We start from the raw sequence: 144,179 nt of genomic DNA on the forward strand, positions 1-144,179 counted from the left end.
TGAGCCAAAATCAAGAGCCAGATGCTTAAACAACTGAGCCACCCAGGCACCCCAGTCCACTTACCTTTCTTACGCAAAGCAATTTAGTTCTATCTCGGCTTTCTAGTCTAGGAACCACAGCCCCAAAGGTGCAGGATGAGGATGGAATTCTTAAACAAAAAATGTTTTCCAGATCGCTTATTGGAAAATTACAACATACTTCATATGTGTTGTATATAAAAGTCATGATAAATAGGAGTCTTCTTGTAATCTTTGCTAGAACTGAGAAGTGTTATTATTTAGATTCATTCTTCCACTCCTTGACATCATGTTTCTTCTGGGCACTCCAAATGCTTAAGGCTGCCTTGCATCAAGCTCCTTCCTTTAAACCAAACCCTCCTTAAATGCTACAAGAGGCTAGAAATTGCTAATACCAAGGATCAGCAACTCCTTTGAAGAAGATGGGGTTTGGAAGGGAGACATGTAGATGATTTACAAATTAACAAAGCAAAGAATAGCAGAAGACAATTTATCTCAACTTCCAGGGTACAAAATGATTATCTGTACATTCCCCCCTCCCATGGATGCGTCATCAGAGTTAGCTGCACCTGCTTAGTGGCTTGAACAACTAGAGTCATTTCTTCTACTCAACGGTCTACAATTTGGGGCAGAATCCCCCATCTCTGCTCATGCTGTATGACCTGGGGTGGCTGGCCTGGGGCTGGACGATCCCTTTTAGATGATGTACTCACTTGGCCTCTTGGCTAGTGGTTCAGCCAGGGCTTGAGCCTAGGGGCCTAGGTTGCTCTCCATATTAGCGAAGAGGCTGCTTGGATCGCCTCACAGTATGTTTGTTGGGTGTCCAGGGTAAGAATCGCAAAAGAACGTTATGGAAGTGCACATTTCTATGACCTAGCTTCAGAGGTCAGACAGCATCACCTCTGCCGAACTCTTTTGGTTGAGGCAGTTGCAAAGGTCCACCCAGGTCCAAAGGAGAGGGGACATAGAACCTAACTCTCAATGTATTGTGGCAAGGTCCTTGAAGAGTAAAAGGGACAGGAGATATTATTGCAGCCCTTTCTGGAAAGTACAATCTGCCACAGATGTTGTAAGGGGCTCTGTGTTGTGTTTCTTGGTATCGGACCTGTAATCCACCTATTCTCAGTAAAGCCCCTCTTCCAGGGTGGCAGGAGAGGGACGGCCAGCTGCCCAGTTCAGGCTGCCAGTTACAGTGGCATAAATTCTGTAACACCAGCTAAGTCTTTCTGGCGACATGAAAAGGTTTCCAGGGCATAAATGTGGTTGAAACTTGTAACAAGAGCCTACTCATCCAGAGATTCTGATTCACACCTGTGCTGGGATGCAGGCGTCCAATTTTTCAAAACAACAAGTATTTCTGATGCAGGTCATCTCTCTGCCATGAGATCAGTACTTTTCCCTGTGGGTCATAATGAGGAGTTCTAGTGCAGTAACTCAGGTATGAAACATGCTTACAGGGCCAGGAGTTGAAGTTATGAGCTGGGAGACATTGCTTTATCTGCCCCTTCCCTTCCGCTTCCTCTCCACTTTATTTTAATTTCCATTTCTGCTCTGACCTCTGCATCCCAGCAACCTGGTTCCCTTAGGGATACAGCCTCTGTTCTATTTTGGGAGTAGGACAAAGCACAATGGAACGAGTCATTCTTTGCATTTCCCATCTCAGCCTCATGTTAATCCGCCTGGTTTTCTCCACCCCCCATAGAATATCCAGGTTTCAGAGGCCAATTATTCTACAGTAGCTGCTTTCAGAGTTTTGGGATCTTCTCCTGGGGGAGGTGTTGTTGTGGCGTCCTCTGACTGGACAATGCCCCTCAGACACTTTTGACTGGGAGTCATTGTTGAGGTCATCTTAAAGCCCGATGCAATTGTGCCCTAAGCTTTGCCTTTACTCAGTTCTGATTCTGGCTTTTGTGTAATATCCACTCCAGAAGTAATAGATAAATCCCATTCTGCCACAAATTTCCATAGAGCAGCAGGTTCTGAATCTGCTCCTAGTCTTTTTTCCAAAGTGTTTTGTTGTGGTAAAATACACATAACATAAAATTTACCACTTTCATTTGTACAGCTCAGGGGTTTTAACTACATCCATATTGTTGTACAGCCATCACATCATCCATCTTCACCGTCCCCCTTGTAAAACTGAAACTCTGTAAACTCCATACCCATTAAGAACTAACTCCCCAACCCAATGTCCCTCAGTCCATGGCAGTCACCTCAAAATTCGATCCTCAAGATTCATCCATGTTGTACATATTCCAGAATTTTACTCCTTTTTAAGGCTGAATAATATTCCATTGTATACATAGACCACATTTTCCTTATCCTTTCTTAGGTCAATGGACACTTGATTTGCTTCCACATTTTAGCTATTTTGAATAACACTTATATAAACAGGGGTGTCCAAATATGTCTTCAAGACCCTGCTTTCAATTCTTTTGGATATATACCCAGATAAGGTTTTGCTGGATCACGTGGTAATTCTATGTTTAATTCCTTGATAAACTGCCCTTATTTTCCATAGTGGCTATAGCATTTCACACTCCCACCAACACGGCACAAGAGTTTTAATTTCTTTATATGCTCACCAACACTTCCTATTTTCTCTTTTCTTTGATAGTAGCCATCCTATTGGGTGTGAAGTACTATCCCATTGTAGTTTTGATGTGTGTCTTTCCCTAATGGTCAGTGGTGTTGAGCATCTCTTCCTAGGCTTATTTGCCATTTATATATCTTCTTTGGAGAAATATCTTCAAGTTCTTTGACCATTTTTGAATTGTGTTTATTTTTTTAATGTTGAGTTTTAGTTGTTCCTTATATATTCTGGACATTAGTCTCTTGTTAGATATGATTTGTAAATATGTTCTCCTATTCTGTAGGTTGCCTTTTTTTGTTCATGTAATTCTTGTCTGGGTGGGAAGACAGATTCCTGGTGCTTACTACTCTGCGCTCCAAGGCTCACCTGAGTTTAGTCACAAACACTGTGAATGGGAAAAGGAACCATGCTCCATAAATTCAGTTCTTATAACATCACAAAAACCCCACTGAGCATTGGCCTTATTCATTTGCCAAGAGAGGAGAGAAGGCAATAATAACATAGCCATGTATGTAGCCAGAGATCTGCTTATCATTTGGAATAAAAATAAAGTAACAAGGGATATACTCAGGAGCAGTGAAGCCTGACAGCCTGGTGGACTTTGTCTGCAAAGTAATCCCTTGGATGGGTTCCTTTATTGGTTTCAAGAATTTTTGGCTGGTGGTAGGGAAGAGAATTCAATTGTGAAAGATGTCAGAGTGAGAACTGAATGTCTGCACCTGGAGGTGGATCCAGACTGCTCCTTTCATCACAAAACCACAACCCTCGTAGAGGGACTAGCAGAATAATACACCCTTGAACTGGGGCCACGGGCAGATGGATGACCATGTGATTTCAGCAGAAACAGCAAGCACCTTCTCTGAAAGCCACACAGCACATAGTATAAACTTAAGGATAAGCAAGGAAACTTAAGAATAATTCAAGGGGCCCCCTGGTGGCTCAGTTGATTAAGCTTCCAACTTTGGTTCAGGTTATGATCTCACAGTTCATGAGTTCAGGCCCCACTTCAGGCTCTGTGCTAAGGGCATGGAGCTTACTTTGGATTCTCTGTCTCCCTCTCTCTCTGCCCCTCCCCCACTCATACTCTTTCTCCAAAATAAATAAATAAACATTTAAAAAATTCATTCAATGCTACATATTGTTTTCAGAAATAAACCTCAATACAGAACTGTTTAATGGGAAAAATGAAAGCAGGCACTGAGCAATCCTATCCTTCTCTTAAAGCCTTTTCCCCCATTTGTTCTTCTCCCCCAACTCAGAGACGGCCAAAATTTGTCTTCTTCTCTCCCTTTTCTTCATGGCGTCTTATGAAAAACATCCCCCTGGTGTACTCTCTCCCCTGCCCACCATGTCTCCCAAACTACTACCAGGGGACCAACTTCTAGATTATTAAGCAGCATATTTAACATCCTAATCTGATCTGTTTGCCTTTGGACAACTTCATCAAAGTCCAGATGTTCCCAAAGACAGTAGGGGGGATAGCAAAGGGGGACATTGTCAGGAAAACTGGCCTTATATAACTATGCCCCAAAATGTTCATCTCACTGTTCATCATTTTGTTTTTATTGATTGAAACAAAATAGAGAAATGTTTATCTGAGTCTCTGAGGTGGATGTATCTCTAGTTTTAAATCTGAGAAGAGAAACCAATATGTTTTCCCCTAAATTACTATCCCTTTATGTTCCTTTAGTCCCTATTCCAGCACTATCCCAGTCTGCCCACTTTCAGAATACAATGCATACTAAGTCTTTTCAGTCTGGCCTATACCAACCCAGGAATGGCTGGTGAGGGGAAGAACTTCCTATTTTGTGTGTTCAGGTTCAGATATGATTACTAAGGTACTTATATTTGAAACCATACTCATTAGGTGCTTCTGAGCACACTAGATCTGCATGTTAAAGATATGCTTTTAAAACATCTGATGATTAGCTCAAATAAAGAAACTACCTTTACTTCCTAAAACTTAAAATGAAATTGTTTCTCCCAGAACGAAAGAAGTATCTTCCCTACAAATTTGCAATTTTCACTGAATGCAAAAGATATAATTTCTGGCAGTTAAAGGATAGGCATTTTTTTAAGTTTATTTATTTATTTTGAAAGACAGAGAGAGAGAGAGAAAGTGAGAGAGGGCATGAATGGGAGAGAGGCAGAGAGAGGGAGAGAGAGAATCCCAAGCAGGCTCTGTACTGTCAGTGCAGAGCCCAATGCAGGGCTCAAACTCACCAACCATGAGATCATGACCTGAGATGAAACTAAGAAACCTGACTGAGCCAACCAGAAGCCCCAAAGATGGCCATTTTTTAAATGTTTCTAGCCTTTAAGAATATGTAGGTCCAAACTCTGAGAGACCCAATGAGGAAAACTATACAGTGATGGATTTTATTGGTGGTGGAGGGTGGACTTTTCCCTTCTTGAATGGCCTAATAATTAAATTGACATAGATTAAGAGAAGAAAAACAAATTTAATTTCATATATACATGAGCTCTTGAAAATGTGAGACTCAAAGAAGCGACCAAAAGCAAGCAGCTTTTATACTTTTTACACAAAACAACAACAACAATACATTTGTGAAGAACTGACACGACTAACATACACCCCCCAGACTTCCTGTGAAAAAGGCCTATCCACTTGAGCTGGAGCTTTAGCCAAGAGATAGGCTTCAGGTTTACCACACATTGAGAGACTACAGAAGTGCTCTGAGGGAATATAGGTCAGGGGAATGCAATTTCTGAGCTCTCATTTGGCTGCACTATAGCTCATCTCCCAGAAAGGAGTTCACTAGTCTAGAGCCCCAAATTTTGCAATTGTCACTAACTTGACACTTCCAGGTCATTTTGTCTAGAGATTAGCACAGACTATAATTATAGTCTCACAGGACTATATATATTTGCATACCTTAACAACTGCTGCTTGAGGGTCTAGCTTCCAACCAGCCTGAAACTGGGTGCTAACTAAGATCCGTCCTTCCAAAACACTCACAGGTCTCAGCACATCTTCATCAATTGGAACTTATCAAGAATAAATCAGACTGCTTAGACAATCACAAAAGTTTGAGAGTCATCAAAGAGCTAGGGCAAGGTAAAACAGTTTTATCTCCTAAGGCCACTCCTGCAAGACTAGGAGAGATAACCATTTTGCCTAATACATAAAAACAAACACAGGAGTCAAAGCAAAATGAGGAAATAAAGAAATATGTCCCAAATGAAAGAACAGGATAAATTTCCAGAGAAGGGGGAAACCCTAATGAAACAGAAATAAGTAATTTACCTAATAAAGCATTCAAAGTAATGGTCATAACTATGCTCACCAAACTTGAGAAGAATGGATGAACACAATCAGAACTTCAACAAAAAGAAAATATAAGAAAGTACCAAAGAGAAGTCACAGAACTGAAGAATACAATAATCAAACTGAAGAATAAAGTACAGAGGTTCAACAACAGACTAAGTGAAGCAGAAGATAGAATCAGTGAGCTAGAAGATAGGGCAGTGGAACTCACCCATTAGAGAGTAACAGCAACAAAAAAGAATTTTTAAAAGTGAAGATAGTTTAAGGGACCTATAGAACAGCATCAAGCAGAATCACATTTTCATTATAAGGGTTTCAGAAGAAGAGAGAAAGAAAGAGACAAAATGTATTTGAAGAAATAATGGCTAGGGGCGCCTGGGTGGCTCAGTCGGTTAAGCGTCCACCTTCAGCTCAGGTCATGAGCTCATGGTTCATGTGTTCAAGCCCGCATGAGACTCCGTGCTGACAGCTCAGAGCCTGGAGCCTGCTTCAGATTCTGTGACTCCCTCTCTCTCTCTGCCCCTCCCCCACTCATGCTCTCTCTCTCTCTCTCTCTCAAAAAATAAATAAATGTTAAAAAAAATTTTTAATTAAAAAAAAAAAAGAAAGAATGGCTAAAAACTTTCCCAACCTAAGAAAGGAAACATACGTCTGGATCCAGGAAGTTCAGAAAGTTCCAAAGAAGATGAACCCAAAGGTACCCATGCCAAGGCACATTATAATGTTACAAAATGTTGAAAGTGAAGGATAAGGAGAGAAGCTTTTTTTTTTAAGGTTTATTTCTTTTGAGAGAGAAAGAGCACAAGCAAGGGAGGGGCAGAGAGAGAGGGAAAGAGAGAAAGAGAATCCCAAGCAGGGGCCATGCTGTCAGGACAGAGTCTGACACAGGCTCGATCCCACAAACTGTGAGATTATAACCTAAGTGAAAATCAAGAGTCAGATGCTCAACCAACTGAGCCACCAGATACCCCTAAAGAGAGAATCTTTAAAGCAGCAAGGGAAAAGAAAATTGTTACATCCAAGAGAAGCCCCTAAGGTTTTCAGCATATTTCTCAACAGAAACTTTGAAGGCCAGAAGGAAGTAGATGATATATTCAAAGTGCTGAAATGAAAAAAATGTCCAACCAAGAATAGTCTACCAAACAAGGTTATCCTTCAAAATTGAAGGAGAGATAAAGAGCTTTCAAGACAAACAAAAGCTAAAGGAGTTCCTCAATACTAAACTAGCCTTACAGGAAATGTTAAATGGACTTCTTCAACCTGAAAAGAAAGGGTAGTGATTACTAATCAGAAAAAAGTACAGAAGTAAAAATCTTACTAGTAAAGGTAAATATGTAGTAAAGGTAGCAGATTAATCACTTATAAAGCTATATAAAGGTTAAAAGAAAAAAGTAGTAAAAATAATTATAATAATTAGTTAAGAGATACACAAAATAAAAAGGTGTAAAGTATGCCATCAAATACATAGAATATAGGGGATAAATAAAAATGTAGAATTTTAGAATGTTTTCAAACTTAACTTGCTATCAACTTAAAAAGGATTGTTATATATGAGCCTAATAGTAACCACAAAGCAAAAACCCATAGTAGATTCACAAGAGATAAAGAGAAAGGAATCGAAGCATAACATTATAGAAAGTCATCAAACCATAAAGGAAGTAACCAAAGAAAGAAAAAATGAAGAGAAAGTTACTGCAAAACAGTCAAAAAAACAATTAACAAAATGGTAATAAGTACATACCTATCAATAATTAAATGTAAGAAACAATGTAAGTGGACTAAGTTCTCCATCAAGACAGAAAATGTCTGAATGGATTAAAAAAAAAAAAGACTCATCTATATGCTGCCTACAGGATACTCATTTCAGATGTAAGGACGCACACAGACTGAAAGTGAAGAAATAGAAAAAGATACCTCATACAAATGGAAATCAAAAGAAAGCTCAGGGTAGCTATACTGATATCAGACAAAATGGATTTTAAAACAAATACTTTAATAAAAGACAAAGATGGGCATTACATAATGATAAAGATCAATCCAGCAAGAAGATACAACATTTGTACATACGTATGCAACCAACATAGGAGCACCTAAATATATAAAGCAAATACTAACAGATCTAAAGGGAGAAATTGACAGCATTGCAATAGTAGTAAAGGACTTTAATATCCAGGTAATGTCAATGGATAGGTCATCCAGACTGAAAATTAATAAGGAAACATCAACCTTAAACAACACATTAGACCAGGTGGACTTAATAGATGTATACAGAGCATTCCATCTAAAAGCAGATGGATACACATTCGTCTCAAGTGTACATGGAACATTCTCCAGGATAGATCACATGTTAGGCCACAAAACAAGTCTCAATAAATTTAAGAAGATTGAAATCATATCAAGCATCTTTTCCAACCACAATGGTATAAAACTAGAAATCAATTATAAGAAGAAAATTGAAAAAATCACAAATATGTAGAAATCAAACAACAATGCTATTGAACAATCATTGGGTCAATGAAGAAATAAAAAAATAAATTAAAAAATAGTTTGAGACAGGGGCGCCTGGGTGGCGCAGTCGGTTAAGCATCCGACTTCAGCCAGGTCACGATCTCGCGGTCCGTGAGTTCGAGCCCCGCGTCAGGCTCTGGGCTGATGGCTCAGAGCCTGGAGCCTGTTTCCGATTCTGTGTCTCCCTCTCTCTCTGCCCCTCCCCCATTCATGCTCTGTCTCTCTCTGTCCCCAAAATAAATAAACGTTGAAAAAAAAATTAAAAAAAAATAGTTTGAGACAAATGAAAATGTAAGTAAAATATATCAAAATGAGTGGGATGCAGCAACAACAGTTGTTAGAGGCAAGTTCATAGCAATACAGGTCTACCTCAAGAAAAGAAATCACAGACAATCTAATTTTGCACCTAAAGAGACTAGAAAAAGAAAAACAAATAAATCCTGAAATTATTATCATAGAGGGAATAATAAAGAATAGAGCAGAAATAATTGAAATAGAGACTAAAAATATGTAGAAAAATCAGTTAAACTAAGAGCTGGTTCTTTGAAACAATTAACAAAATTGACAAATCTTTAGCTAGACTCCCTAAGGAAAAAAGAGAGGGTTCAAATAAATAAAATCAGACAAGAAAGAGACGTTACAACAGATATCAAAGAAATGCAAAAGGTTATGAGACTACTATAAACAATTATATGTCAACAAATTTGACAACGAAGAAAAAATAGATACATTCTTAGAAACATATGCTCCTCCAAGACTGAATCATGAAAAAATAGAAAATCTAAATAGACCAATTACTAGTCAGGAAATTGAATCAGGAATCAAAAATCTCCCAACAAACAAAAGTTCAGGACCAAACAGCTTCACTGGTGAATTCCACCAAACATTCAAAGCTTTAATACTGATCCTCCTCAAATTCTTCCAAAAACTAAAGGGGAGAGAATGTTTCAAAACTTATGAGGGGCGCCTGGGTGGCTTAGTCAATTAAGCATCTGACTTTTGGTTTCAACTCAGGTCACGGTCTCACTGACAGTGTGGAGCCTGCTTGGGAATCTCTCTCTGTCTCTCTGTCTCTCTCTCTCTCCCTCTCTCTCTCTTTCTCTCTCTCTGTCTCTCTGCTGCACCCCTGCTTATGCTCTGTCTTTCTCTCTCAAAATAAATAAACTAAAAAAAATTTTTATTGAAACTTATTTTATGAGGTAAGCATTACCCTCATATCAAAACCAGAAAAGGACACCATAAAAAAAAGAAAAGGAAAAAAAAAGAAAATTATAGGCCAATATTCCTGATGAACACAGATGCAAACATCCTTAACAAAATATTAACAAATTGATGCAACAATTTTTTAAATGGATCATACACTATGATCAAATGGGATTTATTCCAGGGATACAAAAATGGTTCAACATCCACAATTCAATCAAAATGATACACCACTTTAACAAAATGAAGGCTAAAAATCATGCAATCATCTCAATAGAAGCAGAAAAAGCATTCAACAAACTTTAATGTCCAATTATGATAAAAACTCTCAACAAAGTGGATATAGATGGAACATACCTCAACCTAATGAAGACCATATAAGACATGCTCACAATTAACATCATACGCAATGGTGACAAGCTAAAGCTTTTCCCTTAAGATCAGGTACAAGACAACTATACCCACTCTCGCCACTTTTATTCAACATAGTATTGGAAGTCCTAGACGAAGCCATTAGGCAGAAAAAAAAAATAATAATAAAAGGCATCCAAATAGGAAAGGAAGAAGTACAGCTATCATTTATTGAGAATGACATGATTTTATATATAGAAAACCCGAAAGACATCATCAAAAAACTGTTAGAACAATTGGAACTAATAAGCAAATTCAGTAAAGTTGCAGGATACAAAAATCAATACACAAAAATCTGTTGTATTTTGTCAACGTTTATTTATTTTTGGGACAGAGAGAGACAGAGCATGAACGGGGGAGGAGCAGAGAGAGAGGGAGACACAGAATCGGAAACAGGCTCCAGGCTCTGAGCCATCAGCCCAGAGCCTGACGCGGGGCTCGAACTCACGGACGGCGAGATCGTGACCTGGCTGAAGTCGGACGCTTAACCGACTGCGCCACCCAGGCGCCCCAAAATCTGTTGTATTTTTATACACTAATGATAAACTATCAGAAAAGAAAAATTGAGAAAACAATTTCCTTTACAATTGCATCAAAAAGAATAAAATCCCTAAGAATAAATTTAACCAAGGAAGTGAAAGAACTATACACTGAAAACTATAAGACATTAATGAAAGAAACTGAAAAAGACATACATAAATGGGAAAATATTCTGTGCTCATGGTTTAGAATTAGTATTGTGAAAATGTCCATATTACTCAAAGCAATCTATGAACTCAGTGCAATCCTGTCAAAATTCCAATAGCACTTTTCACAGAAATAAAACAAACAATTCTAAAATTTGTATGGAATTATAAAAGATCTTGAAAAGCCAAAGCAATTCTGAAAAAGAACAAAGCTAAAGGCATCGTGCCCTCTGATTTCAAACTACTACAAAACTATGGTAATCAAAATACTATGGTATTGGCACAAAAACAGATACATAGATGAATGGAACAAAATAGAGAGCCCAGAAATAAACCCATGGATATATGGTCAATTAATTTACCAAAAAAGGAGGTTGGAGTATACACTGGGGAAAAGACAATCTCTTTGACAAATGGTGCTAGAAAAACTGTACAGCCATAGGCAAAAAGTGAACCTGGACGACTATCTTAAGCTATACACAAAAATTACTCAAAATGAATTAAAGACTTGAATTTAAGACTAGAAACCATAAATTTCCTAGAGGAAAATATCGGTGATAAGTTCCTTCATATTGGTCTTAACAATATCTTTTTGGATCTGACTCCAGAAACAATGGCAACAAAAGCAAAAATAAATAAGTGGGACTACATTGGGGCGTCTGGGTGGCTCTGTCAGTTAAGTATCCGACTTCGGCTCAGGTCACGATCTCAGTTCATGAGTTCGAGCCCCATACTGGGCTCTGTGCTTACAGCTCAGAGCCTGGAGCCTGCTTCAGATTCTGTGTCTTCTTCTCTCCCTGACCCTGCCTCACTCCTGCTCTGTCTCTGTCTCTCAAAAATAAAAATAAAAATAAAAAAATAAATATATACATACATACATACATAAGACTACATCAAACTAGAAAGTTTCTCCACAGTGAAGTAAACCACCCACAAAATTAAAAGACAATCTACTGAATGGGAGTAGATATTTGAAAATCAGGGGCCCCTGGGTGGTTCAGTCAGTTAAATGTCCGACTTCGGCTCAGGTCATGATCTTGCATTTCTTGAGTTCAAGCCCCACCTTGGGCTCTGTGCTGACAGCTCAAAGCCTGGAGACTGCTTCAGATTCTGTGTCTCCCTCTTTCTCTGCCCCTCCCCCACTAGCGCTCTGTCTCTCTCTCTCTCTCTCTCTCTCCCTCTCTCAAAAAATAAATACTTAAAAAATTTAAGTATAATGAAAATCATATATCCAATAAGGAGTTAATATCCAAAATATATAAAGAATGCATACAATTCAAAAACAACAAAAAAAAAACAATCAAATTTAAAAAATGGGCAGAGGAACTGAATAGACATTTTCCAAAGAAGACATACAGATGGCCAACAGACATATGCAAAGATGCTCAACATCACTAATCATCAGGGATGTGCAAATCAAAACCACAGTGAAATATCACCTCACACCTGGAAGAATGGCTCTTATCAAAAAGACAAAAAAAAAAAAAAAAATCTGGTGAGGGTGTGGAGAAAAGGGAACTCTGTGCACTGTTAGTGGGAATGTAAATTGATGCAGCCACTATGGAAAACAGTACGAAGTTGGCTCTTCAAAAAAAAAAAAAAAAAAAAGACCAACAACAAAAACAGTATGGAAGTTTCTCAAAAAAAAAAAAAAAATCCACCATATGATCCACTTCTGGGTAACTATTCATAGAAAATAAAAACATTAGTTTAGAAATATATAACCACCTCTATGTTTATTGCAGCATTATTTACAATAGACAGGGCATGAAAACAATCCAAGTTTCCATCAGTGAATGAATAAATAAAGAAGATGTGGTATAGGGGCACCAGGCTGGTTCAGTTGGTGGGGCATGTGACTCTTGATCTCTTGTAAGTTCAAGCCCCATGTTGGGTGTAGAGATTACTTAAAAATAAAATCTTTTAAAAAAAGAAAAAAGCAGAAGAGATGTGGTATATATATATATATACAATGGAATAGTATTCTGCTATAAAAAAGAGAATGAAATCTTACCATTCGCAACGTGGATGGATCTTGAGTACATTATGCTAAGTGAAACAAGTCAGACAGAGAAAGACAAACACGATACAATTTCACTTATTTCTGGAATCTAAAAAACAAAACAAATGAACAAAGGAAACAAAACTCATAGATACAGAGATTGGTGGTTGCCCACAGGGATGAAGAATTAGGGGGTGAATGAAATGTATGAAGGGATTCAAGAGGTACAAACTTCCAGTAATAAATAGGTCATGGTGATATAATGTACAGCATGGGAACAATAGTCTATAATATTCTATCACAAATTTGAATGTTGATAAGAAAGTAAATCTTTTTTTCTTTTTTTTATTAAATATAATTTATTGTCAAATTGGTTTCCATACAACACCTAGTGCTCATCCCAACAGATGCCCTCCTCAATGCCCATTACCCACTTTCGCCTCTTCCCCACCCCCATCAACCCTCAGTTTGTTCTCAGTATTTAAGAGTCAATAAGAAAGTAAATCTTAAAAGTTCTCATCACAAGGGGAAAAAAAACTGTTATAAAGAAAAATAAGTAGAAGCTTCAAAGAAAAAAAATGCCGGACTCACCAGCTAACTAATTCAGTGACCTTTGGCAATTTGCTTAACCTCTCTGCCTGGCAGTTTCATCACTAATAAAATGAAGTTAAACATATGCTTCCTGGGGTGCCTGGGTGGCTCAGTCAGCTAAGTGTCTGTCTCTTGATTTCAGCTCAGGTCATGATCCCAGGATCCTGGGACAGAGCCCTGCACCTGTCTCTCTCTCTCCCTTTGCCCCTCTCCCCTGTTCACACGTGCACACTATTTTTTTTCTCTCTCTCCCTAAAATTAAAAAAAAAGTGCTTCATCATAGGGTTATTACAGGACTAAATTAGTTAACAATTGTTGAGCAATTAGAAAAGTGCCTAGCAGTTAATAAGACGTTAATAAATGGATAAAAGAAATTGAAGCTTGGCTATGCCCTTAACAATATTCACATAATCATGATAATGTTAACATTGACTTTTTAACTATTGAGATTTCAACCATTAAAATTGTTAACCATTAACAAATTATTTAATTATGGGTACAGAACAGGATGTAAGTTTTATCAACTTTGAAAATATACAAGTAAAAGTAGAGATTTACAGAAGTTGAGAGGTAGCAATGAGGAGGTGAGCAAAGGGCATGGTACTGACACTGCTCTTCTCATAGTGTAAATGGGATAACAAGGGGCACCTGGGTGGCTCAGTTGGTTAAGTGTCCGACTCTTGATTTCGGCTCAGGTCATGATCTCATGGTTTGTGAGATCAAGCCCCCTGTCAGGCTCTGCACTGTCAATGAGAGCCTGCTTGGGGTTCTCTCTCCCTCTCTCTCTGCCCCTCCCACACTTGCTGTCTCTCTCTTTCTCAAAATAAATAAACTTGAAAAAAAATAAAAAAGAAATCAAGGGATACTTTTTAAAGGAGAACCAAAAATAGAGGTTTATATATAGCATTTAAAATTATAAAGGAATTGAAGTGGGAACTAAAAATACAGCTGGTGCTACGTTGAGAAAGAGGAGGAAGGGGAGTGCTATAAACTCTTAATCCTCCTCCATCATGCCAAGTCATAGATAATGCCTAAAATTATTCATCAAGACACAACAGTTACAATGTATTATTCAGAGATACAGAGATAAACCCCCGGAAACCTAAAAACAGAAACAAAAATAATTGAGTTAAAATTACTTCTCTCTGTGGAGCAGGACTTCAACAATAGAAGGGTAGAGCAGGAAGCTGTTGCTTTTCATTATAAAACCTTCTATATTATTTGAAAACTTCTAGTTATTTGCTTATACTACTTTGAAGAAAAATGAAAACTTAAAAAAATACACATTTATAGTTTTTCTTGAGACAATGTTACAATTGTGAAGTTCTTAAGTGATTACTATAAGTAGCCATCATTGGCATCTTAAATTTTTTTTTACTTCTCCAGGATTAAATTTCTCTTATAAAATAAGGTAGTTAAGGAGATGGAAAACACAGCATAGGGAATATAGTCAATAATACTGTAATAACTTTGTATGGTGACAGATGGTAACTATACTTAACTGTGGTGAGTGTTTTGTAATGCATATAATTGTCAAGTCACTATGTTATACACCTGAAACTAATATAATATTATATGTCTGGGAATGTAAGCTGGTGAAGCCACTCTGGAAAACAGTATGGAGCTTCCTCAAAAAACTAAAAATAGAACTACCCTGGGACCCAGCAATTGCACTACTAGGCATTTATCCAAGGGATACAGTTGTGCTGTTTTGAAGGGACACATGCACCCCCGTGTTTATAGCAGCACTATCAACAATAGCCAAAGTATGGAAAGAGCCTCAATGTCCATTGATGGATGTATGGATAAAGAAGATGTGGTATATATATATATATATATATATATATATATATACACAATGGAGTATTACTCGGCATCAAAAAGAATGAAATCTTGCCATTTGCAACTATGTGGATGGAACTGGAGGGTATTATGCTAAGTGAAATTAGTCAGTCAGAGAAAGACAAAAATCATATGACTTCACTCATATGAAGACTTTAAGAGACAAAACAGATGAACGTAAGGGAAGGGAAACAAAAATAATACAAAAACAGGGAGGGGGACAAAGCATAAGAGACTCATAAATATGGAGAACAAACAGAGGGTTACTGGAAGGGGTGTGGGAGGGGGGATGGGCTAAATGGGTAAGGGGCATTAAGGAATCTACTCCTGAAATCATTATTGCACTATATGCTAACTAATTTGGATGTAAATTCAAAAAAATAAAAAGTTAAATTAAAAAAATTAAAAAAATAAATTGATAATAAAATAAAATTTTAAAATTTTAAAAATAAAATTAAAAAATAAATAAATAAAAATGAATTAAAAAAAGAAATTACTCATACATGTTGCAACATGTATGAACTTTCAAAACATTATGCTAAATGAAAAAAGTCAGTCACAAAGACCACACATTATATGATTCCATTTGTATGAAATGTTCAGAACAGGGAAATCTACAAAGATATAAAGCAAATTAGTGGTTGCTTAGGCCTGGGAGTGGGAGATTAGGCAATAGGGGGCTGATAGCTAAAAGGCATGAGGTTTCTTTTTGAGGTAATGAAAATGTTCTAAAATTGACTGTGGTAATGTTTGTGCATATCAGTGAATATAACAAAAATTTAAGCACACTTAAAATGAATTCTATCTCAATATATTAATTATATCTCAATAAAGCTGTTTAAAAAATAAAAAATATAAATATTATATGTCAACTATACATGAATTTTAGGCTGGAATGTTGAACAAAAATGTTTAAGATTGAAGGGGTACAAATTACTTGCCTTCCTAGAGAGCCCACAAGCTTTGGTCTCTCACTGTTTTAATTCTATATTCTTTTTCCCCCCAAAATTGGCAGTTTTGCAGAATCATCAGTTTTCTAATGCCTTCAGAAGTTTCCACAATAGTCACAATTTCTCATATACACCTTAGCTTTCTTTCCTGATTGGCGGGGGGGGGGGGGGGGGGGGAAGCTAAGAGGAATCAGGAAGACTCCTTGATATTCGGGATGAAGTTTAAGATCTCTTGAGGGTCCACAGACTCAGTAACAGAACTGAGTCCAATAGTCTTAGAATACAACAGTGGTATAATGCCCACAAACCCGGAAAAACACAGCTAAGATCCCAGGTTCCGACTAAGCCATTACACAGGGACCAAGAGACACACTGGGGCCACTGTGCCTTCTTCCCCACACTTCTCCCAGCTTCCAGGCAAGCCTGAGCCATCATAGGTTGAACTTTTGCTGCTCCCACCTATAGAGAGGAATCTCATCTTTTTATATGATTTTTGTCTACCTAGAACCATGTGACCACTTACTATTTCTGAGAATGCCAGTCTGCAATAAAAAAGAACAAAAATGAAATACTTGGTTTTGGTTATTTCTTTTTTTGAGGGGGGGGGGGTGGTTATTTCTAAAGATTATTTATATCCCTACTCTCAGGCTCTTGTTTCTTTTTTTGTTTCTTTTGTTTTGTTTTGGTTTTGTTTGGGGAAGAGGGCAGGTAAGTGGGTTCTATTACCTGTAACCTAGACGTGGTCCCTGCCAAATGAGAGTTATGAAATTTCATGCAGAAAGCCCGGCCTATCTACAGGTCTGTAGCTATTGAGCATGGAGCCTGTTCCCCCAAGAAATGGAAAGTGTTTCATCAAGATACACACCAGGATTTTAGTCTGCAATGAGGAGCCCTGCAATAAAGATACAGTTTGCCCAGAGGAAAACAATCTCACAACCTTTTCCATATAACCTACTCATTACCATAAAACCATCTCCCTGGGTATAACCTTCTGGGACTGTATTTCCACCAAAGATTGACCAGTTGCTGGCATGGGCTAGAAGTGAATGAGGAACTCACCACAGAAATAGATTTCCACAGAAACTAGTTTTAAAATACTTATATCTTTTCCTTTACCAATTGAGTTGTAAATCATTAGGTCTTTGTTCATTTCATGTTCCTTCCCACTGAGGGAATGTTTGGTTAGGGAAAGAATTATGTGAACTGGACTACTTCTCTGCACCATGCTTCTTGTTAAAGCTGGTTCCTCAGCATTTAGAGGATATAGACTCTGCGGTCTTCCATTCCCAGTAAGCTTTATTATGTGTATTTAGTTTGCGTGATTTAACTAAAAAACAAGGGAATATATGCCAAAATGATCTTTGCCATCAGTTCTTTTAGGATATTACTTCATTTGGATAAATGCCATGATTTCCAATAATGTTTATAGCAATGGGCCCAGTGTACAAGCAAAGGAAATTAAGATTCATTTGCACATGACTTTATAAAAGCCTGTCAAGGAATATAAATGTTCTGCTCTCATTCACATCTGGAGATGTTTAGGCTTTCTATAAAAATATTTATGTAATGGACAACTTTCTGGCTAGAAGAATATTAATGATTTCACAAGAATCTTTGTGATTTCACAAACAACTGGTTCTTTGTTTGATATGAATGATTTAGCTCTAGTTATTCCAGGTGCTGATTATAAAAAGGTATGAATTGAATGCAGAGTTTAGCTCCATCTGTTAATTATCTTTTTAAATATGGAAGTAAAAGATGAGGGGCACCTGGCTGGCTCAATTAATAGAGCATGTGACTCTTGATCTTGGGGTTGTAAGTTCAAGCCCCATGTTGGGTGTAGAGATTACTTTAAAAAATTACATTAAAGGCCAAGATGGAGGAGCACCATGGAAATTCCCTGCTACTTTCATCCCTGAAATGCAGTTACATCAGCACCAAACAATTTTCACACCTAGAAAATTGATCTGAGGACTAACATATCTGCATAACTTGAGCCTCAGAACTCAGCAGGTAGACGGTGTGGAGAGGTGAACTAGGGGAGATAGAAACCGCAGAGGGTGGGGAGTTGTTTTTGTTTGAGGAGAGAAGATGGAGACAGAGGGGAGAGTATAAGAAAACCACTCCCCCCCAAATGTAGCTGGAGAGAAAGGATGGAAACACCCACAAGGAACTGAATAAGAAAGGGAGAAAAAAGAAAGGAGAAGAGGGAAGGTTTCAGTACCATTAGGGCTCTATAAACAGGCTCTATAAACTGTGGAATTAGAAACTCCACAGCTCGATACCTGGAGGTGCTCTGGCAGGAAGGACGAATCCCCAAAAGCAGACAGCGAGGTCTGAGGGGTCCTCGGTCACATGGGGAGAGGTGGTTTTCCTGCTGGGAGGACATTTGTTAGAGGCCATGCAGTCTACCGACAGGAAAAGATCCCAGAAGACTCCAGATTACAGTCATTTTTGCTGGTATTGGAACAAAGACGCTAGGGAGTGGTGAAGCCTGGGGACAGATGTGTGTTGTGATTTACTATAGTCCCTGAATGACTGATGCTACATGATCATGTGAAAATTTTCTGGGCAGGATGGCACCAGCCAAAGTCTCTGGGCCTCTGCAGCAGCACAGTCTCATGACGACTCCCAGGAATGAGCCAGCATCCGCCCATAGCCTGGTGAGACCCTCCCCCAGAGGGTTGGAGCTGGTTCAAGCTGCAGGACCCTCAGAAGTGAGGGGTTTGGAAACACAGCCCCATCTGAGATAAAATTCAAGAGGGAGGGGCTACTTGGCAGGCTGACAGCTTAGTTGTGGACAGTGGAGAAGCAGGGATTGGACAAAGACTGGAGGTAAGGAGGGGTGCTTGATTGCTGGTTGACAAGAGTACAGAGTTCTGATACTAGAGACTGGGAATCTGGATGCTGCCATTTTCACCTCTCCCGCGCATGTTCATGCACAGATACACGTGCCACACCAACCCACCCCAGTAAGCTAAGCAATGCCTCTTTGTGGAGAATGGAGCTGTTACACCAAGCCCCATCCAACTGTGCCATCCAAGCCCTAGAGGAAAGCCACAATGTTCTCCACCAGCTTAGTGTACGGTCTATAAAATGCTTCATAGTTTGATTTCTAGGGGAAACTGGATGTAATTTCGTTCAGATTTCATTCTGTTTAATGGTCCATTCATTCGGGGTTTTTTTTTCTTTTCTTGGATAGAGAAAGAGAAAGAATTTATTTTTATTTTCTGTTTTTATAAAAAAATATTTTTTTCCACTATATTTTTTATTATTTTTTTGTTTTTTTGTAATTTTTTTCAGTCTATTTTACTTTCATCATTTCATTTTACTATTTTATTGTACACATTTTTTAAAATTTTAAACATTTTCTTACCTTTTTTCTTTTTTTTTAATTTTATTTTCTTTCCCTTTCTTCTCTAGTCTATCAAGCTTCTTTCAGAAACCAGATCAAAACATACCTAGAATCTAGTTTCCTTTATTTGATTTTTTTATGTTGTTTTAAATTTTTTATTTAAATTTTTTATTAATTTTTTTCTTTCTCCAAAATGACAACACGAAGGAATTCACCCCAAAAGAAAGGACAGGAAGAAATGATAGTGAGAGATTTAATCAACACAGATATAAGCAAGATGTCAGAACCAGAATTTAGCGTCACGATAATAAGAATACTAGAGGGATTGAAAAAAGCATAAAATCCCTTTCTGCAGAGATGAAAGAAGTAAAATCTAGTCAGGATGAAATTAAAAATGCAATAACTGGGATGCAATCTCAAATGAATGCCATGGTGGCAAGGATGGATGAAGTAGAGCAGTGAATCAGTGATATAGACGACAACTGTATGGAGAATAATGAAGCAGAAAAAAAGAGGGAAACGAAGGTAAAAGAGCACAATATAAGAATTAGGGAACTCAGTGACTCATTACAAAGGAATAACATCAGAATCATAGGGGTCCCAGAAGATGAAGAGAGAGAAAAGGGGGTAGAAAGTTTATGTGAGCAAATCATAGTGGAGAACTTTCCTAACCTGGGGAAAGACACAGACATCAAAGTCCAGGAAGCACAGAGAACTCACATTAGATTCAACAAAACCCAACCATCAGCAAGGCATATCATAGTCAAATTCACAAAATACACAGACAAAGAAAGAATTATGAAAGCAGCAAGGGGAAAAAACATCCTTAACTGTATGGGACGGTTCACAGCAGACCTATCCACAGAAACTTGGCAGGCCAGAAAGGAGTGGTAGGATATATTCAATATACTGAACTGGAAAAATAGGCAGCCAAGAATTCTTTATCCAGCAAGGTTATCATTCAAAATAGAAGGAGAGATAAAGAGTTTCCCAGACAAACAAAAACTAAAGGAGTTTGTAACCACTAAATCAGCCCTGCAAGAAATTTTAAGGGGGACCCTCTGAGGGGAGAAAAGACAAAACAAAACAAAAAAGACCAAAAGCGACAAAGACTAGAAAGGACCAGAGAACACCACCAGAAACTCCAACCCTACAAACAACACAATGGCATTAAATTCATATCTTTCAGTGCTCACTCTAAATGTCAATGGACTAAATGTTCTAATCAAAAGACATAAGGTAACAAATGGGTAAGAAAACAAGATCCAACTACGGGCTGTTTACAAGAAACCCATTTTATTTTATTTTCTTAATACAATTTATTGTCAAGTTGACTTACATATAACACCCAGTGCTCATCCCAACAAGTGCCCTCCTCATGCCCATCACCCATTTCCCCCTCTCCCCCACCCCCCCATCCACCCTCAGTTTGTTCTCTGTATTTAAGAGTCTCTTGTGGTTTGCCTCCCTCCCTCTCTGTTTGTAACTATTTTTCTCCTTCTCTCCCCACATGGACTTCTGTTAAGTTTCTCAAGATCCATATATGAGTGAAAACATATGACATCTGTCCTTCTCTGACTGACTTATTTCCCTCAGCATAATATCCTCCGGTTCCATCCCCATTGCTGCAAATGGCCAGATTTCATTCTTTCTCATGGCCAAGTAGTATTCCATTGTATATGTAAGCCACATCTTCTTTATCCATTCACCAGTTGATGCAAATTTAGGCTCTTTCCATACTTTGGCTATTGTTGAAAGTGCTGCTATAAACATTGGGGTGCATGTGCCCCTATGCATCAGCACTCCTGTATCCCTTAGGTAAATTCCTAGCAGTGCTATTCACCTCACATCGGTCAGAGTGGCTAAATCAGGAAACTATAGATGCTGGTGAGGATGTGGAGAAATGGGGACCCTCTTGCACTGTTAGTGGGAATACAAACTGGTGCAGCTGCTCTGGAAAACAGTGTGGACGTTCCTCAAAATTTTTTTTAAAAATTAAAAACAAGAGACCCATTTTAGACCTAAAGACACCTTCAGATTGAAAGTAAGGGGATGGAGGACCATCTATCATGGTAATGAATGCCAAAAGAAGACTAGAGTAGCCATACTTATATCAGACAACCTAGATTTTAAAATAAAGACTGTAACAAGAGATGAAGAAGGGCATTATATCATAATTAAGGGGTCTATCCACCAAGAAGATCTAACAATTGTAAACATTTATGCCCCCAACATGGAAGAACCCAAATATATTAATCAATTAATCACAAACATAAAGAAACTCATTGACAATAATACTATAATAGTAGGGGACTTCAACACTCCCCTTACAGCAATGGACAGATCATCTAAGCATAAAATCAACATGGAAACAGTGTCATTAAATGACCACCTGGAGCAGATGGACTTAACAGATATATTCAGAACATTTCATCCTAAAGCAGTGGAATACATATTCTTCTCAAGGGCACATGGAACATTCTCCAGAATAAATCACATACTGGAACACAAATCAGCCCTCAACAAGTACAAAAAGATCGAAATCATACTGTGCATATTTTCAGACCACAATGCTATGAAACTCGAAATCAACTACAAGAAAAAATTTGGAAAGACAACACTTGGAGACTAAAGAACATCTTACTAAAGAAAGAATGAGTTAACCAAGAAGTTAAAGAGGAAATTAAAAAGTACATGGAAGTCAATGAAAATGATAACACCACAGCCCAAAACCTCTGGGATGTAGCAAAGGTTGTCATAAGAGGGAAGTAAATGGCAATCCAAGCCTTCCTCAAGAAGGAAGAAATGTCTCAGATCACAACCTAACCTTACACCTTAAAGAGCTAGAAAAAGAACAGCAAAAAAAACCCAAAACCAACAGAAGATGGAAAATAATAAAGGTTAAAGCAGAAACCAATGCTATCGAAATCAGAAACAAACAAACAAATAAACAAACAAACAAAAACAGTAGAACAGATCAATGAAACCAGGAGCTGGTTCTTTGAAATAATGAACAAAATTGATAAACCCCTAGCCAGTTTGACCAAGAAGAAAAAGGAACAGACCCAAATAAATAAAATCAAGAATGAAAGAGGAGAGAGCACAGCCAACACTGCACAAATATAAACAATAATAAGAGAATATTATGAGCAATTATATGCCAATAAATTGGGCAATCTGGAAGAAATGGACAAATTCCCAGAAACATATAAACTACCAAAACTGAAACAGGAAGAAATAGAAAATTTGAGCAGACCCATAATCAGTAAAGAAATCTAATTAGTAATCAAAAATCTCCCCAAACAGAAGAGTCCAGGGCTAGCTGGCTTTCGAGGGGAATTCTACCAAACATTTAAAGAAGAGTTAACACCTATTCTTTTGAAGCTGTTCCAAAAAATAGAAATTGAAGGAAAATTTCCAAACTCATTGGGGAAGCATTTCCCCCAATGAGGCCAGCATTACCTTGATTCCAAAACCAGACAAAGACCCCACTAAAAAGGAGAACTACAGACCAATTTCCCTCATGAACATGGATCCAAAAATTCTCAACAAGATACTAGCCAATGGGATCCAACAATACATTAAAAGAATTATTCACCATGATCAAGTGGTATTTATACTTGGGATACAAGGCTGGTTCAATATCTGCAAATCAATCAATGTGATACATCACATTAATAATTAAAAAAAAAAGACAAGAATGACATGATCCTTTCAATAGATGTAGAGAGAGCATTTGACAAAATATAACATCCTTTCTTGATAAAAACCCTCAAGAAAGTAAGGATAGAAGGATCATACCTCAAGATCATAAAAGCAATATATGAGAGACCCACCACTAATGTCATCCTTAAAGGGGAAAAACTGAGAGCTTTCCCCCTAAGGTCAGGAACACAACAAGGATGTCCACTCTCGCCACTGTTATTCAGCATAGTATTGGAAGTCCTAGCCTCAGCAATCAGACAACACAAAGGAATAAATGGCATCCAAATCAGCGAGGAAGTCAAACTTTCACTCTTCCACAGACTGACAATGATACTCTATATGGTAAACCAAAAAGATTCACCAAAAAAACTGCTAGAACTGATCCAGGAATTCAGCAAAGTCACAGAATAGAAAATCAATGAACAGAAATAAGTTGCATTTTTATACACCAATAATGAAGAAATAAAGGAATAGATTCCATTTACAATTGCACCAAGAACCATAAAATACTTAGGAATACACTAACCAAAGAGGTGAAAAATCTATACACTGAAAACTATAGAAAGCTTATGAAAGAAATTGAGGAAGGCACCAAAAAAAATGGAAAAATAGCCCATGCTCATGGATTGGAAGAACAAATATTATTAAAATGTCGATACTACCCAAAGCAATCTACATATTCAATGCAATCCCTAGCAACATAACAATAGCATTCTTCACAGAGCTAGAATAAACAATATTATAACTTGTATAGAACTAGAAAATACCCTGATTAGCCAAAGCCATACCGAAAACGAAAACCAAAGCTGGAGGCATCACAATCCTGGACTTTAAGATGTATTACAAAGCTGTAATCATCAAGACAGTATGGTACTGGCACAAAAACAGAAACTCAGATCAATGGAACAGAATAGAGAACCCAGAAATGGACCCACAAACGTATGGCCAACTAATCTTTGACAGAGCAGGAAAGAATATCCAATGGAGTAAAGACAGTCTCTTCAGCAAATGGTGCTGGGAAAACTGGACAGCGACATGCAGAAAAATGAACCTTGACCACTTTCTTACACCACACACAAAAATAAACTCAAAATGTATAAAAAACCTAAACATAAGACAAGAAGCCATCAAAATCCTAGAGGAGAAAGCAGGCAAAAACCTCTTTGACCTCCTCTGCAACAACTTCTTACTCAACACATCTCCAGAGGCAAGGGAAACAAAAGCAAAAATGAACTATTGGGATCTCATCTAGATAAAAATCTTCCACACAGCAAAGGATATTATCAGCAAAACTAAAAGGCAACTAACAGAATGGGAAAAGTTATTTGCAAATGACATATCAAATAAAGGGCTAGTATCCAAAATCTATAGAGAACTTATCAAACTCAACACCAAAAAAATAAATAATCCAGTGAAGAAATGGGCAAAAGACATGAATAGACACTTTTCCAAAGAAGACATCCAAATGGCCAACCAATACATGAAAAAATGCCCAACATCACTCATAATCATATCTCAAAACCACAATGAGATACCACCTCACAACCAGTCAGAATGACTAAAATTGACAACTCAGGCAATGACAGATGTTGGCAAGGATGCGGAGAAAGAGGAACCCTTTTGCACTGCTGGTGGGAATACAAACTGGTGCAGCCACTTTGGAAAACAATATGGAGGTTCCTCAAAATATTAAAAGTAGAACTATACTACGACCCAGGAATTGCACTATCAGGTATTTATCCAAAGGATACAGGTGTGCTGTTTCAAAGGGGCACATGCACTCCAATGTTTATACCAGTGTTATCAACAATAGCCAAACTATGGAAAAAGCCCAAATGTCCATTGACAGATGAATGGATACAGATGTGGTATATATATACAATGGTGTATTACTCAGCAATCAAAAAGAATGAAATCTTGCCATTTGCAACAATGTGGATGGAACTACAGTGTATTATGCTAAGTGAAATTAGCCAGTCAGAGAAAGACAGATACCATATGACATCACTCATATGTGGAATGTATGATACAAAACAGATGAACATAGATAAAGGGAAGCAAAAATAATATAAATACAGGGAGGGAGGCAAAACACAAGAGACTCCTGAATATAGAGAACAAACTGAGGGCTGGTGGAGGAGGTGTGGGTGGGAGGATGGGCTAAATGGGCAAGGGACATTGAGGAAGACACTTGTGATGAGCACTGGGTGTTACATGTAGGGGATGAATCACTGAATTCTACTCCTGAAATTACTACTGCAATATATGTTAACTAATTTGGATGTAAATTAAAAAATAAAACTAAATAACAATAATTAATTAAATTACATTTAAAAATAAATATAAATAAATACATAAATTTAAATATGGAAAGAAAACGATTTCCAAGTCACAGATTTTTAAAAGTTGACATAAAATTCACATACCATAAAATTCCCCCCTTTAAAGTACAGTAAAGTGGTTTTTGGTATATTCACAAAGTTATGCAACCATCACCACTATCTAATTCCAGAATGCTTTCTTCTTTAGAAATCTGTACTCATTAGCAGTCACTTCCCATCTTCCCTCTCCTCAGCCTCTGCCAGCCACTAATCTACTTTCTGTTTCAATTAAAAGCTTTTTTGTTTTGAATTTTTTCCTGATCTACATAAACTACCAAATTAAGCATTACATATTTGTGTGTGTGTGTGTGTGTGTGTGTGTGTGTGTGTGTGTGTACTGGGATTAATTATAAACCAAGAGATTAAATACATTGCTAAAAAACTGAAAAACACAGCATCCATGCATAGTGTTTACTCACTTATTCAATCAACATTTAACAATAATTTATTAAACCCCTTTTATCATCATAAGGGCATGCTAGATGTAGGGGCACATATGAAGATACACATTGGAGGAAGAAAGACAAAAAATTAAAATACAATTGAAAATAGTGGGGTGTCTGGGTGGCTCAGCTGGTTAAGTGTTGGACTCTCGATTTCAGCTTAGGTCATGAGCTCTGTGAGATTGAGCCCCATATTGGACTCCATGCTGACAGTGTGGAGCCTGTTTGGGACTCAGTCTCCTCTCTCTCTCTCTGTCCCACTTTTGCTCATGCTCTCTCTCTCTCTCTTTCTCAAAATAAATAAATAAACTTAAAAAAAACAGAAGAGTTTGTCACTGTCATTTAAAAAATAAATACATAAAATAAAATAGAAAACAGTACAATAGAAAAGAACATAGAAATATAGAAGGCATCTAACCACCATACTCTTGCATCACACCCAGAGTAGGCTACCTATAGGGGATGGGCAGGAAAAGACTATGGGAGGCACGGTGGGGAGAGGCATTAGGGGACCAGAGAAGATGATGCTGTTTTTGATCATCTTACTATGGTTATATAAGATGTTAATTTCAGGGAAAGCTAAGTGAAGGGCATATGAGAATCCTACTTTATTTTTGAAACTCTTCTGTGAAGTAAAAAATTATTTCAAATTTAATTTACAGCAATACAGGCTTACCTCAAAAAGCAAGAAAAATCTCAAAAAACTTTATACCTGAAGGAGCTATAAAAAGAAGAACAAACAAAACCCAAAACCAGTAGAAGCAAGTAAATAATAAAGATTAGAGAAAAAATAACGAAATAGAAAAAAAATAATAAAATAAATAAATACATAATAAAAAGAAGAAGAAGGACAGATCAAAGAAAGCAGCCAAAAGCCAGAAGCTCAGAAGCTGGTTCTTTACAAAGATCAACAAAAGCAATAAACCAAGGGGTGCCTGGGTGGCTCAGTCGGTTGGGCATCTGACTTTGGCTCAGTTCATGAGTTCAAGCCCTGCATCAGGCTCTGTGCTGAACGCTTGCTCAGAGCCTGGAGCCTGCTTCAGATTCTGTGTCTCCTCTCTCTGCCCCTTCCCTGCTTGTGCTCTGTCTCACTCTGTCTCTCAAAAATAAATAAATGTAAAAAAAATGACAAACTTTTATACAGACTCATAAAAATTTTTTAAAAAGGAGAGAGAGAGGACTCAAAATCAGAAATGAAAGAGGAGAAATAACAACTGACACCACAGAAATACACAGAACTATAAGAGAATATTATGAAAAATCATATGACAAAATATTGGACAACCTAGAGGAAATGGATAAATTCCTAGAAACATATAACCTTCAAAAACAAAATCAAGAAAAAATAGAAAATTTGAACAGACCAATTACCAATAATGAAATTGAATCAGTAATCAAAAAATTCCCAACAAACAAAAGTTCAGGACCAGATGGCTTCACAGGTGAATTCTACCAGATATTTAAGAAAGAGCTAATACCTATTCTTCTCAAACAATTCCAAAAAATAGAACAGGAAGGAAAACTTCCAAATTTATTTTATGAGGTCAATATTACTCTGATACCAAAACCAAATAAAGACACTACAAAAAAGAGAGAGTGAGAGGGAACCACTCTGTTGAGCCAAAACCTCAACAAAATATTAGCAAACTGAATACAAAACATCTTAAAAAATAACTCACCATAGTCAAGTGGGATTTATTCCTGAATTGCAAGGTGGCTCAATATTCAGAAATCAATCAACATGATACATCATATCCACAAAAGAAAGGAAAAAAACCATATGACCATTTCAATAGATGCAGAAAAAGCATTTGACAAAGAACAGCATCCATTCACGATTTAAAAAAAAAACTCATCAAAGTAGGTTTAGAGGAAATATACTTCAACATAATAAAGGCCCTATGTGAAAAGCCTACAGCTAACATTTTACTCAATGGTGAAAACCTAAGAGCTTTCCCCTAAGATCCAGAACATGATAAGGATGTCTACTCTCACCACTTTTATTCAACATAGTACTAGAAGTTCTAGCCACAGCAATTACACAAGAAAAAGAAATAAAAGGCATTCAAATTGGTAAGGCAGGAGTCAAACTTTCACTATTTGCAGATAATACAATACTATAGAGAGAGAACCCTAAACACTCCCCCCAAAAAATGACTCAAACTGATAGATGAATTCAGTAAGGCCACAGGTTACATACAGAGAAATCTGTTTCTGTGCACTAATAATGAAGTGTGAAAGAGAAATTAAGAAAACAGTCCCATTTACAATTGCACCAAAAATAATAAAATACCTAGGAATTAAGCTTAACCAAGGAGCTGAAAGACCTGTACTCTGAAAACTATAAAACATTGATGAAAGAAATTGAAGATGACACAAAGAAATGGAAAGATATTCCATATTCATGGATTGAAAAAACAAAAACTGTTAAAATATCCATACTACCTAAAGCAATCCACAGACTTAATGCAATCCTTATCAAAATACCAACAGCATTTTTTCACAGAACGAGAACAACCTTAAAATTTGTATGGAACCGTAAAAGACCCCAAGTAGCCAAAGCAACCTTGAAAAAGAAAAACAAAACTGGAGGTATCACAACTCCAGACTTCAAGGTATATAACAAAGATGTAGGAATCAAAACAATATGGTACTGGCATAAAAATAGATATAAAGATCAGTGGAACAGAATAGAAAACCCAGAAATGAACCCACACTTATATGATCACTTAATCTATGTCAAAGGAGGAAAGAATATACAATGGGAAAAAGTCTCTTCAACAAATGGTGTTGGGAAAACTATGCAACTACATGCAAAAGAATGAAACTGGGCCACTTTCTTACACCATACACAAAGATAAACTCAAAATGGATTAAAGACCTAAATATGAGACTTGAAACTATAAAAAATCCTTGAAAAATGCACAGGCAGTTATTTCTCTGACATTGGTCATAGCAATGTTTTCCTAAATATGTCGCCTGAGGCAAGGGAAAGAGAACCAAAAATAAGAAACTATTGGGACTACATCAAAATAAAAATCTTCTGTACAGCAAAGGAAACAACAATACTAAATGGGAGAAGATATTTGCAAATGACGATATAAGATTAGTGTCCAAAATATATAAAGAACATCTATAACTCAACACCAAAAACCCCCAAAATAACCCAATTAATAAAGGGACAGAAGAGGGGCACCTGGGTGGCTCAGTCGGTTAAGCGCTGACTTCAGCTCAGGTCATGATCTCACAGTTCATGAGTTTGAGCCCCATGTCAGCCTCTGTGCTGATATCTCAGAGCCTGGAGCTTGCTTCAGATTCTGTGTCTCTTTCTCTCTCTCTCTCTGTCTCTCTGTCTCTGTCTCTCTCTCTCTCTCTCTCCCCCCCCTCCCCCATCACACTGTCTCTCTCTCTCTCTCAAAAATAAATAAACATTTAAAAAAATGGACAGAAGACATGAACATACATTTCCACAAAGACATCCAGATAGCCAACAGACACATGAAGAAATGCTCAACATCACTCACCATCAGGGAAATGCAAATCAAAATAACAATGAGATATCACCTCACACTTGTTAAAATGGCTAAAATAAAAACTCCAAGAAACAATAAGTGTCAGCAAGGATGTGGAGAAAAAAAGAACCCCCTTGCACTGTTGGTGGGAATGCAAACTGGTACAGACATTGTGAAAAACAGAATGGAAATTTCTCAAAAAATTAAAAACAGAACTACCATATGATCCAGTAATTTCACTTTAGGATATTTACACAAAAAAACACAAAAATACTAATTTGAACATATATATGCACCCCTATGTTTATTGAAGCATTATTTACAATAGCCAAATTATGGAAGCAGCCCAAATGTCCATCAATAGAAGAATGGATAAAGAAACTGTGGTATATATATTCAATGGAATATTACTCTGCCATAAAAAAGAATGAAATCTTGCCATTTGCAACAATATGCATAGATCTAGAGAGTATAATGCTAAATGAAATAAGACAGAAAAACAAATACCATATGATTTCACACATATACGGAATTTAAGAAACAAAACAATGAGTATATTAAAAAGCAAGAGACAAACGAAGAAACAGTTTCTTAACTATAGAGAACAAACTAGTGGTTGCCAAAGGGGAGTTGAATGGGGGTATGGGGGAAATAGTAAATGGGATTAAAGAGTACATTTACCCTGATGGGCACCGAGTAATGTACAGAATTGCTGAATCATGATATTGTACACCTGAACTAATATAATACTGTACATTAACTATACTAGGATTGGAATTTTAAGAAAGTATTTCAAAACTTAAAAAATAATTAGGGATTTAGAGGAACAAAAATTCTTATTTCTCCAACATACTTACTTAGTAGCTAGTAACCACTGGCTTCTAACCTTCTAAAACCTTCAAAGTAGAATGCCAAAAACAATCTTTCCTCAAAGATGGTTTTGTTGTTTACATGGGAGTGCAAACTAGACAAGAACCATTCTTTGTTGATTTCTCAAAAAGTAATTGTCCACCGCTAAGACAGTATAATTTTAAATAATTACTCAAGAGTTTTTTTAGCTGTAAAGTGACAGAAATTAAATTCAACTTAAGCTTCTTTAAGCAAATTAAAAAGGGGAAAGATGGGTATTTGTTGGCTCACTGGTTGGGAGGTGTATTGGGGCAGAATTAATTGGGGTGGAATTAATCTAAGGGAGTGCTACCAGAAATCAGGGCCTACAGTGAGGAATGGAATCTCAGTGCTCCCCCAACTCTCTCCCATCCTCTGTCATCCGAGCCTGCACACTAGAATCATTCTTTCCTGCCAGACTTCCTTCAGGTAGCCAAGGAAGATGGCCACTGGCAATGCCAGGCTCTCATTCTAGTTGAACAGTTCCAGCAGAAAAGGCAGAGCTTTTTCTTTATAGCTTCCTTATAGCAATCTTCAGAGAGAATCTTAATTGGTTCTATTTATGTCATGTACTCGGTCTTTTGTGCAATCGTTTTCAAAGTATAGAGTTCTTTGATTGGCCAAATCTGGGTCACTTGCAGTTGCTGGCATTGCAATGTCCCACCTAGGTTCCCTTCAAGAAAGTATTGGCTGCCCAGCTGTGAAGAATGTGGTTAGCTGATACATAGATTTTGTCTCATGGTGGCTTGATGGTTCCTCTGCCCAATTCTTCTTCCTCTTTTCTTGTCACAGATGTTATCCCACCAATAAACCTTCACAAGTCAGGACTCCTTGGAGAAATAATTAGTTTCAGGCCTGAGATACGTATCTCTGAGAAAACACGTAAAATAATCTGGGAACTTCTTGCCATAAAGAAAGCAAGGAATCTATCAAAAACCAATTTTAGCAACAATAAGAATAATATCTGCAACAGGGGCACTTAGTTGGCTCAGTGAGTGGATCATGCAACTCATGATCTCGGGGTTGTGAGTTTGAGCCCCACGTTGGGTGTAGAGATTACTTAAAAGTAAAATCTTTTTTAAAAAAATAAAATAGGGGCGCCTGGGTGGCGCAGTCGGTTAAGCGTCCGACTTCAGCCAGGTCACGATCTCGCGGTCCGTGAGTTCGAGCCCCGCGTCAGGCTCTGGGCTGATGGCTCAGAGCCTGGAGCCTGTTTCCGATTCTGTGTCTCCCTCTCTCTGCCCCTCCCCCGTTCATGCTCTGTCTCTCTCTGTCCCAAAAATAAATAAACGTTGAAAAAAAAAAATTAAAAAAAAAAAAAATTAAAATAAAAAAAATAAAAAATAAAATATTTGCAATGGATTGAAACACACCAAATATGTTTAAATGCATGAGTTCACAATGATTCAACATTTTTTAACTCATTGGATACTTGTAAAAATTCTAGGGAGCCACTCATCATTTTGAAAACTGGTAAACAGGGGCACCTGGGTAGCTCAGCCAGTTAAGCATCCAACTCTTGATTTCAGCTCAGGTCATGATCTCATGGTTTGTGGGATCAAGCCCCACATAGAGCTCCACGCTCACAGTGTGGAGCCTGCTTGGGATTCTCTCTCTCTTCCTCTCTCTCTGCCCCTCCCCCAGTTGCTCTCTCTCTCAAAATAAATAAATAAACTTAAAAACAGTGAAAACTGGTAAATAAAGGGAGCAAATAATTTATTTGCCATTTTATAGGAATTATACCGGAAGGTAAACAAATAGTTGATGAGGAGAATTTTCTCTATTTAGAAGCATTACAGGTAATAAATAAGGAAGGGATGTGTGTGAGCCCCCTGTGAAGCAGACGCCAAGACTGAATGAGAAGAGCAAGGGGTTTCTTGGGTGAAATGATTGTGTGAAAGGAAGTAGAGAAGGAGCAGGAAAGGGCTGGGAAATCGGCTGCATCTGGACTGTGATGCAAATCCCCCTGGGCGTCAAGGAGAGGGAGAGAAAGCTGGTTGAAAGCATTCTAAATGGCCATGCAGTCTAAGGAAGGTTGGCCAGAGTCAACTGCAAAGGAGTCCATGTCTGCCTTAGTCACTGCACTCAGTCACTGGAGGAGCTGCTTGTGGAGGCAGGGTCTCAGTGCCAAGACAGCACTAGATTTCAAAGTGCAGCGGTTGGACGCCAGTTAAATATGCTCCGTGTAGACACAGAAAGTCTCCTAGGCATATTCCCGAGACTGCCACAAAACCATAAAGTTAGAATGTCATCATTCTGCACCCTCTAATGGAAGAATAGACCTAGGCAATGATCATCAACCAACACCAGACAAAGAAAGACAACTAAACATTATGAGCCTTGTTAAGAAAGTATACAGCAAAAAAATTTTACCAAAAGAGTTTGATGTGAATCTGATCAAGCTTCTAGATCTACAACCACTTTACAGGAAATACAGGGGACAGAGAAATATGTTAAATGACATCATGGGGATATAACCTACCAAATATTGATTATAGGAAACACTCCAGACAAACAACCAGGTTTATTTCCTACAAAAGCATATGTGGGGAGGAGGGCAAGGAGACTAGGGAATAGAGAGAAGAAAGGACATCTACAGATTTAAAACAACTTAAAACATGTATCAACCAATGGCGCTGTGTATACCTTATTTGGATCTTGATACAAACTAACTTTAGGAAAAGCAAATTTATGAGATACTCAGAAAACTTGAACATGGATTGAATATTTGATGATATTAAGAAATTGGGGGAGAGTGAGGTGTAACTTTTTCAGTTTATAATTTTTTTAAGAGTTTCTTTTAGAGATAATACTAGAATATTTACTGATCTTTTTCTTTTAGAGATACATACTAAAATTCTTACTGAGGAAATGATATGATGTCTGGAATTTGCTTCAAAATTATCCAGAGGAAGAAAGAAGTTGTAATTGGATATGGATATAAATAAAACAATATTGGTCATGAGTGGATTATTATTGAAGATGAATGATGGGTCCATACAATAATCTCAACTTATTTTGGCTTAAATAAATACAATGATTTTAACAATTTGCAAAAGCCAAGCAGAACCATATGAAACTTTCCCTCCATCACAGTCTATGAACCACAGACAGAGTTCAGTAGGGTGGCCATCCAATGTCTACAGTCTTCCCAGGCTGGGGCACTGTGACATAATAACATATATATGCATATTTTGTCTTTGTCCCCAGCTCCTGGTACAGAGCTTCTAAAACTATGGTAATTTCCTGAGTGATAGAAGCATCTTTTTTTAAGACGTTTATTTATTTATTTTGAGAGAGGAGAGAGAGAGAGCACGAGCAGGGGAGGGGCAGAGAGAGAGGAAGAGAGAGAATCCCAAGCAGGCTCCACGCTGCCAGGGCAGAGCCTAATGCAGGGCTTGAACTCATGAACTATGAGATCATAACCTGAGCTGAAATTAAGAGTGGGTCGCTTAACCAACTGAGCCACGCAGGTGCCCCTGATAGAAGCATCTTTTGATGACGGGAATCCGAAGTTTCAGGCAAGTCATGTTAAGCTTGAGATGCCTATCAGACATTCAAGAGACATGTAGAGTGAACAGTTTTTCTGGCAGCAACCCTATTTCAAATGCATCCCATTGTCCCCATTTAAGTCAAAGCTTTTGGGTCAGAAAAGTAGTCACTCAGCTTTCTTCATAGTTCCTTTCTCTTTTTCTTGGCTCTATTCCACCTCTGCATCGGCCTCTGCATCGGCACCAATTCAAGTCCTATCCTTCAAGATTTACTTTCCATAGAATTAATTTACTTTCCCAACCCACAGTGAACCTCACCAATAGTTAATCCCTATTACATAGTATTCTGCCCACATTTTTTCTGTCTGCAAATATGTCATATCACATTCTTCTCCAGTTACCACCAGCATACCTCAAAGAGCTGGGCTGGGTGGTTAAACTCATTCCCCACTCTTAATTCTCAACACAGGCTTGACATGACTTGACCCTTTCCTTCATGTATGAATATTTATTCATAAATAAATATTCAGGGCTGGGATCAGGTTGAGGCAAACAAAGGGCGCATGGGTGCAAAATTTAAGACGCTCTTGGGGCACCTGGATGCCTCAGTCAGTTAAGCATCCAGCTCTTGATTTCAGCTCAGGTCATGATCTCACGGTCATGAGATTGAGCCCCACGTCAGGCCCTGAGCTGACAGCATGGAGCCTGCTTGGGATTCTCTCTCTCCTTCTCTCTCTCTGCCCTCGTCCCCCACTCGCACTGTCTGTCTCAAAAATAAATAAAAATAAATGTAAAAAAACAAAAGAAAACACTCATTCTTAGTGAAATTGCAGGGCTAAAGGATATCTTCTAATTCCAATATATATTAATACTATATAGTATATATACTGTATAGCCAAGACTATTTTCCAAAAAGGAGAGTACCAATTTATAATGCCACCAAAATCAACCAAGTCTATCCATTTTGCAGAACTTTGTCAAGATTACATGTCATCACTGTGAGGAAAAAAAGCACTGTGTCAGATTGTAGTTGGTACCTCAAGCATCTTTCAGTGGTATCAGCTTACATGTATTGAACACTAAAATAGGCCACACATTATCAATGACTCTCTAATAACTGGTAGGTAAGCCTGACTTCTCTAATTTTAGAGCTAAGGAAACCAAAGCTCATGTTTGTGAGGTGACTTTCAGAGGCCACATAGCTAACAAATGGCATGACTAGGATTTTATCCCATGTCAGCTCAGCTACAAACTATGGCTCTTCTTACTACATCAAGTTCAAGTTCTTTATGTTATTTTTGTACACATGTGCTTCTTCCTTCAGAAATACTTGTTCACAGTCTTTGGTTTCTGATTCGTAACTGAAGCCTTTCAGAACTGAGAGAGATCAGCCTCCTTCTCACCCACTGTGAGGTGTTTGAAATGGCAAATATTTCCCACAAGAACAGGGCTAATGTCAGACTATATGGTGAGAATGTGAGAGAGTTTGTTGTGAAAACACCAGAGTACACAGATTAAAGTCCATTTCAGCCAAATCCTAGCTGCCATCTACTAGCCATTTAACATCACTGTGACTCAGTTGCCCTGTCAGTTAAATGGAGGTAGCCATTCCTACCTTACAGAATGGTGAACAGAATTCAATAAATTAAAACATGCAAAGCATTTAGGACAGTGCCTAACACATAGTAAGCATTTCATCAACATTAGAGAAAACAAAAAAAAGAAGTCCAGAAAACAAAAAAAAAGAACGCAGAGAAAAAAGAGAAAGAAGTGTCTGATTAGGTATGGAATTCCAGATAGCCTGTTTTCTCCCAAATGGTGCCAATAAGCTTCCCAATATAAATATGGCAATAGATATACGCTAGACCACATAGCATATTACTTGTTGTGTTAAAGGAAGAAAGTAAATTTTAAAAATTGGTAAGCTCTTCCAGGCATGTAAAACCAATCAAATTATACAATGAATCAAATCCTTTTTCCCCCTAAAAAGATACGTGATTGTACTTCACACAACCCAGGAGAAGGAACACACCTTTTGGGGCAAGAAGTATTTTCACTTTCAAGTGAATAGGAATACACCTAGCTGCCAGAATTACACTGGCCAATAAAAACCTCTGAATCAGTTCGTTGTACTATGTGCTGCAATAGAAACACACTTACTTCTCTGTCTCCACATATCTTTCTCTTCTAGTGAGATTCGCTCCCAAGCCACAAGACACTTCCTGCTCAGAACCTATTTCTTAACTGTAAGTACTCTAAAATTAAGCAATTCTTTAAACGTTTATCTTAGCACTCGGGGGGGAGTAGGGCAGGTTTTTTAAAAGTATTCGATTTAAAAGTATTTTATTTCTAGCATGCTGTAATTTGAGATTCAGCTGAAAGACCAATGTTTTCTTATCTACTTGGTTAAAATTTAGTCAAATTCAACAAGTATGTGCCAAGCATGTGTTACATGCCATGCTTTTCAGAGTAGTGTTAAGTTAGCCTTGTATCTTCATCAACATTAAACACATCCTGGATATTGTGCTTACTAACCTGATCGTTAATTTCATTCTTTGTGTTAATACGTATGCATGTTTACTTGTGCTGGTCTAATCTCTTTGTGCTTTGCAAATATTTTACTTGATCTGTCCATTTAAAATACTAGAAATCGGAAACGGAATTTTTTGGATCTAGCTAACGAATCATGAGAATCCTTGAATTTTTAGCATGAAAGTAAGAAAACAGACTAGAATGCTTCAAAATTAAATTCTGGTGCTTCATTTATATGTTTAGAAATGTTACCTTTCTCATCTTACATTTGACAGCTAATGAGGTGAGAGATTATGAAATGAAAATGTTTCAATTGAAGTGAAAAAAATCAGGGTGCCTGGCTGGCTCAGTCGGTGGAGTATGCAACTCTTGATCTCGGGGTTGTGAGTGTAAGCCTGACGTTAGGGGTAGAGATTACTTAAAAATAAAAGCTTAAAAAAAGGTGAAAAAATCAAAATTTAACACCAGTAAACACTAGGAAGAAGAGGAAAATCTAGGCAATGTACTTAGTCCCTGGATTGACTAATGTTAATGGGATTAATGTAACATATTAACGCTATTGGCTAATATTAATAAGGTGATAGGCTGTCTTCTCAAGAGCGAGGTGTTCCAAGGCGGAGGAGACAGGTATATGGTGAGTTGTAACTAAGACTAATTGGTGAAATTAGGATGTTCAAAATGTGAGCCAAACTCTGCAAGGTTTCCTGGCATTGAGGTCATTCTAAAGAAAGGACTTGTAGTCTCTTCAAAACTTGTGCACCAAGATTCCCTTTTCAATTCCTCCTGCCCCCATTTTTTCTTTTTCCTGAGTGGCATTTTCCTTCCCTCTCTGATCCTGTGGGATCAAAGATGGCACAAAACAAAACAGCTATGTGGTTACTCAGTGACGGGCAGAGCCGCTGGCCGTGGAGAAGAACTACAGACATCTCCTCGGTCCCCACCAGATCTAACACAACACTTTACATACATTGGGTGCCCGATAAATGCTTGCCGAATTAGACTGGATTTGTAACAGAAGAGAAATGAAAAAGCCCGGGGCCACGGCTTGCAAAGTGTGCTCTGCAAAGCCACTAGCACTGTAATCTCCCACGATGCCAGGGTTCTGCACAGGCAGACAGCAGAGGAGGAGTGGGGCTAGGAGGGAGCCTCGGGCAAGCTGGAGGCCCTGGCATAGGCTGTATCTGCCTGGAGAAATGGGTACTATTTTCCTAATTCTCACCTAGTTGTGTCTACCCAAAAGGGCCACCTTTTGGCACAGGGGCAGCAGCCCTGAGGGTGCTCAGTACAATTCCTCCATCCCAGCCCATCCTACCCGAATAACAATTTTTGAGGCTAATGCCCAGAATTCTACCTGGTAATCAAGGTCTCCAAGTGTTTTTTACGCCCAGTAAGCATTGAGGACCACTGAACTGGGGAGACAGGCTTGTTGTAGATAAGGTCCCAGAAATTCTTAGCAAGGTTACTGGCACTAGAGAGATTTCAAGAAAGTTGTCTTTTGTTATCACCACCACCTCCCCCACCCCAAATACTGTTGATTTCTGATCTTGAATGGCTAGGGTTAAACACTGTTAGATACTTAAGGCTGAAGCAAAGAGATTTGTAGCCCCTGGGGAGGCTTTGCATTTGTTACCGTTTTACATTTTATTGCAACTTAAAGTTCTCTAGACTTTTGAAATGATCTTTGAACCACAGAGCTGTGTAAGAGTGTGTTTGCTTTCTCCTCTCAGTTTTATAACTTTCAAGGAGGGTATTTCCTTGAGTAAGAAATCTCACGTGAGAGTTTACAAAACCCTTTTGAAAGTTAGCTAAATAGATCAGATGAATGTCTGGGACACTGGTTCCTTCTAGCACTACTCTTCTGGGCTGGGCTGGATAGAGCAGCCTTCCTCACTCCTGTAGGTAACCTTCAGCAGAAACTTCTTTGAGTAACAGGAGAAATCTCTTGAGGCTCAGTTATCGGCGCTAAAGTCCACGGAAGCACCTGGCCTCCCACAATTTCCCATATTTAAAAGAGGAAGTCAAAAGTAGTGAAAGAAACAAACCTAAAACTTGGGTGTGCTGAAGACTGTTTCCGCCACTAAACTGAGAAAGTAAATTTTTGCACAAATTAAGAGGCAGTCAGCATAGGGATATTTTGGATGAAGCTGTTTGCTACATAATGAATACACTGGTTGGACTTCACTCCAGAATGTTCAGACCTTATGCTGCTAAAAGGGCTAATAGCAGCCAATTGGAATTCATAAACACGTATAGTATACACTGAGTGAAGACAGGTGAAGGGAAGGACAATTCTATAATTGCAAACAAATTTTTACTCTGTAATTTTCAGATTACTGTTACTATGTTAAAATCACAATGCAGACTTCTTAAAAGATAAGCGGGTTACATGAACATGTTTTTCCTCTGAGAGAGGTTGTGGAAACATTCACTCACTCACCTGGTATTTATTGAATGCCAGTTGTGTGCCAGACATCGGCTGGGGGCTAAGGAAAAAAAACATACAAACGGCTCTAGGATAATCGGCATGACCCCTTTACAATTTTTTTAAATCACAGTGTTTGTTTTTTGTTTCCAAACTGGGTATTTCCTGTGTTAGTTATAAAAGAAGTAAATGGGGGCACCTGGGTGGCTCGGTCAGTTAAGCTTCCAACTCTTGATTTCAACTCGGTCATGATTTCATGGTTTGTGGGTTTAAGCCCCACATCAGGCTCTGCAGCCTGCTTGGGATTCTCTTGTCCCCTTCTCTCTCTCTGTCCCCTGCCACCTGCTCATGCTCTATCTCAATCTCTCTCTAAATAAATAAATAAATAAACATTTCTTTAAAAAGTTCCCCAGGACTTCTCTTTTAATGAATGAATGAATGAATGAATGAATGAATAAATAAATAGAAATAAATAGAAATAAGTGTTCATTGTAATTATTTAGGCAATACACGAATTTATAAAGATAAAAGTAAAAAAAAAAAAAATCTATCAGTCAAGTACCCAGAGATAACCAGACACACTTCGTGGTATAGCCTCTTATATTTTTCTGATATTTGATTACTGAAATACCATATATCTATAGCTATATCTATATCTGTATCTATATCATCTATATACACATATGCATTTTTTTAAATATTCCCTGCAATGCCTCTTCTTCCCCAAATGTAGGAAGCTATCACGCCCAAATTTGGCTTCTATCATTTTAGTACTGGAGTTTGGGATATAGGGAAAAACTGAGTCTTCATACTCTGGCAGTCTAAAGGGTCCTGCGAAGAAGGGCCATTGCTTTGGCAGGCATTAGCCAGTGTCTGATGCCCACCATCTCCAACTGGCATCACGCATTGCCTCAGCAAGATGGGGATTAAGAGAACGTGGTAGTGGGAATGTTAGAGGGCACCTACTGTGTGCCAGGCCCCATACTAAACTTTTGAAGTACATCAGCGAAAACAGACCACAGAATTCCCTGCCCTTGTAGAGCTTCCATTCCACACTGGAGGCTTACCTTTCCCAAAGTCAAGCTAATTGTTGTGAAAGGGTGAGCACCTGAAAGGAAAGAATTGAAATTACTTGCTTTTTCATGAGATTGCCAGAAGGAAATTGTTCAGAGAGCTGCGATTGCTGCCCATTAAGATAAAAAATGGGCAAGTGCACCGGTAGTAGAATCTGGGGCCCACCTAATAGGCGTTAAAATCAGCGAGGCGTGTTTCTTTCTGTCTTCCTTCCTGATCAGAAGGAAGCTGATCAACCCACACCAGCTGATGAAAACGTTTCTAAATGTATGTAAATGCCTAGTGAGACTGGGTGATTGGGGCACGCGGGGCGGCCGGCTGGCTGCCGGTGAAGGGGGCCGCTGGAGCACCTGTTCCAGTCCCCCCCCCCCCTTGTGCTGGACCGCTGGTTCTGCGGCTCCGCGAATGCCCAGCCGCTGTCTCCTCCAGGCGCTTCCTGACCGCCGCGCTCCTTTTGTCCAGTGCGTCTCGCCGCGTCCAGCTGGAGAAACCAGCGGGTCCCAGCTTCGCGGACCCTCCCCACGGCCCCGAGGGGCAGATGCCTGGAGCGGTCGGCCCCTCACGGCGGCCAACCCTGCCCGTGGGACGGTGGCGGGTTGCCCTGGAGAATTTGGAGGCACAGGCAGGGGAGACAGCCCGGCACCTAACCAAAGATAGCAGAAGGCTGAATGTGGGTTGGAAAACACCTTCCTCTCTGGCAGGAACACTGCAGCTCGCACTCACCATCCTTGGTGGCGGGGTTGGGGTGGGGGGGCAGACCAGATGAGAAGCCCACCCCACACTCCGCACGGCAGAGCTGAAGCCAGCCTGCCCCCGCATCCGGGGAGGCCACCTCGCCCGTGGATCGCAACTGGGGCCAGGTGGGCTGTTTGCTCTAAAGAAAAAACAGGTGCTGCTGACGGGCAGGGAGGGTTTGACAGCTTGGTTCAGCCTGACACCGACCTGCTCTCCACCTCCTTTACCTCCTCCCTTGAAGGGAGGCGAGCACAGCCAGATGGTTCACTAAATTCCATCACTTCAAGATAGACGACTCCTCCCCACGTGGACACCAGCAAATAACAACCCCCCCCCCCATGATCAGCCCCCAGGGGTTTGTGTTTACTTACTACAACATTCCTTCACGTTGTTTTCTTTGACATCCACAATCGCTAGTCTCTCCTTTATTGCCAAACAGCAGTAAAAGGCCATTATGGTATTTTTTTTTTTTTATAAAGCAAAAATCAAAACCAAAAACCACTTGAATGTATCTTTAATGTATCTTTATTAAGGGAAATTTAAAACAAGTTTCAACTATTCTGGATGCAGTTTACGGTATTTTATACAAAAAAGGGAAATTCTTTAGAATAGTTCCTAAGAATAAGGGAGGGAAATTCAACAATTTTATAATGGCTGTATTTACTTTATGCATTACTTGAATTTAGGAATATATTTTTACAGCATTTGTAACAGATTGTTTTTATATTTTCACTGTAAATCCCATGGGGCTCCCCTCTTCCCGTATTCTTTTTTATGTTTTGTTTTGCTATATTTTGATAATTTTAGATTTATGAGAAATGTTGCAAAAATAGCCCACAGAAAGACAGACAATAACAAACTTTGACCAGGATGTGCAATAATTGTAACCCTCGCACAAAATACAGCCATTTGGGAAAACAGTTTGAAGCAAGTCTTCAAAATGCTATACCTAGGTCAGTAGCACAGTGGTGAACATAGCTGCCTTCCAAAATGCTAAATATGGAGTTACCATTTTGATCCAGAAGTTCAAATTCTAAGTATATACCCAATAGAAATGCAAAACAAATGTCCACACAAAAACCCATACACGAATAGTGATCTAACAGCATTATTCATTGATAATCAAAGAGTAGAAACATCCTAAATGCCCATCAACTAATGAATGGATAAACACAAAATGGTGTATCTACATAATAGAATATTATTAAGCAATAAAGAAGTACTGATACATACTAGAACCGAGACGAACCTTGAAAACATTATGCTAATCAAAGGAAGTTGGTCACAAAAGACATACACAGTCTTCTATATCCCCAGGGATATGTTTTAAGACCCCCAGTGGACGCCTGAAATTGCAGATAGTACCAAACCTTATATATGCTATGTTTTTTTCTTATGCATACATACCTATGATAAAGTTTAACTTATAAATTAGGGACAGTAAGACATTAAAAACAATAATAAGGAAATAGAATAATTATGACAATATACTATAATAAAAGTTATGTGAACATCGTCTCTCAAAATGTTCTTATACTGTACTCACTCTTCTTCAGATGATAAAAAAAAAACTTATGTGATGAGATAAAGTGAGGTGAATGACTTAGGCATTTGACTATCATTGACTTGACCATAGTTCAGAAGGAGGATGCTCTGCTGCCAGACTTTGGTTGACCATGGGTACCTAAAATCACAGATAAGGAGGACTACTATAGTCTATGGTTCCACTTACATGAAACATCTAGAATAAGCAAACCAATAGAGACAGGTTAGAGATTGTTTGGAGCTGAGTGAAGTGAAGGGAAGTGGGGGGTAACTGCTAATGGATATGGGCAGATTTTTAAGAGGTGTGTGATAAAAATATTCTAAAATTAGGTTATAGTAATGGCTGTGCAACTATGGATATGCCAAAATAGCTGAACTATACATTTTAAATGAGTGAATTTTATGGTACATAAAATATATCTCAATGAAGCTTTTTTTTTTGTAAAACACATATTGAACCCCTGTATACCCTTTACCCAGTTTTCCTGGTTCTTCATAGCCTAGCATAAATATTGAAACTAGAAAATTGATGTTGATAAACTGCTATTAACTAATTAATCTACAGATCTTATCCTGATTTTACTAGTCATCCTACTAATGTCCCAGAGGAGAGAAAAGCAGTCCTTGTCACCCAGGTGGCCCCAGGTGCCTGGTGCTGCCAGGCTTGCTATTGCTGCAAGCTGGCCTGGCCTTCACACTATATTAGTTTCCGGTCTACAACATGATGATTCAATATTTGTATATATTGTGAAATGTTCACCACAATAGGTCTAGTTAACATATGACCACACATAGTTACAAATCTTTTTTAATGAGAACTTTAAAAATTTGTTTTCGAGAGAGAGAGAAAGAGAGAGAGAGAGACAGAGCGTGAATGGGGGAGGGGCAGAGAGAAAGGGACACACAGAATCTGAAGCAGGCTCCAGGCTCCAAGCTGTCAGCACAGAGCCCCACGCAGGGCTCAAACTCATGAACCATGAGATCATGACCTGAGCCACAATCAGACACTTAGCCAACTGAGCCATCCAGGTGCCCCCTTTTTTAATGATAACTTTAAAGATTTATTCTCTTAACAACTTCCAAATATACAATGTGGTATTATTAACTGTAATCACCATGCTATACAATGCATCCCCAGGACTTACTTTACAACTAAAGTTTGTACATTTTTACCACCTTCCCCCATTTCTTCCACTCCCCATTCCTCCCCTCTGCAACCACCAATCTGTTCTGTGCATCTGTGAAGTTGGTTTGGTTGGTTGGTTTTAAATGTTTATTTATTTTTGAGAGAGAGGGAGAGAGAAAAAGAAATAGAAAGAGAGATGGTGGGAGGGGCAGAAAGAGAGAATCACAAGCAGGCTCCATGCTGAGCCACCCAGGTGCGCCTGGTTGGTTGATTTTTAGATTCCATGTATAAGGGAGATCATACAATATTTGTGTTTCTCTGTCCGACTTATCTCACTTAGCATAATACCCTCAAGGTCCATCCCTGCTGTCACTCACACTAGGTCTTCATGTTTTTCTCTCACACGTCAACAATTTCACAGAGTATTCATGTCAGGTAAGGCTAGTCTGTAATCGTGATGGATCAAGATAAAAACACTAGCATTCCATAATCATATTTGAACACATATTTGAACTTTAAACATTATCCAAGCCTCAACATGCCAAATGTCTTCCTTTCCTGGCTAATAAGAATGATTGCTGCTGCTTTACCAATTGCAGGGGGTAGCCTTGCACTAGTCAGTGCTCCCTGTAGATAAGATTTATTAATATGCCCACTCATAGAATTGTATTACACTTTCTGGATCACCTCCATTTCCTTGATCCTTTTCCAAAACTACCCAACTGAAGTGTCTTCTAATGCCCTGTTACTCAGACACCCTACAGTCCCCGTGGGGTGCCTTCTCCCCTGCTATAAGGAATAAACTCAACTTGTCCAACTAGAGTTGTGTTCTTCATGATCTCTGGTTGGAGAGCATTGACAGTCCTTTTATGTTCCAGGATTCATTTTGGGGTCCCAAAATGCATCTGGTCCCCATGTCTCCTTAGTCCCCTTCCACCTGTTTTTCATGATCTTGACACTTTTAAAGAGGACTGGCCAGATATATGGTAGAATATCCCTCCCTCTGTGTTTGTCTTGATACTTCATCATGAGTGGATTCTGAGTATGTATTTTTGGTAAAATAACACAGAAATGATGCTGTGTCCTTCAGTGCATGATAATAAACAAATACATGATGTCAATATGTCCCATTACTGATAATATTAATTTTGATTACTTGGCTAAGGTAGTGTGTCTGCCAAATTTCTCCACTATAAAGATGCCATTTTCTTCTTTATAATTAGTAAGTAGCTTTGGGGGATATACTTTGAGACCATGTAAATATCTTATTTCTCATCATACTTTCAATGCGTACTAGTGTTAGCATCCACCTATGAGTCTTGCCTTCAACATTATCACTGTGGTGTTTGCCAGTTGGTGATCTTGTATCTCCATTATTCCTTCTACATTCATTAATGGGAATTCTACCATAAAAAAGCACTATACCTTCCCCCTCATTTTAAAATGTATCCTTTTATTTATATCAGAGTGGAATTATGGGATAGTTATTTTGGTTTATTAACATTGCTGAAATTGTCCCAGATTTGGCCACTGCAAGAGCCATCAGATGGGCTCTGAGGTCCTGTCTCTAATCCATTCTTGAACCCTTTTTTGCCTTTTGGTCCTGCAACAAGATGTTCCAGTTTTCTGTTGTACTTTCCCTGCCCTAGCCCTGGAATCAGCCATTTCTCCAATGAACTCTGGCTCGTTTTTGTTGGAAAATGGCATTTTGAAATGAAGATTTGGGCGTGAGAGATATAATAAGTGATATTAGGTATCTATATCTGTGTGTGTGTGTGTGTGTGTGTGTGTGTGTGTGTGTGTGTGTGTGTGTGTAAATAATCATGAGCTTGTACCCCTGGTTCCTATCCAACCACACAGGATTCATAATAGCCCTCCTCCTTTCCTTATTTATAATTTCTTTCTCTGATAGTAAAAAAACCTCAACCTCATTATCCACAAATATATTTATTTATTCAAGCCCATCATGGATATATATATATATATATATAAAGAAATTGCAGAATTGCTAACCCATACTCTTATGAAAAACAACTTTACTAACTAGGGTATAAATATTTGTTCTTTTTACCTTTAGTCTTACATTACATAGTCAAAACACTGATTTCTGAAGATGTTATGGTTACCTTTTTCTTCCCCACTCCTTTCAATGTGGTTCTAACATTAATTATAATACAGGGGCATCTGGGTGGCTCAGTCAATTAAGCATCTGGCTTGGGCTCAGGTCACAGTCTCATGATTCTTGAATTCAAGCCCCGTGTCAAGCTCTGTGCTGACAGCACGGAGGCTTGCTTGGCATTCTCTGTCTTCCTCTCTCTCTCTCTCTCTCTCTCTCTCTCTCTCTATCTCAAAAATAAATAAATAAACATTTAAAAAAAAACCAGAATGGACTCTTCCCATGGTGGTGGACTCTAGCCCTACCTCTCCTGTTTTTTTTTTTTTAATATTTTTTTCTTAATGTTTTTATTTATTTTTGAGACAGAGAGAGACAGAGCATGAGCAGGGAAGGGGCAGAGAGAGAGGGAGACACAGAATCGGAAGCAGGCTCCAGGCTCTGAGCCATCAGCACAGAGCTCGATATCGGGCTCGAACTCACAGACTGTGAGATCATGACCTGAGCCAAAGTCGGACGCTCAACCAACTGAGCCACCCAGGCGCCCCCTACCTCTCCTGTTTTGACTCCCCTTTGTCTTCCAGTAGGCTCAACTTAGTTAGCTGGTGACTTCCTCATGATGATTGATGTCACCCCATCCCTACCATTCCATTTCCATTCTCCCATTCTTTTCACCCCATTTACTCTGAGCATAACACATCTATTCATTTCTGGTTTATTCCTTCTGTAATTCTTATTGTATATGTATGTTTTCTATATATTCCTTTATTTCAATTTTTTTTAATTTTAATGTTTATTTATTATTGAAAAACAGAGAGAGAGAGAGCATGAGCATGGGAGGGGCAAAGAGAGAGGGAGACACAGAATCTGAAGCAGGCTCCAGGCTCCCAGCTGTCAGCACAGAGCCTGACCCAGGGTTCGAACCCACAAACTGCAAGATCATGACCTGAGCCGAAGTCGGATGCTTAACTGACTGAGCCACCCAGGCGCCCCAATATATTCCTTTATTTCTTACATAAAGGATGTCAAATGACAGATACTCTTTTGTACATTGCTTTTTTCATTTAACAGTATATCCCGGAAATCATTCTCTATGAATTAATAGAGATTATCTTCATTCTTTTTTTTTTTTTTTTGGTAAGTGACTTTTTTTTTTTTTTTAATTTTTTTTCAACGTTTATGTATTTTTGGGACAGAGAGAGACAGAGCATGAACGGGGGAGGGGCAGAGAGAGAGAGAGACACAGAATCGGAAACAGGCTCCAGGCTCTGAGCCATCAGCCCAGAGCCCGACGCGGGGCTTGAACTCACGGACCGCGAGATCGTGACCTGGTTGAAGTCGGACACTCAACCGACTGCGCCACCCAGGCGCCCCTGTAAGTGACTTGTTAAATGAGCCCATACCTGTGGGATCTGAGGCTATCTCCTGTAAAAGATGTCAGAATTGAGTTGAACTGTAGGACATTTGAGCTGGTATTGCAGAATTGCTTGGTGTGGGAAAAAATACCACACGTTTGGTGAGTAGAAGTGGACTATTCTGTGGGTAGACAGAAAACAGGGGAGGTTTTCCTTTACAGCTGCTAATCAGAAATAAATTCAAAACAAAAGGGAACATATAAAAGAAACGAGAGGGGAAGGATGTGTGTGCACACAAAAGCTTAGGCTGGTGGTGCAATTTTAGAGAAGCCTACTGTGTTCTGCAATTCACTACTTCTGACAATGATTATAAGTTGGTCATTTGTTCCCGTCTTGGGTAGATACAAGGTACCTGTCTAAAAACAGTACCAATAACCCTGTTTTGCTCCCTTACTCCAAGAGAAGCAATTGTTCCTTTGTCCAGTTCAGGCAATTCCTTCCCCCAGGGGCCTCCATCCTCTGGGGGGCAGAGATAGAAATTATCTTCTTCAAAGATCAGCCAGGATGGAGGGAGGTGGGCAGGGGATGCATTAAGTGGGTGATGGGCGATGGGTTTGTTGTGATGAGCACTGGGTGTTATATGTAAGCAATAAATCATTAAATTCTATACCTGAAACCAATATTACCCTGTATGTTCACTAAAGAGAATTTAAATAAAAACTTTATTATGTGCCTGGGTGGCTGAGTTGGTTAAGCGTCTGACTTCAGCTCAGGGCATGGTCTCACAGTTCATGAGTTCAAGCCTCACATCAGGCTCTCTGCTGTCAGCACAGAGCCGCCTTCAGATCCTGTCTCCCCCTCTCTCTCTCTCTCTCTCTCTCTCTCTCTTTCTCTCAAGTAAAAATAAACCATTAAAAAAAAACCTCTCAATCTATCAAAAATGTCAGCAAGCAACTTAATCTAAATTGTCACGCCCGCCTTTGAAGTAGAATGCACCAAAACAGGTTTCCATGAGCGAACTTGACTACTTACACCAACTTTTTCCTTTTCAGACCACTGCTATTTCAGACCCTGCATCGAAAATGCAAGCTCAGTCACCAATGGTCATTGTGACTCAGCCTGGATATGGTCCTGTACCCCAGAACCCCAACTGGCAGACAGGCCTGTGTGATTGCTTCAGCGACTGTGGAGTCTGTAAGTGCTAAGAAATTCCCCTGTAATTGCCATGGGGGTGAATGATCAAAGGCCAAAGCCTTCCCTCATCCCTCCCTTACTGTGTAGTAAAGGTTCCTGGCTTATTACAGAGCACCTGGCATGTCAGGCAATGAATGGTAAGTTAAGAAAAAAGGCTTGTGCTGATTATAAGTTAATTTTTCTCCAGCACATGAAACAATAGTCTTACTTCTTATTTGTTTTTTACATTTTATTTATTTTTGAGAGAAAGAGAGACAGAGCACAAGTGGGGAGAGGCAGAGCGAGAGGGAGACACAGAATCCGAAGCAGGCTCCAGGCTCTGAGCTGTCAGCACAGAGCCTGACTCAGGGCTCGAACTCACAAACCGTGAGATCATGACCTGAGCCGAAGTCAGACGCCCAAACTACTGAGCCACCCAGGCGCCCCAGTCTTACTTCTAAAATAAGTTCTGGGGTTAAGATAACAGTAACAAAGCTGATGATTCTCACAATGAGTGGATATGGTCAAATGATTATAAATGGACCAGACATTAATTTAAAAGACACACTTCCAGTTTAACTTGATTTAAAAAAGAAAAGAAAAGAAAAAGGACTGTTTTTGTTATATATAAACTCATTACTTTATAGCTACATTGTGCCCAGTACACAAGGGGTATTACTCATCCATGATTTCAACATGAGCTCAGAAAAGAATTATTTTAATTTCTATATTTAGGTTTTTTATATACCTGAGAATACAGAATTCTAAAGGCAGCCAGCTTCTGCCTTTAGAAAGAATCTCTGACTCTGCTTTGTTTTCTTTTTGTGAGATCTCTCTAAGTAAAGTTGGGGGAAAGTAGGTTTGGCGGGGGTGGGGGATGTTAGATGTCAAAGAACTTAGTTCTCAACACCAACAAAGAAACAAACAAACCTGCCTACAAAAAAAAATTTTCTCTGGGGTTTATTTGCCTGCCTCAAGTCTACATAGTGTTCTGAGACAAGGAAAGAAAATACATTAACCTTTAACTTACCAGTGAAATTGAAATTTGGAATCAAGTTGAGTCCTGAACAACCTAGGTTTGAACTGTGTGGTTCACGTATATGCAGTTTTTTTTACCGGATAGTACTATAACAGTGTTTTCTCTTCCTATGCTTTTCTTAACATTTTCTTTTCTCTAGCTTACTTTATTGTAAGAATATAGTATATAATACATATAACATATAAATTATGTATTAATCAACTGTTTGTTATAAGTAAGGCAATAGTAGGCTATTAGTAATTAAGTTTGGGGGAATTCAAAAGCTACACACAGGGGTGCTTGGGTGGCTCAGTTGGTTAAGTGTCTGACTTTGGCTCAGGTCCTGATCTCACCGTTCCTGAGTTCAAGCCCCACGTCAGGCTCTGGGCTGACAGCTCAGAGCCTGCAGCCTGTTTTGGATTCTGTGTCTTCCTCCTTCTCTGCCCCTCCCTCCTGTTCTCATGATCTGTCTGTCTCTCTCTCCCTCTCAAAAATAAATAAACGTTAAAAAAATGTTTTTAAGTTACATGCAGATTTTTGATTGTGCAGGGGGTTGGGGCCCCAAACCCCTGCATTGTCCAAGGGTCAACTGTACATTAAAAAGCGCAGAGAGGGGGCGCCTGGGTGGCGCAGTCGGTTAAGCGTCCGACTTCAGCCAGGTCACGATCTCGCGGTCCGTGAGTTCGAGCCCCGCGTCGGGCTCTGGGCTGATGGCTCAGAGCCTGGAGCCTGTTTCCGATTCTGTGTCTCCCTCTCTCTCTGCCCCTCCCCCGTTCACGCTCTGTCTCTCTCTGTCCCAAAAATAAATAAAAACGTTGAAAAAAAATTTAAAAAAAAAAAAAAAAAAAAAAAAAAAAAGCGCAGAGAGAGGGGCACCTGGGTGGCTCAGTTGGTTAGGCATCCAACTTCAGCTCAGGTCATGATCTTGCCCTCTGTGAGTTTGGGACCCATGTTGGGCTCTGTGCTGACAGCTCAGAGCCTGGAGCCTGTTTCAGATTCTATGTCTCCCTCTCTCTCTGCCCCTCCCCCACTCATGCTCTGTCTCTGAAAAATGAATAAACCTTAAAAAAAAAAAAAAAAGCACAGACAGAAAAACTTACCTAGAAAATGGAACAGTGGTCTTGTTCATTGTCTCTCATTGTCTTACTGAATGACCTGGGGTGATGACTTACACATCTTGAGACTTTAGTTCAACATCTGCAAATCATAGTAATAGTAAGACTACATTCCTAAAACACTCTAGAGATGAATATTTAAATCTTCCAGCCCCTAGTATTGTGACTCAAATAAATGAATTACAAGTTCTAAATATAAGCTTAATTGCTTCATGGCAGGATTTCTTAATTACAACCCTGACCAAATCATTCTTCCTTCTTAAAATATTTCAGTGGTCCCTCATGACTTTCATAACCAACTCCGAGCACTCGCATTTCATCATCCAGTCCCCAACCTGCCTCGTCCTCCAGCTTTATCCCCATCCCATCCAGCCATACTGAATGAACACCAGTCACGATTGGGGCTGCCATTCGTCAAAGCAAACTAATTTCAAACGTGGTGGGAACAGAGTGGAGTAACTTGTGCCTCTGGTTCCATGTGTCCAGGTCTCTGTGGCACATTTTGTTTCATGTGCCTTGCTTGTCAAGTTGCAGCTGACATGAATGAATGCTGTCTGTGTGGAACAAGTGTCGCAATGAGGACTCTCTACCGGACCCGATACGGCATCTCTGTGAGTCTCTTACAACACTGTGTCATTCACATATGCTCCCACCCTCAAAATAATCGCTCTAAACCTGGAAGCCATTTGATGGTGTCCATCACCTGAATTTGATTGGTAGGTGTTTCCCATCATGTGCAACCTTGTATTCAGTTGCTATGGCAACAGATCCTTTGGGTATGTGACCTCCTTCTAGGTTTCTGTTAAAGACCCTAGAACATAGGCAGCTCTCATTTGTATGGATATCATACAATGGAAGGGGATTATTCAGAGCTTACCAAGCCCCAGGTACATTACATATAGTTACCTCACTGAATGCTTACACCACCCCTGTAAAGTGAGTAGGTCCACATTTTATAGATGAGGGCTTTCAAGTTTTAAGAGGTGGAGTAACTTGCCCAAAGATACGCACCAGCAGCAGAAGTTGTCAATATTCAACTGTAACTTGCCATGCATACACATTCCACTCTACCACAAGCTATACTTTATGTAATAGGAGAATGTGTTGGTCAGGGCTTTCCAGAGAAACACAACCAAAAGGAGAGATAGATGATATAGACATAGAGAAATCTATATGAAAATAAAGAGAGAGATTTTAAGGAATTGATTCATAGAACTTTGAGGGTTGGCAAGTCCAAAACGCAGAGGAAGCTGGCAGGCTGGGAAGAGTTGCAGTTCAAGTCTGAAGGCAACTTGCTGGCAGAATTTCTTCTTGCTCTGGGGCGGTCAATCTTTTTCTATTAAGGCCTTCAACTGATTGGATGATGCCTATCCACATTACAGAGGATAATGTGCTTTACTCAAAATCTACTGATTTAAATGTGACTCTTGTCTAAAAAACCTTCACAGAAACATCTAGAATATATGGGCACCATGACCTAGCCAAGTTGCTACATTAAATTAACATCACAAAGAACAAATGAACAGAATACTTTAGTAACTTATTTTATTCCATTGAAATTATTTTATTTGTTCATTTAAAAATATTTGTTAGTTTTTTTATCACAAAAATAATATATGCTATATACATAGTTTTATGACAAATTCAAACACTGAACTGTGTGAAGTAAAACGTGAAAATCTAACCCCTTTACACACAATTCCACCACTCAGTGATAAACCCTATTAATAATTTGGTGTGCACTCTCTTTTAGGTTTTTTCCCTATGCCAGTAAAGCATACAAATATAGATTAGATGTAGCTCTAGCTATGGATGTGGACATACGGAGTTTGGGGGGTGAGGGACTCTTTTATTCTAATTTGTTTTTATCTTTTAAAATGGTGTCATATTGGGACGCCTGGGTGGCTCAGTCGGTTAAGCGTCCGACTTCAGCTCAGGCCACGATCTCGAGGTCGGTGAGTTCGAGCCCCGCGTCGGGCTCTGGGCTGACGGCTCGGAGCCTGGAGCCTGCTTCCGATTCTGTGTCTCCCTCTCTCTCTGCCCCTCGACCGTTCATGCTCTGTCTCTCTCTGTCTCAAAAAATAAAATAAACGTTAAAAAACATTTTTTTAAATGGTGTCATATCATACTGTAGCTTGTTTTTTTTCCCACTTAATATTTGGTAGACCCCCTTTATGTCTGTAATACAGAGCCTTTTTAATGTGTTAATAGTATTCCACCATATAGATAATTTATTTAATCACTTCCCTACTGATGAAGAGTTAAGTAATATTACAGATTAAATAGTTGTTAATACATATGCTTCTGTATAGGCACTGGTATTTTTGTGGAATAGTGTCTGAGATTAGATTGATAGATCTCAGTATCTGTACATTCAAAATGTGAAACTGTCAAATATCCCTCCAAAAATATTATGTCAATTTATAATCCATTAACATTATATGTGTGCCCAATACTGGATTTTTTTTCCTTTTTCCCATCAGAGAGGCAAAATGATATTTCATTGTTGTTTAAGTTTTATTAGTTAAGATCAAGCAAATTTTTTAAACTTCTTTGTCTTTTTGCATTTCTTCTATAAATTATGTGTACATATCCTTTGTGCATTGCTTTATTTAATTATGCTATATTGTTTAACATGAAGTTTATCTAGTGTTTTAAAGGCTTAGTCCATAATCAGCAGTTCCTGGATGGCTCAGTGTCTGACTTGACTCAGGTCATGATCTCGTGTTCCGTGAGTTCGAGCCCCACGTCCGGCTCTGTGCTGATAGCTCAAAGCCTGGAGCTTGCTTGGGATTCTGCATCTCCCTCTCTCTCTCTGCCCCTCTCCTGCTCGCACTCTGTCTCTATCAAAAATAAACAAACATTAAAAAAATTTAAAGGTTTAGTCCATAATCAAACTTTCTTTTTTTTCTCTTTTTTTTAGTTTGCATCCAAGTTAGTTAGCATATAGTGCAAGAATGATTTCAGGAGTAGAATCTAATGATTCATCCCCTACATATAACACCCAGTGCTCATTCCAACAAGTGTCTTCCTCAATGCCCCTTGCCCTTTTAGCCATCCCCCCACCCACACCCCTTTCACCAACCCTCCATTTGTTCTCCATATTCAAGAGTCTCTTATGTTTTGTCCCCCTCCTTTTTGTTTTTAATTTTGTTTTTAATTTTTTTTTCAACGTTTATTTATTTTTTGGGGGACAGAGAGAGACAGAGCATGAACGGGGGAGGGGCAGAGAGAGAGGGAGACACAGAATCGGAAACAGGCTCCAAGCTCTGAGCCATCAGCCCAGAGCTTGACGCGGGGCTCGAACTCACGGACCGCGAGATCGTGACCTGGCTGAAGTCGGACGCTTAACCGACTGCGCCACCCAGGCGCCCCTGTTTTTAATTTTTTAATGTTTATTTATTTTTGAGAGAGAGAGAGAGAGAGACAGAGTGAGAGCAGGGGAGGGGTAGAGAGAGAAGGAGACACAGAGTCCGAAGCAGGCTCCAGGCTCTGAGCTGTCAGCACAGAGCCCGACGCAGGGCTCGAACTCCCAAACCTCAAGAACATGACCTGAGCCGAAGTCGGACGTTCAACCAACGGAGCCACCCAGGCACCCCTCCCCCTCCTTTTTTTAATATTATTTTTTGCTTCCCTTCCCGTATGTTCATCTATTTTATATCTTAAATTCCACATATGAGTGAAGTCATGTGATATTTGTCTTTCTTTGACTAATCTCGCTTAGCATAATACACTCTAACTCTATCCACATTGTTGTAAATGGCAGGAGTTCACGCTTTTTGATTGCTGAGTGATACTCCATTGTATATATATACCACATCTTCTTTATCCATTCATCTGTCGATGGACATTTGAGCTCTTTCTATACTTCGGCTATTGTTGATAGTGCTGCTATAAACATTGGGGTGCATGTGCCCCTTTGAAACAGCATACCTGTATCCCTTGGATAAATACCTAGTAGTGCAATTGCTGGGTCATAGAGTAGTTCTAGTTTTAATTTTTTGAGGAAGCTCCATACTGTTTTCCAGAGTGGCTGCACCAGTTTGCATTCCCACCCTCAGTGCAAAAGGGTTCCTCTTTTTCCGCATCCTCTCCAACATCTGTCATTGCCTGAGTTGTTAATTTTAGTCATTCTGACTGGTGTGAGGTGGTATCTCATTGTGGTTTTGATTTGTATTTCTCTAGGTAAACTAGATAAATATTTGATTTGATGATGAGTGATGTTGAACATTTTTTCATGTGTCTGTTAGCCATCTGGATGTCTTCTTTGGAAAAACGTCTATCCATGTCTTTTGCCCAATTCTTCATTAATTTATTTGTTTTTTGGGTATTAAGTTTGCATAATCAAATTTTCTTAATGCTCTTTAGGAGTCTGAAAAATTAATAACAGTCTGAAAGTGAGGTGCCTGGGTGGCTCAGTCAGTTAAGCGTCCAACTTGAGCTCAGGTCATGATCTCACGGTTCGTGAATTTGAGCCCCATGTCGGGCTCTGTGCTGACAGCTCAGAGCTTGGAGCCTGCTTCAGATGCTGTGTCTCCCTCTCTCTACCCCTTGCCTGCTCACACTCTGTCTCTCTCTCTCTCAAAAACAAATAAACATTAAAAAAAATAACAGTCTGAAAGTAAAAGTTATTTGGTTTTAACAAAAATTTGGAAGATTGGAAGAAAGAGGAAGAATAAGGCATTCTAAAGACTTTATTTTGTATGACATTGATAGCTATGCATAATTATTTTCCATTTTTAAAAAAGCAACTTTATTGATGTATAATTGACTTATAATAAGCTGCATATATATAAAGTGTATGATTTGATACGTTTATATACCCACGATACAGACCCATGAAACCATCCTCACAATCAAGGCAGTGAACATATTCATCACCTCCAAAAGTTTACTCATACCCATTTGTAATTCTTTCCTCTTTCCCCTCTTCTCTTCCCCAACTAACTGCCAATGTTTTCTGTCACTATAGTTTGCATTTTCTGCAGCTTTATATAATAGAACTATACAGTCTATACTCTTCTATCTAGCTTCTTTTACTCAGCATGATTATTTGAGATCCATCCAAGTTGTGTTATGTACTCTTAAAATTTGTTAAGAGGATAGATCTCATGGTAAGTGTTCTTAACACAATGAAAATAAAATTAGTGGAAAAAGAAAATATTTGGATGGGAAATACGCACATAAAAAGATGCTCAGGGGCATCTGGGCTGATGGCTCAGAGCCTGGAGCCTGTTTCCGATTCTGTGTCTCCCTCTCTCTCTGCCCCTCCCCCGTTCATGCTCTGTCTCTCTCTGTCCCAAAAATAAATAAACGTTGAAAAAAAAAAAAAAATTAAAAAAAAAAAAAAAGAAAAAAGAAAAAAAAATTAAAAAAAAAAAAAAAAAGATGCTCAATATCATTAGTCATTAGAGAAACATAAATGAAAACCACAATGAGATACCACTACACAACTAAGGGAATGACTAAAATTAATCAGACCAAACCACAGCATTGCAAATATGGAGGAACTGAAACTCACATGCACTGCTGGTAGGAATATAAAGGCATTTTCTTAAAAAGTTAAACACACCTACCATTTGAGCCAGCCATTTTACTCCTGGATATTTACCCAAGGAAATTTATATCCATACCCAGACCTTCTATCAAATGTTCAGAGCAGTTTTGCTTGTAACAGCCCCAAACTAAAAACAATCCAAATATCCCCCTGCAGGTGAATGGATAAACAAAGTGTGATATATCCATATAATGGAATACTACTCAGCAATGAAAAGGAATTATTGATACACACAAAAACCTGGATGAATCTCAAGATAAATATAATTTTAAGTTGTGGGTAAAAAATGAAAGGAAATCACTAATCGGATAAAAATTAGTGGGACGTCTAAAGGGAACGAAAGGAATCAGGAAAGACCTCTGCAGCAAAAGGAAGAAAAGAACTAAAAAAAAGAAAAAAAAACATTCAGTGAATACCAAACATAGAACAATTGGCTATCCCATGAGTGAGAGAAATTTAGATTTTTCTGCTGTGCTAACATATCTTTACCTTTTGTTTACCCTTTGTTTAAGTGTGTCTTAGGGAATCTGATCTCTTGGAAGATAAGTGAAGAACGGCCCCAGTACTTCCCCCTCTCCTCTCCTAGGGCCCAAAGCCCACATCAGAGTCCTCTGTTAAGGTTATCTGCATGCTGTCTCCCGGGGCAAAGCCACAACAGGTGGCTCTGGACTGGCCCCAGTGCTGCTCCCCAGCCTGTTCTTCTTCCTGAGTTTCCAGGTTTTTGAGTTCGCTATTTATCAAATGCCCTGCCCGTGACCCTGTTAGGTTTCAGGTTCCCTACCTCTGTTTTACTTTCTCCATCAGTGTAATCCTATCTGCTTCCTATTTCCAAAAAAGTACTCAAAATTTCTGGCCCACTAAATAACCCCACTCCTGTTTTCTAGTTTGGCTTTAATTTACTTACCAAAGCTCTGCAAGCACATAGTTTTTTTAGATTATCTAATTTTGTTTTAAGTTTATTTATTTATTTTGAGGGGGAGGGGTAGAGAGAGAGGGAGAGAGAATCCCAAACAGGCTCCATGCCGTCAGTGCAGAGCCCAACTCAGGGCTCAGTTTCACGAACAGGATCATGACATGAGCTGAAATCAAGATCGGACGTTTAACGATTGAGCCAAGCAGCTGCCCCAGGTTATCTACTTTTTGTTAAGAAAAACAGTAGTCCACAAACTTCTCTCCCCTACTGCCTCAGTCCCAGAACTCTGTGAGTGTTTCCCTCCGTATCTCCAAATCATAGACTGTATTGCTACTTTTTGAGTTTTAAGTTTGGGGCATTGTCTATAGACCTCCGCTCTGAAAGATGAGAATTTATTTCCCTTTCTTCTCCTTCTCCACCCTCTCCCTATCCCGGTCCTTCCAATATTGTTATATGTAATTTGGGTTAAATCCATGTTTGGTACTTACATTATGAGACTTCTGTTAGCTCTTCAGAGTTGTGTCATGTAGTGAACTATGATTGCCTTTCCTATTAAACTTTGTTTTTCCTGGTCTTAATAATTCTTGGCATTTTCATTAGTAATTCTCCACTTAGCCACGAGTAGTTTTCCACTGACTTTACCTCCAAAACTACTCTTTCCCAGTTTTCTAAATTTCTTTTCAACACATTCAACACATTGGACATTCTATCATTTTTATCTTCTTGATGAAATCACTCCCTGACTTAAACTACCCTTTGAGCTAGTTGCTCTTCATTTCTGATGCTTAGATCTCACCCTGGGTTCTCCTTCACCATGAGCCTGGAGATTTCATTAGCTTCTTTCCTGGGTTAGGCTCCTGTTTCTTATATCCCACGTCTTCCTCTTTCTAGGTCTCCTCCCTCATTGTGATGGAGGTATCCTCACATAGCTTCCTGAGACAGGGATGGGGTGTGGGAAGCAAGAATTTTGAGATTTTACTTTCTGAAACTCTTTGTTTTTTCCTCTTACAGTTTGGTTGATTGATATCTTCTATTTTCAATATTACAAAGTATAGGAAAACATTCGATGTCATAAAAAGAGGAGTTATACGGAAAAATCAATTAACATTTTCCCAAATGTATCCATCCAAACTCTGAATTCCAAGGATCAGTTCCTTCTGCTTCTCTTCAAAGTGTCTTGAAAATCCACAAGTTCTAACTTCCTAATAGGTGGATTTTAATTTCTATTTCTTTTATCTTTTCAACCAGGGATCCATTTGTGATGACTACCTGGTGACCCATTGCTGTCCTCAGTGTTCTCTTTGCCAAATCAAGAGAGACATCAATAGAAGGAGAGCCATGCGTACTTTCTAAAAAAAACCTAATGGTAGGTTCCAGAAACTGTGTTTTTTTTTTTTTTTAATTTTTTTTTCAACGTTTATTTATTTTTGGGACAGAGAGAGACAGAGCATGAACAGGGGAGGGGCAGAGAGAGGGAGACATAGAATAGGAAACAGGCTCCAGGCTCTGAGCCATCAGCCCAGAGCCCGATGCGGGGCTCGAACTCACGGACCGCGAGATCGTGACCTGGCTGAAGCCGGACGCTTAACCGACTGCGCCACCCAGGCGCCCCAGAAACTGTGTTTTAAAAAATATATATAATTAAGGGATTTGTAAATTTGCATTATTTTGAGTAATGATTCAATAATAACAATTCTTTACATCTTTCAAATGTTATCTTCACATAAAGATTGATCTTGGTTTCCTCTTATGAAGAAAATAGCTGTATTACGTTACTTGGGCCACCATAACAATATAGCATAGGGTGGGTGGTTTACACAAGAACTTATTTCTCACAGTTCTGAAGGCTGGGAAGTCCAAGATCAAGGTGTGGGCCAATTCAGTTCCTGTGGGGGCTCTCTTCCTAGCTTACAGGTGGCCACATTCTCACTGTATCTTCAAATGGTGGAAAGAGATCAAGCTCTGGTCCCTTTTCTTATGAAGACAGTAATCCCATTGTGGGGGCTTCACCTTCATGACCTTCTTTAAATCTAATTATCTCCCAGAGGGTCTGCCTCCTAATACCATCACACTGGGGGTTAGGGTTTCAACAAATGAGTTTTGCTGGGGGCACAAACATTCAGTCTATAGCAATAGCTTTATGTTTTGAAATCATATTTTAGTAAATAAAGGGATGGTGACTTTTCTAGACTTCTCAGAATTCTCTTGATCCATTAATGAAGAACTTACCACTTGTAAAATAACAGAGTGTGGTGAGATACAAAAAAAAGTAGAAAATAATCCCCCTACTTAGACAAATTGACAAAAGAACTTGGTAAATAACTACAAAGTAGTAGAACAAATGAAAATTACATGCTTTGTAATATTTGAATTGATTGCAGCATAAAGCATCTATCAATAATGAGGTGAGTTTAAGTCGGAAAATCCTATTGGAAAAAGTGAATCCTGAAAGTGGTGGTTATAGAATATAGAATATTTGAAAATGCTATATAGAATCTGAACTTCTGACAATCAATCAACTCATTTCCAACTAATTTTTCCAGGATGCTCAGAATTAGCTATTGAAGATGTAGTAAAGTAGAAATAAACATGATTTTGTCAGTCCTCTATAGAATGTATCTTGAGTATGGGGGAAAAAACGTTAATTTTCCCACTCTTAGTAATACGTCACTTTCTTTTTCAAGGGAATGCGAACTCTGTATAGGTTAACAAATATAACTCATGGAGAATATATTTTAAAATATCATTTATTTAGCAGATAATGTATCAAGTACCTAGTATGATGCAGGACACTGGTAGGTCCTGTGGGGAACAAAAATAAATAAGCTGGTCTCCTTGTCTTTAAAGACTTTATACTCTAAAAGAAAGGATTAGATAGCCTTTAAATAAAATGACAGGTTTGACTAATGACTTTAGACCAAGTGCTATTTTAAGTTCAGAGGAGGGAAAGATCATATTCTACTGACATGTGTAAATGAAAGTTTCTTGGGGGCATCTGGATGTCTCAGTTGAGCAGCTGACTCTTGGTTTCAGCTCAGGTGATGATGTCATGTTCATCAGTTCGAGCCCCTGCGTTGGGCTCCATGCTGACAGAACGGGGCCTGTTTGGGATTCTCTCTCCCTCTCTCGAGAGAAAGAAAGAAAGAAAGAAAGAAAGAAAGAAAGAAAGAAAGAAAGAAAGAAGCGAGCAAGTTTCTTGAAAGAAGTGGTTTTTTATTCTAAAGTGAAAGTGAATATCAAGGTCACAACAGGAAAGAGATGGCACTGAAATTGTAATAGTACGAGGATTTAATGAAAACTACTTACAATAAAGGTGTGGGTGGAAGGTAGAGGGAAATGACCAGGGATGGTGCTGGAACCTAGGCTAGAAACAGTTAAACTATATCACCCCTTAGGGGCACCTGGATGGCTCAGTTGGTTAAGCATCCAACTTCAGCTCAGGTCATGTGGTTCCCCGGTTTGAGGCCCGCCTCAGGCTCTTTGCTGACAGCTCAGAGCCTGCTTTGGATTCTATGTCTTCTCTCTCTGCCCTTCCCCAGCTTGTGCTCTGTCTCTCTCTCAAAAATAAATAAAAACATTAAAGAATTTTAAACTATACCACCCCTAGGCCTCAGAGAGGCAAGGAAAGAGAAGTTACTTGAAACCCAAAGGAGTGAGCTATGAGAAGGAGAAGGCGGCCCTGAGAGGAACAGTAACCTCTCACTAGAAAGACAGGAGTAGCGTGGGGCAACCTCATAGGAAGGAAGTAGTCAAGAGAAAAAATACCCTGATCTCACTTTCTGATGTCCCATCTAGGCTTCCCACTGGCTGAACCCACAGGAAGGCAGAGGGCAGGAAAGTGGGGCTGTAATATACAGGTCAGCCTCCCAGAACATAGAGCAGGGAAGACAAGGATGAAAATGGATCAGATGGGACAAACATTGAAATTTCTGACACAAGATGTGGCTTTAATTAATAAAAATGGATGTGGCTCCTTTCTGTTTTTTCTTCAGCATTTTCACTCAGTTGCATTTTTTTTTAATTTATTTATTTTGAGAAGGGTGGGGGGGTCAGAGAGAGAGAATCCCAAGCAGGCTCCAAGCTGACAGCACAGAGCCCCACATGGGGCTCAAACTCATGAACTGTGAGATCATGACCTGAGCTGAAATCAAGAGTCAGATGCTTAACCCACTGAGCCACCCAGGTACCCCTGGATGTTGCTTCTAATCAGCAGCAGCATTCGTGAAACTGTAGAAGCAAAAAAGGGAAAACATCTTTGTGAGTGTAGGTCCGCTCAACTTGGTAGGAACATATAAGTAGGAAAATAATGAGAAATGAAAGACTTATAAGTGAGTTGGGCCATGGCATTTAATGTACTGAAAACTGGGCTGATGATTTGGCCTTTGATTTGGTAAGCAGTGGGGAGTTACTGTAGGCTTTATGTAAGGGGGTAACATCAATAGAGCTATACTTTAGAAGAATTAATCTGATAATGGTATATAGCACGAACTGGACAGGATGAGGTCAGAAGCAAACATGTGGAATTAGACCAGTTTAACACTGTTTATTTAAGTAAACACATGAGACAGGTTGGATGAAATATATACCCACACATACATAATGAATCCTAACATCTGACCTATTTCTTTTAACCCCAGAGAAATTATCTTACTGAATCAGTGGGTTTGAGGTAAAATACCTTGGTGGTCTTGACTCTGGTGCATCACCTTTGACCCTACATTATTCATCAACAGTGAATCTTTAGATATACAAACACCTGAAATGGGAGAATCAAGAGACAAAGATCAAAGAAGAACATGATTTATGTTAAGAATAGGTTGAAAAGGGGTACATGGGTGGCTCAGTTGATTAAGCGTCCTGCTGACTCTTGATTTTGGCTCAGGTCATGATCTCACGATTCATTAGATCGAGCCCCAGGTGGGGCTCTGCACTGACCACGCGGAGCCTGCTTGGGATTCTCTCTCTGCCCCTCCCACCCTCAAAATAAATAAAGAAACACTTAAAAAAGTAGGTAAACCAAGGGGACATAAAAACAACTGAAAAAGCTCCCAATTGTGAACACTGGAACAATTGAGGCAACAAAGTAAAGTAGCATTAGATTATAAATGGAAAGATTATAGCCAAAATAAAATATCTATGAGTCATACTTCTATAAATACATGATTACACAAACAAATAAATGGGGGAGAGCAGACGAATTTTCCAGAAGTACGGAAGAATTCCAAACAATGTATGTATGTGTTCCTCCCTCAAGGCAATGGAGTGTAATTCCTACCTCGTAAGAATGGGTTTGCACAGTAACTTCCTTTCAAAGAGTATATATGAAAAGGAGGAAAAAAGAGTAGCCTTATAGTGGAGAAACCTGACAGAACTACTTCAGCCAAGTGACCAAAGTGAACCTCATCAGTGATAAGTCATGTTGATAGCATGTCCCCTTGAAATGATGTGATGAGAATGGCACTCTACCTTCGAGGTCTTCTCTCAAAACCCCGTAACTCCAGTCTAACCAGGAGAAACACATGGGCCAAATCCAAGCTGATGCATAGGTATTCTGCAAAATACCTGACCAGATCTCGTCTAAACTGTCAAGGCCATCGCAAAGAAAGTCGAGAAACAATCACAGTTTAGAGAAGCCTGTGGAAACATGACAACTGAATGTAATGTGCTGTCCTAGATGGGATCCTGGAACAGAAAAAAGACATTAGGTAGAAATTGAGAAATCTAGCTAAGGTATATACTTTTATTAATAATATTATGTATCAACGTTGGTTCATTAGTTGTAACAAATCTACCATAGTAAGATGTTAACTGGTAGGGAAACAGGGGCAGGGGATGTAAGAGCCCCCTGTACTATCTTTGCAACTTTTCTGTAAATCTAAAATAATTCTAGGGCGCCTGGGTGGCTCAGTCGGTTGGGCGTCCGACTTCAGCTCGGGTCACGATCTCGCGGTCCGTGAGTTCGAGTCCCGCATCCGGCTCTGGGCTGATGGCTCAGAGCCTGGAGTCTGCTTCTGATTCTGTGTCTCCCTCTCTCTCTGACCCTCCCCCGTTCATGCTTTGTCTCTCAAGTAAATAAACGTTAAAAAAAAAAATTAATTCTAAAATTTAAAGTTTATTGAAAATTAAAAAGTAGATTGAGGAAGCTCAAACCTATTCTTTGTGTATCCCTTATAGGTGAAAAGCTCTCACTGAAGCAACTAAAACCAGCAGGCATACACCTCTTCAGTTTGAATCCTTCTCTGCCTTTTGCAAATGAAATATGACAGATATGCTTAATCACAATCAATGGGATAAAAGAATGGAATTTTGATTTATTTTAAATGAATGTTTTTGCTTAGTTTTGCTAAATGGTTCAGCTTAGCTTCTCCTTGCTTTCATATTATTAAATTTTCTGGCTTATGAATTTTGTGCTACATTTCATATATAAACAAAATAAAAGATTTTACTAACAAGATACTATATGCTTCCTTGCTGTCAATGTCTTTAGGTCATTAGTTCATTTTAAGGGCCATATCATCTTTTGTTCTGGTAGTTTGGTGTCTTCACAGGAGAGTTTGGTCCACAGTAACTCGGTTCTCTTTCATCTAAGAACTTTGAGATAGAATGAAAGACCATGGGTAGCTATTATAAGACACTTACAATACATTTAACTAATACTTTTTCTCCTTATCATGTTACCCAATAAGTATTATTAATGCTGACAAAGTAACAACACTCTATGTCCTGCTTCCCAGCTGCATACACCTGATGGGTTCGTTGTGTTGATTTTCTTTCTCTTTTGAAAATGAAGTATCAGGACAAGTAACAAAAATTCAGTGATCAAATTCAGTATGACTATTTTGATTAAATATTGATGATAAATGTGTGAAGCAAGAATTTTTTTCACATTTATTACTCTCTATGTTCCACATGCAACATTTTGCCCTGATGAAAATCTCACTTTCCCAGTTTTCCTCCTACCCTTGAATCCATTTCATTTGTTGGGGTAGGGGAAGGGGAGGCAAAACTACCGTACAGGTTTATTGTGAAATTTCAGAGAGATAAAATGTAAAGGCACCTACAGGGCACCTGTGTGGCTCAGTCGGTTAAGCGTCCAACTTTGGCTCAGGTCATGATCTCATGGTTTGTGAGTTCGAGCCCTGCATTGGGCTGTCAGCACAGAGCCTGCTTCAGATCCTCTGCCCCCTTCTCTCTTTCTGCCCCAGCCCTGCTCATGCTCTCTCTCTCTCTCTCTCTCTCTCAAAAGTAAATAAATATTTTTTAAAAATTAAAAAAATGTAAAGGCACCTGGACCTCAAGCTCAGCAAACTGGAGTGCTCTGCCCCTTCTTTTATTCACCTCACAGATTGTGGCACTTTGCAAGGTTGTATCAGGGATCCGCTCCTTTTATAGCTCACGTTCTTCCTAGTGTCATCTACTCCTAAGGCTTCAACTGCCTCCTATAAGTCAAGGAGGACCGTATGTCCAATCTCCCCACCTTACTATTGGTGTTCTGAATGACTCTTCAGCTGCCTACTAACCAAGTCCATCTGGATGTCCCCTAGGCCTTCTCTCTACCCAGCATGTCAAACGATACCACCACTTACTCAAATGTTCAAGATCCAAACATCGATGATTCCTGAGTTGTCTGATCACACCCTTCTCCCTTATCCTCACATCTAATCAGACACTGGCTTCTGTCCCTTAAATTCCACTTGACACCCCCAATGGATGACCTATTTTGTTTGTTGCTATATCCCTAGTGCCTAGAACAATGCCTGACACCTGCTAGATACCCACTCAAATCATTTATTGAATGAATCAATCTGACCTCTTCTCTTTATCTTCACTGCCATGGATGTAGTTCAAACCCTAATTATCTCTTTGGAAAATCAGGCACATAGCTCCTGAACTAGTCTACCTGCCTCTAGTAACTGCCGCTCCCATTACCATCTTTCCACTCCATCATATAAACTGCCTGCCACAAGTTAAACTATGAACATTCTGAAAAAAGACCCCAGATTTTCCCTGGTCCTTCATAATATAGCCTCAGTTTACCTCTTTAGCCTATCCTCCTGCCACTTCTTCACTCATATAATTCCCTATTTTCGCTACGTTCAACACACATACATTTCCAAATTTCAAATTCCACTGTTCATTGACATATATAGGAAAGCCATGGACTTTTGTATATTAACTTTGTATTCTACAACTTTACTATACTTGTTTTTTAGTTCCAGGAATTTTTTTTTTTCTGATTCCTTGGGATTTTCTGTGTAAACAATCATGTCAACTGTGAACAAAGACTGTTTTTTCCTCCTTCCCAATCTGTATAAGTTTAATTTCTTTTTTTGGTCTTATTGCATTCTTAGGACTTTCAGTATGATGTTGAGTAGGAATGATGAGAGTAGACATCCTTGCCTTATTCCTGATCTTAGGGGGAAAGATACTGGTAATCTATTTTCTATTAAATATGATGTTAGCCACAGGATTTTTTGTAGATTCTCAATTTTAGGAATAAATAATCTAGCAATCTATTTTCTCACCATTTTAAAAAAGGTTTATTTGTGCTCGCTTTGGCAGCACATATACTAAAAAATGTTTATTTTTGAGAGAGAGACAGAGAGACACAGAGCATGAGTGGGAGAGGGGCAGAGAGAGGGAGATACAGAATTCAAAGCAGGTTCTAGGCTCTGAGCTGTCAGCTCAGAGCCCGACCTGGGGCTCAAACTCATGAACTGTGAGATCATGACCTGAGCACCTGAGCCAAAACTAAGAGTCAGATGCTTAACCTACTGAGCCACCCAGGTGCCCAGTTTCTCATCATTAATATGATGTCAGTAATAGGTTTTTCTGTAAATGTTATCAAGTTGAGGAAGTTCTCTATCCCTAGTTGCCTGAGAGTTTTTATCATGAATAGGTGTTGGATTTTGTCAGATGCTTGTTGTTTTTTTTTCTGTGCCTGTTGATACAATCATATGATTTTTCTTTAGCTTGTAGATTCTCTTAGAATATCAAATATATATATATATATATATTTAAAAATTTGACAGTAGTTGCCTTCCAGTTTGCAATATACATTTCAAGTAATCTAAGTTCATGTTTAAATAACGCTGTACTGTTTCATGGGTAGTGCAGGAATCTTAGAATATTCCCAATTCCTGCCTCCCATCATTGTTGTCAATTATTTTACTTACCATACGGTATAAACATTCAAAAATGGTTACCATTGTTAGTTGGAACAAAGTTATCTATTAGACCAAGTAAAATTTTTTTTTTAAAGATTTTATTTTACCTTCATCTATTTGTCCCCTGATGCTCTTCCTTTATCCAAGTATCATTTCCTTTGCTCTGAAGAACTTTTAGTGTTTCTTGTAAGGCATGTGTCCTGGCAACAAATTTCTTTAGTTTTTCCTCAGAGAGTTTTTATTTTTCTTTCACTTTTAAAGGATAATTATGCTGGATTAATATCCTACATTGGTAAGTTTTTTCTTTCACCATCTTAAATATCTACAGTTTCTTGCTTGCATGGTTTCTGACAAGAAATCCAGTATAATTCTTATTCATGTTCCTTTACAAAAAAGGTTTTTCCCCCCCAGCATCTTTCAAGATTTTCTTGTCTTTGTTTTTTTGCAGTTTAAATATGATATGCTTAGGTGTAGATTTTTTTGGTATTTATCATGCTTGCTGTTCTCTAAGCTTCCTGGGTCCGTGGTTTGGTGTCCCCATCATTAATTTTGGAAAATTGTTAGCCAGTATTGTTTCAAATATTTCTTCTGTTCCTTTCTCCCTGGTATCCCCATTATACCTATGTTACCATTTATATAATTGTCCCATAGTTGTTGGATATTGTTTTTCTTTTTCTTTCTTTTTTTTTTTTTTTTTTTTTCCTATTTGCATTTCAGTTTGGGAAGTTTTTACCTACAGATCTTTAAGCTCACTGGTCTTTCTTCAGGGTATGTTCAGTCTGATGATTAGTCCATCAAAGACATCTCCATTTCTGTTTTTTATTTCTAACATTTCCTTTTAATTCTTACAGTTTTCACCTCTCTACTTACATCACCCATCTCTCTACTTACATTGTCCGTTGCCTACTTTTCCCATTAAAAACCCTTAGCAAATTAATCATAGCTATTTTAAATTCTTGGTCTAATTAATTCAAACATCCCTGCCACACCTGTCTGATTCTGATGCTGGACTTGTGTCTTCAAATTGTGTTTTTGTTTTTGTTTGCTTTTTCATTATGCCCCTTGCAGTTTTTTGGTTGAAAGGCAGACATAATGTATCAGGTAATAGGAACTGAGGCAATTAGCCTTTCAGTATAAGGTTTTATATTAATCTGAGTAGGAGCTGGGTTGCATTTAATGTTTGCTATACCTGTGTCAGAGACTTCTGTTTCCTCTATTTTCGTTTGTATTCTTCCCTGTTGTATTGTTTACCTAAGACTTCTTTCTTAAGGAGTGTGTCCTGCAGCTCATGAATTCCACTATTATTACACTGGAGCCCCGTTTGATGGAACAGATTTGGGAAGCAATCTATAATCTTTGATTCTATCTCTGTTTTTTACTAACTGAGTCCCTGGGCTGTGACCTTCAGAAACTTCCCGCCACCTTCTCTTACATGACACAAGAAGACTCAAGAGGGCTAGAACTGTAACTGCACTTGCCCCATGTCAGACAAGGCTCTGGTAATGGTATTTTTCCTTAGAGGGCAGGTCTTTGTCATGGAAAATCATCCAGGTATATTTCAAAATAGTTACTTTCCCCTCCCCTCCCCTGCCCTGCCTGAAAAACAAGGGGATCCCAATCACACTCCTGAGACTCTGATGGGGTTCCTGGGGATGAATCCTAGAAAGTGTAGGGGTTCTCCTAAGAGTGGGCCCTCAGGGGGCTTTAACCTTCCAGCTAGTTTACACTCAGCCTCCAGTAATTTGTCAGTTACCGTTTCACGGTTCATATCAGTTACTGCTCCAGAAGCTTCTGCTCCCAATAAGTTCTCTCAACTGTGATTCTACCTGCCTGTCTTTCCATTTTGTGGTGGTCTGTCCCGTGACCTCAATTCTCCGGTGGAAATAAGAGAAGCCATTGATTTTCAGCCCGTTCAGCCTTTTTCTTACTGTGAAAATAGAGTCAGGCCCTCCAAGCTCTTCACATGTTGGAGCTGAAACTGTAACCTGCCCACAAATTTTTTTAAGAAGTCCTTTCCCCATTTTCCCTGTAAAGCTAGCCTGCAATAATCCTGAAAGGCCTTCCCTGATCTCTCTGCTACCCAAAAAGCTCCTCCCCATGTGATCTAGTACTTGGTGCAACTGCAAGTATTACACATACCATCTATCGGCTCTGTGACTCTGAATGCCTGGAGAACAGGCATTACGGTCTGTCTTTGCATTTCTAGCATATGGTATAAATCGATGTCTGTTGAATTGAAAGGAAAAATGAACAAAACACCATTCACTAACTAGAAACAAAGTACTACTTTTATTTGGCTCACTTCTCCATTTATTAGAATTACCACATTTGGAGAGGCACAAAGCACTTAAGTTTTACATGACTACAAAGTTATCACAAATCCCAAACTTTTTAGCCACAGGTATTTCACTTACTCTGTTTAAAGAAAAAGCTTTCAAAACATTTGAGTTAGCTTGATACATAGAGACCCTGAATATATGGTAACTACATATTTTTAAATGCTTGCACTTTCTGTTCTAATGTCTTCTTTAAATGGAATCCAGCATAAAAGGGATTGAAATACGTAAGGTCATGATGCAAATGCTTTGGAGAGACAGTGAAATTAATCTGTACAACATTGAAAAAGATGTAGTGTGCACAGAAGTTTTGTAAGGATTCACTGAGCCATCTGGGCTTCCATGGCTTGTGCTGTCCATTCTGGTGCTGTCTGGCTAATTTTCTCCAAAAGGTTATTCACTTGGAAACAAAGTGACTGGATCTGTTTGTCCCACGTTGGCAGGGCTTCTCGTGCTAAACAAAAAAAGAACAATGTACAGAGTTTACTCCATACATTACTCCATATATTCATATGGAATGTGAGTTAAAAGATAATTTATAGTAGTATTAAGAGTTTCTTCTGAAAATCTTGGCTAATAAAGTCAAAGCTAATTAAGCAATAATTAAGGAAAGTACCCAAATTACTGGCACATGGTATAAAACAAAACCAAAACACATACACGTAGATACATATTATTATTATTCAGGAAAACAAAATAAAACCAACCAATCAAAGCACCTCAGTCACAAAAACCAGCACAATAAAAGCCTCACTGAGCCATCTCATCACCAGTTTTTCTTGATTCACAAGACACTGCCACCTACTGGAGAAAGCAAATCTATTTATATAGTCAAAACTGTCTCTACTTGACTGTTCTGGAGGACACATATTTTAATGATTAAACAAAAACCAAAAAAATTCATCATGAAAACGCAAGGTTTTTCTCTATACCAGCAATATACAGTTAGAAATGATGAACTCAGGGGTGCCTGGGTAGCTCAGTTGGTTAAGCATCCGACTTCAGCTCAGGTCACGATCTCACAGTTCGTGAGTTCCAGCCCCGCGTGAGGCTCTGCGCTGACAGAACCGGGAGCCTGCTTCAGATTTTGTCCCTCTCTCTGTGTCCCTTCCCTGCTCGTACTCTGTCTCTCTCTCAAAAAATAAATAAAGAAAGAAAGAAATGATAAACTTGGGGAACATCAATTCAAAATAGCACCCAAATTTACAAAAATAGGCATAGAATTAATGAAAAAAACTGAAATAAAAAAATTTTAATAAAGGACATAAAATAACTTTAGACACAAACCATGGTCCCAGATGGAAAGATGCAGTATCATAAAAATAACAGTCCTTCCCTATCAATATATACATTTTAAAAACTTACAAAGATAATCACCCTGATCTGTTTTGCTTTCTACATAGGATAAAGTTATTAACTACAGAAGAAATGATGTTTGAGAACAGTCAAGAGAATTTTGCAAATTAAGAGCAGTGGCATCATTGTAGGATATCTCTACAGTAGAATGTTATTCAGCCTTAAAAAGGAAAAAAGCAGTATGTTAAGTGAGAGAAGTCAAAAGCTCACTTAGTGTATGACTGCATTTACACGAAGTATCCAGAATAGGTAAATCCATAGAGATAAAATTCAGACTTGTGACTGCCAGGGGCTGGGAGGAGAAATGAGGAGTAACTGCTTACTGGGCACAAGATTTCCTTTTGGGAAGATGAAAATGTTTTAGAACTAGGTAGAGTGGGTGGTTGCAAAACACTGTGAACATACTAAGTGCCAATGAATTGTTCACTTTAAGATGGTTAATGTTATGTGAACTTCAATTCAACAAAAATACATTAGTAGATGGGTAGGAGATGCTTTTCCAACAGTAAGATTTAGTCTAAATTTGTTTATTACCATATTGTTACAGATCAGTGGAAAGAAACTGATAACAGAAAGAGACCCAAACATACATGTGGAAGCTAATATATGTCAAAGATCAGAAAGTAAGTTTTACCTAATAAATAGCACTTGCAAATTAACAATACATCTTTAAAAAAAGACAAACTAGCCCATACCTTAAAATTATATACAAAAATGAACTATAGACAGATTAAATTTCTAAATATAAAACAGTAAATAAAAATATTAGAAGAAATTTTAGAAAAATATTAGTTTTACCCCAAGGTAAGTGAGACCTTTTAAATTAATACAGGAAACTAAAAACCCATAAAATTAAAAAGTGACATATTTGGCTAGATAAGAATTTTATTTTTTTTTTATTAAAAAAAATTTTTTTTAATGTTTTTATTTATTTTTGAGATAGAGAGAGACAGAGCATGAGCAGGGGAGGGGCAGAGAGAGAGGGAGACACAGAATCCGAAGCAGACTCCAGGCTCTGAGCTGTCAGCACAGAGCCCGACGCGGGGCTTGAACCCACGGGCTGTGAGATCATGACCTGAGCTGAAGTCGGACGCCTAACTGACTGAGCCACCCAGGCGCCCCTGGCTGCATAAGAATTTTAAACTGTGTTTATGGTATGCATTGCCTTACTTCAAAAACACGACTGACAGAATGGTAAAAAATATTTGTATACATTAACAAAAAAGAGTTTAAATTATCATTAAACCAAAAGCTATGGCAAATTGATGCTGAGAGATCTGAAGGAGAGGTGTGGGGCCAGGAAAGAAACAGACCAGAACTAATATCAACTCCACAGAAGAGGAAATGCTAATGGCCAGTTATACATGGAAAGATATTAAACTTCCCCAGTACCAAGGAAATGCACATTAAAACAATAATGTAGTATTTCCCCCCACAATTAGCAAAAGATAAAAAGAGGAATAATATATAGCTGTTGAACATTCATTTCCTCATATTGGTGAAAGTGCAAATGGCTACACTTTTCTGGAAAGCAAACTGGCAGTATCCATTAAGGATCCAAATACATATGTCCTTTGATGGAATGTTATCACTTTTGAGACCTTGTTCTATAGAAGTAAGTGTACCATATATAAAGATATGCACAAGGAAACCACTTGAATGTTCATCAATAGGTGAACAGTTGAACCCCATGAAATTCTACATAGCTATTAAAACAAATAAATTAGATTTATGTCTACTGACTTGAAAATATGTGCATGATTATTTCAAAAAGTCTGTAGAACACTGTGTGCTTAAAATTATTTTTAAGTTAAAAAAACTATGTTTTTCACATATCTATATAAGCATATAGAAGCTTTAGACTAGTACTAGTTATGCGAGGGGGAGGAAAAATATGATGAACTCTTATCTTTATTTATAGTTGCAATACTTGTTATTATGAGCATATTTTTCATGGCAATTCTTTAAATCTAAGAAAACTGGAAAGAATATTACTCTATCAAGCTGTCCTTTCACTTGGTGACACGTCTGCTATACTATTCATTATGTACTGTTTGTTTTTCCAATACTTATTTACTTCCCACTAAGAATGTGTGGGGCACTGGAACACATGCTCCATATACGATGAGAACAAAAGAGACTTAATATCTACCAGCAGGAAGCTTAGCTGGGAAGCAAAAACAGACATTTAGACAAATGGTTACAGAAATGAAAATAACTGATGAATGCTAGGAAGAAATTCAGAGTGACCAAAGAATATAGAACTATAAGCCATACCTAACCTGGAGAGTCAGGAAAATCATTACCAATTAACGTTGCTCAAACTAAGACACGGGAACAAAAATAGCTGAGAGGATGCTGGTGGAGACAAGTGGGTATTTCAGAATGTCTGATGTGGGAAGGAATTTACAGTGCTAGAAAGAAACAAAAAGACCTATGTGGTTGGATTAGAAAGAGAAAGTTATAAAGATCAGGCAGCACCTGTTGACTTCATAGAACTTTGTTCTATAAGCCATGGGGAAGCCATTCATTACAGTGCCAAAGAAAAGAGTAACATGACCTAACAATTTGTTTTTTATATTTGTTTTGTTTACATTAAAAAAAAATAAAGATCACAATCATTCTGGCTATAACGACAGCAACTGGACTAGAAAGGAGCAATTGTAGATGTGAGGGAAAAAGCCCAGAAGGTGGGACAGGCTTCACAATAGGCTAGTGACAGTAAGAAATGAAGACAAGTATGTGGATCCCAGATACACGCAGGAGGTAAAACTGAAAGGATTCTGGGCAGTGAAGAAGAGGGGTCAAGGATAAGAAATGCTGGAGAAAGTGAATAATGTAGCTTTTGGCTGGCTGGTTGGCTGGCTGGCAGGTTGTGGGATGGAGGAAGGAAGGAGACATGGTGAATTCAGTTTTGGATATGTCCATTCTGAGATGTCCAACAATCAGTCAGGTGGAAAATACCTAGCACGCAATCAGCACCACTAGGTCTAGGACTCAGAAGAGAAATTTACACTAGAAAGGCAAATCTGAGCATTGTCTGCAGAGATAGCAATTGAATCAATGGGAACAGATGAGATTACCAAGGAAATTTAGTAGAGTGAGGAGGAAAAGGCCTTGGGAATAAGCCCTAAGCAACTCCAATATTTACACTTAAAGGCACTACAGAATCTACGAAGAGGACTGGAAGAATACCTGGAGGAGGAGGGAAAGCAGGAGAAGGGGGTGAAGGAGACGACAAAAGCCATGATGGCACAGGGTGGTGGGGACAGTGCAAAAAGGAGTGAAGGATCAATGCTATTCGATAATGCTAAAAAATTAAAATGAGGTCTGAAAGATAAGTCTTTTTATTAAAATGGGAGAGACCCAAGTAAGTTTAAATATTAAAAAAAATTTTTTTTAAGTTATTTATGTTTTGAGGGAGAGAGAGAGAGAGACACGCAGGGGCGGGGCAGAGAGGAGAGACAGAATCCCAAGCAGCTTCTGCATCACCACCGCAGAGCCCAACGTGGGGCTTGAACTAATGAACTGCAAGATCATGACCTGAGCTGCGATCAGAGTCGGATACTTAGAACTGACTGAGCTACCAGGTGCACAGCCGTATGTTTAAATACTGATGGAAAGAAGCCAACAGAGCAAGCAACGGTGAAAACAGAAAACAATGGCTAATTTTAGGTTCCTAAAAACCTGCTTTTGAGGGATAGGGGCAGCAGTCAAAGAAAGGAGCCAAAGCACAAGGAGAAGAACTGGAAAGGAAGACGGAAAACACTTCCAGCAAAACACAAAGGAGGAAAAGGTAGAACTAGATGATACTTAAAATTCAGAAGGTTTTTTTTTTTTTTTTTTTGATGTCTACTTATTTTTGAGAGAGAGACAGAGTGTAAACAGGGGAGGGGCAGAGAGAGAGAAGGACACACAGAATCCGAAGCAGGCTCCAGGCTCTGAGCTGTAAGCATGGAGCTTGTTGCAGGGCTCAAACTCACACACCCGAAGATTGTGACCTGAGCTGAAGTCAACACTTAACCGACTGACCCACCCAGGTGCCTGTAAAATTCGGAAGTTTTATAAATCAGATAAAGAAGTTAATTTAATTTCACCCTGACAGATTTTTTTTTTCTGTGAAATATGAAACAAGGTTTGCTGCTGAGAATGAAGGAGAAAACTCAGAGATTTAAGAAAAATGAAATCTGAAATACCCCTTGCAGAGTAGAAAAGAAGAGTAGCCTAGAGAAATGTATCAAGAATCCCAGGTACTGCTGAGAACCCAAGACCTTGACTTTGCAGTGGTACCAATCTCCAGCAATGTTAGTTAGCTACTCACGTACTGGAATGAAAAAGATGGAGAATGGGTTCATCCCAGCTGAAGTTTTGCTGGACAGCCAGAACAAAAAGTTAACAGGCAAGTGATCTAGGGCATTTGCGAAACAGTAACTGGAATAATGAATCATGGAATCCATGGATAGGAAAGAGTAGTAAAGACAAAAAAGGGCTGAGCTGACTGGAAAAAAGTAAAAGTTAATGGACTGGAGGCTAGAAGGTAGTCAAGGAAGAGCTAAAGTGGAAGTAACTGACACAGACTGCTAGAAAGACAGGAAAAACGTTGTGAGAATGGGGCATTTCAAATTGAAACTTGACAGGTAGAACAGTTCCAGTTATACGAAGGTCCAGGGTGTAGAGGTAGGAATAGGGGCTGAGGAGGTAATACACAATGAGAGAGTCAAGAGATCAACTTATCTGTCTGCCTCTACTAGTTTAATGAGCTGCTGAAGAGGAAATCAACTGGCATTTCCACATGCCTGATACATGGTATGTGGTTAATCTATGTTTGATGGGTAAATGAAAAAACTGGTAAGACGATTCCATCTTCCAATTTTTCTTCAGCATAAAAAATGCTGTATTAAATAGATTCTTAAATATAAGCTCATAAAAATTATTCTAAATTATTTCTTTGGAAAATGAGCTCATTCTAGTAGTAATATGCTGGGTTAAAGGAAATTGTTCAACGTGTCTTAATCACAAATGTACAACAGTTTACTGCCATTTCATTATGACAGAAATAAGCAAAACTTACTTTCAAAATGAACTATTCCATCAATCTGATCAATAAATCCATTCATACGTCCTTCTGTTATCATTTGTGATGCTATCTTTTCTGCCTGTAAAAGAAAATCCAAAAAAAATTCTCACAAACTTTAATTATCATATCCAACAGTTAGTTACTCACGTATAAAAGAACTGAAATCTCTTGGTTTAGCTACCCACATGCTTTCGTATGCGTTCATCTGCTGTCCATTACAACAGTGAATCTAGTAAAGCTGCCTATTTTATTCCCCAATTCTCCCTGGGTATAATCGATTATTTTAAGTTAACTGGGATGTTTTTCTTGTTGTCAGATTTTAGATGAGAATCTAGTGATCTTAACAACTTTTTCCTCTGCTTAAAATCAAACTAACAATTTTTCTTCTTACTGACATGCATACACAGGAACACCCAAAGTAGTTTTTCCTTTTACTTCATCTAAATTTTCACAGTGTTTATCACCTAAAAAATTCTTTAAGAAAGTGGGGTGCCTGGGTGACTCAGTCGGTTAAGTGTCCAACTTCGGCTCAGGTCATGATCTCAGTTTGTGAGTTCAAGCCCCGCATCGGGCTCTGTGCTGACACCTCAGAGTCTGGAGCTTGCTTCGGATCCTGGGTCTCCCTCTGTCTCTGCCACTCCCCCATTCACACTCTGTCTCTCTCTCAAAAATAAACAAACATTTAAAAAATAATAATAATAATAAATTCTTTAAGAAAGTAATATTTTTGAAGAAAAAATTATAAGGAGGAATGATCTTCAAATTTGAGATTTGAGATTAAGGGGCGCCCGGCTGGCTCGGTAGGTAGAGCATGCGACTCTTGATCTTGTAGTTAAGAGTTCAAGCCCCACATTGGGTGTAGAGCGGTTACTTAAAAAAATAAAAGCAATCATTCATTAAAAAATTATAAATAAATAGGAATTAAAAAAGGATTTAAAAGACAATTAAAGGGAACCAAAAGGTCTTCTACCTAGCTCCTAAAGACACGTTTCATGTTTATTATATGTAAGAAAACTGGCTTATGACTTAGTCATTTTAGTAATTCTGACCATCTTCATGATTAATCCTAAACAGACTGTGACTAGCATTTATTGTTAAATATATATTCACTTCCCTAAGTGTCAGCCTAAGAAAAAGTATCTTTTAATGGTAACTTAAGCTTTGGTTCCCAAATTGTTCCACTTCTTGTACTGTGTATTAAATATGCACAAGTAAAGGAACCATGTTAGGAATTCTAAATTAAAATTTCTCAACAGATAAAAGGGGATGTAATCATTACTACATGACTGTAAGGTATGCAAGTTAGGTAAATGTAAGGTTGATTGCTTGTTTTTACCCTTATTTAAAATTAAGAGAATGTTTTGTAAATGATACCTGAAATACCCTCTACGTACTATTGGTACTTTGTTGGTATTTGTACACAGCCAATCACACTCTTATCGTGACTAAAAATGAAATTAATTTCCTAGTAACTCAGTCAAATTAAGATAAATCAAGCAGAAAAGTTACAAGAGAATAGCCTGGAGAATTACCACAGTCATTCTTTCAAAGAGATGAAATATTTAACCTGTGAGTCAATCCAGAGCAGAAAAAAGTAAGGCATGTATCAAAATCTTAAGTTTGTCAGAAATCAGAAACTACAATGAACTGGATTTAAACAGACACCACTCAAAATGGGTATCACAACCCAAAACCCCTTTAAGATTTTCATTCTGGTTCACTTTATCATAAAATACAGTTTAAAAGAAGCAAAAAACAAAGACAATTCCATTACAGTACTATTGTAACATTCAAATAATTTATTTCCATTTTCCTGAGGTTTTTATGTGTATTTTTATTGCAGTTGCCAATACTTATCAATTACATATTTTCTTACTACAGCAATAGTTTAGTCTCTTAACTTTTTTTATATATTAGAAACAAGAAAATACCTTAGCTGCAGGAATCTCTAAAAGAGCTCCAAGTTCTTCAAAGGTAATATTATTATATAATTTGCTTGCAGACAACAAATTGTGTTCAATAACAGCTCTGTCCAAGATGCTAGAACCTTAAATAAATATAAATTAGACAGTTTTAAGTGAGACTTGTCTTACGCTTTTAAAATACTCATTCTTTTTTTCTAAAAAGTTCTAGGCACATAACAACCCATAATCATTGTCTTTATTCCTCTTACCAAAATTTAAAAGGAAAATGCCTTATTTAGTAGAGTTTGAATAGTATACAATTAAATACAAATAACATATTTAGAAAATGAGTGACTAGCAAATAGTTACTAACCGGCTGAATGGATTTAACCCTTAAGGTTTGAAGTTTTACTTCCTTATGGTAGCTGTCAGATTGATTAACTTTACTTTTCTTGGTAGGAGCACAAACTTTTGTTAGCAAGAAGTGGCAAAACCCCCATGCAACCTGTTCTACAAGCTTGATAAAGTCAGTGCATGTACAGCTCAGTAGAAATACCTGTTTTCTTTTGGGCACTCCGTAAGTACCTTACCATGATGCAAAGATGAGAAATGTCTGGAAGATAGGGCCAGCTAACCATGAGAGATCAGCCATAGCATCCTCCCTTAAGTGAAGTAATATAAGGCCTGATGAAGTACTGGACACAAGGCCCCATTCTGAAGGTGCCTGTCTTGCTAGGCTCACCCAATTCTTTTTTTTCTTTCCAGTTTTATGGAGATATAATTGACATATAATATTGTTGTTTTTTTAATTACAAGGATTTTTTTCAAATTTTTAAAAAAAATTCCAGTTAGTTAACATACAGCGTAACATTAGTTTCAGGTGTAGAATCCAGTGATTCCTCATTTCCATACACCACCCTGTGTGCATCACAACAAGTGCACTCCTTAATCCCCACCACCATTTAACCAATCCCCCACCCCGCCCACTTCCCCTGCAGTAACCCTCAGTTTGTTCTCTATAGTTAAGAGTCTGTTTTTCTAGTTTGCCTCTCTCCCCCCATCCTCACCCCATGTTCATCTGTTTTGTTTCTCAAATTCCAAATGAATGAAGTCATATGGCATTTGTCTTTCTCTGACTTATTTTACTTAGGATAATATTCTCTACCTCCATCCACGTCATGGCAAATGGCAAGATTTCACTCCGGTGGATGAATAACACACACACACACACACACACACACACACACACACACACACACACACAACATCTGTATCCATTCGTCAGTCGATGAACATTTGGGCTCTTTCCATACTTTGGCTATTGTTGACAGTGCTGCCATAAACATCAGTGGACACGTATTCCTTTTGAATCAGTAGTTTTATATTCTTTTTTTTTTTTTTTAATTTTTTTTAACGTTTACTTATTTTTGAGACAGGGAGAGACAGCATGAACGGGGGAGGGTCAGAGAGAGAGGGAGACACAGAATCCGAAACAGGCTCCAGGCTCTGAGCTGTCAGCACAGAGCCTGACACAGGGCTCAAACTCACAGACCGCAAAATCATGACCTGAGCTGAAGTCGGATGCTTAACCGACTGAGCCACCCAGGCGCCCCAAGTAGTTTTATATTCTTTGGGTAAATACCGAGTAGTGCAATTGCTGGGTTGTAGGGTAGTGCTATTTTTAACTTTCTGAGGAACTTCCATACTGTTTTCCAGAGCAGCTGCACCAGTTTGCATTCTTACCAGCAGTGCAAGAGGGTTCCCCTTTCTCTGCATTCTCATCAATATCTGTTGTTCTTGTGTTGTTACTTTTAGTCATTCTGACAGATATGAGGTGATATCTCATTGTGGTTTTAATTTGTATTCCCCTGATGATGAGTAATGTTGAGCATCTTTTCATGTGCCTATTAGTTTTCTGTATGTCTTCTTTGGAAAAATGTCTCTTCATGTCTCCTGCCCATTTTTTTACTGAATTATTTGTTTTTTGGGTATTGAATTTTGTTAAGTTCTTTATATATTTTGGATACTAACCCTTTATCAGATGTGACCTGTATTAGTTTAAGGTATACAACATAATGATTTGATATATGTACACATTGTGAAATGATTATCACCATAAGTTCATATAGCATCCATCACCTCAAACAATTTTTTTCTTGTGGTGAGAACTTTTAAGATCTACTCTCTTAGCAACTTTCAAATATAAAGACCTAAATAAATGGGAAAATAGAAAGACCTAATACTGTTAAGATGGCAACAGTCCCCAGGTTTGTCTATGGAGTCAGTGGAATCCCTATCAAAATTCCAGCTGGCTTCTTTGCAGAAACTGACAAACTGATTTTAATTTAAAAAAACTTTTTTTTAAGTTTATTTATTTATTTTGAAAGTCGGGGAGGGACAGAGACAGACGGAGAAAGACAATCCCAAGCAGGCTCTGTGCTGATGTGGGGCTTGTGAGATCAGTTTGTGAGATCATCACAGTTTCTGAGCTCATGACCTGAACCAAAATCAAGAGTTAGACGCTGAACCAACTAGGCCAACCAGGTGCCCCCCCCCCACCCCCCGCCAATTTTGTTAAGTAGGCTCCATGCTCAGCATGGAGCCCAACATGGGGCTTGAACTCAAGACCTTGAGATCAAGACCTGAGCTGAGATCAAGAGTCAGGCACTTAACCGACTGAGCCACCCAGGCGTCCTGACAACTGATTTTAGAATTCAAAGAGAATTCTAAACTGATTTTAGAATTCAAAGAGAAGCCAAAACAATATCGGAAAAAAAGAAACCAAAAAACAAAAAAAACAAAAAAACTTGCACATCCTGATTTCAAAACTTACTACAGAGCAACCAAAGGGCACATGGGTGGCTCAGTTGATTGAGCATCTGACTCTTGATTCTGGCTCAGGTCATGCATGATCTGATGGTTCGTGGCTTTGAGCCCTGTGTCAGGCTCTGTGCTGATGGTACAGAGCCAGCTTGGGATTCTCTCTCTCCCTTTCTTTGCCTTTCCCCCACTCGTGCTCTCTCCTCCTCTCTCAAAATAAATGAATAATTAAAAAAAAAAAAAAAAGAGCAACCAAGATAGTGTGGTACTGGCATAAAGATAGGCATATAGGATAAAGGAAAAGAACTGAAATTCCAAAAATAAACTCTCACATTTATGGTCAACTGATTGCCAACAAGGATGCCAAAATAATTCAATGGGAAACTTCTAGTCTTTTCAACAAATGGTGCTGGGACAACTGGATACCTACATGGAAAGAGTAAAAATTGGACCCCTATCTTACACCATATGTAAAAATGAACTCAAATGAATGTAAGAGCTACAACTATAAAACAGAAAAAAACACGGCAAATCTTCACGACCTTGGATTAGGCAATGGTTTCTAGATAGGATACTGAAAGCACAGCAAAAACAACAACAAAAAAACCCAGATAAACTGGACTTCATCAAAATGAAAAACTTTAATGTTTCGAAGGACACCATCAAAAAAGTGAAGAAACAACACACAGAATGGAAGAAAATATTGGCAAATCATCTGATAATGATCAGGTCTAGAATATATAAAGAATTCCTACAATTCAGTAATAAAAGGACAAATAACTCAATTTAAAAACTGAAAAGGATCTGAGTAGACTTTTCTCTAAAGATATAAAAATAGCCAATAAGTACACAAAAAAACTCTTCAACATCATTAAACCTAAGGGAAATGCAAATCAAAATGACAAGATACCATTTCATACACACTAGGATGCCTAAATCAAAAAGACAGATAATAAATGTGGGCCAAAATAAGGAGAAATTAGAACCCTCACACACAGCTGGCAGGAATATAAAAAGGAACAGCTATTTTGAAAGCAGTCTGGCAACTTTTCAAAAGACTAAACACAGAGTTATCATACGACCCAGTCATTCCAGTCCTAGGTGTATAACCAGAAGAATTAAAAACCTGTGTCCATACAAAAACTTGTACAAGAATGTTCATAGCACCATTATTAATAGCCCCAAAGTAAAAATAACCTAAATTTCCAGCAACTAATGAAGAAATAAAATGTGGTATATCCATATAACAGAATACTATTTGGCAATAAAAAGGAATAAAGTACTGATAAATGCTACAACATGGATAAACATTTTGCCAAGTGAAAAGTCAATCACAAAAGGCTACATATTGTGTGATTCCATTTACATAAAATGCCCAACACAGGCAAATCTATTGAGCAGAAAGGAGATTAGTAGTAATGTTATACAACTCCAGGAATATACCAAAAAACAATTAATTGTAATGAAAAAAAAAAAAAAAGCCTCAAGATTGCTAATGTATGGTTGTAATGCCAGTAGATAAAAATGTCCATGAGTGCTTGGGTGGCTCAGTCAGTTAAGTGTCCGACTTCAGCTCAGGTCATGATTTCACAGTTTGGGAGTTCAAGCCCCACATCGGGCTCTGTGCTGACAGCCTGGAGCCTGGAGCCTGCTTCAGATTCTGTGTCTCCCTCTCTCTCTCTCTCTCTCTCTGCCCCTCCCCCACTCATACACTGTCTCTCTCTCTCTCAAAAATAAACATTAAACAAAAATATTAAACAAAAATGCCCAAAAGAAATAAATAAGGAAAGCAATAAGGTCTAAAATGGAAGAAGATAACAAAACACCTGTCCTCTCTATATAGTCCCACATGAGAAATCTGAGAATCATTTGCATCCTCAGAGGTCCTAGTGAGTCTCTTTCTTTTTAGGAAAGAATTATGTGATTACATTCTTTTCACATTTTTTTTTCATGGCCAGAAACTCAAAGTCAAATCTGAGGCTTGACTATATCAATTCTGGAAACTTTTTCTTTTTATCTATCTTTTATCTAGTTTGTCAGACACCTTCTTGCAAAAAGAATTTAAAGCTGCTCAGAAGAATACACAGAAGATAAGAGAATTTAAAAGTAGCAACAATCAACATACATACACACACACTATTTACAGTTGGGTTACAAATTTCACAAGGTTTCTAGCAGCCAAGATAAAAAAAAAAAAAAAAACAGTTTATAGTTTGTTTAATAAGATAAAAACTAACTGTTCAGGAGAATCACAACTAACTCTAAGATTGTGAAGGAATTTTTCCTGAGGATCTGCATAACAAATATCCTATAGAAAAAAAAAAAAAAAAACACCTCCTTTAGAAAGAAAGATGAGGATCAACTAGTTTGCTTCTTGATTTTTTTATTTTTATTTTTTTCATGTTTATTTACTTTTAAGAGAGAGAAGGACAGAGAGTGAGTGGGGAAGGGGCAGAGAGAGGGAGACAGCAGGCTCCACACTGTCGCAGAGCCTGATGTGGGGCTCGACCTCACAAACTGTGTGATCACGACCTGAGCCAAAACTAAGAGTCAGATGCTTAACCAACTGAGCCACCCAGGCCCCCCTCAATTAGTTTGCTTCTTAAAGTACAAATTAAATGAAAGAAATTCCACAGGAAGTCACTATAATCCCTTCAGCGGTCTGGTTTAACTCCAGCCAGTAAGACTGAGTGAAGTGAATACCTTTTAGCAAACCCCTGCATAAATGACTCTTTATAGATAAATTCTCTTTGGTATAGGATGACACTGAATCCAAGGAAGTGAGTCTAACAGATCTGTATGTTTATCTTGACCTTTTTCATGTTTCTGATGGTCTATGTGTTTACTTTTATTATTATGTATGTTACTGTTATAAGCTTCTTTAAAACCTCTGTAGACAAATGTACACAAAGTAACTGATGCTATAAGCAGACAACTTATTAAAAACTTCTTTTCTGGAACAGGTAGCCTGACATAAGCAAATACATCCTTGAACTAGGAAACACGACACCAAGTTCTATTCTTACAGGCAAAACGTTCACCCTGATTAACCTTAGGCAAGTTACTGTGCCAAATTTTGCTCTATCTAAAATAGGACTGGATAATTATACTCTGTTACAAACTGATGCTTAAGATTAATTAAGGTACTTATCGAAGGGTTTGAGTTTTTAAAAAACCAGGTCTATAATTCTGCCCTTACAGTTTCCAAAAATGCATTATTCTACAATATGTTTTCCAATAGGGCTACTTTTATAATTCAAACCCATATTTGTATATTATACTCATCTTCAGTCAATGTAATATTCCTTTTTTGGTCATCAAATGTTGGATAAAAATATTATAGAAAGATATCAAGATGCTTCAAATTTAACACACTTTTCACTAGAGTGTACCTAAATATTTGCTCCCACATATTTATAAGACATGATCATTACCATCAGCTGTAGTTGCTTTTTGGTGAGGCATCAGCATGGCAGCAAATTCTTGAAGCTGATTTCCTCTGATGATTCTGTCTAGGTACATTTTCTCTAGGATCCCATAAGCAGCAAGTTGCTGGCATCTTTCATCCTTAAAAAGGGTAGCTAGCATCCGAGAACGCTGCTGTCCTAAGGGAAACAAATGAGCATCAAATACTCTCACAATCTATTTCCCCAATAAAAAACTATGTTATGACTTCATTCTTGCCTACTAAAATATACAGCCAATTCTCGGGATTTGTGGCAGTTATGTTCTACAAAGTTGTTGCCAATTCCTACTTCTAGGGGAAATACAGGATTAGGCTCCTATGAGCCTCTGGACACACTGTTTTTGTCAACTGATCAATATGTAACCTTGCTTTATGTTACTCTGTTAAAGGTACTTTATTTAATATATATTGTCGGTTATATTTAATATATATTGTCAATTCATCATTGTTCATGATGATACATAAGGAGGGAGTGTCACGATGGCCTACAACGAAAGAAAGCAAATATAACAAACAGCTAAGAAAATTTAGGAAAAAAAAGTCATGAAGGGGGAATAGCCCTGCCAGATAATAAAACAATAATCAATAAAATAAAATCAATAATACTATGATAATGCCAGTAGCATAGTACTAGTATATCCATAAATAGGCTAATTAACGGAACAGAATACTAGATTTAGAAATCTGTAATGTGCTAAATCAATAGGGGAAAAAGATTACTTAATAAAAGATACTAGGTCAAATAGCCATTTAGACAAAAAAAAGGGTAATTCCCTATCTCATTCCCTACACCAAAATAAATCCAAACGGATTGAGACTTGCAGGTAAATTGAAGTGAGAAATAGGCAACATTAATCTAAATTAGTGATTAATCTGGGGCAGGGGGTGGGGGGGTGGCGGTTGGAGATAGTGCCTAGAAGGAAGCATCAAAGTAAAATATGAAAGCCTAAAGCAGCAATTCTCAAAGGGGGTCTCCAAGACCCTTCAAGGGATCAGTCGGTGAGCCAATGCTATTTTATAATAGTATAAAAACATCCTTTATGTTTTTCACTGTGTTGGCACTTACACTGCTGGTGCGAAAGCAATGGCGGCTAAAACAGCTGGCACCACCGCACAAATCAAGGCTGTGGCACTGGCAACGAACTGTATTGTGCCACACACTCAACAGTCAAAACAAAAGACAGCTTGCAGCAGAAAGGAGTTATTTTTATTAAGTACCGACATGAGAACACATCTTTTTAATATTCTGTGCAACAAAATGGGAAATGCACGTAAAGCATTTCTGCTGCAAACCGAAGAACAATGGTTGTCCCAAGGAAACCCTGCAAGCTGAACACCATTTACGTAAGACAATGACTAACAGACAAAATGATGGGTTTTCAGACTTGGGTATTTGGTAGATATTTTTAAAAAAATGAACAAAGCAAGCCTATCAAGTCCAACCAACAGTATTTGTTGTCGCTGATAAAATTAGAATTTTTAAGAAACAATCAGAATTTTAGAGAACTTCTATCTGCCACCATGAGCTTGACAGCTTTCCAATAGTTAAAGGTTCTTCTGAAAAGATCAGGTGTAATATATTCAAATGTAATTTTTATATGTTGTATAATAAAGTATGTCAATATTTGGATTGCATAACTCAGTGAACCAATAGTATCCAAACAACCAAACATAATGATACAAAATGGAGTAAAGGATCCATTCAAGCGCAAGACAGACCAAGACTTTAACATTAACAAGGTGCAAAAAGTTCATTGATACGGTTTCAGATGCCACACTGCCACTAACCTATAAGAAACTATACCACTGGTCAAGTTAAGTGTAGCATGAAAGAATATCACAATTATCTGAAAAAGTCATCAACATGCCTCCTTTTTCCAATTACACACTGTGAGCTGGATTTTCTTCATATACTTCCTTTAAAACAACATATCAAAGCAGGCTGAATACAGAAGTACTTTTAAGAATTCAGCTTAAAAAAAAATTCAGTTTTTGTCTGTTAAGATAGACACTGATAGGATTTGAAAAGATGTAAAAACAACCTATTCTCTTAACTTTTTTTACTTTAGAAAATATAGTTATTTGATAAAAATGTCACTTTTTATTTATATGTAATGGACTTATGATTGCTACTTTTAAATGAATTATTATTTTTTAAATTTATTATCTCAATTGCTAATATAGTATCAATAGATATAACCTACATAAGCAAAGGAAAGGGTTCTCAATTTTTCAGTGTAAAGGGGTTCTGAGACCAGAATCTGAGGATGTGGGAAACTAAGGTACTGAAAGAAAACATGTGGGAATTTAAAATACCTAATTTCAGAATAGGAAAGACCTTTCTAAGCAAGTAAACAAAACCCAAAGTCCATAAAAAAAAAAGAGATTAATATATTTAACCGTATAAAAATAAAGAGTTTCTGCATGGCAAAAATTTCATAGACAAAACCAAAAATGAGACAACAAATTGGGAAAAAAATTGTTAAATTTCTTATATACATGAGGCGCTTTCATAAGTCACCAAGATAAAAACTCAAAGCCTGGCTAATAAACATAAACAGATAATTCATTCAAAAAAATACAGGTTTTTCAATAATGATTTTTCTTAACATATGAAAAGATGCTCAAGAGCATTCCTAGTAAATGAAATGCAAATTAAAACTGGAGTGAAATACTACCTTTTCATCCATTAGCAAAGATGAAAACATTTGGTAATACAGGTGTGAGAAATCAGGTCTGTATGGACACTGTTGCCTGGAAGGTAACACTAAAGGGCAGTATATATTTTCTATCCAAAGTTTAATTTTTTTTTTTTTTCAACGTTCTATTTTTGGGACAGAGAGAGACAGAGCATGAACGGGGGAGGGGCAGAGAGAGAGAGGGAGACACAGAATCGGAAACAGGCTCCAGGCTCTGAGCCATCAGCCCAGAGCCCGACGCGGGGCTCGAACTCACGGACCGCGAGATCGTGACCTGGCTGAAGTCGGACGCTTAACCGACTGCGCCACCCAGGCGCCCCCAAAGTTTAAAGGTATATACCCTGGGACTCAAGAATTTAACCTATATATATATTCATATATGTGCACAATCACTATAGCACTGTTTGTAACTGACTAAATAAATTATGATAAAGCCAAACAATAGAAGATCAAAAAGAATGAGAGATATGTATTGACATATAAAGATCACTGATATATACGTACAGGAAAAAAACAGGTGGCAAAAGTGTGTATATCATGCTACCGTTTATATAAAAAAAAAGGTGGGGGGGGACACAGACACTTTTACATTGAAGGAAATACAAGTAATTGGTAAAAGCTCGTTAGAACTGGAAGCAGTACCACGTTATGTATTGCCTTTTCAGTAACAAAAATGTAATAAATAAGATCACTGCTTCATAAAGAATGAAATGTGTAGTGTGAACACGTCATTAGGCTCTCAACCAAACACAGATCAAGAATAGACATTCTAAAAATGATTTAGAAAAGCCAGTTTAGAATTACCAGCATTTCTCCTCAATGCCCTTTCTGCTTTGTAAGTTGAGTGATGTACATGCTATAATTTAGTAAAAGAGAACAAAGAATATTTTTCACATTTACCAAAGAAAAGGATAAATGTGAGATCTGAAACTAAGGCTTGAAGGTTAAAAAAGATCTCAAAAGCAGTGTGTTAATTATCATCAATCTCTAGATTTTAATTTTAACTTCTCTTTATGTAATTCTCACATAATTTTGTTATTCATTTTTAAGTTATCTATTAGGCAAACTAAACTCCATATTATCTCTCTTAATTACTCCTAACACATGTAGGTAATAGACTGATACATATTTAAAAACTTTTGAAGTTAACAATCTATTTTATTGCTGTTTTTAACTGTTTAAAGTGTTTAAACTAAATTTACCATAATGGTAGTAATAAGACCTCCCCTTGAAGAATAAATAATTCCTTACTAAATCCTCCAATAGTAACAAACCTGAAATTATTAAGCAAAGAGAACTGTTTATGAAAGCACAAATTACATGTTTACCTGCTGATGCTAAGATGGTACAGTGCAAAGCATGTTTTAAGGCCTCTAGTCTTTCACTTTCGTGCACTATTGTCTTGTAGGAGAGCTCATTGTACCTTTGTGCAGCTTCAATGAATTTTCTTCTATAATCAAGAACACGTGCATAGCATACCTACAGAGGGGAAAATGTTTCAATTAGGGGGAAAAATTAAAAATCAAAGCAAAAAATAAAAGAGAGTATTTCTAATACATAACACCATTTATCAGATATCTGGAATATCTCAGTATAGTAGGACTCTCCAATACAAAATTAATTCCGAATCAACTCATCTGTTACCTTATAATGTATCTGTAACTGTTCATTGGTTGATTCATTTTGAAGCAATGATGCTCGATTTATGTAAGCCTCTGCCTGGACTGGGTCATCATCCTCCAGATATAGCCTAGCAATCTTCAGGTAAGTCTCCAACTTATAATCTACATTGTACTGCCTACGATATAACAGAAAAATATAATGACTAAATATTTTATCAAGAAAATTTTTAGGAGTGGTAAAAAATGTATTTTTCCTCCATACATGCTGTTAATATAAGCATATCAAATTTTTAGTGCATTAGAGAAAAATCTAAAACAATACTTCCAAAATAAATGTTATTGAATTTTTATTTTATCATCATGATTGCTCCATTGTATTTTAGTTTCCTTTAGTCCTCAAATAATCTCACAGTCAAAGAACTTAAAAGAAAAAATGCCCAGTTTAGGGGTATACCATATACTGGTGCTGGGGCTATTAGTACAACCATCCTGGAAAACCATTTGGCAATATATTCTCCAATCATTCTTTGAATCTTTTAAAATGCATATATTCCTTATCTACTATATTTTATTTCTAGAAAACAAATCGCAAGAAAATAATAAGGGATGTGCACACATATGTACAAGGAATATTCATTTGTAAAGCTACTCATAAATACGTGTAAGAGAAAAAAATTAGAAATCACCTATTAAAATATTTTTAATAATCAATTAAATTGTGGTACATAAAGATGGTATAATAATATAGTTATTATAATCATTACTATGTGAAAATAGTCATCATGTGTTTTTGCTAAGACAAAAAATAGGATAAGAGCATGGAAGACACCATTAGAAAGTATTTCTATACATATGTATGAAGACGGTAATAGCAATTATTTCTAGGCACTGAGATTCCAGGTGGTTTTCATTTTCTTCTTTATCCCAGTAGCCACATTTTATGCAAGAAATGCACAACTGAACACCTCACCTAATTCAAAACTCACATAATTCACGATTAAGCCTTAGAGAAAAATGATTGCCAGCAAAGTGATGCCACCATGTGGCAAGAACTGAGTTTACAATTTACATGGCCCAACTCTGAAATTAATTCTTTACTTTTTAAATTTTTTTTATGCAAATTCGAATTTTTTCCACAAGTCATATATTACCGACATTTGGCACTACACTGTTTCCTTTCACAACTCAAATTTACACAAACTGCTATACATAGCACTATACTTTTTTCAATTTTCCAATTTTATGCCAAGTGTATCTATTAAATGTATTACTTTAATTATCAGAATGAAATCATAGTTTAAAGAAACGAGTTCTCAACCGTTATCCAGATTTTACTTTTAATCACTTTTAGGTTAATTTGTTTAGAAAACTTCTAAATTAAAAAAAACAATGGCTAAATTTTTCAGTTCTCTGATATCCTCACAAAGATAATGCTATAGGACTACCAAAATGATAAATCCCATCACTGCAAAGAACAGTATCTAATTTTATATTTATTTCAACTACCAGTGAAAATAAATCAATTGCCCTGTACTAGGAAGAAAATACTCCAGACAGAGTAAGACCAAAGCCAATAAGCCTAGCCTTTTCAAACTATCAAAGAAAAAAACTCAAATTAACAAGAGGCCTTGGAAAGCAAAATTCAGTATCTACATAACAAAACCATTTTCATAAACTGGTTGCTTTTTCAAGGAGCATCACTGCCTAATAATTTCATAAGTAATGCAGAAAAGCCAAGATGCCTGAAGTAGTGTCTGCCTTATCATCCTTCATAAATATTAATGAAGACCAAAAAAGAATCCCTCATTTCCCTGGTAAAAAAAAGTAGAGAAGCAGATGAAACATTTTTAAGTCATTCACAGTTGGTTACTGAGAGGGGAAGTGTGTTTAAAAAGTGTAACCAAGAATCTCACATCTGTCTTCTTCCTTGTACAATATACATCGTCGGAGGAATGTTTCATAAAGCACTATAGATGTTTTTAAAAATACTTAACAAAAAGTTAAGATTAACTGAATAAAAGTTACAACCTATCATCTTAATTTTTTCTAATTGTTTCTCCATCTCACTTCTAGCATCTCAAATCCAACAACCCACTGAACTCACTGTGACCTCCAAACCACTGATCTTATTACATTGTTACCTCTTTTTCCCCTTGATGGCCTCACTTAACTCCTAACTAGCTTAAGCCCTATGGTGAATCATTGTAATTATTGATTTGAATGTGCATTCATCTCCCTTGTCCCACTTTTGCTGTCACACTTGGCCAAAATCGTAACTCTGGTTAAACCTAAGTTTGCCTACTCCTTTCCTGCACCCATATAGCTGAACTCTGATGGAGAAAACACCTAACCAATCTGAATGACCTCATTTCAATCACTACAACCTTCAAATGAGCCCTTTATGCTACCAAGTATATTATATATTCCTACTCCATTCACTGTCTCACTCTCCTAGAAAATTTTTTCTCATATTCCTGCCTTCCCTCAACTTCGACACTCCCAACCCGGTCTACACTTCCCACTGATGACTGATTCTGACTTCATTAAGAATACCAGAGCAATCAAAGAATACCTGCACAAATGCCACCACCACATTGCTAATATCAATATCACATACTCTGTATTCCTAGCTGTTACTGTAGATCACTGGGCACTGTTCTGCCCATCAGGGAACATGTCTCAATGTCGACAGACATTTTGACTATCACAACTAGGGGCGGTGATGCTACTGGCATCTGGTGAGTAGAGGTCTGGGATGCTGTTGAGCATCTTGCAACCCATGACAAAGAATTATTCCATCTAAATGCCAACAGTGCCTGGGCTGAGAAACTCAACCATAGATCAACTATCCATGCCCCTGTCTAAAAACTCTCTCCACTAGATTCCTTCCCCTCCTGTCTGCTCCTGCAAGAATCCTCTTCTCTACCCTCCCATATTATATTTTTGCTTTCTAAAAAATTAAAGGAAAAATCATTAAAGAAAAAATAATCTCTTAACCTAACCTCTGCTGCTTCTACCAGATTTCTTTCTTTTTGTGAAAACTTCTGCAAAGAGCTGCCCATACATACCATTTCCAACTTTTCTCTTCCCATTCTCTCTTAAACCATTCCAGTCAGGCTTCTTCATTCTTACCATTTCACCAAAACAGCTTTTGTCAAGGGCCCCAGTGACCTCCATTTTACTAACTCCAATGGTTAACCCTCACTCCTCGGCTTAATTGACCTATCAACACCATAGCAGATCACTTGCTCCTTCTTGATACATTCTCCTCATTTGGCTTTTAGGCTGCCATATTCCACACTCTTCTGGTTTTCTTCTCAATCCTCATTTGATCTATCTTCTTCCTGCCCCTCACCTCTTAGTGTTGGAGAGTTCCAGGCCTTAGTACTCAGTCCTCTCCTCTATCTATATTCCCTCTCTTGGGGATCTCATCCAATCTAATGCCTTTAAATTCCATCTCTCTATATATATCAGTGACTTCCAAATGTATATCTCTAGCCCATATCTCTCTTTTAGTATATTCAACTCCCTACTAGATATTTCCACTTAGTTATCACATGTCCAAAATGGAATTCCTGCTCTTCCCTCAAAACCTATTCTTTACCATGCAGGAGACGACAACTCCATCTTTCTAGTTGTTCAGACCAAAACCAGGATTTATCATGGCTCCTTTTCTCATACTCCATATGTAAGCTACCAGAAAATCCTTAGCTCTACCTTAAAAACATATCCAGGATCCAACATTTCTCACAATCTCCATCTTATCTGCAGTAATACATAAGCCTCTTCACTCATGTCCTTACTTCTATCATTACTTGCCTACAGCTATTCTCAACCAAGTACTCAGAATGATTTTTTTAAAGTAGGCTTCATGCCCAGCACAGAGCCCAATGCGGGGCTTGAGCCCTGAGATTAAGACTGAGCTGAGATCAAGAGTCAGACGCTTAACCAACTGAACCACCCAGGTGCCCCCAGAATGATTTTTAAAAATAGAAGTCAGATCATGTCACTCTTCCACACAAAATCCTCCAATGGTTTCCCTTCATTTCACTTACAGAAAAGACAAAGGCCTTACAATGACTTACAAGAACCTATATAATCTGGTCCCCAGTACTCTCTGATCTCAGCCCCCCCACCTTCTCTTGGCTTACTCCATTCCACCCATACTGGTCTCCTTGATCTTCTGAAAACACTCCAGGTATGCTCTCATCTTAGGGCCTTTACACTAGCCTTTCTCTCTAAGAGGATCTACTTATAATCTTCCCTAAACTCATGACTACTTCCTTCAAGTGTCTGAGAAGGTATATCTGGACCACTCTACTACTCCAATCATCCTGTTTAATGATACAACCTGCTCCCTACTTTCCCTTTACTTTTCTCCCTGGCACTTAACACCTAACATACTACAGAATTTATTTACTTATTAACTTGTTTATGATGTTGCTTGCACTAGAATGTAAAAAAAAAAAAACCAAAAAACCCACAAATGAACAACGATACATATCCTATATACATCTCCATCCAATATCCACTATTTACTATACTTTTGTCCTGTTTCCAAAGGAATTCCCACCAACACTTGGGCTGCATTTCTCCAATCTTCTTCTTTTTCATATATGGATGCAAGATGCTGTCTTATGGAAGCAACCTGAAATAGTAGGTAGACATTTTAAATTATTTCAACTGACATTAGTAACTAATTAAAATAAATGGATGGTAAGTTTATCTATTGTGATAATGTTTTCATTCAACATTCTAAGATAGCAAGTAAATAGCGCAAATTTATCTAGACCACCCCAAATTTTTTTTAATGAATTCTGAATTCATGGAATATCAAAATACTGAACTGAAATTAACACATTTTTGCAATGTGGATTATGGCAATAATTTAATTTAAATATTAAGTTTTATGTTTATGTTAACTGCATATATAACACTGGTGTTTTCCTAAGTTTTCTGCCTTATTAACAATTTTACTGACTTTTTCTTTTTTTAACTTGTATTAGTTTTTACTTTTACAATCTGTTTTTATTCCCAACAGAAATGAGGATAGAATAACTTATTCTTCTCTGAACTGTGGTCCCAGGGTTTTTAATCTGTTTAAGGCCATTGACCCCTGAGACCCTATTCACCAAAGAATATAGTTAAGCTGTTCAGACTTGGCCTGGCCACTACAGACTACTCACCACCTATCCCTCCTCTTTAAAAACAAAGAACCTGCATGCTGTGCAAGCTAGTCTCCTCACTGTGGAAATTAATATGCTCATTTCTAAACTTGGAAGGCAGTTAGTGACTAAGCCTAAAGTTCCAAAGACCAAAGATCTAGAACTGAATCCTGGCTCTGCCACTCAGAGTCTGCAATTTTACTGATTTTTAAAAATTGTCTAAAGAATAATATTTGATTCATAAATCAAATTGTAATATCTGAGCAAATGTCAGCTGGAGTTACAACATCCTGGAGTTTTTACACTGTAACATGCTGTTTGGCACACTGTTTTGTCAAAAATAAAATTGGATGATCACCTCCTTTAAAAATGTAATAATATCTCTCAAAATAATTACTGCTATCTCATGTTCAAAACTCACTATTATAGATTTTTACCTGCTCCTCAAATGAAATGACTCTAGGCTGGATCTTTTCCAAGGTGAAATGATAGATTTCTTTGGCTGTGCTATCAGGCAGGTTAGGGAGATGTGTACAGAAATCAGTCAGCAACTGTCGAGAGATCACGAGACTGACATTCTCATTCACCACTTGTCAAAAAAAAAGAGAGACAAAAAAATATGAATAACTTACAAATTTTCATTAAGCCATCAATTTTTACCTAAAACTATTATTAAAAACAATATATATTAGTACAACCCTCAATGTATTATTCGGGGATTTCCAAACGCGTATCATCTTATATAACAGAATCGGTTTTCCTTATGCAGAATTATTTGATTATATAATGACTACACCATTAAATACTACACCAGTAAAAGTCCCTTAAGTTTTCTAAGAAACAAGTGGCTGGGAAAAGTTTTGTTTTACATTTAAGAATTTTATATCTTCCTTTCTCTTCCTTTATTCTTCTACAAAGGGAAGGTACAGAAACATCTATACTTTCATCTTTCATCCTATCTCGTTATAAAAAGGAGTTAAAGAAGAAACAGTGAAATAATTTTCATGAAATTTAAATAAAGCAAGTAGTGACAGTTACTGACACTTGTACTTTCCTAATAAAAACAACAAATAATAACTGAGGTCAGCACCAGATGTACAGAAATACTTAATGACACTATTTATAAACATTTTATTACTGTATGTGATTAAGGAAGAAAGCTCTGAGGCCACGCATGATTAGATGCCCTCACACAAGAAACTTAACCTCTCTGTGCTTCTGTTTCCTCATCTGTAAAATGTGGATAAGGATGCTGTGAAGCTCAAATGCAATATATAGAGAGCACTATGAACAACATGTGGCACAAAGCACTCAACAAATGTTCACTATTATGATCATTATTATTATAGTTTAAAAGATACATCATGCTTGTGACCACTACTCAGATAAATTAAGTCTCAAAACAACAGTTACTGGGGAAAAAACTGTTCAGTTGATATAAAGGATTTTAACAGTAGACTGCTTTTCTTGGTGGTTCAGTGGATTCAAAGTTTATATAAAGATCAAAGTTTATAAAAATCATTATTCTTTCGCTATCATATTGCAATGTTCTCAATAAAACCATTCCTAACAGCACTGTCAGTTCATCACACATTGCAGGCCACAATTTTTGAGGCAGTAACTTACAGTAACCTGTAACAAAGCTTGTCATCAGTTTATGATGTATTAATTAGAATTCATTATTGGATAATACTGAATGCAGCTGAGCAAACAGTTTCATTATAAGTGCCATTAGGCACTTTCAGCTGTTAGAAAGAAATTACCACACACACTAGCACTTCTCATCATAATGTGCATGAAAGCACTCTCAAGTATCATTAACACTGTTAACTGAGCATAAATTCAAGACTGAATTTTGAGTCATTTTCAAGATAACTGGATATGTTTAAAGTCAGGAAGTGGGAGAGAATGTTTTGAAGAATGGAAATTTCTAGTTCCCATTCAAAAGGAATGTTCTTAACGTTAATAACAGTTAACAATTACATGGCACTTATTAAATGCCAGGTACTATTCTAAGCACTTTACTATGTATATTAACTCATTTAAACTCCCAACACGTCTACAGGGTTGCTATCAAATCCCTCATATTAGAGACAAGGAAAAGGAGGCACAAAGGAACTAACTTACTCAATAAAGCAGCAGACCAGGTTGAATTTAGACTATTGTCTTTATCATTATGCTATATTGCCTTCCATCAGTGACTGTATGAATAACTATACAAACCTTAATTGGTAATGTAACTCTGAAGACAACTTACTGAAAAATAATCAAGTTGTAAATAGTTTAAATTCTAAAATCAATGTCAATGCATATTTAATTTAATCTCAATGAAAATTATATTGATAATTTGATATAAAACAAGCTTGAGCAAGCTTTGAAGTCCTAACTCAATAATACAAGGCAGACGTGGAATTTTCGTTCTACTTACTTGCTTCCACAAAAGCTTTCAAAGCTTCTAGTTGTTCTGCCCCAGATAACTGAACGGCTTTTTCCAGGATCTGACGATACCTGAAACAATACCAAATAAAAAGAATCTTCAGAGGACACTATATATTCTAATGCTAATCTGATGTTTATTCATTTCTATTTCTGCTGGTTTCTTTCATAATGCCCTAGTTTGTGCTTTTATTTATAGTACACCACAGATTTTTGTTGTTGTTGTTGTAGGTTCCCAGTCTACAAATTCTAAGGTGCCACTTCTAATTTCCTCTACAGTATACCACAATTTTTTAAGTTTTCAAACCCCGGGGTACTGGCTAGCTCAGTTGGTTAGGCATGCAACTCCTGACCTCAGGGATTGTGAGTTCAAGCCCCACATTGGGGATACAGCTTACTTTAAAAAAAGAAAAAAAGTTTTCAAGCCCATCACCAGAAAGAGTGAATCTGTAACTCTCAGTTACTGGATCTAAGGTGCCATTTTTTTTGGAAAAAGTTTTAGTTTGGAATTTAAACTAAAAAGTCGACTTTCTTTCAAATGCCTTAAAAGATAAACTATACTTCCTTCAACTGTGTATTACACAGACACACAAGAATGTTATATGAGGTGACCCAGAATGCTTTCCTCTTGTGGACCTAATGAAACTAGGGTCACCAACAATAGGATAGTGTTGACTAGGCAGTGAAACCAAATATTAGAGATTAAATGTCTTCGTATGTACCAAATAAACTTCACCAAGCCAAATGTACTGATAGAACACCCTTTATGTTGTCAGGTGGTGCCTATATATTCTTTATTTGCAATCATTTCTAATAACTATTCTAATATTCATGAGCACATAAGATTGAAATCAGCACTCTAAAAAGGATGGGGGAAATGCTAAAAATAGGAACAATGACAATTATCAGGCAATGGCAAATTCCTTCCTAAAATGTAAACTCAACGAGGACAAGGATTTTTGTTTGTTTTGTTGACTGCTATATACACAATGCCTAGAGCAGCATATCACAAGCACTCAAATATTCAACATTTTAGTAAATTTAAAAAAACAGTATTTTATTTCTTAAACTGAGTGGTGGGTACACAAGTATTATACTATATTTTATCCCCTTTGTCTTTATGGTAATATTTATTAAAAGTATTAGTTAGGGGCACCTGAGTGGCTCAGTTGGTTGATCATCTGACTTCAGGCCAGGTCATGATGTCACAGCTCATGGGTTCTAGCCCCATGCTGGACTTTGGGCTGACAGCACAGAGCCTGTTTAGGATTCTGTCTCCCTCTCTCTATGCCCCTCCCCCCGCTCACACATGCACTCACGTTTGTGCACTTGCACATGCACTCGTACATGCTCTCCTTCTCTCTCAAAAATAAACATTAAAAATTTTTTAAAAAGCATTGGCTAGGACACCTGGGTGGCTCAGTCAGTTAAGCGTCTGACTTTGGCTCAGGTCATGATCTCATGGTTTGTGAGTTTGAACCCCGCCTTGGGCTCTGTGCTGACAGCTCAAAGCCTGGAGCCTGCTTTGGATTCTGTGTCTCCTCCTCTCTCTGCCCCTCCCATGCTCATGCTCTCTCTCTGTCTCTCAATAATAATAAATAAACGTTAAAAAAAAATTTAAAAAGCATTGGCTAATGCATTTTACAAACCTAATAGCACTGCAACTATTCAGAAAATCATCCAGAATATACTCAAGAAAAAAATATACAAATAGGAAAAAATATGTATATGAATAGAGCCCAAACTCATTCAAATTTATGATTTGTATTTTTAAAGACACCTTCAAGCTACCATTCAACATTTACTGATTCTCAACCCATACAATATTCTCACAACCTTGGTTATATGATTTCTCAAAAACACAATGAATCAAACTGACTTTGTAAGAAAGGTATACAGAAAGAAAAGACAGTGAACTCCAAAAGAAGAGAGAAACTACTCTAATAAAGCAAGGAAATATTATTAAGATTTAAAATAAAAATTATTTTTTGAATTGTTTTTAAAATTTGAGGAAGAATATTCAGCCATCTGAAAATTCATTACGGAATATCTCATTTTCTCTATACATAAACATACACAGATGTGCACATATATGATTTCCCATATCTATATTTATATATCTACTTTATTGCTCTGGGTATGCTTTTATTTAATATATTCAATGGTTTATTCTTTTTTGATTATTCTTCATATTCATATTCTTCACATTCATGGCTAAGCCCTCTTAATTTTAGATCCCCATAAATTATTTTATACTAACATTACATTCAAAGATGACAATGTCTCACAGAAATTTTCTTTTTAAAAAAAAATTTTTTTTTAACGTTTATTTATTTTTGAGACAGAGAGAGAGCATGAACGGGGGAGGGGCAGAGAGAACGGGAGACACAGAATTGGAAGCAGGCTCCAGGCTCTGAGCCATCAGCCCAGAGCCCGACGTGGGGCTCGAACTCACGGACTGTGAGATCGTGACCTGAGCTGAAGTCGGACACGGAACCAACTGAGCCACCCAGGCGCCCCTCACAGTTTTAAATCATTACTTCATAATTATCATCTATATAGAAAAACACCATCCCCCCCAAAAAAAAACCTAAAAAGTGACAAAAGTTTTATATTAACCACATCATACAACTTGCCAGAGAATTACAAACTGCCTACTCAAACTCTCAACTTCTATGGACTAAGAAAGTGAGGTGCAGAGTTAAGGCTAGATGTTAACTTGCTCCTTCTCTAATATATAAATTCTAGTATCTAAGGGGTGTCTGGGTGGCTCAGTCAGTTGAGCATCCAACTTTGGCTCAGGTCATGATCACGTAGTTCATGAGTTCAAGCCCTGCATCAGGCTCTGGGCTGACAGCTTGGAGCCTGGAGCCTGCTTCGAATTCTGTGTCTCCCTCTCTCTCTGCCCCTCCCCTGCTCGCACTGTCTCTCTCAAAAATAAACAAACATTAAAAATAACTTTTTTAAAATTCTAGTATCTAAGAATAAGAAATTACTTTTTCACAATAATATGGAATGACTAACAAACCTAATTTAAATCAAGGATTTAAATAATTATTTAATATTGCCATATAAAATCATCCAAAATTCAGCACCTAGGGTTTTTAAAATGCTATATAAGATTCTGTGTATGACACTAAAGGAATTTTAAATAACCTTAGTCTTTGAAGATATTATAATACAGTTAGGCAAATAAAAATTTACAATTCAAATAATATTATCACACATTAAATTATAATAAAACAAATGTTGCAATAAAACTAAACAATATAAGAAATATAACTGTTAAAATAAATGAATTCAGTAAAGTTGCAGGGTACAAAATCAATACTCAAAAATCTGCTGTGTTTCTATATGCTAATAACAAATTATCAGAAAGAAAAAACATCCTCTTTACAACTGCATCAAAAAGAATAAAATAACTAGGAATAAATTTAATCAAGATGAAGGATTTGTACACTGAAAACTATAAGACCCTGATTAAAGAGATTGAAGATATAAATAAAAGGAAAAATATTCTATGGTCACGGATTGAAAGTATTACTATTGTTAAAATGCCCATATTACCCAAAGCAATCTACAGATTTAATGAAATCCCTATCAAAGTTCCTGGGCGCCTAAGTGGCTCAGTTGGTTAAGTACCCAACTCTTGTTTCAGCTTAGGTCATGATCTCATGGTTTGTGAGATCTGAGCCTGTGTCAGCCTGACAGCACAGAGACAGCCGGCTCAGTATTGTCTGTCTTCCTCTCTGTCTGTCCCTGTCCAGCTCACATGTGCACTCGTGAGCGCTCACACGTTCTCTCTCTCAAAAATAAACAAACATTAAAAAAAATTCCAAAGGCATTTTTCACAGAAATAGAATACATAGTCCTAAGATCTGTATGGAACCATAAAAGACCCCAAATAACCAAGCAATCCTGAGGAAAAAAAAGCAAAGTTGGAGGCATCACAGTCCTGATTTCAAGTTATTACAAAGCTACACTAATCAAATGGTATGGTATCAGCATAAAAACAGACATATAGATCAATGGAACAGAATAGAGAGCCCAGAAATAAACCCACACACATATGGTCAATTAATTTACAACAAAAGAGGCAAGAATATACAATGGGGAAAGGACAGTATCTTCAATAAATGGTGCTGGGAAAATTTGACAACCACATGCAAAAAAATGAACCAGGACCACTATATTACCCCATACACAAAAATAAACTCAAAATGGATTAAAGACTTCAATGTAAGACCTGAAACCATAAAATTCCTACAATAAAACACAGGTGGTAAGCTCTTGACACTGGTTTTATTAATATCTTTTTCGATCTGACTCCAAAAGCAGTGACAACAAAAGCAAAAATAAATAAATGGAGCTCCATCAAACTAAAAAGCTTCAAGTGGAGGAAACCACCTACAAAATAAAAAGGCAACCTACAGAATAGGAGAAAAATACTTGTAAATCATGTATCTGAGAAGGGGTTTGTATTCAAAATATATTTAAAAAACTCATACAAATCAATAGCAAAAAAAAAAAAAAATGTGATTAAAAAATGGGCAGAGGGACTGAGGGACTGAATAGACATTTTTCCAAAGAAGATATACAGATGGCTAAAAGGCACATGAAAAAAAAATGTTCAACATCACTAATAATCAGAGAAGTGCAAATCGAATCCACAATAACATATCACCTCATACCTGTTAGAATGGCTTTTATCAAAAAGAGAAGAACTAACAAGTGTTGGTGAAGAGGTGCAGAAAAGGGAACTTTCATGCACTGTTGGTGGGACTGTAAATTAGTACAGCCACTATAGAAAACAGTATGAAGGTTCCTCAAAAAAACAAACAAACAAACAAACCCACAATATGAAGTTTCCTTAAAAAAAAAAAAAAAATAGGTGTCCCTGGGTACCTTAGTTGGTTAAGTGTATGACTCCTTGATTTCAATTCAGGTCATGATCCCGGGATCACGGGATCAGCCCCATGACGGGCTCCTCTCTGAGTGTGAGGCCTGCTTGAAATTCTCTCTCTCTCCCTCTGCCCCTCTCCCACTTGTTCTCTTTCTCTCTCTCTCTTAAAAAATAAAAAAAATAAAAATAAAAAGTCCACCCTGTGATCCAGCAATTCTACTTCTGGGTATTTATCCAAAGAAAATGAAAATATTAGTTTGAAAAGACATGTAAATTACTATGTTCACTGCAGCATTATTTATAATAGCCTAGATATGGAAACAACTTAAGTGTCCATCAATGAATGCATGGATAAAGAAAATGTGGTATGTAAACACAATGGAATATTATTCAGCCATAAAAAAGGAAATCTTGCTGTTTGCAACAAGATGGATGGATCTTGAGGGCATTATGCTAAGGGAAATAAGTTAGACAGAGAAAGACAAATACCAAATGATCTCTCTTACAGTGGAATCTAAAACAAAACAAAACCAAGCTCACAGATACAGGGATCAGATTGGTAGTTGCCAGAGGCATGGAAAGGGGAATGGGCAAAATGGGTGAAAGAGGTCAAAATGTACAAACTTCTAATTACAATATAAATAAGTCATGGGGATATAATGTACATCCTGGTGATAATAATACCGTGTATTGCATATTTGAAAGGTGTTAAAAGAGTAATTCTTAAAAGTTCTTACCACAAGAAACAAAATTTTGTAAGAATAAAAAAACAGATGTTTCTTTGAAATTAAGAATATCTATCAATAGCCATTAAATTCCATTAGAAAAGTGACGCATTGTTTCCTCTGTTCCTGCTAAGATGTTCAGTCCTTCTGAGGAATCTAATGCCGTGCTGGGGTGAGGCCCTCATCTCATCCTGAGACTAGCACTAGCACACCGGGAGCCCCAGCACCAGCTCGCTCAGTGCTCAGTGCTCAGCGCTCAGCACTGGCTCATGACTCTTTCGCTCAGAACTTGCTTAGCACTTACCCGCTCCATGGCCTCCGTCTTGGAGCTGGCCAGGAGCAACTCCGCCCTCATCCTGCAGAACAATGAGGTGATGGTGATGGATAAAGATCAATGCCCTCGTTAAGCAGCACGTGTGAATGTTGAACCTTTCTGGCACGGCTTGCTTGCAAAGGCCCTGGCGAATGTCAGCATCAGGAGCCTCATCAGCAAGGTAGGGGCTAGAGGACCCGCCCCAGCAGTTAGTGCTACACCACAGGAGGTCCCGCTTTTTCCACTACTGCAGTCCCTTGCTGTGAAGGAAGTGGAAGCCAAGAAAGGAGAATCAGAGGAGTCTGATGACATGGGCTTTGGTCTCTTTCACTATGCCTCTTCTGTAATCTGTTCAATAAAAAGCTGAACTCTTAAAAAAAAAAAAAAAGTAAAACATGAAAGCCAGTAAAGATATTTGTAATCCATGGATTTGTAATCCGTGTTATTTGGCAAAAAAACAAAAAAACTAAAACCCTCCTATCCAGAATATATTTAAAATGCCTGTAAATCAGTAAAAAACGACCCAATTAAAAAACAGACCAAATGTTTAAATAGGCACTTCACTAGAGATAATATCTAAATGCCCAATAAGCATACTAAAAGGTACTCAACCTCAATACTCATTAGGTTAATGCATATTATAAGCACAGGAAATACCGTTACACTTCCACTAGAATGAGTAATATTTTAACAACACTAACAAACCTGAGTGTTGGTAGGGATATAGAAGAACTAATCTCATCTATTCCTAGTGACTGGGTAGTGACTGGGAAGGGACATGAGGGAACCACTGGGCATGCTGCAAATATTCCCCAGCTTGTTCTGGGTTAAGTTGTTACATATGTATGTATGTGAGAAAACGTATTGGTCTCTACTGTTAAGAGTAATGTACTTAATGCAATGTACTTTAAAATATATACGTATCTGTATACACGCATATATATTTTTATTTATTTAAAAAAATTTTAATGTTTATTTATTTTTGAGAGAGAGAGAGACAAAGCGTGAGCAGGGGAGGGGCAGTGAGAGGGGGAGACACAGAATCCGAAGCAGGCTCCATCAGCACAGAGCCCAATGTGGAGCTCAAACCCACGAACCGTGAGATCATGACCTGAGCCAAAGTCAGATGCTTAACTGACTGAGCCACCCAGGCGCCCCTATTTTTATATTTTTTAAGTTTTATATATTTTGAGAGAAAGAGAGTATGTGTGTTGCAGAGGGGCAGAGGAAGAGGGAGAGAGAGAATCCCATGCTTGTCAAAAGAGGAAACACTAGCACTTTGGAAATAAGATTACTAAGGATCATCTAGGGAAACCAAAAAATTCTGAAGCCTTTGTCATAGCTAGGTAACCCTCAGGTGACTGGCAGAAGAAAATGAAAATCCTCTCTGAAAGATTATATTCTAAGCCTCCAAATGTTTCTAAAAGTATATTTTTAAATAACTTGCCCAACAAAGATTACAAGGCACATGACAATATGAACTAGAATCAACAAAAGCAATAGACAATAGCAACAAGCAGGGACTCCAGGTACTGGAGCTATCAGAAAGACTGTAGTACAATTATATGTTTACAAAGATAAACTCAAGCTTTAAAGTTTCAGCAAGTGTGGAAGTTGAGAAACTCAACAGAAGACCATAGAGGAAGGGAAAGAAAAAAAATAATTACAAACAGAGAGGGAGGCCAACCATAAGAGACTCTTAAGTACATAGAACAAACTAAGGTTGATAGGGAGTGGGTGAGGTGGGGAAAATGGGTGATGGATATTAAGAAGGGCACTTGTTCAGATGAGCGCCAGGTGTTGTAAGTTATGAATCACAGGAATCTATTCCTGAGCCACGAACACATTGTATACACTGTATGTGAGCTAACTTGACAATAAACTATTAAAAAAAAAAGTTTCAGCAAGAAACTGAAAACCATAAAAAGTGTCATTTGTAAAGAGAACCACTGGGATGACTGGCTGGCTCAGACTCTCAATCTCAGGGTGGTAAATTCAAGCCCTGTGTTGGGCGTGGGGCCTACTTAGAACAAAAACTTTTAAAAACTGGACGCCCGGGTGGCTCAGTCGGTTAAGTGTCCGACTTTGGCTCAGGTCACAACCTTGCGGTTTGTGAGTTCAAGCCCTGCACTGGGTTCTCTGCTGTGAGTGCAGGGCTGGCTTCAGATCCTATTTCCCTCTCTCTGTCTGCCCCTCCACTTGCACTCTTTCTTTCTCTCTCTCAAAAATAAATAAATAAACATTAAAAATTTTAAAAATATATTTAAAAGAAAAAGGAACCAGCAAAAACTATAGAATTAAAAAATACTATAACCAAGCTTAAATATTCAATGATGATCTGAAGAGCAGATGACACTTTTGAAGAAATGATAAACTAGGAGCAGGTCAGAAAAATCTACCCAGAATTAGGGGCGCCTGGGTGGCTCAGTCGGTTAAGCATCCAACTTTGGCTCAGGTCATGATCTCACAGTCTGTGGGTTCAAATCCCGTGTCGGGCTTTGTGCTGACAGCTCAGAGCCTGGAGCCTGCTTCAGATTCTGTGTCTCCCTCTGTCTCTTCCCCACCCACATGTTCTGTCTCTCTCTCTCCTTCAAAAAATAAACATTTAAACTGAGCATTGATGGGGAGTGGGAGGGAGGGGGGGTGGGTGATGGGTATTGAGGAGGGCACCTTTGAGCACTGGGTGTTGTATGGACACCAATTTGACAATAAATTTCATATATTGGAAAAAAAAACATTTAAAAAAATTTAAAAAATAAAAGAAAATTAAAAAATAAAAGAAAAACCTACCCAGAATAAAGCACTGAAATGGTAAGTACAGAAGACAGAGTAACAGACGTAAAGGTCCTAGTAAGAGGGCCTAACTAATAGGGATTTCACTGAAGTCCTAGAGAAGTAAACAGAATGGGACACAGGCAACATTTGAAGATATATAGCTGAAACATCTCAGGACCATGAAAGAATCTAATCTATCCGATTCAACAACTGCAATGAAGCACAGCCAGGATAATGCAATATTTACAAACAAAAACAAAACAAAACACCACAATTCTTTAAAAAAAATGTTTTAATTTTTATTTATTTTTGAAAGAGAGCGAGAGAAAGTGTGAGCGGGGGAGGGGCAGAGAGACAGGGAGACACAGAATCTGAAGCAGGCTCTGAGGGCTGAGCTGTCAGCACAGAACCTGACACAGGGCTCGAACTCACAAACGGCAAGATCATGACCTGAGTTGGTAGGATGCTTAACCAACTGAGCCACCCAGGAGCCCAAAACACAATCCTTTCACCTCCTGTATGTATGCCCTCTTGGAATGTGAGTTTGTAGCTCTTCACATCAAGAGGTAGAGTTTTTTTCCCCACCCTTTGATCTTGGCTTGTTTTGATTAATAGAATTTAATAGAAGTGAAGTGCTTGTTCTGAACCTAGACAGACCTCAAGAGGTCTTGTATGTATCCTTTTCTCTTGGAACACTGCTGTGGCCACATGAACAAGCTCAGGCTAACATACCGGATAATGAAATATGTAGCCCAGTCACCTCCACTGCCCCAGCCAACAGACCAAAGCAGCACTGCCTACCTGCCCTGCAGCTGACTACAGACACATGTAGGAGCTCATGTGGAACCCAGACCATGTGGAACAGAGAACCATCCAGCTGGGCCCAGCCCAAACTGCCAACCAAATTAATTATAAGGAAAGTAAATGACTGTTGTTTTAATCCACTAAGTTTTAGAGTGGTTTATTTCACAGCAAAAGCCAAATGACAGATAAATATTAAAACAAATCCACACATGGGGTGCCTGGGTGGCTCAGTCGGTTGAGTGGCCAACTCCAGCTCAGGTCATGCATGATCTCACAGCTCGTGAGTTCGAGCCCCACATCAGGCTCTGTGCTGACAGCTCAGAGCCTGGAGCCTGCTTCAGATTCTATGTCTCCCTCTCTCTCTGCCCCTCCCCTGCTCGTGCTCTGTCTCTCTCTCTCTCTCTCTCTCTCTCTCTGTCTCTCTCTCAAAAATAAACATTAAAAATTTTCTTAAATAAATAAAAAATAAAATAAAACAAATCCACACAGATATATCATAAAGATGTTTCAGAAAATTAAACACAAAATCTCAAAGACAGGTAAGTGCTAATATACTTAGAAGGAATAATTTCCTAAATGAGGTTGATCTTTAAGCATTCTAAATATTTCAACATAGTGTCAAGTGGGAAAGAGTAGAGGCAGACAGGTATTCTAGGCCCCCCCCTCAAAAAAAAATCACTACCTAAAATGTAGTCCAGTTTGGGGAAAATAAGTCCAAAAGGTACATGTGTTTAGAGTTTAGGGCTATGAGCCAAACAGATAGGATATATCATGGCCTTGCCACTAGCTATGTGGCCTTGAGCATACTTCACCTCTGTACTTCAGTTTTCTCATATGTAATGTAAATATTACTTGTTAAGGATTAAAATATGTAAGCAAAGATGTAAACAAACATAACACTATACGATAAGGAACTTCACTCTTGAGATGGGAACCACTAAAACTTGTATGTGGGAATAACAGAACCAGAGAATCTGAGTTACAAGGGGCCTTGGAGATTAAACAGTCTATCCTCTAATATGTGTGTGTGTCCTCCATTTTTTCACATTTTTTTTTTTTAATGTCTATTTATTTTTTGAGAGAGAGTGAGAGGACGAAAGGGACAGGGGCAGAGAGAGGGGGACAGACAGGATCTGACGTGGGCTCTGCACTGTCAGCAGAGAGCCCGATGCGGGCTGGAACTCCTGAAAGGTGAGATCATGACCTGAGCCGAAGTTAAGACGCTTAACTGAGCCACCCAGGTGCCCCATTTTTTGACATTTCTATTCCACTCTATTATTAGAAAGTTCTAATCCAAAGTCTACGTCTGTAAGATAGAGGAGTCTATTTTCTTTTCTGCAAAATAGCCTTTCTAATAGTCAAAGAAAGCTAAAAGGTCTCCCGTTACTCTCTTTTCTCTAGGCTAACAGCTTCTTGTAAAATGAAATGTTTAGACTCCAAAGGCTTGCTATCCTCTTCTGGGTACCTTCCTTATAGAGAACTGAGAAGAAGGAAAAAAAAGGCCCTATTCTACAGAATTAACTGAACAAAGACCTATAATCTATAAGATCATACTTGTCCTCAAAGAGATCACATTCCAACTGAAAAAGCAGACAAGTAAACAAACAAGTGCTATGGTAGAAGTAAAAATTGTCTGCCACTGGACTAACAGCAACTAACCAGGTACTCTGTGAGGGTAGTTATGAATGTGTGTTGGTGGCTGTTTAGAGAAGGCTTTTTGGAAGAAATAACACTGCAACTGAGTTTCAAAGAACTAGTAGGTTTTAGCCAAGTAAATAAGACAGGCTATCACAACAGCTACCTATTCAAATGCTCCCTCTTCAAGGTTCTCCTCTTCTAAAGCTTTGTATGAGGATAATGAACACAATGTATAATACGTAGAGAAGCAGTTTATAAAATCTGCAAAAATGAAATCTCGTACGGCCAATTTCTTGCATCGACTTTAGAATGTTCTGTTAATTCATGGTTATGAGAAAGCATTTTTTTGTTGTTGTTTATTTACTTTTGAGAGACCGAGAGACAGACAGACAGACAGACAGACAGACAGGCATGAGTGGAGGAGGGGCAGAGACAGAGGGAGACACAGAACCCATGAGATCATGACCTGAGCCGAAGCTGGACGCTCAACCGACTGAGCCACCCAGGCGTCCCTTGAGAAGGCATTTCTTACTGAAGATTGGACAAGAAAAGACGTATAGGCAAGTAGGTTAAAAATAAGCTTTTTAGAGTAGACAAACCTGGGTTCAAATATAAGCTCTACACCTTTCTAGCTATTCAATGATTCAACCCAATACTTATTAAAGGACTATTCTGTTACAGATACTCTGCTAATTGCTGGAAATACACAGTATCAGTATTTTAGAAGCAAATGTACTCTGCCATTCCTTAACAAGGATTCCTCTGTCATTCAATTCCTAACATAAATCCTAAAACTACTGACAGATTTCAAGAGTGTTTTCCTCATAGACATGTAGCTGGCAGAACTGTTTTGTTATGAAAATAATTATCCTGACATGTTCTTGTCCATAAAGGACCAGATATACCTGCAGGCAAGGCCAAGACTTTCCTCAGAAAGCACTGGCTATGAGTTATCAAGCACATTATTTATTTTATCTTCACAATAACCTCATCTGGTAGATGGTTAGAGTAATGGCCTCTAATGAATCATACTCCCATCTGCCCATGCCCTTTTGCAATGTAACTTGGCTACTCCTCCCATAAAGAGGTAGACTCCATCTCTCCTTCCCTTGAATCTGGGAGGGTCATGTGACTTACTTTGACCTGTTTTAGAGAACTGACATTATGAGATTTCCAAGGCTCGCCTTAAGAAGTCTAGCAACTACCACTCTCACCCTTCTGGAACACTCCCATGGCTCTGTAAGGAACCACTGAATGAGAGACCACATGGAGAAACACAGTCAGCCAACAGCCTGATATATATGAGTATATTTTAATTCCACCAGCCCCAACTGAGCTGCCAGCTGACTCTGCACCTGCATGAGTAAGCCTAGATCTGAACCAGCAAAACAATCCAGTCAACCCAGAGAATCCTGAAAAATAAGAACTGTTTCACACCACTAAGTTTTTGGTTTGTTACATAGTAATAAACAACTAAAGTACCCTATAAGATAGGTACTACTGTTTATCCCCAATTCAGAGCTGAGGAAGTAGATTCTTAGGTTAAGTTTCAGAATCCTGCAAATACTTGAAAAACGGTATGTCTTCCGATAAATAATGTACTTCGTGTTCTTCAACATAACAAAAAAGAAAGCAAGCATGAGGGGAAATATAAGCTGAGCATGGTGAAAAATATATGCTTATTTGACTTTCACTCAAATCTGTGAAAACTGCAAGTGAAAAGGATTAAGCCAGGAAGACACATTCAACTTATTTACAACTCATGGAATAAGTCAATATATGTATTGACTAACTGCTTTATAATAATAATAGTACCAATGACAATCTTGTGGCACTAGGCATCAGATACTGCTCTAAGTGGACGTGTGATATAAGTGTATATACATATACATACTCATTTTGTCCTCAGACAAGAATAAGTCATATTATCCTCATTTTCATGAGGAGGAAACTGCGGTACATAGTAGTTAAACCCAAGATACATAGCTAAATTTCCCACTGATAAAACTAGATTACATATGCCACCAGAGAAAAGACAGCAGAACCTACATAAAGCACAGTCAAGGTTTCAACGGCCAGGTTAGAGCAGGTGTATCCCGTTAATATAGATCAATGTGATCTCAGCTGTCAGAATGTAAATATTACCATTAACTTGAGACTCGAACTTTTTTTTTTTAATTTTTTTTTTTAACGTTTATTTTTTCTTTTTTTGGGACAGAGAGAGACAGAGCATGAACGGGGGAGGGGCAGAGAGAGGGAGACACAGAATCAGAAACAGGCTCCAGGCTCTGAGCCATCAGCCCAGAGCCCGACGCGGGGCTCGAACTCACGGACCGCGAGATCGTGACCTGGCTGAAGTCGGACGCTTAACCGACTGCGCCACTCAGGCGCCCCGAGACTCAAACTTTAAACAGAATGCAAGTTCATTAGAAAAGAACGGTGCTACATAATCTACAAAGAGAAAAGGGGCAATATCTATCTATCTATCTATCTATCTATCTATCTATCTATCTATCTAAAGAGAAAAAGTACAATATCTACCTACCTACCTAAGATTAACACTACTGAATAACTGCTTCATGACAGGCACATGTCACAAATTTTAACGTGGAGTGGACCTAAACCTTCAACATAAAGTCCAAGAAATTCCTAAGTAATTCAGATTTCTGCAAACATCACGAATCTAGACATCCTGACCGACGTAGTGAGGACTTTCCTATGTGGCCCTGTTCAGAGTTGGTGGTGCAGAGAACCCAAAACACAAGGACTCACAGAAGATGGTCCAAGTGGTTCTGATCATGATAGCGGCCATACCTTCTCAGCTCCCGTCAGCCTCAAGAAGCCATCTCCTAGAAAACTCTTCATCAAAATCCCAGAATATAATTTTCTCTCAATCAAAAAAGAAAAAAAAAAGGGGGGGGGGGGTCCAAAGAGAGACCAGAATTTGGTGTGATAGGCCAGCAGCAATGGAAAGAGGCACCAGGGAAGGCTAAGAAGGCCGTGAGAGCAGTCGTCTCTCATACCGTGCTTCTTAAGAAACTGGTAAGGAAGCTATCAAAGATAGAATATGTTGACAGTCACCCCAGGTCTGTTGCCCCAAGGGTTCCCTGCACCAGCTTTCTGCTGCTCCTAATATCTGCGTCCGCAGACGACCTCAGGCCCGCCCCCTTGGTCGTCAGGCCGGCTCCTGGCCTCACATCCCAAAGCCGCCATCAACCCAAGGAGAACAGGTCTGTGGGTTCCCTCTCCACCTCCCAGGCCCCTGGGAAATACTCACTTGCCCGCCAGATCTTTATGAGAGCCGCTCGAATTCATGAGCTGGGCCAAATCCTGCCGCACGGCTGCCGCCATCTTTCTTCCAGCTCAGCAGAGGCTACCGGGCCTCTCACCCCCAAAAAGAAAACGAGCGTAGTCCTCCAGAGTGCTGCTAGAGGGAACCTGAGGTGCCACAGAGTAGCGACTGTGTGGGCCAGAGCGTCCGCTATGAGAGCCGGCTCGAGGTCCGTCCCCAGAGTTGAATGACGCGAGGATCCACTCAAGACTGAGGCCCGCCCAGGATTCTCCCACGGGCTCAGGCTCGCACGCTTCCACTTAGGATTGGCGGATGAAGTTCAAAGGCGTGTGTTGCCTGTGCAACTCCAGTAAGTGCCGGGTAGCCAAAATTACCGCGTTGTCATCGAGTTCCGCCTCTCACTTGTGGTTTACTGTTGTTCTTCGTTCTTCACGACAGTCCTAAACTTGTGCTAAAAACCGAATTATTTCTAATTCACCACGGAGTGGTACTGTTGTAAAATACAATAAAAACGTATATATTTCTTGTCCTATTTTGTACCCTTTGTATAGGTTGATCATGCATCCCCGTTTGTCCAGGATGGTGCCATTTTCATCTGTTGTCCTGGAGTGATTATTAATAACACGCCCTTTCACTGTACAAACTGTTCCATTTGGATGTCAAATCATATGGTCACCTATCTTCATATGTAATTGTATTAATTACCCATGTATCCTTATAGAATTTCTTTCTGCAAATAAATATGTTTATCATTATTCCTCTTAATTTATTTCACTTTTTTTGGAGATGTTACCATGTATGTCCAGAGAGCTTCCTCATTATTTTTTTGAACCGGAGAGTATTACATATAATGAGGGGATGTCATAGTTTAATTTTTATAGCTAGACACTTAAGTTGTTTTTAATCAATCAGCCAGTGCTGTGGTAACTTCCTACCAACAATGTGTAGGAATGCAATTTTCTACAGCCTTGCCTACAAAGGATGTCAAACTTTTGAATTTTTGCCATCATGGTATGTGATAAACAGCATGTTCCCTCTATTCAGTATGGGAAAGAAAAGAAAACCAGAACATGGAAATCCTTTAAGAAAGTAAAGTAGATATTGCCCACCTCAATTCAGATCTCAGGCTGTTGGCAAAAATTTAAGGAAAGTGGATATTACCCATCTCAATTCAGATCTCAGGCCGTTGGCAAGAATTTAGTCATATAACCATGCTTGGCAACAGTGAGGCTGGAAATCTGATTTCCAGTTGGGCAGCCTTTTGCCTAAGAAAAAGAAAAAGATGAGTTTAAAGGGACAATCAGTGGCCTCTACTACAATCTGTCTCTCTGATCACCTAAACATCTGTGTGTATCTTTCTTACAGTAAAACACTCTTACCCGTGAAGAAGAGAGATCAATTCTCTATTCAGTTTCAATACCAACCCAAAAAGCAGGATGTCTGATGATGCACAACCCTCTCCATCAGATTGGGATATGTCTTTTCATGGCCCAGAGCCATATGCACTATAAAACAAATTATCTGCCTCATGCCCATACATGTAATACAAAACAACAGTGGAACAGGAACAGGATAACCACAGTTAAAACTCAAAAAAAGTAAGAATGTGAAACTCATAGCAGTTACTTGTTCATAGCAATGGTGGAATCTTGGGCAGGAATTATGAATACTCATTACCCTAGTAGTAGAGTAAGTTCCTTGGGTAGAACCTGGTTCTGCTCTTTGAGAAGAGCTTCATTGTCCATTACACTCTGTGGGCCCCAGCTTTGCCCTAGGAATACAAGTTAAGTGGATGTTGGAGAATATTCCCTCTTTGGGGGAATGCCTTTGGACTTGGATCGAGAGCTTTTGTAGGCCAGGCTTTTCAGTATTACTTTTTTTAATGTAATTTAAAATTGAATATTTAGTAAACTCTGACTGCTTCCAGACAGTTTCAGGTTCCAGGAACCACACCCACAGTTGTTTCTAGAAACAGTTGTTAAACGTGGCGTATTCCCTGGCTTCTACACTCGAACCATTCTTAACATCTTTTTAATGATGACAATCTTGAGATTATCTGAAGCAACAGGCTTAAGTGAAAAGAGAACTCTATTAATTTGATTTTTGCCTCAGTTTATCTTTGTTTTCTGTTGTTTTCTTGTTCACTTATGTTTGTGAAAAAGCCTTAATGGGCTATGGAAAATCTCTAAGCCAAGTCTTCTCTTCTGGTGTTTAGGTGTACCTAAGCAGTTGGCTTTTTCAACTTAGTGAAGCCCAAGAATTTCCAGATGTTCTATTTGCTTTTTAACCTGACTTCGAACTTTGTTTGTAATACCTTGCTGAAAGCAAAAAGGAGCCAAACACACAAACTGGTTCTTTCCATGTACCTCCCTTAGAGCTACAAGCTAGGCAGGGAAGTTGTCTGCCTTCCAGACTGCTCATTACCCCTGCCCAACCTCTAAGAGAATCTACATGTTTTTAGGTTTTATTTACAGCAGGGAGGAAAAACAAACAAGCACGGCACTGGAAACTTATTCTCTCTTTTCAGTTGCTTAGCAAGAAGTTAGCTAGGCACATCTGAATTAGCAAATCCTAGTTTTATATCACTATGCAAAACCTTAGGTCCAAGCCAACACCTACTGAATCAAAGCTGTCAATATTAACAAAATCATCTAGTGATGCTTCCACATGAAAGTTTTGGTAACAGCGCTCTAGCTTAGATGTCCACACCACTAGATGAATTGTTTTCACTAAACTCTTGCATATTAATGGCTATGAAAGCCATTTCCCTGTCCAGGAAACTCCCATTTTTTTTTTTAATTTTTTTTTTCAACGTTTATTTATTTTTGGGACAGAGAGAGACAGAGCATGAACGGGGGAGGGGCAGAGAGAGAGGGAGACACAGAATCGGAAACAGGCTCCAGGCTCTGAGCTATCAGCCCAGAGCCTAACGCGGGGCTCGAACTCACGGACCGCGAGATCGTGACCTGGCTGAAGTCGGACGCTTAACCGACTGCGCCACCCAGGCGCCCCGGAAACTCCCATTTTTATATAACCAACAAGTTGGTCTCTACCCCCTCATAATTTCCCTACAGATATGCAGAAGAAGTCATCCTGGGATCCTATTCCTGGTGCTTTTTCTACTCTGTCCCATGTGCCCAGCTGAAATATGCCTTGCTATAGAAGAAAAAAAAAAAAAAAAGCATAGGTGATTGCATATGTTCTGCTGTTTTCTGAGCACCCATATTTACTCTACATTTATTCCACATGTTGCTAACGCTGTGTGACAAAATTATTCTAGAGTCATCTTGTGTGTTTCCTAGTCTAGACTCAGAATCAATTGTTTCACCAAGAAGTCCTTGTTCCTTTAGTTCCTTTTAGGAATGATATTTACAGATAACAATCTGAGTGCTAGGGTGCTCATTGCTACTGTCTTGGACATTTGGAACCTTTTCATAGGACAGAACTAGGAAATATATACATATTTTAAGAATAAAATAAGTCAGGGGCGCCCGGGTGGCGCAGTCGGTTAAGCGTCCGACTTCAGCCAGGTCACGATCTTGCGGTCCGTGGGTTCGAGCCCCGCGTCGGGCTCTGGGCTGATGGCTCAGAGCCTGGAGCCTGTTTCTGATTCTGTGTCTCCCTCTCTCTCTGCCCCTCCCCCTTTCATGCTCTGTCTCTCTCTGTCCCAAAAATAAATAAAAAACGTTGAAAAAAATTTAAAAAAAAGAATAAAATAAGTCAGGAGTTCATACTGATACTTCCAATTTAGGTGATTTTACTAAATTCCAATTTAGGTGATTTTACTTAACCTCTTCTGTATTACATCTATATCTCCTTACTTCCACATCCAGAATCCTGGTTCACAAGTACACAGATTACAGAATCAGAATATTCCAAAATTATTCATTTCATTCCCTCCTGATTGTACACACAACAACTTTGGCATAGCAATACTAATATTACCATCCCCCATATGATTGCTGAAGAATTCAGCATTTTCCTGCTATTTCTCTCCCATTTACTCTCATTTTTCATAATTGGACTATATCTATATTGTGAGCCCCCAGAGCTATTACAAAATATATTTTCTTCCTCTTAGTCCTCATTTAGTCTTAGTTCTGTAAGTAATACACATGTAATGCTCACTGTCGGCTCTTATATTGAAACCTCTCTAGTTGTTTTAGTTGATGGAAGCTAGTTCTTTAATAGGTTTCTCAGGAAGGGCTTCTGGAAAACATAATTTTGAATGTTCTTGTATGTTGAAAACATCTTGTGCCTTTCATGTTTGAAAAATCAGTTTTGTTAGGTATAATAATCCTTGACTCACTTTTCTTGAGAATCTGCAGTGTGGTGTTCCATTTTCTCATGACCTAAAGCATTGCTGAAAAATATTTCATGAGAGTTTAATTTTCTTTTCCTTGTAAGTCACCTACTATTTTTGCCTAGATGCCCTCCAATTTTTTCCCCTTTAACATCAAGTAATTTTACTAGACCAAGGTTTGGTGTTAGTCATTCTGGGTCAATATTCTTCAGTATACAGTGTGCTCTTTCAGTAGATAGTTTCAGTATTCAATTTTTCAATAACATTATCTATAATTATACTTTTTGTACTTGTTCTATTCCTTTGGCTTCTTTTCTTGGGCACTACTATTGTCTTTATGTTAGATCATCTTTACCTCTTTTAATGTCAGTCACTTTTCATCAAAATCTTTTTATTTATTTTTTCACATTTTTTGATTAATTTTTTTTCTTTTCATTCTATTTCTCTTAAGGCATTATCTGTCACTTCTATTTACTCCTCGTTTCCTACGAATTGAGTCTTCATTTCTAAAATGATGTTTTTTACTTCTAATTCTTACCTGAGTTCTGCCGCTCATTCTGGGTGTTCCATTTCTTATTATGCTGTTCTGTCATGTCCTGCATCATTTCTTTTCAATTTAACTAGTGTGAAAAGTGTATTAAAGCTCATCTTCTTTTCAACTTAACTGGTGATTACCTTCCCTTTTCTGACAATCACTATCACTTTTTCTTTAACAATATATGAGGACAGGTTTTTAGCCCTATCCTCGCTTCTGGACGCTTTAGTCCCCCATTGCTTCTGTAAAGGCATTTACCTCAGTAAATGAGATGCATAGAATATTTTTATTTCCACATCCTTTGCTTCTAGTTGAGACCTTGAGAATATACTGACTTCTGGCCCTTCCACCCTTACTGAATTCCTTAGTTGCACTGAGATAGGTTGGCACTTTGTTCCACTTCAGCAAGTACTTGCTTTTCCTTTGCAGTATGTCTCCCCTGTTTTAGGAATCACTAATTTAACACTTGTGCTATTAATTCCCAGTTTCATTGTCATTTTTCTCTTACATTACTATATAAATTCAAACTAAATTAATCATTACAGATTCCCCCTCTCTTCATCTGCCCTGTCTTGATAGGAGGTTTCTGCTCTGATTGTTTTGTTGTTTGGTAGTGCTCCCTCTTTAAAGTTTTTTTATGTTTCTTCATTTTTGAGAGACAGAATGCAAGCAGGGGAGGGGCAGAGAGAGAGGGAGACACAGAATCCAAAGCAGGCTCCAGGCTCTGAACTGTCAGCACAGAGCTGGGCTCAAACCCACGAACCATGAGATCATGACGTGAGCCGAAGTCGGACACTTAACTGACTGAGACACCTAGGTGCCCCTGGTAGTGCTCACTCTTCACTGATCCCTCAGAGGCTGTGCATGGGTAATATATTTGTGAATCTGTGCATATTCACAAATATCTATCATCTTGATGGTTGAATGGGATTTGGGCTGTGCTACTGTCCTTTTCCCTCAGCAACCTTAGAAATGTTACTCCACAGTCTTTCAGTTTCCAGGATTTCACATGAGAAGTCCAATGCTAGTGATTTCTCTCCCTCTCTTCCTCTCCCTCCTTCCTTCCTCCCTCCCTCTTCTCTCCATTCTCATTCTCTTTCTTCTCTTTGAGAGACTGAGTATGCAAACAGACAATGACAAGACCATATGTAAAAATAAAACTGACCTGGGGCGCCTGGGTGGTTCAATTGGTTAAGCATCCGACTCTTGATCTTGGCTCAGATCATGATCTCACAGTTTGTGAATTCAAGCCCCACATCAGGCTCTGTGCTAACAGTGTGGAGCCTGCTTGGGATTCTCTCTCTCCCTCTCTCCCTGCACCTTTCCTGCTCATGCTCTTATGTTCACTCTCTCTCTCTCTCTCAAAATAAAATAAAAAAACTTTAAAAAATAAATAAATAAAACTGACAAAGTAGTCTTCAGCAACCAGTCCAGGAAAGCAACTCACCATCTGCAGCCACCATCCCAGGAAGCCAAACAACTGTAGTTATCAGCCCCCAATGGCCACCACTTGATTAATTACTGACAGCTTCCCTAATTTTTGCCCCAACCAGGGAAAGCCAAATACACTCCCCTAACCAAATATGTAGGATACCCCACTTCTAGGTAGCTTCCAACAGCTCCCCCATGCCAGCAACCTCCAATCAGGGCATACCTGAATTCCCTTTTCCCACTATAAAGCTTTCCATTCCTCTGCCTGCCTTTGAGTCTCTGTCAAACACAAGTGATGGTGTCTCAAATCTCTTGCTATAGAAGTTCTGAATTAATAGCCTTTGATTGTTCTCATTTGGCTTTATTTCTGCACCTTTCTTCTCCTTCTCCCTCTTTTTTCTCTACTTCTTCCTCTTCTTTCTCTTTTTCCCCACTCCTCCTCCTCCTCCCCCAGCCCCACAGTCTCCTTTGTTCTAAGTAACTTGTTCTTTCCACCTAAAAGTTTTAAAAGATCTTTTCTTTATAGGAATTTTCCTCAGATATGCCTAAATGTGTCTTATGTCATTGACATTACCTGGAACTCAGTGACCCCTTTCATCTGCAGACGCACATGTGTCTTTAGGTCAGGGAAATTTTCTATTATTATTTGTTTAATTATTACCTCTCTTTATCTGTTCCTTTCTCTCCTTCTGCAATTCCAACAGTCATATTTCAGGTCTTTAGGATGTATCTTCAAAGTAATATGCCTTTTACATCGTAATTTCTCTCTTTATATTTTTTTGCTCTGTGTTTTGAGATATCCTTTCCACTTTTCAGGCCACTTAGCAAGATTCAATTATTCTTCAGTGTATCATCAGTTTTGTGTTTTTAAAATCATGATTTCCATTTGTTTACTTGTGTAAAAATGTTATAGCTGCTTTATTTATAATAGCCTCAGGGGAAAACAACACAAATGATCATCACAAGGAAAGTGGATGGAGAAACTGTGGCATATGCATTCAATAGAATACCGCTCAGCATTAGAAGGGAAAAAACTACAGATATGTGCAAGAACATGAATGAATCTCAAAACATTATACCGAATGAAAGAAATCAAACCTCAAAAAGTGAATATAATAGGAGTCCCTCTACATGAAGTTCTTTTTTTTTTTTTTAAATCCAAACCAGGCTCCAGGCTCCAAGCTGTCAGCAAAGAGCCCAACACAGGGCTTGAAGTCACAAACCATGAGATCATGACCTGAGCCAAAGTCAGACACTTAACCGACTGAGCCACCGAGGCACCCCTGAGGTTCTAAGTCAAACAAAACTAATCTGTGGTGATAGAGACTCAGAAATTACCTAGGAAGGAGGAAATAAAAAAAAAAAAATGATGATTTACTAGGGAAGTAGCAGGAGGTGGTGGAAATATTCTATATGTTTATAGAGGTATGGGTTATGTGGGTGGTATGGTATGGATTTATCAAAGTTTATCACACTGTACACTTAAGATCTATGCATTTTATTGAATGTGGAACCTCAATTTAAAAAGGGAATAAAATGGTTTTTGTTCAATAGTCTTGTGTGTGTATTGAATTTAGTCTTCTTGAGGGCTTTTATTTATGTATTTATATATTTATTTATGGTTTAAGATGTCTTTGGTCTTCTCCAGCAGTTTCAAAAGCTAGTGCTATATGAGCTTCAAAGGAAGAGAAGTTTCAGTGCAACAATTCTGCTTCCTCAACGCTCCTCTTTGTCAGAATGACCCAGCAAGTCCATTTTATTTCCTTTTTTTTTTTTGAAAATTTATCTCATTTTATTATATTTTTAATTGAAGTATAATTAACATGGCATTATATTACTTTCAGGTATATAATACAGTGATTCACAGTTCTACATATTACTCAGCACTCATCACAGTGAGTGTGCTCTTAATCCCCATTATCTATTTCACACATCCCCCTCACCCACCTCTCCCCTCTAGCAACCACTAGGTTGTTCTCTGTGTTTAAGAGTCTGTTCTGTTTATCTATATTTTCTTTATTTGTTTTCTTTCTTAAATTCCACATAAGAGTGAAGTCATATGCTATTTGTTTTTCTCTGACTTCTTTCACTTAGCATTATACCCTCTAGGTCCATCCATGTTGTTGCAAATGGCAAGATCTCATTCTTTTTTATGGCTGAGTAATATTCTATTGCATATATATATATATATATATATATATATATATATATATATATATATGTATCTCCCACATCTTCTTTATCCTCTCATCTATCAGTGAACACCTGGGCGGCTTCCATATGTTGACTATTGTAAGTAATGCTGCAATAAACATAGAGGTGCGTTTATCTTTTTGAATTAGTGTTTTTGTTTTCTTTTGGAAAATACCCAGTAGTGGAATTACTAGATCATATGGTAATTCTATTTTTAATTTTTTGAGGAATCCCTGTACTGTTTTCCACAGTGGCTGTGCCAATTTGCATTCCCATCAACAGTGCATGAGGGTTCCTTTTTTCTCCACATCCTTACCAACACTTGGTATCTCTTGTCTCCCAAGCCCCATCTCCAATTAAAAAACAAATCTGGGAGCACTTGGGTGGCTCAGTAGGTTAAGTGTCTGACTTTGGTTCAGGTTATGATCTTGTGGTCTGTGATTTCAAGCCCATGTCAAGCTCTGTGCTGACAGCTCAGAGCCTAGAGCTGCTTCGGATTCTGTGTCTCCCTCTCTCTCGGTCCCTCCCCTGCTCGCACTCTGTCTCTCTCTGTCTCTCTTTCAAAAATAAATACATATTTAAAAAAAGAAAAAGTTTCTAGTCTCTCTAATGGCAAAATTTTTCTTCCTCTATTAGGTGGAAGATGAGCACATTTCTTCAAACACATTAAACTCTGGGTCCAGATCCAAATGAGCAAGGCCAAGAGACTGGTAGCACTTTGCTGTCTGTGTGAGCCCTTCTTTCAAGTTCCTATATCCTGTCTTGCGATGTGCCTTTTCTCAGGATGACTAACACTGGAAGTACTTCCTTCAAGGGTAAAGCCCACTTGTAACACTAGGGATGGTTACACCCCTAGCAAGACAAGTGCTGGCATATCCGCAGGGGATATGTTCTAAGCCTCCTGGTAGATGCCTGAAACTGCAGATAGTACTATACCCTACATATACTATGCTTTTTCTTGTACATACATACCTATGATAAAGTTTAGTTTATAGTCACAGTAAGAGATTAACAATAGCTAATAATAAAATAGAAAAATTATAGCAACATACTGTAATACATATATAAAAGTATATGAATGTAGTCTCAAAATATTGTACTGTACTCACCTACTTGTGATGATGTGAGATGATAAAATGCCTACATAATAAGATAAAAGTGAGGTGAGTGACGTAGGCATTGTGATTTAGCATTAGGGTTAGGCTGCTACTGACCTTCTGATGACATGTCAGAAGGAAGATGTCTATTTCTGGACCCAAGTTGACTTCAGGTAACTGAAAATCAGAATGTGAAACGACAGATAACTTGGGGGACATTGTTGTCAATATTAAAGATCACAGCATTACAGAGAATCCTCTACTTCTACCCTTTTAATTATATAAAAAAATAACTATTATAGAGGCAAATAAATCTTGTTGCCAGAGGAAAAGTAATTGAACACTGCCTACCACCAACAGATGATTTTATTGGTTCATTTTTAACTTTTAGGTGGTTTGACATTATCAATCACTTCATGCATCATATGTGAAAAAACTTAGGGTGTGTTCAAAGTGATACTGATCTATATTCCCTTATTAGAAATCACTGAGTATCAACGTATTTTGGAACTGAGGACATTTTGGACTTAAGAACATGTATACATAATTTTAAAACCTTTTTCTTTTAAAACCAACTTTAAGGGGTATAATTGACATATAATAAATTGTATCCATTTTAAGAATACTCAGTGAGTTTAGGTAGTTGTATACCCTCATGCAACCACCACAGCCAAGGTCAAAAACATCCCATCATTCCAGAAAAGTTCCTTTCAACCCCTTGGGCCATAATGAGACCCCATAATCAAACACATTCATATTTCTGCACTGGCATATATGTATACGTACACTAAATAGTGTAGAATACTAATACTTTATGTCATATTGGGCAGGTTTTTCTCCTGAGTTTGTCATAAGCTTTATAAAATAGTTTTAAAAAATTTTGGATGTTGAGGGGCACCTGGGTGGTTCAGTCAGTTAAGTGTCTGATTCTTGGTTTCAGTTCAGGTCATAATCTCACAGTTCATGAGTTTGAGCCCTGCACTGGGCTCCATGTTGACAGTGTGGAGCCTGCTTGGGATTCTCTCTCTCTCTCCCACTCTATCTGACTCTCTCCTGCTCCTTCTCTCTCTCTCCCTCTCTCAAAAATAAATTTAAACAATTAAAAAATTTTTGGATTTTGAAACTGTTGATAAGGGATTACAGATCTGTTTTAAAAGAGTTATATGATAATGAAAAGAAACAAGGTGATAATTACACTTATATAATTTCACATTCTGATAAACCAAATTGGTTGCTTGTATAGAGACATCTGGACTTATGACAAATGGACTCATGAACCTCTGGGTACACTTGTGGAAACTAAGCTATTTTAAGAAAATTTATTAATAGTGTATACTTTGTACCTAGCAGTATACCTGGTACATAATAGCCTCTGAAGAATCTTTTGGAAACTAATCTATTTTCAGAAAATTTTATTAACTAATATATACTTTGTACCTAGTATACCTGGCACATGATAGGTACCCAGTAACACATTTCATTTTGTCTTGATAATGCTAATGCTACCCAACTCATACTTCTTTGGTACCACTTTCTTGTCTTTTATTTTAATTAAAAAATTTTTTTTCTTAATTTTTACTGGGCTCCATGCCCAACATGGGACTTGAACTCATGACTCTGAGATTAAGAGTAACATGCTCTACTGATTGAGCCAGCCAGGCACTCCTATATCACTCTTTTCATTCCCTGTATTGATATTTTCCTCAGAAGGTATCTGAGGGGAAAAAAAGAACTCCCTTATTCATTTAAAAATCTCTAATTTTTCTACCTGTTTATTGTCTGTCATTTCCTCTAGAACTGTGCTGTCCAATATATAGTCATCAGCCACACATAGCCATTTAAATTTAAATTAAGTATAATTAAATAAATAATTAGCTGCAGTAGAGCCACACTTCAGTGGTCTGATAGCCACATGTAGCTAGTGAGTACTGTATTAGATAGTGTGGATATAGAACAGTTCCACCATTGAGGAAAGTTCTATTGGACAGAGCTCCATGTTGTTTGCCACTTTGTTCCCCGTGCCTTTCACGGTGCTTGGGATCCAGTAGATGATCAATAAATATTTGCTGAATAAATGTTTTTAGCTCATCTGTAAAAGCCATCATGCAAATATAAAGCAAAGATTCTTTTTTGAAATAGAAATGTTTGAATAGCAATCACTCTCAGGAGCTAAAATGCTTTCTCTGAAAAAGTAAAAATATTAGATTATATATTAGGTTGTACTGTAGCTTTGATTATTAATAGTTTTCAGTCATTGAGTATTTACTACATTCCAGGCACTGTTGGAAGTGTTTCATGCATAACTCCTCAGTATTCTTTACAACAACCATAGGATGTCTACATTATTTCCAATTTACAGATAAGGAAACTGAGACCTGTGTGAAAAGTAACTTGCTTGAGATCTTGCAGCTACTAAGTAGCAGGGCCAGAATTTGGGCCCAGGCAGTCTGGCTCCAGATGCTAAGCAATTAACCCCAACATTGAGCTCTTCGAGATTTAAAAAAAAAAATGTTTATGTATTTATTTTGAGAGAGAGGGAGAGAGAGTGGGGGAGGGGCTGAGAGAGGAAGAGAGCATCCCAAGCAGGCTGCGCACCGTCAGCACAGAGCCTGATGAGGGGCTGGGTCTCACGAACCATGAGAACATGACCTGAGATGAAATCAAGAGTGTGATGCTTGACCAACTGAACCACCCAGGCCCCCCTGTGATTGTTTTTAATAAGGACCACTTAGTCTCTTCTTTCCAGTATTCAAACGTCTATTTTCTTTTTTCTTATTTAGTTGCATTTAGCTAGGACACCCTAGAAAACATTACATAATAGCTGCTATAGCCCTGCATCCTTGTCTGGTCCCTGAGTTTAATGTGAAAGCTTCCCCCATTTCACACTAAGGTATGATGTTACTATTTTCTGATGATTATCTTGATCCACTTAAATAAATGTTCTTTTATTTCTAATTTACTATGAATTTTTAAAATTCAGAAATGGCTGTCGAATGTTATACAATGCATCCCTAAAGAATATCATTTGGCTTTTCTCCTTTAATAAATTGTCTGAGTAGATTTTCTAGTGTTAAACCACCATTCTTGGAATAAACCATATTTTGTCATGTAATGAATTCTTTTTAGTATCACACCACTGTTTCTGATACTTTAATACTCAACTGTCTGCAACAAAGTCATGGTGAGAACAGAACTTCCTCCCTTTGGGTACTGTTTGTTTTGGATTTTGATATTAGGGTTATGCTAGCCTTGTGAAATAAACTGAGAAATTTTCTCTCTTTTTTGGCATATTTCCCTAGAATCCAGCCAGGTTTGGGTACTCTGTCTCAACTTCCTTCTTCCTTCTACAATTGTCATACATAGTACCACCAGTCACTTAAGTTTGAGAATGTTTTCTCAGGCTAGCTCCCAAGGGTCCTCATAAACTGGACTCACCACCTACTGATCCCCAACAAAGACTGTTTACCATTCAATTTTCTCCCTTTCCTTGCACAGGCCACAGACATTCTGGCTTCCAAGCTTTTGCTAATTTCATGCCACTTGCCTTACCATTGAGTTTGCCATGGTAGATAAGGGGTGGTGTTGATTTCTGCTGAACTGAACTAACATTTGAGGTGGGAACTGTGTAGCTGCTTGACACCTATCTCTTTCTTAACCCTCAAAATCCTGGGAAGCTTTGTTATTTTTATTTTGTAGATAGGTAAAGGAACTTGATAAATTGCTATACACTAACGTATGAGGTGCCAGAATTTAAAACCAGGACTGCTTAATTCCAAAGCAATTGGAACAACATAAATCTCACCTCGTCCATTTTGTTTCCTGGTCATAGTCTCTCACGTTGATTTGTGTATGTCTTCCGTGCTCCATTAGCAATTATGGACTGTACTACACCATTTAACATTACCCTGTTTTGTATTGTTTGTTTGTTTCATCTGTGTAGTTCTTGTCTCGCACAACAGTTATTAACTGTTTATCTGGCTCCACATTTGGCTGTCTTTTATTTTTTAATAATGGACAATGGGAAAAATAAAAGAAGTAAAAGGTGACTAAATGCAATAATTTTGATGGTGTTAGTCTTAGCTACACATTGCAAAAATCCCTTTCAAAATAAGTTTAACTGAGTGGTCTCCCAGGGACTTTTTAGCAATCCCTGCAAAATTAAAGCCTAAAAACAACGAGAGATGACATTTATGAATACTGATCACCGAAGCACATTAAACAGTGACAGTTTGCTGGAAATCACACCTACAGCACTGACTTCCTAACAAGGAAAGCTAGAAGATGCAGCAGTCTCTCAACTGCAGGCGCAACCCGGCTTTCCCCCTCCCAGCTCTGCCAGATGGAACTTTCCCTGCGAAAGCTTTGACGGAACGCCCGGTAGGAGTCACGTGGAGCTGGCGCGTACTCCCGCGCCTTGCGGAATGACGCGAGGCTCGCGTTGCCAAGGGGAGGGGCAAGGCGCCGCGGAAGGGGCGGGGCGAAGGAAGCCAGCCGGGGAGGCGGGGCCGGTAGAGTAGAGGGGCGGGCAGAGAGGGGCGCGCGGGCGGGGAGGGCCCAGCGTATTATGGGATGCGGCGGTGGAATGGCGCTGGGCGCGTGATTTTGAACAAACCCGGGTCTGTGTCTCGGAGGCGCCGCCGCCGCCGCGGCTGCTGGGAGCCTAGGGAGCGCGGCGCGAGGAGCAGGCGGCGGCGCCGCCGGCTTTGGTAAGTGTCAGCTCTGGGGGTGGGGACATCTGGGCGGGCGGGAAGGGGGCGCCGGCCCCCACTGCGGGTGGTGGAGCGGGCGGAGGGCGCCGGACCGCCCCTTCTGGGAGCCTGGGCTGGTGGGTCTTGGCGGAGAGCGGGAACCTGGCGCCCGGGGCTGCCGCGCTTCATCCCCGGGCCTCAAGGGGCGGGAGACCCCTCCCGGCTCGGCCTCTTCCCGCCTGCACCCCGGAGGGCGGCTGTCACCCGGCAAGGCCGGCGCAGGGGCGGCCGCCCGCCCTTCCCGGCAGTCTGGAGGAAGAGTTCCGGCGGCTGTTGACACGCACCTTGCGTGGCCAGAGTAGCAGACTGTGTCAGCCTTGGGTTTCTGGGAACCGGTTTTGCTGCTGTGTCATTTTGTACCAGCCTCTCCTTTCCTTGCTGCCCGCCGCCCCGTTCTTCCTGCGCCCCTTTGTATGATCTCTTATTCGTGTGTGTCCGTTTTCCTCGCGAAGCCCACCATCTAAATGTCATAATGTCCCCGAGGTGCACGGGGAAAGGGAGCGGGCCGGGACTTAGCTTGGCCAAGCAACGGTAAACACCAAGCACAGTGCGGATGGACGGGGCTTGCGGGGGGTGGGGGTGGGAATAAAGTTTAAAGACGAAGAAACTGGGAACACTTGAGACTCTCATCGTAGTCTAGCAGGCTGCATAGGTAAAGAGCGATTGGGCTGGGTGGTAGATAGCACTAGTTTAAAGCCTGAATCTACTGGCTTTTATATGGAGTTGTCATTCAAGAAAGGTAAGGAAATGAAATGGTTTTTTCAACTTCCACCTTACTTAGACGAACTTTTAAAAAAGACAGTAGACTGACCCTGTTCTCAACCTTGAAATTCAGTTTGCTCATTTCAGGTAGATCTTTCAGAGTATATACTGTAGTTCAGTAGTGGGTTTAGAATTCAGCTTTTGAATGGGCGATTAGCAAATCTTTCTGAAAATAAAAAAGGTAACCAATTTAGTTTTTTGTTTTTGCTTTTTAATTCTGTCACAAGCCTTGCAGCTTATGGTTTTGTGTTATTTCTAGGATGATTAAAAACTGCTTACGTTCTTTTTTAGTTATTAATCCGCATAATGAGAGTAGCTGGTGGGAAAGATGGGTAACTCTGGGGTCTTGTTCTAAAGTAAGCTGTTTATTTTCTCTATTGAACAAATATATCTGCGGCAGATTTTTTTTTAATTTAGTGATTTAGATCTTAATATTTGGCAAATAATTTTTGTTTAGAGGTGTGTTTCCTGTATTTTAGAAATTGTTCATTCTTGATTAGGATCGATATATTTTAAACCTACTTGGGCTTTGACGCCTTAAACCAATGACAAATTGGAAGTCAATGTACACGGACAGAAATGATCAGATGAAATTAAGTGAAGAGAGAAATAGTTGAAACTTTATTTTTAAAATTAGTCGTCTTGACCACATTATCAGCAGGAGGATCAGTGCCTGTAATTTACAGATGTGACGGGGAGATAAGACATGCATATGGAAATGGATCGCTCTGTCAAAGTAGTGCTGAAGTGGAGGAAAACGTCAGTCAGTCGGTGAATGACATTAAAGGTCTTAATCATGTTTTTAGTATCTGAAATGAGCACAGTGAATAAAACGCATTGCTTCATCTGTCTCAAGTTGCTTTACTGAAAATGAAAGTGTTTGGATTCTTTATTGTCCTTATGCCGCCTTCCGTGTGGCTTTTGCTCTTCAAAACAAAAATATGCCGGACTTGGGACTCGGCAGGTAGAGGGACTTCCTTTCGCGTAGCTGCCGGGCCCGCAGAAGCACCATTTTTCGCTGTGGGGTGAAAGGTCTCGGCGTGGGCTGTGTGAGCGCTTGTATCTCCCTGTGCATTTGAAGGTTGGCGGGGCGGGCGGGAGGTTTCCCCGGATATGTGGGTGTGCGCCTCTCCGGAGGGGAGGGCTGAGGAGGGGAGGAGGAGGAAGGGGGAGGTTACTGGCGGCGGCGGCGGCGGCGGCCCGGGCTCGGGCTGTCGGGGAAGCTGCTGAGCTGTGATGGTGATGACGAGGTGAAAATGGCGGATCTTTCGAAATACAATCCCGGCCCCTGACATACCAGAGGCGGCGGCGGCGGCGGCGTCGCCACCCGGGCTCCCTCCTCGGCCCCCGGGTCCCCTGTAGCGCTCGAGTTCGGGCAGACTGGGAAAGGAAGCGGCTGGCCGGAGCTACCGTGCACAGGCAAAACAAGCACCGCCCGGGCTCGGAATTGCCCGGGACCTTCTGGAGCCCCCACCTCGGAGCCGGAGGGAGGAGAAAGCGGCAGCCGCTGGAGGTAGAGGGGAAGGGGGTATCCGAGGGCTTCTCTGCACTGAGATCTCTATTATTTAGGGGGGTGGTGGGTAAGGGAGGAATTGCGTTGTGGATCAAGGAATGACTAGTCCAGAGTGCAAAGAATCAGTAGCCTCGTAATGACATCAACATTATTCTATGAGTGTTAAGAGGGCTCGAGTTTGCTCTTATACCTAAGGCTGCTGCTGAGGCCTAGAGGAACCACTAGCACTTATCATGATTTCCTTACTTAATATTTAAAACATCCACTGTGGCGGGTGTTGGTATGGTGATGTTCAGTTTTATAGGGGTCTATGTTTCTTTAGGGAGGCAGAGCATAGGCATTTTATTCTGCATTTAAGCTCTGTGTCTTAGATCGTAGTCTGTAACTTGTTGGGGTGTGGATGCTCACATTTTTTAAACATATGGACCAGTTTTGTTACAATTAAAAATGTCTTTTTCTTTTATGGCTCTGTCATCCATAGAGTGACCCCTTTGCCCCTGCCGTTTGGCAAATAACAATTGAGATACTGTCAGTCATATTTTATATCCATGTTTTTCCCTGCCCCCCCCCTCCATTTCATGAATTTGGAGACTAAAGTTATGGAATATTTTGCAATATGTAGATTTTATAATCCAAGGGAAATACAGCTGTGGGAGTTCTATTTTGACTCACTTTGTTGTTAAGGAAGTTGTGATGGCTGGACATTAAGTTGGTAGAGATGAATAGAGACCTCTGCTTTTTTCTGAATACTGGACTTGTTAGCTCTTTGTTTAAAGGGCTGGAGCATTGGAGTGATTGACTTTATGATGGCCAAAGTTTAATTTTGTTTGGTTACCTAAAGATCCAGGTATGTTTTAGATTGTGCTACAGATCCCTCAGGAGTGTTTCTGCTTCCATACACCAGTAGTGTTACTGAAAAGTTACATTTGAATCAAATTTTTATACATTAATTTGGGCCCTCTAGTTTTCCCAGCTTTTGTAGTGTAAGGTTGGGTTCAGTGACGTTGAATATATGAGCCTGAACAGAGAAGTGAGTATTTAAGAAATGCCCACTGGTAATGTTTATGATTAGCAGTAATTTTCCTTATCCAAGTGTCCTACAAAGAGATGATGTCATACAATGACATACAATATCATACATCATGTGTTTCGTTCAGAGGAGAAATATTTTGTGTGCATGTGTGTATGTAGCCTAGCCATTTATTTGGCTTTCACTCATTAGAAGAATAAGGGACCAAAAAATTTTTGGAGGAAATAACTGTGGAGGTACTCAGAAGCTTTAGTGAATGAATTTTTTTGTTAATCATTTGATGTTCTTGTATTATCCAGTCGGGATTTTGTTCTGTTTTTTTCTTACAGCTTTTATGTTGCAATTATTTGGTACATGTCAGTTAGCTGCTAAGTTAGTAGCAAAACTCAGAATTTAAAAAGTAATTAAGGAGGGAGATTAAAATGCTTTTTCATTGGCTTTTCTTTTAATCACAGAGGACCATTGTCTTTTTTGATTCTTTGTGATTGTCTTTAAAGGCCAGTTTTCACCTTGTTACAGTTAGAACAATTTGTCTATTACTAGTTAGAAGTATGCTAGAAAGAGATGAAGAGTTATGCTACTGGAGATAGCCTAGTGTCTTTTTTTGGGGGGAAGAGGAGCATTATAGATTTTCATTGCTTATTTCAAGTGTTACTATTGGATATCTTTTATATGTCATATACTGTGCTAGGAATAGAGGATACCTCAGTATCATCGTCTCAGGAAACTTTCAGTTTAGGAATCCATGGGAGATAAAGTTGGAAGGATGGATTAGGTAGAGCTTTAATGCAGAAGACCTTGAGAGTTACAGAAAATTTAATTTTTTTAAAGTTTTATTTAAGTAATCTCTATACCCCATGTGGGGCTTGAACTCATGACCCTCAGATCAAGAGTCATATGCTCCTCCAAATGAGCCAGCCAGGCACGCTGACAGTTACAGAACATTTTTTAAATTTTTTTTTTTTTTTCAACGTTTATTTATTTTTGGGACAGAGAGAGACAGAGCATGAACGGGGGAGGGGCAGAGAGAGAGGGAGACACAGAATCGGAAACAGGCTCCAGGCTCTGAGCCATCAGCCCAGAGCCTGACGCGGGGCTCAAACTCACGGACCGCGAGATCGTGACCTGGCTGAAGTCGGACGCTTAACCGACTGCGCCACCCAGGCGCCCCTTTACAGAACATTTTTAAATAGGAGAGTGACAGCCTCAGAGATGCACTCGAGAGAGATACGTTCTGTAACTTTTCTGTAGAATGTGTTGTAGGTTAAAGGAGATGGAGGTAAAGATACCATAGTAGGTTCCAAACTTCAAAGATTTAGCAATTCTTGGTTGCAGTGGGAAGGAGACATAATAAAGGTATAATATGCATGTATATTACAGATTAATAGTTGTATGAAGAGACATCAAAGATGATAAGATCTTAAGCCTTACTGTTTGGTAGAATATCGAATGTGGTACACTATTAACTCAAATGAAAATTCTTTTCCTCTTGCTCCATCTAAATCATAGTAACCCTGCAAGTAAATGGAGGCTTAGAGAGATTACTGCTTGGGGTTATGTGTTAAACAACTAGGAGAGCCAACATTCGGAAATGAATCTTTCTGATTTGAATCCCCATGTTTTATCCACCATGTTAGTCTTAAGCATGAATAATATACATATATATAGTTCTTTAAAGGGAAGAAAGTGTATAGGTCCTTAGTATTGGCCTAAATAGTTTTATTAAAATATTTAATTTTTAGATGTATATAAGCATAAATTCTTTATGTTTATTGCTTTTAGTAAGTGTAAAATGCAAGTAGATTTATAAATGAAATAGAAACAAAACTACAAAGCCAGTAAAACAAATTAAATTTAGGGTAATGGATGATTTTTTTTTTTTTTAACATTTATTTTTTGAGAGACAGAGCACGCACGAGCAGGGGAGGTGCAGAGAGAGGGGGAGACACAGAATCTGAAGCAGGCTCCAGGCTCTGAGCTGTCAACACAGAGCCTGACGCAGGGCTCGAACTCACAAGCCATGAGATCATGACCTGAGCCAAAGTCAGTCGCTTAACTGACTGAGCCACCCAGGCGCCCCTGGATGATGTTGTTTTGCTGAAACAAACTCTTTCTTTGCATAGTGAATATACTATTGCCCGCCTTGGCAAGGTGTGCAGTTTTCTATATACTGTATACCCTGTGATATACCACTTTTCTCTGTTTGAATGCTGTAAAGCTTTCCTCCTTAAATCACAGATGGTTTGGCTTTTACTTAGCATAAATATATCATTTACCTTGTAAGACCCTTCTGTGCATTTTTTTTTTAGACCACCCTAATTCTAGTACCATTGATTGTGAGTATGAGGTGGTTATTCAGATGATCCAGAGTACACTATTTAACACATATTATCAAAATGAAAATACAGACTTTTCAAATATTCCTCAGGAATAGTCTAGTCCTCCCAGTTTAGTTTGAGAAATGTAGTTATGTACTTCGTTTTTTGAGCTGTCAGTGTTTGATTTTAGAAATCCGGGCTAAAATCCAGATGTTATAGTTAACCAGTTAGTGCTGGTGGTAAGATTTAGGTACAAAAGTATAGCTCTTATTACTCAGATATTTTTGTCTAATCTGACAAATTATTCACCTGTAATATGACAATAGGTCACCACTTCATAATGTTATATGCAAGGATGAAAACATTTGTTCACCCAGGTTGTCCTTCACCTATAATTAAGAAAGTAACAGTGTTTCAGCACTGATAATATTCCATGAGAAACTTTTTATTAGAGTGCATGAGTGGAGGGGAGGGACAGAAAGAGAGAGAGAGAGGGAGAATCCGAAGCAGGCTCCATGCTTAGCACTGAGCTTGACACAGGGCTCAATTCCAAAACCCTGGGATGGTGACCTGAGCTGAAATCAAGAGTCAGATGTTCAACCAACTGAGCCACCCACCCAGGTTCCCTTCCGTGAGAAACTCTTAAAAGATGTAAAAGCATAGAGCATTTGCCATTTCTGTCTTATGTTATTTTTTATTTTATATTTATTTATTGTAATCATTCACTATCCTAAGTCAAACCCTCCATAAATCTCTGTCTCAAACTAATTACTGTAATAGCCTTCTAACTGGTCTCTCTGCCTCCAGTCCACTAAAATACTGAGATGAAGTTAATCCTCCTAGAGTACAACTGTGATCATGCCATTCTACACTTGATCTTAGCCAAAAGGCCGAGAAGCGATGTGATCATGCCATACTATTGATTTCTAAGCTTTGTCAGGGCAAGATCTTTGGTTAATTATCCATAATGCCCTTACAAAGTTGGGAAGCAATAAGTATTTGTTAATTAAATGACTGATAACAATTTTAAAATGGTTAAAAATTAAGAGAACCTTATCAATTTTAAGATGAATATAATTGCAGAGGGTATTAGTTAAAAGTTAATTCTGAGTATTTAAAAACTTATTTGAAAAGGAATTTCTCAGTTTGTGCCTTGTGAACTTGTTATTTTATTTGAAGTGTTGTGAAGTCTTAGAGCATTATATAAACCTGTCTTACTCAAATAGACAAACCAAAGTTATCTTTCAGACCCCAATGTAAATAATGCTAGAATTTTAGATGATACCTCTTCTCCATGATTAAATGATTTATTCTTCAAATTTGTATTGAGAAGTTATTATGTGGCAGCTCTGTTCTAGGCATTGGAGATATGGGATCCAGTGATGAAGACAGACAAGTCCCAGTCCTCATGAAGCTTGCATTCTAAAGAAGTAGGGGAGGAAGAATCAGACTATAAACAGATACTTTCTAGTGGTAAATGCTATGATCGAAATACCAGGGTAATGTGACAGAGTGCCTAGGACAGTGGAGATGAGAGTGAGGGTGCTTTTTTAGGTAGAACTTAAAATGTAATATAATTGGATATATTAGAAATCATTAGGTTTTCTGAAATCAGTGAATTTTTAACTCTCATTAGACTTAAACCATTCAACCATGTTCAACTGTGAGAAGGAAAAACTCAATGTATGGCTTCCAGAATTGTACCTTGCTTTTAGAACTTTGTTTTATGAGCAAAAAAAATATTGGAGGCATGAGGAATACATTGTACGTTCTGTCTTCTTTCCTACTCTACCTTGACGTGTAACCCTTTGTACAGATTAGGTGAAGTAAAGCTCCTCAGTCCTCTTGGCTTGTGAAAACCCTCTCTTTTCTTGGAGTGGTCCTCAACACAGTGGTGATGAGGTTGCATGTGCTAGTACATATCTTCCATTCCTAAGGGATAAAATTAGAGTGATGATTCATGTAGCTACATGGCCAAACCCTTTCCTGCCATGCCCGCAGCTCCTTTTCAGAGTTTCTTTTAGCACAGGCCACCATGCCTTGCATGTGACCCTGATTGAAACAGATATAGATGTCTAACTATAAAGCATTTATCATAGTCTGCTCAGTGGCTTTGAGGTGTGCTGGCTCCAGAATTCTGCAAGGCCCTGTACTGCATAGAGACTGGCCAAGTCAAGCAGACCTTTTCTTGTTAGAAGTTTGAACTTTACTCCTAGTTCAAGGGAGACTCCAATCCTGTAATTCCTAGTCTTTTTTAACAGGACAAATAAAAAGACATTCTGAATAGCAAGCTTCAAAATATATGAAGCAAAGATGCACAGACAAGGAGAAAAAGAAAAATCCACAATCATATCTAGGGATTTTAACAGTCTTTCTCACTAATTGATAGAAGAAGAAAAAGTGACAAAATAGAAGATATGAACAACACTATCAGCCAACTTGATATAATTGACATTTGTAGAACACTGCCCTCAGCAACTGTAGAATACATGTTCTTTTCAGGTGCACATGCAGTGTTCACTAAGATAGACCAATATACTGAGCCATAAAATAAGTCTCTAATTTGAAATAATGGAAAGAGTATCACATTCTTTGGCAATAAGTAGTAAATTAGAAATCAGTAATAAGATAGAAAATCCTCAAATATTTGGGAGTTAAATAGCATGTTTTTATTTTTCCATGGTTCAAAGGTAAAATCTCAAGGAATATTAGAAAATATTTGAAGCTAATAATAATAAAAACATACTGAATGCAGCTAGAGGTTTGGGGCAAATTTTTAATATTAACTGTTTATTTTAGGAAAGAAGAAAGGTTTAAGCCGTGAAACTAAGAATTTTAGACATACTTTTTTCTGGGAAGAGCCAGATAGGAAATATTTTAGGCTTTGGAGGCCATGTAAATCTGTTTTATATAATTTATATATACTTTTCCCCCCAGCTATTTAAAAATACAAAAACCATTCTTAGCTGGAGAGCAGTAAACAGACTATGGGCCTGATTTGGTCTGTGGACTATATTTTACTGAACCCTGATCTATGCTTCCATCTTAAGCTTCTAAAAGAACAAATTAAACATAAAGCAAGTAGAAGGAAGGAGATAAAGGTAACAGTCAATTAAATAATAAATGGACAAAGAATTGAGAAAGTCACTGAAGCCAAAATGGTTCTTTGAAAAGATCAATAAAATTGATACATCTTCAGCCAGACTAATTAAGGAAAAAAAGAAAGAAAGAAAAAAACACAGAAATTACCAAAATGAGGAATGAAGAGTTGACATTTCTACAGACATTAAGATGAAAGAATATTATGTATAATTTAATGCTAACAAATTTGACAACCTAGAAGAAATAAATTCCTTGAAGGACACAAACTACCAAATATCAAAGGTCACTGAGTAACCTGAATAACCCTATATCTACCAAAGAAATTGAATTTATACTTAAAAAACAAGAAAAATTTATGTCTAGATGGACTCACTGTTGAGTTCTAACAAACAGTTCAGGAAAAAATGGTAACAATTCTATGCTGACTTTTCCTGGAAATTGAAGAGGAAAGCATATGCCCCAACAGCCACTCTAAGAAAAAGAACTACACACCAGTGTCCCTCATGAATGCAGACAAAATATTAGGAAATAGAATTCAGGGATATATACAAAGTGTAATACATCATGACTGAGTATAGGGCTTATTTTGGGAATGCAAAATTGGCTTAATAATAAAAAAGTCAATATAATTCAAGGCTAAAAGAGAAAAGTTGTGTGATTATCTCAATATTTGCAGAAAAAGCATATGACAGAAATATCCATTTATGATTGGGGGAAAAAAAAGAAACCAACCAAACTCCAAAAACTGGAATATAAATATGCTTCCTGAACCTGATAAAGGGAATTTGTGAAAAACCCATATCTAACAAATGAGATTGGTAGTAAGGCAAAGATGTCTGCTCTTACCACTTTTTTTTTTTTTAATTTTTTTTTTCAACGTTTATTTATTTTTGGGACAGAGAGAGACAGAGCATGAACGGGGGAGGGGCAGAGAGAGAGGGAGACACAGAATCGGAAACAGGCTCCAGGCTCCGAGCCATCAGCCCAGAGCCTGACGCGGGGCTCGAACTCATGGACCGCGGGACCGCGAGATCGTGACCTGGCTGAAGTCGGACGCTTAACCGACTGCGCCACCCAGGCGCCCCTCTTACCACTTTTATTAAACATTTTACTGGCGGTCCTACTCAGTGTAGTAAGGCAAGGAAACGAAATAAAAGACACACTGACTGGAAAGGAAGAAATACAGACATTATTCTCAAACAGCATGGATTGTGTTTGTAGAAAATCCTAAAGAATCTACATCAAAAAACTAAAGTTAATAAGTGAGTTTACCTGGGTTGTAGGCTACATGAACAATATGAAAAAAAATCGTTGTATATACTAGCAACAATTTGAAAATGGAAAAATCAATTGCAATCCATCAAATAACATGAAATGTGTAGGGATGAATTTATGTGCAAGACATGTACATTTGAAATATAAAACATTACTAAGATAAGTAAGTAGAGAGATATACTGTTGGGAGACAGTTTTCCATTGCTCTTTGCATTCCTGCACCTCTGCAACTGAGGCAGCAACTGCCCTTTTAAATGATCATTTCTAGGATGTTTGTATAGCAAACAGCCTTGAATGGTAGAAATAGTGACTCGTGCTGTAGCCAAGGGCAGATTTGCTTATTGTGCAGTATAATAAAGATAATATATCTTCTTGTGGACAAAAGGGCAGGTGTGCTTCAGCCCATTACAAATGAATCAGATTCTCTGAGCTCAGGGTTCTTAGTTGTGATACAAACATGATTCTCTCATGTTCCTACTATACTGTAGTAAGTCCTGTGTCTCTACCTAGGACTACTGTGTGGTCTGCCAGTATCTGTGAAATGGTAACAGGAAACTTAGTTAGCTTACAAAGAGGGTCTGAAATCTCAGATTGCTCACAGGTCTTGGCAGTTTGGGCCATGACAATGGAGTGCTGGCAGAGACATAGCTTTATGAAAGAGGAAGGATGAGAGCCATGTCGACTAGGTTAGGGGATATGAAAAGATTCTGGCATCTAGTAGTGAATGCTGTCACCCAAGTAGTGGGCAAGGGTGGCAGGGGCAGGGGAAGTATTCCAGTGTTCTGTCTCTTAATGGATAGTTAGGGTCTGAACGGAGAGCCCAAATGGTGCTTTGATTGTTGTACACTCAACTCCATAGCCCCAGCTGAAAGGCAGTGTGGCTGTAGTCACTGAGTTAAGGATCCCGAAAGCTGAGATATTGGTGTCAGAGGATATAGAATTTTGGGTGAATTAGAAGTTTGTTTAGTTGAGTTGGAACTGTGGGTACTTGAAACTGAAAGTAAATTCATTGCCAAACCATATCTCCTTCTGTGACTTGAACTTCTCCCTCCTCCTACACCTTGACTTCAGATGCTTTAAGGAGAGGGATGAATAGAGATTGGGCAAAGATCTCCCTGTCCTTAAGCGGGGACCAAAGGCCATACCCACATGTCTAAATATACTGGTGGAGATTCAGAGCAGGGAGTCAAAACTTCATGGCTCTGTTGGATACTGGCACCCAGGTCATCATCCTGCCTTATTCTGTGGGGAATAGAGTGTGCAGATGCAACTGATGGGGCTTGGGCACTGTTTGCAGTAGGTGAGGGAAGCTAATGTGACATGATGGGTTGGGCCCTTTGTTGTTATGTACTATTGTGACTCCCATTGCTAAAGACATAATTGGTGTTGATGTTTTTACATGTCTACTTTAAGTTCCCATAAATATCTGAGGGGATTCTCCTGATCAGAAAGAGCTGCATGTAGAGAAATGTTAGTACTTTGAAGTCTCAAAATGCTAGTCATTCCTTTGAGCTACAAGTTATTGTGACTGATGATTTTATAGTATATATAAAGAGCTTATCCAACTCAATAAGAAGACAAAAAAAGCGGGGCGCCTGGGTGGCTCAGTCGGTTGAGCGGCCGACTTCGGCTCAGGTCACGACCTCGGCTCAGGTCACAACCTCGTGGCCCGTGAGTTCGAGCCCCATGTCGGGCTCTTTGCTGACAGCTCAGAGCCTGGAGCCTGTTTCAGATTCTGTGTCTCCCTCTCTCTCTGACCCTCCCCTGTTCATGCTCTGTCTCTCCCTGTCTCAAAAATAAATAAAACGTTAAAAAAAATTAAAAAAAAAAAAAAGACAAAAAAAGCCAGTATATTTTTTTAAAGGCAAAAGATTTTAACAGGCACTTTTCAAAAGAAGATGCACAAGGGGCACCTGGGTGGCTCAGTCAGTTAAGCATCCGACTTCAGCTCAGGTCGCGATCTCACGGTCTGTGGGTTCGAGCCCCACGTCGGGCTCTGGGCTGATGGCTCAGAGCCTGGAGCCTGCTTCCGATTCTGTGTCTCCTTCTCTCTCTGCCCCTCCCCCATTCATGCTCTGTCTCTCTCTGTCTCAAAAATAAATAAAAACGTTAAAAAAAAATTAAAAAAAAAACAAAAGAAGATGCACAATACACTGCATATATAAAAAGATGCTCATTGTTATTAGTCATTTGGGCATTGCAAATGAAAACCACAATGAGATATCACTTCACACCCATTAGAATGGCTAAAATTAAAAAGACTGATAATACCAGTTGTTAGCGAGGATGTGGAGCTGCTGGAACTCTTGCACATTGCTGGTGGGTGTATACAGTGGTACAGCCAAGTTGGGAAATAGTTTGGCAGTTTCATGGAAAGTTAAAAATAAATTTACCTTATGACCCAGCAAGTCTACTTCTTTGTCTTTATTCAAAAAATATGAAAATATATATCCATAACAAACTAGCAGTGTTATTTATAAGAATCCCAAACTGGAAACACTACAGATGTCCATTCACATGTGAATGGATAAACAAATTGTGGTAGATTCATATGATAGAATATTACTCAACAAAAAAAAGGAACAGAACTTGTAGTAAGCGAAGGAATGAAGATAAATTTCAGTCCTATTGCATGGTTCCTTTATGTCACAAGTACACAATGTATGATTCCATTTATGTGAAATCCTAGAATGGGCAAAAGTCAAAACTAATCTATAGAGATAGAGTAGTGGTTGTGTAGGTTGGGATGTTTGGGGTAGGGGATTGACTGTAAAGGAGTAGACTTGTTTTTTTCTTCATTTAAAAAATTGGGGCGCCTGGGTGGCGCAGTCGGTTAAGCGTCCGACTTCATCCAGGTCACGATCTCGCGGTCCGTGAGTTCGAGCCCCACGTCGGGCTCTGGGCTGATGGCTCAGAGCCTGGAGCCTGCTTCCGATTCTGTGTCTCCCTCTCTCTCTGCCCCTCCCCCATTCATGCTCTGTCTCTCTCTGTCCCAAAAATGAATAAACGTTGGAAAAAAAAAATTTTTTAAAATAAAAAAAATAAAAAATAACAGTGGTAAAAGTTTAAGGCAATGTAATTTTGTGATTAAAATTATGAACTTTGGTATCATAAAACATATCCTGAGTTTGAGTCTGGGCTCTATCATTTACTAGTTATGTGACCTGGGACGGATTTTATAATCTAAGTTTTTTCATCTGTAATATGGGAGTGGTAATGATACTGTCTCAGTATGGTTGTGAGGATAAATTGTGCTATCATTGGCAAACACTCAATAATGATTAATTTTGGCCCTATTAGTATCTGTCAGTGCTAATTATAATTCGTTGCTCATGTCTGTTAATCTCAGAATGGGTATTGTATTTTTGTATTTTAAAAAATGGGAGAAAGAATGCTGATTAGGTTTCTGTGGATCTTTAATGTTGTATGGGCAAGCAACGTTACTATTTAGTCAGTCATGATCATGATGTAATGTTTAGATAAGGGTACTGACTTCTTTATTGGAAGTTCTACATAACCTTTGGCTAAAAGCATCACAATTCCGGGGTGCCTGGGTGACTCGGTTGAGTGTCCGACTTTAGTTCAGGTCATTATCTTATGGTTCATGAGTTCAAGCCCCACATCGGGCTGACGGGCTCACTGCTGTCAGCGCAGAGCCCGCTTTAGATCTCTGTCCCCTTTTCTCTCTGCCCTTCTGCGCGCATCTGTCTCTCAAAAATAAACATTAAAAAACATTAAAAGTAATAAATAAAAGCATCATAGTTCTGATTTGTTCGTAATCTGCTTTATTATTATTACCACTTTTTTTGTAATGAGACTGGTTTTTACGCCTTTTAAATGCTTTCTTTTTTGACATTTTAAATGGCCAAGGAGGATTTGAGAATCTTTTTTCCAAATAAAGTTGTTTTTGGTATGAAGTTAATTGATCAGACTTGAGCCAAATAAGTCATTTAATCTGCACTTGCTGAGATGGATTACTCTGGAACTCCTTTAACATTATTTTGAGTATTTAATGGATTTTTATAGATGGCAAACTACCCTCATTTTAGGACCTAGCTCCCTAGAGATTTGAAGATATTTTCCAATATTTGTTTACATTTTAATCTTTCTTTGTGTGAATCAGCAGTTTTCAAGTTTGTCAGTAGTTTCAAGTTTGTCGCTCAATTATACATCAGTAATAAATAATGATTTTGTCACTTGCATTTTTTTAAATAATTTTTTTTCTTAAATCTGTTTTGAAAACTAGTAATTTATTCATTTTCAACTTTATTGCAGCGCCTGATCAACTTTCTAGCTGGAGAACGATCATGGAGGTGGTGCCAGCTGAGGTGAATAGTTTGCTTCCAGAGGAGATAATGGACACTGGTATAACTTTAGTGGATGATGATAGTATTGAGGCTGTTATTGTTTCATCCCCAATTCCCATGGAGACAGAACTGGAAGAAATTGTCAACATAAATTCTACTGGTGACTCTACAGCCACGCCCATTTCCACGGAACCAATCACAGTGTACAGTAACCACACTAACCAAGTTGCAGTGAATACCACAATTACTAAAGCAGATTCTAATACCACAGTGAAACCAGCTTTTCCAAGTGGCCTTCAAAAACTTGGTGCTCAGACTCCTGTGACTATATCAGCCAATCAGATTATTTTAAACAAAGTATCACAGACATCAGATCTTAAACTTGGCAATCAGACCCTTAAACCAGATGGACAGAAGTTAATTTTAACAACTTTGGGCAAGTCTGGTTCACCAATTGTTTTAGCACTACCCCATAGCCAACTACCCCAGGCTCAGAAAGTTACAACTCAGGCCCAGTCAGGAGATGCTAAGTTACCACCGCAGCAAATTAAAGTAGTTACCATTGGAGGGAGGCCAGAGGTGAAACCTGTCATTGGTGTCTCAGCATTGACCCCAGGAAGTCAACTGATTAATACAACAACTCAGCCCTCTGTGTTACAGACCCAACAGTTAAAAACAGTACAGGTAAAAAAAAAAAAAAAAAAAAAAAAAAAAAAAGAAGGGGGCTTATTAATTCAATTGCATGTTAAAAATTAAATTGATTCTTAGTTGTGTTTGTAGGGTAATTAAATGCATAGTTGTTATTGAATTCTTTTGAATGTTGCTTTTAGTAATTTTGTGGGGTTTTTTTTGTAAAATTTGATATGTCTAATGCTTTGAAAATGTTTGCTAGAGGACTTAGAGCAAACTTAATTTTTGTTAAATTTCTAATTTAGTGTATTTATAGCTTTTTCCTCATTTTTAAATGCATTTTATTCTCAGTAGTAGTTTGATTGCACGTATGCTCTGCTGGTATAAAGATACCAGAGTTGCTGCTAGGCTGTCAAAAAATCATTCAGACATAATTTTTTTCAGTTAACAGATGGCCAAAGTCTAGGAAAACTTGCTGCTCTGAGAAACCCTTGGAGCCAGCAATAGTACATACTAGCCAGCGTGTGCCGCCTCTTTGCAGTTTACTGTCCATTGCCATCACTCGTGTTTACAGTGTGGAAGAGGCAGTGTCACATGATGGAAGGTAACATATTGGCTTTAGAATTGGACCAGCTGGATTTGAGTGACCTCTGTGCTACCCTATCACCTGTGGAACTTTGGATCGGTTACTTCTCTGAGTTTTTTGCTTTAGCTGGAAGATGGCTATTTGATCATGATGAAATACATAGTAAAAGATAGTACTGATGTAGTTCTCAAAACTTCAAGGATCCTTCATAATGGTTCCTATTGTTAGTATGAACAGGATCCTAAGATAGAAGGTTAACAGAGCATACATTCAATGGTTCCCAGTTTTTTATGCTCAAATAGGCCTTTTGAGGTCACCACTGCTCTTAAAATAAAATGATCCACTTAATATCAGGAAACACAAATGCATTCCCTGTTTGAAAGGTTCATCTTGCAGAAAAAAGGAGGTGTGAGTTAGAGAACTCATGCAGGTATATAAAGCAGTAGGAAGATTTGAGGAACTATCCACACTCTGCTGATATTAGAAATAATGTTTTGGTTATTATGTTGGCAAAATAACTAGAAGCTTATTTTTATTGGGTTTTTTATTTAAGCACTTTGTATGATTTCTCAAACCTTGTAATTTACCCATGTTCCTCCTGCCACTATTAAATATTTAGTGCCCTTTTCTTTCTTGTTCATTATCATCTGTCACTTATCTCTGACTTCCTTTTACTTCTTTTGATGAGAATCTCTTGAATGAGATATACTAATACCATCAAGCATCTTGTTGTCAAGTATCTTGTCTTTTTAAAATCAGTTTTGAAACTTGTTTTTATTAGATTACCAGAGTTTATCTGGCTTTGGAGATGTGGATCATAACCACATTCACAATAAACTGATAATGAAAATCAGAATGTCATTTTTTTTTCATTTATTAGAGCAATGTATGCATGCTGTTTCATGACCAGTTTACTTGTATCTACAAGGTTTCTATTACAGTCCCCTAAGTACTTACAGTGAAAGCATTTATTGTTAATTTTATAAAACCTGATTCTGTTTATTAAAAAAAGAACTTCTATTTTAAAAAAATAACAAAAACAGAAGAAAACCCAATTAGAATATTGTTCCACTTGTCCAGTTATTTTTAGGCAAATCAGATCTTTCCAATTCAAAAGTAAAAAGCTACAAAGCTCTAAAGCCTAGAAAAAAAAAAACAACAAATAAGAAGCTACACATCTATGTTTCCTCTTTAGGCACCAGAATATGTGGTTTAGTATTACACGGTGTATATGATTCTCTGGTTTTTTTCCTAGACAATCCTCAGCGTTGTCTTAAGTTTAATCAGAGTATTGAAACTGTTAGGGTATGGACAGCAGGTAAGGGTGGAAGAAGGAGACCCATCTTGAAAAATGAAGGAAAGAGGTGACAGTTGAGGCCAGAGGCAGTAACAAAGAGGTATAGTTACACTTAATTACAGATATATAAACACTTTCCCATGTTTCTTGTGCGTAGTGTGTAAGAGTAATTAATAACTAAGAGTTTGGAACAATATAGCTCCTTATTAGTTGCTGAGTCTATATAATACAATGCCAATTATTACCTGCATGTATTATTTGATTATATATTGGGCTATATTTGTAAATTTCCTTTTTTGATTCATTTTTGTCTTTGTTGATTAGATAAATTTATTAAAAGTGATACTTTATGTTTTGTTTTACTTAATAATTTTGTTCTAGAGTAGTTTAGAATTTATAATACAAATTATTATAGTTCCTTGAAGGAACTATAAACTGTTATTTTCAACAATGAGCCACTAAAGAAATGTAGCCACAGGGGCAAATTGGAATTATTCATTTGAATAATTAATGTGCCTTTGGTTGTATTGTTTACATTTTTTCCTGATTGGTAAGTATTCATATAGTCATATGATTGTGAAAATCAGTTAAAAATGGAGAAATACTCTAAGCTCCAAAAGAATGTTTATTATAAGACATGGGTTTCTAAGAACATCAATACTTTTATCTTTAGAGATTATTAATAAGTCAATAGATGACATATTCTGACTTATTTTAGAATTTAGGCCTGTAAATACATTTGGGAAATATATCCCCTTTATGTCTCCCAAATTGCATCAATGGTTATACATTTATTTGGATATATCAGTTTTGCAAGCTGGGTATTTTTTTTTTTTTTAATTTTTAATGTTTATTTATTTTTGAGAGAGAGAGAGACAGAACGTGAGCAGGGGAGGGGCAGAGGGAGACACACACACAATCCGAAGCAGGCTCCATGCTCCTAGCTGAGCTGTCAGCACAGAGCCCGATGCAGGGCTTGAACTCATGAACTGTGAGATCATGACCTGAGCCGAAGTCAGATGCTTAACCAATTGAGCCACCAGGCGCCCCCAAGCCGGGTATTTTTTTATACAGTAATGGATCTCCTTGTTTTGTTTTTTTAAAAAATGATTTGTATTTCATTTATATATTTTTTTGTCAGTAACATGTTCTGAGTGTAAGAAAGTAATATATTCTAAGTATAAGGTAATGTATTATTTAGTTTATAATTTGAGCACAACGCTGATATTTTTCTAGGTCTGTGATCCATTGCAGCTTCTGGTATGCTTATGTTATTCAAATTGGTCGTGTTTATTCATTTAAAATTTTTTGGTAATGTTTTTTTTTTTATTTTTGAGACAGAGAGAGACAGAGCATGAACGGGGGAGGGTCAGAGAGAGAGGGAGACACAGAATCTGAAACAGGCTCCAGGCTCTGAGCCGTCAGCACAGAGCCTGATGCGGGGCTCGAACTCACGGACCGTGAGATCATGCCCTGAGCCGAAGTCGGATGCTTAACCGACTGAGCCACCCAGGTGCCCCTCATGTTTATTCATTTTAAGTCTTTATTTCCAATAATAGCAATTTCAGGGCCTTAGTTTTCATATCTGACAAAATATTTAATGTCTCCCATATCACAACTAAATTTCTGCTTTTAACTTTTAGAAGAAGCTATATCTTTGCATACATTGATAATTTCAATATTAAAACATTGATAACTCTACCCTCTTTGACTTGTGGAGAATTTTAGTTCAGGTGAACAGGATGCCAATATAATTTAAGATCAGGAATGAATAAATATAGACCCTACCTTCAAAGAATTGATAGTCTAATAAACAGTATTTTAGCAAATGGTATTTCTAGAGGCTTTGTCTTCAGAATAGTCTGTTTTGCCAAACTTGTCTCTTTGTATCCTAGGATATTAACTTACTCAGTTGTTTGTTTATCTACCCTAATATATAGATCTAAAGCTGAGGATCTAATCATAACCTGTCTTTAATGTGTATTCATATTTTGCTTCCAGGGGCCAATGTAATTGCATTTATAGGTGGCTTCATCATTTGCACTATGCTTTCTTAACTGACTCTATCTTTTTATTACTGAATAATTTGTTATTTTGAGAAAATATTGCTGTCATGTTTTATTATTGTTTATTATTAAGTAAGCATTATTAAGCATTAAAATTATTTTTAAATACTCTTTTGGTTTTCATCATATGCATATTATCCTACAGACTAAAGTAAGGATTTACAATAAAATGTAAAGGTATTGCTATATATTGGCTTAAGGATGGGATCATATTAGTATTTTGATGAATGGCTGCATTTTAGATATTTTTAACATTAATATTTAGATATATTCTGTTAAATGAGCCGGTTTCATATGTACTTCTGTATATCAATCTTCTGTTTAATTTTGACTGAATAGGTGTTTTACAGAAACAAATGGCCTTCATAGTTATTTATATATTTCAGATTGCTAAGAAGCCTCGAACACCAACCTCTGGTCCAGTAATCACGAAGCTGATCTTTGCAAAACCAATTAATAGTAAAGCAGTTACAGGACAGACAACTCAAGTATCACCACCAGTCATTGCAGGTTATATTTCTTTATAGTTTATTAAGCTATATATTTACCTTCCTTTTAGGTTTAAGAAAGGCTGTTCTGCCATCTTGAAATGTTTTAGTGCAACAAGTAGAGTTATTATTACAAACCAAACTAGTTAATAAGAAATGTTATTTCTTACACTTATTTAAATGTGTGCTCTGAGCAAATGCCTTATCTCAAAATCAGTCCATTACTTTAGTCTCCTTAGTTTTTGGTAGAATTTTACCATGAAAGTAGCAAAGTCTTAACCTTCAGTAATACTAGCTAACATTCATCTAGTGTTTACCACATGCCTCGCACTATTCTTAGCCCTTTACATGTAGTCACTTATATAGCCCTTGGGCAATCCTGGAAGGTAGGTACTAATAACAGCCCCATTTTACCAGTGTAGAAATGGAGGCACTCAGCCAGTAAATGGCCGAACTGGGATTTGAACCCAGGCAGTTTGTGTCTAGAGCACACGTAGCTAAGTTTAATAGATTTAAATTAATACACGTGAGAGTATACTATTTCATGGTTTCTGTTTGTTTTTGGTTTCAAAATGCTTTATATGCAGTTTTCTATGAACAGAAAATGGTCACAATGATAGCAATTACTTATGTGATAACAAAATTTTAGCTATATTTACCAGCAAATTTTTCAGTGTGGCCGAATGCTTTTTATTATATACTTTAATAATTTGTCATCACCAATTACTGTAACACCTCAAATCTTGACTTTGAGTATTTCGTTTTCTTTATTAGTTTATCTGCCATTGTATTCCCAATCTGGCAGTTCTTTGACTTTGAGATCTCTGATCTGTTAATCATTCTTTTTCAAGAATCACTCACTTCCTGTCCTCAGATTCTTGCTTAGTCAATATGGAGTCCAAGACCCATAATTATCACTTCGTTGCAACACCATTGATATTCCTTTCCCTTTCTCCTTCTATAATGGCTTAAGTCCAGCACTCTTCTTACTCTGCCTGGCAAGCAGTGTGATCTTTCTAGAGACATACAGCCATGGTGACTGGTCTTTAATTCAGAGCTGTACTAACATGAACGTTTTCACCACTTAGGAGCTCATTTCTAATTTCCATTGTGTTTTAAGGGCTTATGGAAGTACCTCTGGATGGTAAACTTTGACTAGATACTTTCAAATGCTAATTACCCATTCCTAGAATGTGTATTCTTGAGGAAGGTACTTACTTTAAATGTTAACTAACCGTGAGGGGTAGGTGGGAGAGGATATATATGAAAACCACTGTCCACCATTTTTGATAAATTTATAGACAGTGTAACAACAGGCAACTCTGAAGTCAGTGGCAGTGATCTGTCATTTTCCTGAAGCTTTGCATTGTGTTTAGGGAGGCTTCTCGTTTTAGCAAGTGAGAGGAGGCATGGAAAGATTGTAGTTTGAGGGCAGTATTGTTGGGTGAATGTAT

The 144,179-nt window shown here is 38.3% G+C and overlaps 3 protein-coding genes and 1 pseudogene across 11 annotated transcripts in view; 3 read left to right on the forward strand and 1 right to left on the reverse strand.

Moving 5' to 3' along the window:
• The first annotated feature begins 35,980 nt into the window (after window positions 1–35,980).
• Window positions 35,981–63,002, forward strand: LOC112858324 (placenta associated 8). The gene is made up of 5 exons (XM_086704698.1): window positions 35,981–36,114; window positions 47,823–47,964; window positions 50,563–50,687; window positions 57,795–57,916; window positions 62,721–63,002. The coding sequence occupies exons 2-4, from the start codon at window positions 47,853–47,855 to the stop codon at window positions 57,897–57,899; spliced, it is 342 nt and encodes a 113-aa protein (XP_086560824.1). The 5' UTR covers window positions 35,981–36,114; window positions 47,823–47,852; the 3' UTR covers window positions 57,900–57,916; window positions 62,721–63,002.
• Window positions 63,003–67,983: 4,981 nt separating this feature from the next.
• On the reverse strand, window positions 67,984–109,167 carry COPS4 (COP9 signalosome subunit 4). Of its 2 annotated transcripts, XM_025922441.2 has the most exons (10): window positions 109,030–109,167; window positions 94,587–94,666; window positions 92,596–92,747; window positions 91,538–91,641; window positions 87,016–87,169; window positions 86,700–86,850; window positions 82,641–82,811; window positions 76,414–76,529; window positions 74,477–74,561; window positions 67,984–68,503 (listed from the first exon to the last, which is right to left on the reverse strand). In XM_025922441.2, exons 1-10 carry the CDS (start codon window positions 109,101–109,103, stop codon window positions 68,370–68,372), a joined length of 1,221 nt encoding a protein of 406 aa, XP_025778226.1. In that variant the 5' UTR covers window positions 109,104–109,167; the 3' UTR covers window positions 67,984–68,369. The 2 variants fall into 2 exon arrangements, with proteins under 2 accessions (XP_025778226.1, XP_025778227.1); XM_025922442.2 differs by lacking the exon at window positions 74,477–74,561.
• LOC112858185 (large ribosomal subunit protein P1 pseudogene) lies at window positions 100,272–100,923 on the forward strand (annotated as a pseudogene).
• A 13,983-nt stretch (window positions 109,168–123,150) lies between the features above and the next one.
• LIN54 (lin-54 DREAM MuvB core complex component) overlaps window positions 123,151–144,179 on the forward strand; it is a 74,498-nt gene continuing 53,469 nt past the window's right edge. The window contains exons 1-3 of one of the 8 annotated variants that reach the window (XM_086704700.1): window positions 123,151–123,309; window positions 137,627–138,342; window positions 142,624–142,747. In XM_086704700.1, coding sequence (XP_086560826.1) covers window positions 137,659–138,342; window positions 142,624–142,747 — 808 coding nt within the window. In that variant the 5' untranslated portion in view covers window positions 123,151–123,309; window positions 137,627–137,658. Of the gene's footprint in view, window positions 123,310–123,782; window positions 123,883–125,157; window positions 125,195–125,360; window positions 125,627–137,626; window positions 138,343–142,623; window positions 142,748–144,179 lie in introns of those variants that run through there. The other 7 variants (XM_086704705.1, XM_086704701.1, XM_086704706.1 and 4 more) reach the window with 7 other exon arrangements.

This window comes from Puma concolor, chromosome B1 (genome assembly GCF_028749965.1).
Source record: "Puma concolor isolate L17-30 chromosome B1, mPumCon1.1.hap2, whole genome shotgun sequence".
In the NCBI taxonomy this organism is placed as follows: domain Eukaryota; kingdom Metazoa; phylum Chordata; class Mammalia; order Carnivora; family Felidae; genus Puma; species Puma concolor.

Bases quoted from the DNA above. Each gene is read 5' to 3' on its own strand.
- LOC112858324 (XM_086704698.1), top strand. From the start codon at position 47,853: ATGCAAGCTCAGTCACCAATGGTCATTGTGACTCAGCCTGGATATGGT. The intron at 47,965-50,562 runs GTAAGTGCTAAG...CCATGTGTCCAG, and splicing joins CTTCAGCGACTGTGGAGTCT to GTCTCTGTGGCACATTTTGT. The intron at 50,688-57,794 runs GTGAGTCTCTTA...CTTTTCAACCAG, and splicing joins GGACCCGATACGGCATCTCT to GGATCCATTTGTGATGACTA.
- COPS4 (XM_025922441.2), bottom strand. From the start codon at position 109,103: ATGGCGGCAGCCGTGCGGCAGGATTTGGCCCAGCTCATGAATTCGAGC. The intron at 86,851-87,015 runs GTAACAGATGAG...TCCCCTCTGTAG, and splicing joins AGTTACAGATACATTATAAG to GTATGCTATGCACGTGTTCT. The intron at 82,812-86,699 runs GTAAACATGTAA...TGTTTCCCTTAG, and splicing joins TACCATCTTAGCATCAGCAG to GACAGCAGCGTTCTCGGATG.